The 111,781-nt window shown below is 34.2% G+C and overlaps 1 protein-coding gene across 1 annotated transcript; it reads right to left on the reverse strand.

Annotated features, from left to right (window-relative positions):
- Nucleotides 1-12,206: 12,206 nt before the first annotated feature.
- On the reverse strand, nucleotides 12,207-92,989 carry svp (seven up). Its single transcript, XM_053755465.2, has 4 exons — nucleotides 92,638-92,989; nucleotides 78,639-78,788; nucleotides 60,731-61,276; nucleotides 12,207-15,066 (listed from the first exon to the last, which is right to left on the reverse strand). The coding sequence occupies exons 2-4, from the start codon at nucleotides 78,655-78,657 to the stop codon at nucleotides 14,792-14,794; spliced, it is 840 nt and encodes a 279-aa protein (XP_053611440.2). The 5' UTR covers nucleotides 78,658-78,788; nucleotides 92,638-92,989; the 3' UTR covers nucleotides 12,207-14,791.
- Nucleotides 92,990-111,781: the final 18,792 nt, after the last annotated feature.

The following is a 111,781-nucleotide window of genomic DNA, read 5'->3' on the forward strand; positions in this document are numbered from 1 at the left end:
AAGACACATTTGATATCTTACGTCATTCGAGCAGTGCTGCCAACATCACAAAGCCATTAGCAGCAAACGTCCTTTTTACCGACTTTTCACCGGCACGACATAACATAATTAATTTTTGACGATCCCGGTGACAGAGTGGCTTTTTTAAAAGCCAGAGTCAGGACACAGCTGGGCCTTTTGCTAATCTCTATACAGCACTTGTTAAATATTAACGCAGTCTAATTACACCCCCTTGCCTCCCCTCTAATGGCTTTTAAAACTGATTCCCGCCCCTGAAGGATGCGTATTTGATGACAACTCAACGTTTTGACTTTCCCGAGGGCGAGACAAATCTTTGCACTTTGATTTTGAAGTTTCCGCTATATCTCTTTCCATTGCAACTTATCTTAATATTCGTTCCATTTTAGTAGTAGTTGACGGTGTAATGTATAATGTACAATGCAATGTAGTGAGCTGAGATGGTAAGACGCAAAGACTAAAATGCATTAGGCATATGTGCTGCAATCAAGTTTGAAGTTTGGCACTTGGTGTTCGCTGTGAAACTAATTGACGTGCAGACCTTTTGAATATAAAAGCCTTTCTATTTCTTCGTATCTTCTGGATTTTCTTACTTTAGACTATGTGAAAGAAGTCTGCTCTTGATGCTGGTGAATATGCGTAGTAATTTTATGTATTTCAAATAAAATATTGTTTATATTCAGGAATCCAGGCAATAAATATGACGATAAAAACAATGATGATAACCTATTTTAATACTATATACAAATATTTATTCATATTTCTAGTTTTAGACTATTAACTTCTAAGCATTATCGTATCTCAAGCTTTGGTATTGGATTCATTTTCTAACGCCGAAGATGGATAGAATGAGAAGATATAAAATATTTATCAAACAAATAAATAAACATAACGCAATAAATCACAAGCAAAACGTCCATTAAAATAAAATTAATTTTCAAAGATTCAAAACGGACCTAAATCTTGCCGAAAATCCAAGGACAATGCGCAAAATGTCAGAATTACCGTTGAAATTAATGATTGTGTGTTTGTTCATCTGGTCATCGCAAACAGGTCAGAAACTAATGGTTGGTGACAATTATTCTAGACGATTAGACGTATCATTAGCGTGTTTGTTTCCTTACCGTTTGGGCACAAAATACCCTCGGTCGCTTCGCACGGTTAACATTCATCGCTGCACAAAAGTTTTTTTTTTTCAAATTGGATATTTGCTTTCTCGGATGATTTTGATCTTTAGGTCTGTATGGAGGGGTTAAATGATAGTCTTTGTATGGGTAATGGTGTCTGTTAGAATGAAATTAATGATGTTTACGGCAAGACAAGACATTGGTGTAAAAGTATTTCGTATTAAAGGGAATTTATAAACAACTTATATTTAAGCTTAGATTTTGTATGTAATTTGCCCCATACTTTTTATATACCATATTACATACCGTAAGTAAATAAAATAAATCAGAAAAATATGATTGTACGTACGAACTTTGAAACAAAATCCCACGTTATTAGCGAAAACGTAAGGATTTTAACGATTCTCACATCTAGGAGTTCGGAGAATTTATGGCTATATAATATCTATCTAATATTGTAAACACGCTTTCATGGCAAACTACATTTGGTTTGCATGTAACTAAAGACCCAAAGTTCAAACATACCTAGGCTCCTTTTAAAAAAAAAAAAGTAAACCTCTCTAATACTTTAATGAGGGTACGACTTTGTATGAAAAACATGTCTATTCTACTTTCGCAGGCAAATTAATGCGGACGTAGTCGCGGATAAAATCTAGCTATCATTGAGCAAGTTGATTTGTTAGACAAATTAATAAAAACCCCGATTTTCAATATTCATTTCGCAACTTTCGAACGGCTGAACCGATTTTTATGAAACATGGCTCGGAACACTCGGCATAAAATTATCTATGACACAAAAAAAAAACTAAACGAATATCGGTTCATCCGTCTGTCCGTGGCATCGTAGCTACGATGCCACGGAAAGATACACAGACAGACGCGTTAAACTTATAACACCCCTCTTTTTGCGTCGGGGGTACAAAAGATTTTTGCGATGAAATAAAAAATTGATCGAATAAAAAAAAATGGCAATCACAAAAAAAAATAACAATCGTTCACTTGTTTCACGCAAAAGCCACGACATCTGTCAAGTCGACGCGTCTTATCTTTAGGGGTGCGAAAAATATAAAAACCTTGGGGTACACACCCCAGCGACCGTCACAGGAGTCAAATGTATTTATGACTATGTAAATTTAGGTAATTTCGGCTTCCGGAATTTTCCTAAAGGTGATTGGGAAACAGATGTTTGATCTTGATTTGTTTCTTTACTGTGGACCTGGATTTCTGGTTTGGTTGTGTTAATAAATATAGCAATTTCGGAGTCAAGGTGTTGTATGAAGCGAGATTGAATGTGTGACTAGAATAAGGAATTTCTTTAGTCTTATGTAGTACTAGCTGGGCCCCGGAGCTTCGCTCTCGTGGGAATTTCGGGATAAAAAGTACTATATGTGTTATTCCAGGTTATATTTTACACGTGTACTTCATTTGGTAACAATAGGTTAAGCAGATTTTGCGTGAAAGACTAACAAACATAGACACATACATTCTCACAAACTTTTATAATATTAGCAGGATAACACTGAAATATACTTAGTTATATTATTTATACATAACTAGCTGTTGACGGCGGCTCCGACCGCGGCGACAGGTTTGGCTTACGAAAAATAAAAAATATTTTTTTTTACCATTTGTGTTTTATCCAGCGACTATCAACATTTCTTCCCTAAAATACCACGATCCATCCCGAGGGAATATGACGTGGACATAAATATTAGGAGATAAGTGGATGACGTCACAGTCCACAAAAACTGCGGATAAGTTCGGACAAGGGACGTTTGTTTTTTCACATCTTCGCCGATCTGACGATGGGCGGCGCACACGAGACTACCATCTTCAAGTCGATCTAAAAGAATTTCTTAAACAAAATTCTCTATTTAAAAGAATTTCTTTTAAAAGAATTTCTTAATCAAAATTATCAATCGATTTTTATGAGAGACTAGCTTTTTACCCGCGGTTTCGCCCGCGTAAATTTTTCCGGGATAAAAGGTACCCTATGTTCTTCTCCATACTTCAAACTACATGTATGCAAAATTTCAAGAAGATTGGTTGAGTAGATAGAGCGTGAAGAGATAACAAACAAACTTACTTTTCGTATTTATAATTTTGATATATATTTTTTTCTGTTTTCAACTTTTATTTGTATTGCTACAGACATTTGACAAAACAAATGCGAAAGAAATAAAAATATCAATATTACTAAATAAACGACTACATATATTTGAAACAACGGTATATACTAAAATAATAAAAGTATTTGCAACATAAAGTACTATAAAGAAAGAAAGAAAGAAAACATTTATTTGCCAAAAACATGAGTACAAATAGACAAATTGATGTCAAAATGAATTAAACCTACATGTTTTACCGAATATAGGTATGCAAATATAAATAAATAAAGAGGAGCATGCTATCCACTACAAATAACAAAACAAGTTAAAATTAAACTAAATAATAAATAGGTACTTAATTAATTTAAATAAAAAAAATATACTAACACGCGGTCGTCGCGCGGTAAAGTTTCCAGAAGGCTGGCGACATTTCCTCTAATATTGATAATATCAATTAGAATGTGTTATCAAGGATGATATACCTATGTGCCAATGATCTGATTACTAAGGAAAAAAGTAGGAAAGCGAACTCTTGTCTCCAAAGCTTTACCGATGATGAGAAGAGAGAAATGATTTCATGTCTCCAGTAACGACAAATGTGTACCAGGTAGGCGTCAAAACACGGCCTGCCTGCCAGAGATTTAGATGAATATTCAAACATCGAAGGTATTTTTTGTGGACTTTAACTTTACTTCTTTGTACACTCACACTCTTTCACACTTTAGTGCATGATATTAAGTAGGTATATTTAAACTTTAAATTATAATATTTGGTAATAATTCTATCTACTGATGTTAAGATCTCAACTCAGATATTGTTAAACAAGAGCGGAGCCTCCTGGCACAGGCATCTTTGATAGCTTAAAATGAGACTCCAACATACAATTATAAGATCATTGCCGTAAAAGTAAATAAAGATTTTTTTTTTGAGCTTTGAGACGTCGCAGCCAGTAATGTGAAGAAGCCAGTAAGTAATGTAAAGATTATTCTTTTTCTCTCTTATCTGAGTGGGAACTCGTTTGACAGAGTGATATGAGAATATCTTTATACAAGAAGTTAAATTTTTAGGAGCTCATTGCCAAATAAAAAATTCATTGTTATTTTGGGGATCATTTCTAAAATGTTTAAAATCAAATCGTTTATTCAGAAATTAGGTTTTCACAGGCACTTTTTGTTCATATTCCAAATTAAATAATATTTATCAAAGCTACAAACTACCATCATTTCGGAATGACGTAAGATGACGTTTAAGATGTCCCTCGATTGTTTAAGCTAAGAATTTATCCCGAGATATCGTCCCGTGTGTAGCATTCTTCAATTTCATTAAGGTAGGTGTCCCCTGAAACAAAGGGAGGGTGCCATTCTATAAATTGCGGAAGATAGTGCCCTTTTTATACCGCACTTCGCTACCAATATCAGTCACTTAAGATAAACTTAATAGCTGTTAGTGATATTGTTTTAGATAAATATATTGCTATTCGTAGTGGGTCTACCATGACAGTACACGGTACTCGTGAGGAGAGCCGCTCCAGGCAAGTCCCACTCGCACACCTAGAAAGATCTAAGGGCATTAATCCGCTGGCCGTGCAACTTTTTTTTTCCAAAATAATTTGACTAATTTTATTTTTTACTGTTGCAATTAAAATGGTCCAAAAGGAGAAATCGCCAAATGCTATAATTTTGATAAAAATCGTTCCAATAAATACTTTATTTGTGCTGGCAGTGTTAAGGGGTTTAGCTTCTATGTGAATACAGAATATAAGATTTTGAGTTGGTTAATACATAATTATACAAATATCCTCCATGTTTGTGATTCTTCAAGGTATTCATTATACAAATGCAATGAATCCAGCGATGAAGTATAAACATAAAATACACATGGGTTCTTTTCATAATAAGTATCTTATAGGATACTGTCACGTAGATAGCAATCTGTGTGATATGTTCCTATTGTTAGGCGGAACAATCTCGATTAAATTTTGGCAATCGAGTTACGCACTGCACTAGTGGAGACAGCGCGCGACGTGTCCCATCCCTATAATTTTTTGCAGTGTGACGTTTGTGTCTCGCGGTTACTGCCCGGGGTTTAAAAGTGTATTAGAATTTTGATTTAGAATAAATGTCTTCAGATTAAGTATATTCCCATTGTTTTAATATTCTTATCACTATATATATATTTACATTAATTTATTATTATTTATTTAGGTATCTTACATGTTACTCCAATGTCGCGTATCGGTAACACCATGGGAATAGCGATCAACACTATGTCATCAATATAATAGTAACAATCGTTTAGTTTACTTCCCGGTATGCTCAGGCGCACGTCAGTGCATCCTTTAACGTCTGTCACTACACAATCAGGGGACTAAGTCTGCTGTGTCATTGGAGGGAAAACTTTACAATCCTCTTCAAATAAAAGTTGCGAAACTATCACATATGCTCTGTGTGATAGTTTTTTTTTGTCTAGACGCCATCATCATCAATTAAATTAAGAACTTTGTTCTTGTCGGCGGAGCCTGCCTTCTCTATTATTTCATCTAGGAATGCTTTCCTTCTTCCTTTCGTTACTTACTAAAATTTTATTTATAGAAATTATGTATTTGCTTTAAGTGACATATAATTAACTAGTCATGACCACAATATGCCTTCGAAAAACATTTAAAGCGCGGGGTTTGTGTGTTTATCATTCCACAAAACGAGTGCGAAACTCAGCAATCTGTATTTCCTCTCCTACTCTCTCTTGTGAGCGTTATCACGGTTTCTTCATAGATATCTCATAGATCGACAGAATTTTCTTCTACACTTCGCATGGTCTTCGGCATCTTTAAATATTAGCTTAGCAATTTCTTTACAAGGGCTATAGAAAGGATACTAGGAACAGAAACATAAATTTATATTTAAAAAATGGTAAGCCCTTCTGGCATAATAGGGACCAACACTGTTTGAATGAGTTTCTTTCGGCATTTCTTCTCAGCAGTGGTCGTTCCGAAATGCTAGTAGTTTGTAGCTTTGGTAAACATCGTAAACTTTTTCACAAACGTGAAAAAGTGCCTGTGAAGGCCTAATTTCTGAATAAATGATTTGATTTTGATTTTTGATTTTGAAACGCGGCAGTTGTGTACAATACTTAGTGCCCAGAGCGACGCAAGCGCATCCTTTACTGTCACTGCACTATCTATTTGAAGACACAAAGCCTTCGTTTGGGATACAGTGTGTTGGCTAGTTAGCCTATTTTAGACTGAAATATTCTAAGGGACGAGTACATTGCGTGCTAATATTTAGGATAACGTCTTTTGTAAAATCTTCGTATCACACGAAGGTATATGGAGATGGCCAGAAAAGTAATGGAAACAACTTGTGATATTCTTTCTTTTCATTAGATATAAATCCAAAAACCAGTATTTTTAACTATGTATTTAGGTTTACTACGATACTAGCATTTATTTTGATATTAAGTAGTCTACTTGAGGTTAGTTTGGGCATGGGTTAATGAATGTATCTATGACAAGATTTGTGGAATAATAATTACTCCAAATACAAGTAAAGCTTCCTGAGCATCTGAGTTACACATTCTTGGTCACCCATCCCGCAAACGACAAAACATTGCAAAAAATGCTTAACCGCCGCAGGCGGAGCATGTGAACCACTGCGTCACCGAGGTCCTCATCCACATTCATGGCTATTAACAAGTAATGTATGGACTCCAATGTGGTCGGCTCGACTGCGCGAGTCGAGGCTGTGACGTGTGACTGTCAATCACAATCAGAGTCGACCACCCGCGCGATTAGGAACGGCTTGAGGATAGTGGAAGACGTGGAGGCGACTATTCCAATTTGAAAGACTTATCTGCGCCCCTGAGAGCTGCTGAGGTGAAATAATAGGAGTAAAACGTACGTTGTAGTTACTGTATTTTCTGACTCTACGAGTGAGTTTTTTTTTTCTTTTTAGTTTTAATGTTTTTTTCGTTCAGTAGATTTTGCATGAAAAAGTAACAAGAAACTCTGAACATAGACAATCACTGTGTAATTATGCTTACAAACTGTTGTAATATTAAATGGACAACACTAGGCTTGCATCGCAGGTCTAAGGGGCACGAACACAGAAACAGACCATTATCATAAATGAAATTGGAAATAAAGATATACAATAATTTCATGATGCAAATGCATAAGACAAATTTTGTAATTTTTTTAAAAGAATAAACACTCTACGGATGCCGCTGTTCGATAGCAACAATCATCTAGGTGTACAAGCACAGCACCGTTTGCCAGATATCTGTCTGTCTGTCCGTCTTATCGTCCATCTCCACACATACCGCGAGAGAAAAGATGTTTTTGAAATTTCCTTATTGATATAAATGATGTTATTAGATTGATTATGTTTTCTAAACATCAGATAAGAAGCGTCAATTGAGTCGATCAATTTTACGACGTGGTGTTTTTTTATAATGCTTTCTTAATGTGAATGTGGGAAAATAGTGATCGTGTGTTTGGACTAAACTGGAACAAAATGCCTTCTTAGTTAGGACGTCGTTTTGTTCCCGCTTCAGAAAACTCCGCTCAATATTCTTCCGTACGTGTACGATGTCGGCTAAGTACTAAGAAATCTTGATTTAAGAGAGGAAATAATACCGTTCCTAAAGAGGGTAGACGTAAAATAGGCATCTAATAAGCTTATAACGAAATCGGAGTATTCCTCACAACAAATCAGAAGATCTGTGAAGATTAAGTACATGGTTGCTGTACTACACATTAAAAACGCACAAAACAAACGTGTTTCATAAAGTACGTGCTAAAAATTTATCAACATATTCATTTGCTTCAAAATGATTCATCTTTAAGCTCTTAGTGCAACTCCAATACACCTCGTTAAGGCTTGTATACGCCACGACATTTACCTACCTTACCTTATTTACCGTCAGGGGCGTCAAACTGTAGGCACGAATCAATCGAGCTACGATCCGCGAGTTTGCGCGCCGTGACCCGGAGGTCGGGGGTCGTGACCTGTGACCTCATTGGGCGACCTCTGCCCCGCCCACCGCCTGAAACTGAAAGGGATGGCTCATTAAGAAAGAGAGGTTATGTGATCTAGTTTCAGGTTCTTTTTAGTTAACATTGTAGTATTCTTCTATCCGAGCAAATAATTAAATGACATCAACCTCTATGCTCAAAAGCTGATAAAGTTTAGTAGGAACAATGTTAGTTGGTAGTTGTTACTATATATCTTATCATATACTATCTTACTACCAAATCGCCCCGGCTTCGCACGAAGTCTATAAATATTAGGGAACAAAATGTCTAAATAACAGTGAATACTGCATAAAATCTGTGGTTTAAAAGAAGAAAGCTTAGGAACAGACAGACGTGGAGGGTAACATTTTTTATACTATGTAGTGATTTCTCATATCTGAGATTCGTGGCCAAAAGTGGAATATAGCAAATGGAATGACGTCCTGGGTTATATTAATGGAGTGTCGCCATTGCCTTCTCAATTTCACACACATGCTGATAAACCATGAACTCGAGTGCAGGTATCTCCTCGATATTTTTCTTCACGGGATGTAAATAGTACTTATATGAATCAAAGTATAAAAACACGTGTGGCACGAGTAGGATTCGTATCTGAGACTTTGGTTCACATGCAGGCGTTTAAACTACTAGACCACCACATGATAAATTAATACTTTCAAACGGTGGGTACTTACTGATGTTCCAATGCCTAACATTTGTAGAATCGCGACTTTTTGTCGATTGATGTCAAAAAATGACTTCAACCTAAGTCTACTGTAGACTTCCAAAGTGTAGGTGAAGATTCGGCGCGCGGCGCACTGGACTCCACTCCAATCTTTTATATTTTACATGATTATCCTAAGGTAGCCTTAAAAGTATCTAGTGGATAAATTATATATTCTGAAATCAAAAGGTCTTAAGTTGGAATCCTATTCGCGCTACAAAAACGTTAAAGTTCATCTAGCAAAACCGTTCGAATCTCTTTCATGTGAGTGTTTTCCCTTTTTCTTCCTCAACCATTGAGTGTCGGAGCCCAGGATCCGCTTTCCTACTTTTTCGTCTTAACTTCGCACCATTTCTAGTTGTCAGACCATTGGCAGATTGGCACCTATATCATCCTTGACGACATAAAATTTAACGTTCGAATATTGTCATTTAAATCGGAGACAAAACAAATTCGTTACATAATAAATCAGTGCGTTGGTTGATATAATTGTCTGTGGTCGGGACACAATGGGAGCGCCGAGCGTGACCGGCGGTTGGCGACTCCTGACCTGTGACATGCGCTGATTGCACCTGCCTAATATTTGATTTTGGTAATTGATTGATAAATATCATTTTGACAAATTATACAAGCCTTTTCACAATATCAACAGTACATATTTTTGTATATCGCAGCCTGCTTGTAAATTAGTCGCTACATATCAACAAGGCGACAAGGCGTTACAGCCTGACGTTAACCTTCTCTAGGAATGCTGTTGTTTTTTTCTAGTTTTCATGAACATGTAGTCCTATTTTAGGGCGGAGAACACACAAGAAAAACAAGCCCAAAAGTTAAGAAGTCAAATAAATTTTCCAAAATTAGATTAGAGTCAAGCAGGTAATAATCAATACTTTTATTATTGATAAGCCTTCAAGAAAATAGCATCGCTTTTTCAAAAAGTAAGCAACACATCGGTGACCCGTGTCGAGTTGCTGGAGTCCATGGGTGTTTGCTCACCATTAGGCAACCCCTATACGAGCGCTCGTTTGCCCAATATGCTATAATGAAAATTATACCTACAGCTACAAAACCATAGATATAAGAACATCAATGTATTGTTCTTATATCTCTGTACAAAACGATAAATTTCATAGATTCGCTCAGCCATTTTATACACTTGTCTGACTTTATGAATTTTTATAAATAAACCCGACAAATGACAGACTGGAGAGAAAAACTATCTGGACTATCGACTAGGGCCAGGGTGCTGGACGAGACACGGACCAAGTGTATAAATGTTCACTCGTTGTGTAGTGGACTGTACTGGTATAGGTCACTGGTTCATATCCGGCTCAAAGGACCAATGTACAAATGTTGGCTCGTTGTGCAATGGACTGTGAGTGCTTTTTTGAAGCTGGTTAAATAAATACATAATTTAGTTGCAGGAGCACATTTATTCGCACGAAAGACAGTGATTGAAGAGTGACATTTTTTAAATGTTAGCGTTAGTGTTGCTATATGCAAAAATCTATAATTTAGTGTTGGGATTTCCAACACCAAGACGAACGACGACTGAGATACTACAAAAATACAGCATTGCCTTTCATTTCGAGTGACGCCCCTTCAATTGACAAATTAATGACCAAATCTAAGGGTTGGTCACGCACGACGTCACAGCTCAGTGATTGACGTGTGACGGTGACGTGAATCAGCGGAACTACATTCCGATGGTGGCAACCCTACCAGGTGGGTGACTTCCGTGGACAGGTGGTAGTGATTTTTGATAGTTTTTTTAATATTGTTTTTTTTTAATAAATAAAAAATAATGTTTCGTTTAAAAGTTTATTTTATTTTTTTAAATTTGGTATCTCCTTCTATATATATATTTATATTAACCGTGCCCCAGGGCTTCGCTCCCATGGGAATTTCGGGATAAAAAGTATCCAGGTTATAATCTACCCGTGTTTCAAATTTCATAAAAATCGGTCCAGTAGATTTTGCGTGAAAGAGTAACATACATCCTCGCAAACTTTCGCATTTATAATAATTTATAGGATTTTTTATGATAGTTTAATGTCAATTAATTACAATTGCAGTGCGGTAAGTATCTTGTCTCTGAGCGGCTTGGTACACTAAATTGAATCACTTTGCGGCCTATATTCAGTGATGTAAAGGACTGTGTGTAAAATATGGCTATTTAAATACTAGCCAAATTGTCAAAGCATGTTTGCATGATGAAAGAAGCATGTATTCTATTAAGAAATGTCAAAATTTTTAACTCTCGGCTATATAAATAAATTGGTACCTGAGTGAAAAATTTGAGCTCTTTTTTCATAAACTTCCTTTTTATTATTAAATTCAGAGTCCGTTTTACTAGTATTTCGTCACTTTACAAGATCTATAGCATCCGATATATTATATATCAGAATTTTATAAGTAAAATTGTATTAAATTATATATAATTTAATACAATTTTACTTATAAAATTATATTTAGGTATATATACCTAAAGGTATATGCAAAAAATGACATCAGATAAAAACCTATAAAACTACTACAACAATTAACTAAATCGTGGGATACCACAACTCGGAAGTGCACAGGTGTAGCCCACACGCGATCCGTGATTTGTCCACGCGTGGGAATCCACTAACTTGTTCCCAATTAGCGTGGGGTGTCCGTGTCGCACCTGATTGGTGCGCGTGACGTGGCGGACTAATTAGGAAAGGATTTTTAGGGATCCCCTTTGCTTGTACCCTAGCGATAGTTTTTATTAGCGCTATTTTCAACCGACTTCCAATAAAGGTGGTTATTGTTCGAGTGTATATTATTTTTGATAAAAATGTAGGTCACAAAGAAAGCTTAAATCAGGTATGTAGTGTCTGACTTTATATTGTGAGTTGGCCTAAGCTTTAAAAGGTTTACTTAAATTGTTGAAATTATAAATCAAAATTTGTTTTTTTCTCGATTGCAGCATAGATTAAGGGTCAGTTTTAAATGTTTACTTACATTGCAAGTAATCTTCTAAAAGGATTGTGTACTTAAAAAACAAAGTGATCCTATAAGTGTTCCGTTTTTTCTTTTTGTGGTACGGAACCCTAATAAATTCAAAGAACCCAAAGAGTTTTGACAGACTGATCTCAATTTAAACTTATGTAGTGAAAATTCTTATTATCGTATTCATGACTAATATTGTTTTTAGTAGGACTTATATAGAAAGTTAAAAAAAAAAACAAAGGTTTCAAAATCCATAGAGACATCTTTTATTCCTCAAATTACGCTTGTCAAACACTGTCTCGTACACACAGACCGTATATTACAACCTTTGTACAATTATTGCGAATAAATACATTGCTTCTCATAAAAAGTCATACAATTCGGCAGGAAATGTACACATTCCGAACAAAAATCATCATACTTACAAATATTTGTAATCAAATGTGTTTAATTTAAAGACATTTTCACTGTTTTACATTCTTCAGACTAAATAATAACAAGACAAAATTACAATTATGTTTACCTACATTTTTAAAGAAAAATAAAATAATATTTAAATAAATTGTTTTCTCACTACATTGTTTCTTTATTGTTATGTTAAACATATATTTAAAATCTGGCAGTTTAACTCTAAATTAAGAATGCTTTTTGAAAATTCTTGGAAAATTTGCGTAAGTTTTTTCTTTAGAACCAGAATAAGTTTAAACTAATAGTGTTAATGAATAGTGTAAACGTCAAAATATGAAGTTTAGACATAAAATTTCTACAGTCTCTTCACATAAGATATTATAATTTAAGAAATATTTTCAGAAATTACGTTGAATAATTCGTTTTACAACAAAAAATAATAAATTTTATATACCTATAGTTAAGTAATATTTATGTAAAGAAGTTTTTGGTTTCAGAATTCAAATACATAATTCCATTGACAAAAAAGAAGTATATTATAAAAAAAAATATTCAAAAGCACCAAGTAAAAAATATTGCAATATAAATAAAAGTGGAAATTTCAAATATATATTATACTAATGTACGTAGTAATAATTATTGACATATTGAGATTCTCTCGATGTGTCTCTCTCTCTCTCGATTCGAGCGTAGCCAACATTGCCCCTTCGGCCAGGGCCAGGCGGGGCACGTCCAAACATTTTTGTTCCCTACGTAATTGAGATTATATAGATAATTTATTTAAATGCCTTCATAAAGGAATTGTACCTATACTCCGAAAAATAAGTAGTGTAGAGCACCAGTATATAGAAAAGATTTACAATTTTAATAATCCATTTCGGTATTAATTAAACACTTAATTACATTTGCATAAAATGATAGAAATCCCCTTTTTATTGAAATGCACGTGTTAGGTACAGTCGACGACATAATTAGGTTTCCAGGTCACACAACTATGTTACAGTATTGTACATAAATTCATGTCAAAAATGCATAATTACACAGACAAATGTAAATCGTCGCCGGCTACAACCAAGATAACACCATCGTACGTGAAAATGACAAAAAATTGTGCTTACTACTTTTGATAGCTTGATACCTTTTGGCAGAGTCTGACGCAAAATGAGCAATTCGCAAAATGTACACTTATCAAAAATTTATGAAGTGCACATTTGCGAAGTGATAATTTTACGTCAGGCAATTTTGTCAGAACTCTGACGCAAAAAAGAACATATTTTTAAGCAATTTAAACTTGCTTGAAAATTTTTTATTTTTTTTTGTTTTTGGCGAGCCGCACTCAATCTATCATTTGTCTGTGCATACGTAATTATAATCTATACACAACTACACACGAAGATTGCACGGATGAAGTATAAATTTATTGCGTGTATGACAATCCATGATTGTTCTAGAATTATTTTACAATAATAAATAAAACTGACGGCTTTACAGTTTGTGAAAATGGGTATATTATCCCGAGGGGAGGTCAAATGTTCTAATTTGTTATGATCTGATTTTGTTTTCAGATTTTCCACTGGTATAACTATTTTAGACTACGCGTTCTGTCTCTGTATAAATAATGGCCTCTCTATGAGCTATCAGGGTCGTTTTGTGGTACATTGACTCTCGTTCAGTACGATATTATACTCTTTGACACCAACTTCATACATAGATCATAAAGTTCACTTTCATTTCAGAATCTTTCTCTAACTAAAAACATCGTAGAAAACAGCTTTATCTCTTACCTTCTAACTATACATTTACAATAATAAAAACATTTTATTTACAACGTTAAATATTAAATCTATCCTACATTTTTACAGAGGAACAAAGAAAGTTGAACTAATAACACTACTGACCTAAAGATGCGTATGCGCTCAATTTTTTCCCGATTGATTACCACAAATCCGCCGCAAACTTAAATAATATTTGGGAATTTAAGAGAATAAACTGGGAAAATGTTGAGCGCAAACCCGTCCCTGCTACTGACCCAACTAAGCCTAATTTACTTCATCTCAGGCATGGAGCACTCCTGTCTGATGTTCAGCAGATTGTCGATCATCATCGAACCCTTTTGAGCATTTTTCTGCGTTTCGTTCGACGTTGTGGTCGCAACTTCGAAACTCTCATCATTTTTCGGGGCGTAGAACGCGGAGATTGGATCAAAATTGGTGCTCGGATCAGGCCTGTCCTCTCGGCTTGTTCGCGACCCGAAATATTCTTCTGCTGGTGTTTCGCTTTCGTGGAATTCGCTGGAGGACGTAACAGCGTCCTCCGGGGCTTCTCGCTGGTACCTCTGGAAGTCGAAGCGCTGAGGCAGGTACGGCGGGAAACCGTAGGGCGTGGATCATGCCGCCGCCAACTGCCGCCACATTGTGTGTCACATGGTCGCCATGTACGGCCAAGAGAACGAGCTACCTGACAGCAACATGTCCCGTATCAAGGTCTCAATTGGAGTCTTCCCCACTAATCTCACAAAGAACAGTTGCTCGATGACTTGGGAGCTGACGGTGCGGAGGGAAGGAAGCCGTAGGAGAAGTTTCCCGAAGCGGGTGGGCTGATTTGGGTATTGACTCCTGCAGTATTCTTCTAACGCACACTGGGACTTCTCTTGGAGACTCTCTATATGCGGCACGTCTGATAGGCCGCACGCATCTGAGAACCAGAAAGAGACATTGGTTAAAAATTTACTCATTTGACTAACCATAAAAACATTCTATTCCTGGTTGCATTTGGGTTGTGAAGCCGCGAAACCCGGGGTCAGTGTAAGAAATCGTCCGAAGAAAGGATCCGGCCGATATCTACTCTTCTTGGGAATTCTATTGCTGCCTGTCAGCTGATTAAGCTATGCATTTTGAGAGTTGTTAATCGTTTCGTACGACGTTCATGGGAGAATATGGAGTGGTCCAATTCTAGGGCGGAACCACACGTGTGAGAATACACAAACTGCAATTCGTTATTAGCCCATTCAAAAAAAGTATTATTGTGTGAATCCGAATACAGATTCTCAAATCAAAATAAAATTGATCGTATCGTAGATTTTACCGCCAAAACAATTCGACCCTTCGCCGAATGTAAATCTATATTATTTTCCTAATGTCTGAGGAAACTGCGGCGGTTAAGATGATGATGACATAAAATAAGTTAAATGTAACAGAAAAATATATTTTGCTACATTAAATTCTTGCTTTGTTTACCTTCGAATAAGCAAGATTCAAGAACAATAAAGTTCTTTTTTTTTTCTTATATTTATATATACATAATCGTTATATTTATATAAAGTAAAAAACATTAACGCTATTTCTCAATTACTTGTATATTATATATTTAATGTTTAATAATTAGTGTTGCATAAAATGTATGCACGTAACTACATACATACATTTCGTTACTTGTAATTTGTTTTATTAGATTCGTACAGGATATCATAAATTGTACAAAGACAATTTAAAAAAAATAATAAATCAAACTGACAGTATCTATTATATTAACACTAGTACTAGTGTTATTATAATATAATTGTTAAAATATGTAGGAAATGCAACAACCGCTAATCTGTATTTATTCCGATCTGCAGGCAAAGACGAAAAAAGTAATCCTTTCCGGCATTGCAACTGGCAACCCCGAAATAAAAACGAATAAAGATAATAACCCGTGAGCGCAGGCCGTCTTAATGCGATTACCCAGCCCTCGGTACATTTGGTCGATATTGTGGCAACATTAATTTTTTTTTATTGTTCCCGAAATGACGCGGGAATATCGCGGAAAACAAAGCGGTCATAATGATATTGTGCAGATGGAAGTCTGCGAATTTTCTCGGCGACATGTTATTAGAGTTTTATTTATCAATGATGATATTATCCTCACAGATAATGTTCTGACAACTAGGGATGCCGACAGACGAAGTGGAGACAAAAAGTAGGAAAGCGGACCCTGGACTCCGACGCTCAACGGCTGAGGAAGTACCAGGAAAACGCTCAGATGAGAGAGAGCCTGATAATAACAATTGTAATAAGGTCAAAACCCGTTCTGTAGACTGGAAATTTTAGCGATTTAATTATTATATCATTTTGAATGTTATAATTGTGAAAGTTTGTAATAATGCCTGGATTTTGTTAAACATATAGAATTAGGTATATCTGGAACAATTTATTAGTCAGTCATTACAATAAAACAGTAGATATGTTAAATGAATCCAAAACTGTAGTTATTTCGATTAATGTCAACGTAGCGTTAATTGTACATCACAACCGACCCCTAAATTAAAACGTTTTATACCTATAATTAACAATTTGAGACATTTAATTAAACCATATAGTACTTTAAGGGGAACTGAATATGTCACGAACATGTCAGTGATAATTATGAATATGCTTGAATTAAAAAGAATTATTGGATCAAAGAAAGATTTACAGAAAGCTTTAAGTAGTTCCGGTGTGGTTTGACGATTTTTTTTAATTATTGAGAAATAAAAAAAAATATATCGAGCAACTTTAATGAAATAAATTTAATAACTGAAATATTTAATTTACTCTTAATAGTCAAAAACTAAAAATAATTCCAAAACAACAATAAACAAATATTGAAGTGAAGTCTTACATAAGTTTGTAATGATCCTTTACGAATACAAGTAGACATCACAGAACATTGCAGCTGACAAGCCGACAGTTCAGTTGTAATTAAAAATTAACCCACTTGCCCGCAAGTGAATATTAATTGAGGTCTCGAGCAGTCGGTGAAACTTGTGGCTAACCAAGGTTTTTTGAAGCTCTACAAATAAAATTGTGAAGCCGTTGTGACTTTACACATAGTTTTATGCATACTTTTGAAGATAATTTGAAAACATATTTCACTTTTCTCTGCCCACGGCAAAATCTGACCATTCTTTAAAAACTTGGAACTCATTTAATCAAAAACACTTTTCAGTAAAGTTGGCGTGTTGGTATTGGTTCGAGCAAAAATAAAGAGGTAAAAATAAATTCCGAAAAAAGGATAAATTTAAAAAATCTTAAGGGTTCGTAACAGTATGGGCGTATGTGTCTTGTATAGTAGCATATTTTCGTATCGCGTCGCATCGCAAACTTTACATCAATAAGGACACGGAGTAAGGAATGAAGAGATTAGATCTATGGATTATTATAATGCTTGTATCATATCATAGATCATATCATAGATCATATCATAGATCATATAATAGATCATATCATAGATCTAATTCAAATGTAAAGTAACCTAAATTTCCATTCATGAAAAGTCGCTATCAATCGTAATTGTCTGAGAGGTGACGCAACGTCAATTGTAGGCACTTGTACTAATTGCCACAGCTGCTGTAACTGTAACAATTGATACGTCGTACGCAGTTTGAGGCGTCTTGGATTTTTGGGAGGTTAGGTCATCTGTGTCAACGTCATTAGAAGCAGTTAAAATCATAATTGCATAAGAATTGAGGCCTGCACTAACGTTTACAGATGTTCAACTTGTTTTGATGATGGTAATGGTTGTAGTTCGACTTGTCTAGTTGTAATTTTACAGATTAGTTTAGTGAAAATAATAATAAATAACACAGTATACCTACGTAATCAAGGATAGCTCCAATTCCAAGACTGCTAATGAATATATAGCGATTGATGTTGAAACTCTCTCCCTTTCTCATCTGAACGTTTGAATGCATTCTTAGCTGTGAATAAGCGATGCCCGGATCTGCTTGAAATTACATTTTGAAAAAGCCTCTGATTTCTGGTCCCATAGTCCCAAAAGTTCAAATATTTTTTTCTTGATCAATCTTTTGTTAAACAGTGAACTTTATTTGTTGTTGTAGTTTGAACTGTTTGATTAAACAATTACAAAGCCACGCTACTAAAACTCCATCAACACCAGACGCCAAGACAATAATGTTACGAATCTGAGTCCCGACCCCAAATCTTAACCCTGCTAAATCGAAAGGCACCATCGACAGACCAAAGATCAGCCAAAGCAGCCCAATACCAATTAACTCGCCAACAGTACATTGTAACAATGTAATATAGATTAATTGAAATGACCTCCGGGACAAACGTGTACATTGCAGTCATTCGACGGCCCTTAAGCTTCTAATGTGGTCGTTAAGACCCCGTGTTGGAAAAATTGTGTTAATCAACTATGGGTCTTGCTTGACACTGACGGGTTTAAATTTATCTATGGCTATTTGATGTTTAGTTAATGAAACAGATAAATGTTTATACGTTTGTATTATTAATTCGGTCAACATATGATCACGATTAATGAGCACGGTATCAAGACCTGCCAATTTGTTAGCAGGATCCTCCATGTTAGAATAACATGAAACGATGGATTCAGGTCTTGGGAGAAGTACTCGCTGCGTTGAACCGATTGGATAAAAGTCTTGACAATCCTATCTCTTAATTAAAATGTTTGCTAAGCATCTGCTCGAGACAAATGCATAGCTACAGTCTACGACTGCTCTGCCAAAAGAATACGAAAAGTAATATAGTCTCAATCATCTAGACAACACAGTACATAGGAGATTAATATTATACACAATAATATAACAATAGATAAATATATCAGATCTCTGTCAACAGATCTGACCTGTGACATCAATTCCTGGCCAGACAACGCACGGTCGCGGCGCCAGCTTCAACTCTAGTTAATGTGAGCGATTGATTGTATTCATTGTCCAATCCTTGCTGGCACTAAATGTAGTTAGGTACTAAACAACCGACAACGATCTTATTTCAGGGTGTAGACGACGAAAAAGTATGAAGTCGGAACCTGAGAGAGAATTTGTAGATGCAAGATAAAACTAATTTAGGTACATATTGTGAACATTTTTTTTTGTGAAGAATTATAACAATTCAATAAAAACCGTTCGCGGTACCACCATAGCACGGATGGGTTTTATATCTACAAATGTTGGGTTTTCGTCAGACTTTGGAAAAATCCTGGATTTTTTTATTATTACACCATCTTTTGATATATATTTTTATCAACAATGTACTCTTCAAAATTGTTCAACAACATAGAATATCCAATTTGCTAAAAGACCAATAGTCGCATAGTTCACAATTGTCGAAATGTCAAGGATTCTCTTATAATTAACAAATTTCTTGACATGTTTTAGTGTTGTCACAGATTATATAATACTTCCCATAATGTCGTTAATTTCCCAGAGGTCATCAACCTCAATAGATATACTCGTAATTGTTTGTTATAGCTTATCATTAATTCCCCCATCAGATTTCAGTGAGCACGACGAATTCCATCGCGCTCCATTAAAGAATCGAGAAAGGGTGCGATGAATCGAGTCTACTCGATTGACTCGATTGCCCGCATTCACTCATATTCGTGTATTCTTCGTGAAAATATAATAATTGTTGATCATTAAATGTATGCGGGTGTTTATTGACGTTTTTTAAATCAAGGGTTTGAATTGCTGTTAACAATTTTTATCTACTGTACTGATTTATATTTAACTAGCGACTCGGCTCGACCGATTTCATAGGCTGTTTTATATATCTACCTTTACCTATCTACCTACATTTTACCTTGGGTAATGAGTTATGTCATGATCAATGAAAACTTGAGCAAAATCCTTTGCATGGTTTAAAAGAAGCTTAGAAACAGACAGACGCGGCGTTCGAGTTTCTCCTACTAAATAGGTATGTTGTGATTTTAAGTTTTATTTCAAGAATTTTTTACAATTATATTAAAATGTATTGTCGTGTTTAAATATTAATTTGTAGTATTATTCTAAGAATGGATCTTCATTCGGACTCAAGACTTTTTTACGGAATGCAATTTTTGAATCTTTTATACTTTACGTCATAACGTAGGTGTCCAGGTGTTTACACTGCGCGGGATGATCCTCTAACAATGAAGAAAGCGGCTTTACATGAATAGACATAATGCCTCTTTATGTCCCGAATCTCGTTATAACTGACGCGCACACGAGGGCCTTCCATATTCGAAATTGTATCGATTGAATTGCGTTTTGTTTATTGTTTAAAATTATTGATTATAATTTTAGTCGTCACAAAAATTGTTTACAACTATGTTTTTATATCTATGGGGTACCTACGTAAATATACTTATTATGTTTAAATATTTTTAAAATTTATCGAAATGTCAAAACATTTAGATTTAGTTTAAAAAATTCAGTATGATATTATTAGCATGATTTAGAGTAACTAATAGCTAGCTAATGTAACTCGTTTCTATCCCAAATTTCTATATGAGCAGTCTAGACTTACATGTATAAAAGCAGTAGGATCTTAGCACCCAAAGCGCCACCTATATGGAAATGGAAACCTTATCACAATTTACGATACGGTATTGAAAACATTTCCGATTCAAACTCCGACAATGGCGACAACCGTAAAATAATCTTGGGAGGAGATCCGGAATAGCGAAACAAATTTAGAGACGACAATAGGTGTTTATCCCCAGATCCCAATCTCGGTATAACACCCTCCTTATCTAATCTGAGATGTTTATTTGCGTACATAATGTACGCGTTTCGCAAGATGTCTTGAAAATGTATTAAAGCGTGGAAAAATAACCTCAACTGACACATGACATGTGTGATAACTTGATAAGAAATAGGAGAAATTTTAGTTATTGGGAAAACAGGGTCAACAATGAAAGGTAAAAAAAACTAGTACTAAAAACCACATTAAGGCGCGAATGTCTGACATCTTCTATAGAAAACGTAAAAGCTTACAAATCACTGTAACAGTGATAAACTCTATACAAAACTAACAAAGAATCAATAGACACAAATTGGACGCCATAACACGTGTCCGATGAAAAAAAAAGAAACGGCCAGCATTTTCATCAAAAAAATATTTCACGAAATCGTATTTCCAACAGTTTAAAATCCGAATACTCCTATTCCGTCTGTAAAAGGTTCAGTGTCGTTCTATTTTTATAATGTCAGCTGGACGCGGATTTTTGAATCTAATGCTTCGAAATAGCATTAAATGGCGCGAACGGAAAAAATATGACGGCGCGTATTGTGTAACGAAATTTTTAAATAAACACCTTTTGAGTGGGCGGGCGCGCGAGTATTTGTAAATAGGTTTTGTTGTTGGCACAATGGTTTTTGTACTTTCATCGATGGGATCTGCCGGGCACGCTGCGTTTGTTGTCGCGTGCTTCGAAAAAAAGGGACATCTGATGTTCCAAGATTTACTTTCAAAACTAAGAAGTAGTAATAAAAATTATAAACTGATATCCAAGAAGCCATTATTGTTTAATTTATTACAAGAATAAAGTTACAGCCGTGAACGTGCATATGGCAATGCTAATTAAAAATTTGTAATAGTGATTCTTATAGGCTTTAAAACTAGGCTATAAAATAGACACCTTCGTGTATGAATGCAGTTCTAATTTCAAGTGTGCGAATTAAAAATAAATTCGAATATCGAATAGGCGCGAAACGTGAAACCTAAGGGCCCGTGTACACGGTCGCACGCAGCTATCGCGACATCGCATGATATAAACAACGCCACGGGTGGCGCTACCGCCGCAGACCTCTACTTTACGACACAACAAAAATTCCTGTTCGCTACCGCAGTGGCTACAATTAAACCTGGTTAGATGCTGCTACTTGACGATAGTGATCTTAGATTTTATTTGCTTGTTAGATTTTATCTTTATTCATCGCAGTTATATCCGAAAAAGATTTTACATTCACTAAATGAGCCATTTAATTATTTTTCAAGTAATTTTGAGACACCTATCCCGTAATTATGACTCATGTATTTTTGTACTGTTGTATTTGTTGTTGCTATTTGACTTCAATACGTATACTCTTTTTATTACACCATATAAAATTAATATTGTTGATTCTAAATTACGAACTTTCAATAAACCCAAATCTATTAACGACAAATCAACAAAATATGAAAAATAATAGAAAACCAGTCTCGATCCAAAGCTAAGAATGCTGTCAATGAAAATATTCTACAAAAAAACAACTTTTGAAACTCCTCAACTATGTTGATACACAATTCAGTCGTGAACATAATGCGATACGTTTCTAGAAATAAAATCGCTTTTGCAGTCTCGAAATGGTTTAGACAGGTCACAATCACATCGGAACTTGAGTCAAGTATCCATTGCAAGCTGAATACAGAGCAGAACAATAGTGAAGTTTACAACTGGGTCATAGTGTCACGACACACAACGAGATGTCGAGTGTCAGTGTCACTGATAGTGGACATGGACAAGTGCGGAGTTCAGCTACGTATAATACCGATGAACCTACGCATAACTAGACGACATAATAATACCTTCGTACTAGTATTGTAAGAAGCTCCTCGTAATTTTTTGTCTATTTACACCCGATTAAAAGCAAAATTAGATAGATTTTTGATTTCACTGTAATAAATTACAATAATCAATCAACATTAAAATAATTGTAATAATACGAATAACGCTTTTATGCTAACAATTACAAATAGTACTACAACAAGTAAAAAAAAAGAGACGACTTTCATACAGATAATAATTTTATGATTATATTTAGTTTTAACCAGCTGTTGCGTCTGTAATGTAGATTTTGTCACTCTCGAACTCTCATACTATCTCCTCACAAAAAACCACATCAACTCAATGCCCCGTGTTTTATCGTGGACATACAAACTTTTGCATATTATATGTACGATTTTCAACAGACAAAGAAGACCTGGAATCTAGATGGAGGGCTGTCTGTAGTCTCGTATCTCACTGGTATTTGGAATGCGGTCATCAGTCGTCTGTGTATGTCTTTATTTTGCTTGTCAATTAGACTGTGGAGTCATTGAGTTTATTAATTACGAGGAGTCCCGTGGTCCTCTAAGATTTTCATATACAGCTACAATTCTAATATTATAAAAACAGAAGTTAGAATTTCTATTAAGTACTAGTATGAATAAAATAAGTATTATTGTAAAATCCCCGTGGGTATCTACCATATTCGCAGACGACTTACGATCGAGTTGTGTTTCAAAGTTCGTGCGCCCGCACCGCGTACCGTACCATCTCTGTGATAACCGTAATGACGTCGTAAAGTTGCCTGGGATCGCTAGAGAGAGATAGAAAGAGCAGAGATATGCAAGCGGGAACGCGGAAGAATTAGCTGAACTAACGACGAAGTAAATCACCTGTTAGGCTGCATCCTAACCTCTTTAGAGTGCTGAGATTAAATTTAAAGTTGGTTTAAATCATGTTATTGTATGGGAACCTAGCGAGGGATCTCTGGAAACGATTTATGCGATATTCTACAATGTTTATGTTATGCCATTCATTAAATATAGTGTTAGTATTTTGGTTAAAACAATCTCTTAAAACAATTTGTATACACTCATGGTTTAGAAAGTTTTGAAAAATAAATTGAAATAAATTCGAGAAGACAGAAAATACTGCTTATAAAAGTGCTATAACACACTTAATTACGACTTTAATAATGTTAATTAATCGAGCAGTTCGTTCAACTCGCTGTCAAGTAGCGTCCGAAGCGCGTATTTTAAAAACACATCAGTTAATTATTCCCCCTACCCATCTGCGCTTGTTTCATTTGAATAACAAAGACCTGACCGCGGATGCGGCGGAAAAACGGAGGATTGACACCGAACTGGGGTTCTGATACGATGAATGGAGACGCGTTTCAGATCAGCTGATTGTGTGTGTAGGTAATCGCTGAGTTAAGGTATGTTTTGAAGCGTATCATACTATCAATATACATGTTGAAGTAATCGAGGATTAAGCATTAGCTCTGATACGATGTAAGGAATAGTTTTCTGATAGCGTATAAGGCTGAAAAAATATGGTACGTTTGGAAAATTTGCCGTTGAATTGTCAAACTTTTATTTTAAATTATAATCTATATTTTGTAAGATTTTGTATAATTTATAACAGATGTATCGGTTGAAGTTGAAGTTTAGAAATGTCACTTGCAATGTTTCCGTCTATTGCTATGCATGAGAAATCTTAAAAGTAAGTAGTATAGCTATGTAAAATCAAAATAAGGAACTGCAAGATATTCTCCATTCGCGTCACGCCTTCATCTCCCTACTCCCACATGCCGCAAGCATATTTTTGATGAATGAACATATCAAACCTCAAAACATTGACTGACGGCGTATACAGACGACCACACGTCACACCAAATTTAAAAAATATTACATCTTATACTACGATACAATTTTATATTTTCGTTATCGAAAGTATAAACTTTATTGATAAACTGGTTCCCCATTTGTTTAGTAAAAATTTTAGATATTACTATTATTACTTTATAGTCAAGTTATAGGATTACATAAGGTATTGTTTTATTTTGCATTAAAGTTAAAATCAAATTAGAATAAATTTATAATTAAACAAAACTTAATCAAAAATCCCACTCGAATAGTGTTATAGTTACCAAGTTCTACGTTAGTTTTCATGTAATCTAAAACCCAACAAAAAAAATCAAAATTTTCGCATTTATATCCTAAGATGGCATGATTTACTGTCCGTGCGAAGTTCTAAAGCGTAGTACACAAAGACCGATCTTTGCACTTTGACATTTCCCGGTTTAATCACGTACTAGAGGGCGCTAGTGGCGTTCGACCAAGATCAGCGCGCTCTTGACACCCCTGATGCTACTCGACGGAGCCACTTCTAGGGGCATTGAGTGCCCAATACAATGCGGTGTCTACCTCGTGCTTTTTGATGGTTATCGCCCGGTCAATAGGTTGGAGTGCCAATTTAGTAAGTTCAACTTTTAATGTTTTTGCTGGAAACAAGCTTAAGGCTTGTCAGTTACGTCAATGTTTCTATATAGGTGTGTAAGTTTAGAATATTTTGTAAAGTTCAACATAAATAAATCATACGTGAAATTTATGAAAAATTAATAAAAAATATCCATAATCCCGTAGTATTTTCGCCTTTTGAAATATTTAGTTTTATCACTATTATTGTCGTACCTAAAGTTACTAGTTTTTAAAACTGTTTTGTAATATTATACATGGACGACGCGTATAGAATGTAGAGTCAGCGCCAATTTAGAGAGAAAACATAAAACATTTCGTCCGAGTGTACACAAAATGGGAGGACGGCTGCTGTCCAAGTTGGAAACTAATGTCAGGCTCAGGGGTGTCAACTGACAGCAAAAAGTACAAAACAGATTTTAGTTTTACTGCATTTTTAATCCGGGAAATATTATATATCGTATCCTAGTCTTGCAAATCGAATAAAATTATGTTTCCACTCATTTCTCTACTAAAAATGTTTTAAAGTGAAAGTCTACGAAAATTTTTTTATTGTATAATATTACTTCCTTTGATCAACGTTCTTAACCATATTTCATAACCATCTAAGAAAAAAGATCTTTAGATTATATAAATTAATTTATATTGTATTTTCAATAGATCATGGACTAATAATTAAGTCTAGGAATTCGAAAGGTCTGAACCAGAACGGCAGTTTTATAGAACCAGTTGTTAATATCAGGTAGCTATAAATAATGTTTAATTATCAAATTTACTATGTAATAAAACAATCAACGTATTATTATTATTTTATAATTAATAGCGAAGCTAGGCGAAAAACCAATAAAAGCACTAAGTTAACATTCAAGTGGTTATATCGTTTTTTGGTAATGATAGTCACATTTCAGACTGCGAAAGCTTCATTTTAAAAGTACATTATCATAAGAAGTAGTTGCCAATTAGCCAATATCTATCTTATTGTACACAATACTATGCTCCTTATTTAATTGTTAATTAATGTTTAAAATATACAACAAAATATAAACAAAATGAATATTAATTTTCACACAAAGAAAATCAACGTCAATGTCTCATGTCCCGCCAAAATGGCACGAAATGAAAAACGTCAAAAAGGGCCAACCCTATTCGATGACGGGGTGAATAAAGCGAGTCTATGTCGACGAATGGAGTGAAAAAATCCCAGTTCAAAGAGCGAATGGTGTGTGGCAAAAAGTCGAGGTATTGTCGCATGTGATACGTGTGGACTTGTCTATGGTTACTTTTTACTATTGTCTGTACCTGGCCTATGTTTGACGCAATGTTCGGTCTGTCATTGTTTATGGTTTAAAGTTAGAACTGGCTGTTTGTATACTAATTTGAAATAGTCTACATTTTCCATATGTAGGCTATAAAGAGAAATAGTAAATTTTTAAAATGTTCTTGAATAAATTTAATAAACGTTTATTTAGTGTGTAGTTTGTTATAGGGGTGATGTGATTTCAGGGTAAGATTAAGGGATTAGTCAACCAGACCAGATTCTATAGGTAATATTACTAGCTATTTAATAGGTAATACTTTAACATTATTTTCCGCTTGTAAAATGATATATAACACTGATAAAATCGATATACCTTACAGATAGAACGAGGGAATATAACAAAGCGTGCGGACCAGAGGGATTGAATCCCGTGTCCTTTGTGTGACGCGTGTCGAAACATGACACCGTTGCACTGTACCCTCATTATGTCCCGCTTAATTATTTAATAAAGTACTTCATTTTTTGAGGACCATATTTTTATTTGTAGTCTTAGTTATATGGTGACCCAAATTACAGTATAATATGTGTAATAAATAAATGTAGTTTTTCTTGTTCTATTTAAATATTCGAAAAGATGTTTTTTTTTCTATTTCCTTTGATTGTAATTATTTTCTGAAACATTAACTATAAAAATATAAAAGAAGAAGTTAGTAATTTAGCAATTTTTTAAAATAAGTGTCAAAACTAATCCAATCTAATATTACAAATGCGAAAGTATGTATGTTTATTACCTCTTCACGCTCTATCTACTCAAGGAACCCTCTTGAAAATTTGCATCATGTAGTTTGAAGTATGTAGAAGGACATAGGGACCTTTCATCCCGGAAAATTAACGCAGGCGAAGTCGTGGGCAGAAGCTAGTTATTATATAAAATCTACACTCTCATTCTTCATACTTACAAAAATTTCCATTCGTAATAAAGTATCTAAGTTCCAACGACGTTTCATCCAATTTTGTCGCTAACACTGTATCACAAATTTGGCGCGAAAAAAAAGAAAATGGCGGTGCGCCCTCTCCAGGCGTCAGCAAGTCAGCAGTTTCGAAATAAGCTTAAACGTTGGAAACCCAATTTAATGGCTCGATTAGCACGCTTTTTCCGATCGCATGATGTGATTGATTTTATGCTGCATTTTTTTATATTTTCAACGGTGTGCAATGTTTGTTACTGGCTGTTATAAAAAAAAGCCTGATAGGAATATTGATAGATTGAGAAAATCTTCTCTACTCTGTTTTTTTTAAAATAAAAAAGGCAAACTTTATGTGTCTAAGAAAGTAATGTTTTTTAATTCATGTTTTAAAATAACTTTCTATAACTAATATGATTTTTTAATATAACTGGTACAATTTTCCGTTTCAATTACTTAGCTCAAATTATAGTATAGGTTAAGGATCTCTAAATTGTATTTATTAACACCATATTGTACCCTATTTAATGCAAATTAAGAATTATCCTATTTTATTAAAAAAAAAGTTTTTTTTTACTAAATATTATCTGTCTCAATGAATTAGATAATCCATAAAATGTTTCGAGAAGTGGCCACATTCATAATCAGTGACTGCGCTGCGCTGACGTAGACAGGGGTGTCGATCCGCGGCGTGTTGCCCAAGTGACGTGTGCAGATACGATTATCCGCGCCCTGAGGGATCACACGAGATGCTAACAGAGATTATGACATGAGGATATCGGTGTAAAAATACGTGCTATTGTTTGAAACAGATTATAGACAATTGTAAAATTATTCACATATTTTCACCGAAAGATGGTTTTTATACGATTTCTTTAGAAACCTATTGTTTTGCTATAGATTTTTTTTATTTATATAGAAATATATTTAGAAACAATTTCAAATTTTATATGTGCAAGTTTGTTGGTATATTTTATAATAATACTCAAAGGGAGATGCTTGTCGTGAAATGAACGAATGAATGAATATGTGATCCGCACTCAAGTCAAGGACTAGTAATTGTAACTTTGGAAAATGAAAACTGTAGATAATCATCATTGTTTACAATTTAGTTCTAAGCTATGAAAACACAAAAAAAAAGTTTATATCTCGAGACACACCTCCACTTTTTAATCCCTCACACACCCTCAACAAATCAGAGGGTTGTCAAACCAAAAGTCGCATGTTAAGGGATTGCAACACAAGGGTGGCCGGAAATGGCAACGGTCCAACCTAAATGGACCGTTTAAAAAAACAAAAACTTCATAGCTGATTTTATTAAGGGCGAGTTAGACAAGTCAACTTTGACGTTGATTTTATTAACCTGAGACAGAGCGTAGTGAAAAGAAAATGTAGGAAAATGAATTCTGGGCCACGCCGCTCTATGACTGAGAAGAAAGTGAAATGTAAAGTAAAAGAGAGAAGTTGAAAAGGGACAGAAATAGGACTCTTGAAAAAGGCCGCGTTCGGCCGGACTGTAGATTCGAGGGAGGCACCCATGCAGTTTAGGGTTACCGCATACTCGCCCCAGTAGTAACTGCACACTCGTTTGCGGCTTCGTGGTGTTGAATGTAAGTCTATTTAGTACTAAACAAGTACTAAACCTAATAAATGGATGTCTGTTTACATGGTGATGTTGTTGTGCCGATTTGTTTTTTATTTTTTAGGGAGGCATGAGTTGCATAAATACTTATATCAAGTATTGCTGTAGGTTTCAAATACATATTTAGCATACAAACTTTTTGGTTGGAGGTTGTCGCTTTATTTATTAAAAAATAGAATAAAATAGTATTTGCTGAACTGCCAAAGAGGCATATTCGTGAAGCGACATCAATCCTGAAAAATCATATTTTCATAAAGTTCAAATAAACGTACGGTAAGCTCACGCATAATGAATCGAAAGCTCATTAAAAAGTTTCGTTTAATTTCGTCGTGATTCCGGTGTCGGGTCATTCTCTTTTAATTGACGCTCAGTGCGGAATTAACCAAATGAGGGCGCGACACACAGTTTTCTACAGGTTTTGTGCACCATCGATACAGTTGGCAACAAAAATCTTTGGAGAAAATTTATATATTCGTCGAAAAGACGTCTTATGGACGGGTTCTATGAGTCATTAACAACATTTAAGAATATACAGTATTTCTTTAATTACTATGTATGTAAAAAAATAAATAAATGAACTCATACAAATGGTAGTTATTTTTTCTAAATAGTTTTAAATTCTTTTAATCTTGCGTTTTATAATTATTTCGTTCGCAAATTTGCAACTTTGTCGATAAAACTGCAAACCTCATAGGAGCAAACACATTGTATTTTTTTATGTAAGTCTGTACTTTTAACTAACAAAATATTTACTTAATTATAATTTAGCATAAGTTTCATTACCTAACTACTTATAACACGAGTATAAAAATCTTAATTATTTTACCAAATTTATTTTAAGACGTATGATAATTAAGTAATGTTTAGTAATTTCTTTGGATATCATTAGAAATTTCACTCATAAAGGAAGAAAACTAAAAATAAATATTGTTATTTTAAAAAGGCGTATAACCACGAAATTCGTGGTTGGTACAGTGCGCTGCAGTGAAAAGTTACTCTGCGTTCTTTAATAAAGAATACTTTTCAACTTTGGTTATTGTTATATGTAGGTGACTGTACAAACGTGAGCTCCGCTCCACGACACCCATTAGCCAGTGGGCGTAATTAAAAGAGTTACAATAAGATCGAATTAAAAACAATTAACCAACAGAATTGAACACAATAGTCTGTCGACTCTTGCGCACGATTGTATGCGTCGTGAGTGCTCTCTGTGCGCGATTGTACAGATTCTTGACTTGTCTGCTTGGATGTACTTTATTGATCCAGAAGCTAAATGTATTTTAATGAGTTCTCTGTTTCTTCTACAGCAATAGAATCTTGGAGTCCCGAGCCTGATTAAATCATGTTTGAGTTTGTGAAATATGAATGATTTTACAGTATAGAATAAAAAATATTAATTCATTTTAATGATACTCTCTGATCCAAAATTTCAATCATTATCACAAAATTATATAGCACTAAATATATATAATTATATTTGTAGAGGGGCGCGTGTAACATATAACCACAACAATGTAACCCGACACTGCGCAGGCGGTCGAAAAGACCTGCAAAAAATACTACTCTCCACTTGATTGTGGTGTTGAAAAAGTGCGATTATTTCCTGAGGGTATAATCCGAGAGAATTAACTTATGGATTCGGTAATTGGCGGCAGATGGCGCTGCCGGCGACGCTACTGTGCGCACGCGCAACGCTTGCGAAGATTTATCGATCGTTGTTATTTCATTTTTTCATTTTTTATTTACGAGGGTTTATTTAGAGTTGTTATTTGCGGCGTATTTTGAAGTTTATATTAATAATAGTATGCGAAATAGGATAAAAGTTACTCTGAACTAGGTAAAGCTTAATTTTCATTGTTATATGCATTAAACTAGTTTCCAAACGCCAATTTTGCCTTTTTTTTTTCTTTATTCTTGAAACTTGTCATTTACAAGTGACTTTTCAAGGTCATTAGTATCGTATTGAAAATTAAAAAATATTATAATGAAAATTAAATATGATTATCCGTTAATAGATGTCTTTGTGCCAATTCGGACGTGTTTTATCTCGAGAGATACATTTAGCTTTGGTTACGCAAAATTGGTTTATTCGTGCAAAAAGAAAACAAAAGAGGGTTAAATGTTTTGTTTTAAAAAAGGTATTCCATATTTAAAAATTGACAGACCGGTAATAAGCGGATCGTCCCATGATCCTTGCATATTCATGACGTCACGCTCGTTAGACCGCGGTCAGTGTTAACTAGCTGCACAGGGAGGGTTGGCAGGGATTCTGATTATTCTGATACATTATATAATTCTTCTTCTTCATCTACTCTTTGGAAGTCGGCGGACTTAGTTTCAAATAATTTTTTGACGTATATCATGTGTAGTCATTAGAAAGTTTATCATAAGTTGTAAATAGAATTTTGAATTTGAATGAATCGAATTCTAATCTATACAAAAGCAATGACTTCCTCGCTCAGCTGGGTATTGAACTACCAAGCAATAAATCATTCATTCATTCATTAAACTTCTATTTAATTTGTTTCTACAAATGACGAAATTCTATTTGTTGTTTGAAACTTCGCTCCGCACAGTACAGCTACAGTCGAGTCCGGACCTCACTTAACTGTCAATCTGACTGCTAAGCTGCCACTGAACAAAACTCACATATGGACAATATCAGGTATTGCAGTGCAAGGGAAACTAAGTTTGTGGTAAAGCATTAATCGTGAGCTCCAGACCGTGAGATAGGATTGATCTGAATGTGTGCTCGTTGTTAATGCATTAGAAAAGGACAGATAGCCGTACTGAAACAAAAAGCGCTCTGTGAAAATCGCAAAGTTTGCTTGCAAATTATTTTTATTTTGTTTATACTAAATTAAAAATTTAAGAAAACTCTCTCCGAAGTCGCTGGACACCATCTCATCGGATAGAAAAGAGCTGACGATTTCCAAACGTGTGAACGCACATTTTCCAAACATAGCTAAGAACACTCTCGACTAAATGCTCTATGAAATAAAAAACATTATCACAATGGGTCCAGCCGTATGGCTACGATGCCACGGACAGACATACAGATACCTTTAGCTACCGGCTTGTTGGATTTGAGTGAGAAGTGATATGTTGCTAGCATATTGCCTAAGAAAGAAATTTCCAGGTTATAGCACTATTCTTACATATTGACTTTTACAATCTGTGGAAAAGTAGCGGCTGGCATATTCTATGTTTTTTCTTCAGACTAGAAAGTTCAAAACTTTAAATTAATACCACCGTGATATATAAATCTACACATGCACTGAAATAATTGCGGTCCCTTGACAGTTGGGCAAACAGTTGCCCGCGGGGTCGCCCGTCTTTTTAACCGAGAGGGACCGCAAATTTCTATTTGCATATCTGCGCACTCATAAATCTCTGTTTCACTTATTAGCCCTTTTCGGTCGGAGGGACCATGCGACGCATTGGCAGGGTTAGTTTTGTTGGTTGTGAGAAATACTCAAATGTTTTGAATGAATTCTTTGATGATGATCCGTTGCGTAGTTGAAAAAAAGACATTGGAAATTGTGTTTACGGTTTTGTATCGGCTTTGTTTATGTAAGTTCGATTTTTTCCCAATTGACATAATTATATGTAAGTACCTACATAATTATTGAATAATATTTAATTTGTTAACAAAACTAAAATATGAAATTTATAAAAACTAAATTTAAAACTAGGTATACAGATAAAAAATGAGATACCGAGGAGGATGGCGGCATTGCCACGATGAAAGGCAATGGCAATGTTTTAGTGAGCATTACTTTCACTACAATTATTTCTACAAATTAGCATTTGTTAGTCTTCTATTTAACAGTAAATACTAACAACTTTGATATTAAGGAACGCTACACACATACCTGCCCCCCATCACATGTTTTTCAATTTCTTTATATAAATGCGAAAACTAAAATAAAAAGCCAAGTAATTAAAAAATGTGATGGTGGCGCTAGTGTACATCAAAGGGTGATATAAATGAAAGAAAAAATAAAGTTTAATACTTACATGCCAAGCGTGTGCTCCTCAGGCCGCCGTTTTGCCGGGTTAGTGATGTGACATTCACAGCGGTGACTTAGTAATAGGGCAGTGTTACTTTGGGTGATACTCGGAAAAAAAAAGTGGTTAGTATAAGATCATAATGATATTATAGATTAGAGTGCAAATATCACACGCATATTTTTTTTCAAATATTGTTACTTACAATGAGAAAAATGGCTGTTCGACTGAGTAAAAAATTAAATATAATGAAGGTATTTCAATAATCAAACACGTTAATAAAATTTTTGCGTTTATTGATCAGTTTTATTAATTACAAGATTCCCAATTTTTCTCTCTCATTAAAGTATATAAGAAATGCTTTTGACTCCAAATTCCGTGACGTAACAATACATTACTGCCATACGAGCATGTCATATAAAAATTAATAGGGGATCTCAAATACAAACGCAAATAATAGATTGACATTAATTCATAAACAAATGTACCTGAGAATAAATCATAAACAAATGATAATATGTGGACCAAACACAAAGATTGAATATCATGTGTTGAAACTGACTCATTGTTAAATGCTAAATCGTTAAACGGCAAAAAAAATAAAATTTCAATACAGATTTGAATTATTTTTATGTGTGTGATTAATTTGCATTGTAAATGAAGAAACCCACCACCGAGAGTAACCACCACCAAAGAGCATGCATGGATTGAATCAAAAAAGATGCGGTTTTATGTAATATTATTATTTAGGTAATAATTATGTATTGCTGTCTCATCTTCCTCTGCGTGTTGACTCGTCCAATCAAATTAGATTATTCTCTGAACAAAATTAATCTGTGACGTTACATGACGTTCCATGTGACGTGTGTTACATGACGTTCCATGGGTACAGATATGTTATGGACGATTTTTGAGGTGTTTCTATTTTTGATTTGAATATTTTTTTGAGGAGCTGGTTACAGAATTACACGTAACTAAATCGATAAAATATTTAACCTTGGAGCGTCAAAATAATGATTATTATATTTTTTTCAGAATGAGAGCAATTATACTTTATATCTAGGTAGGTAATTAGAATTTATTATATTTGACGAAATAAAAAAAAGCATAATAAACTGAATCATGCAAAAATAAAAGCAATAAAAACAATAAACATTTTCCTAATATCTACTTGTGCAGTTAAACATAACTTTAACAAATAAAAAGAAAACTGATCTTTTCTCATGCAATTTTAATTCAATGGATTAAAGTTTATAATAACCGTAACCTTAATTCTACGACACTTTGTGACTTGCAAAAAATGCAACCTATTCTATTAGAATCTGGCTAGGTTAACAATAAATCGGCCAGAGCTTAGACAATAAATCGGCCAAAGATTTAGTAGCCTACAACGTTATCTGTTCTAGAGTTCAAGCAGCTACATTATTATCTAAGTAAACTTTAGTTATAAGGCTCCTACACACTGTTGTTTAGTTATAAGGCTCCTACACACTGTTGCCGAAATTAGACACCGTCGCGAATAAACATACATCGCTTAGATTGTATGAGAGCCTGGTCTAGCAAGGAAAATTATCAATGTGCGTCCATACCGCCAAAATTTGGCGAACTTACGATAATACTAATATTATCGTAAGTTCGCCAAATTTTGACGTACGTGACGGACAAATATGACGTAAAAAAGTGACTGTGAAGGCCTAATTTCTGAATAAATTATTTTGATAATGGCGGCTATACACTATAAAGCATGTATTGTACTGACATAAAAGAAGATAAGGCTCTACCTCCATCTAGAGTGGAACAGATAGCTAATCTAAGGGAGAGTTGCACCAGTCAAATTTGACGTTGACTTTGACTTGCGCGCCGCTGACGTTTAGACAAAATGGCGTACTCTCTGCGTTTTTCCGCGCAGGTTGACTGGTGCAACACGCTCTTAGCAAGTTATTTTTGGCGAAAATTTTCCGGTTTTCAAATCAACCGTGAAGTGTATGAAAAGCCGTGACTTGTGTCGTGACTACGAATTTTCGTGTCGTTGATACGAATTATTTGGTGAGATGCTAGATTTTAACCAAAAAAGCGTGTTAGATAGGTGTGATGAAATTTTGGCTTCTGTAATTAAATTTCTGAGAATCACACAAAGATGTGCGCAAATTAATTTAGTTGGTTTTAACATTAGTTCTCGGATCGGATTACGATGCTATTAGTTGTTCAATTGTTTTTATTATCTCCAGGACATCATTTATGTAAACATAGCCGAGCTTTTATGGTGAGACTCATGATATGACTCACTGAAGAAATTAAAAATAACTTTTATTATAATATCTATTTTAGAAGCATTTATTTATATAAGTATTTTCACCTGTCCCGGTGCTTGTCTGTAATCAAATTTTACAAGTTAAATTTCACCCACCAATTAACTTCTACTTATCCTACGTGTTGAAAATGGATACATCACTTCATTGTCCGTGACAATTAATTATTATTATAAGCTTACTTACGGATTTTTCACGTATAGAATGCAACAAGATCTCTGACCACAATAAAAGCTTGTGTCAAAAACGACATTTCTACAAAACAATTTGTTTCGCATATTTTTAGACGGAAATAATAACAACTTATACTTTAAATCTCATGATATCCCGATAAATTAATTAAACCCCGCTTGTAAAGCACGCTAGCTCGCCGCCCGGCGCCGCCCACACCGTGTTCAGAGATTTATCTGCAACCAGATCTCTTTCAAACCGTTACCATATATTGGGCCAACATTTATACGCTGTGCATTGCGTAGTTTTGTCTCGTGTCAATGCAAAGCTCCTATAAAAACTCAGCAATGTACTTTGATTGCGTGTTTGGCCAATGTGAAGATCGTGCGAACACTAGCAAGAAAATTGGTACTTTCAGATTCACTAATGCTAAAACTTATGCGTTTCATTATTTGTTCTTTAAACTCATAAATGGTGCAGTAAATGTGATTGCAATGTATTTTTTAAACAACATGGGATAGTAATGAATATTTATCCCTCTAATAATTTTATCTAAGTCAAGTGTCAACATTTCACCGAATTTAGAGGCGCAAAACTATTACGCTATAATTAAATTTATTAATATATAAGAATAAATCACACAGATTGAGCTAGCCCCAAAGTAAGTTCGAGACTTGTGTTATGGGATACTAGGCTCAACGATACCATATTTTATAACAAATGCATATATAGATAAACATCCAAGACCCGGGCCAATAAGAAAAAGATCATTTTCCATCATGACCCGACCGGGGATCGAACCCGGGACCTCTCGGTTCATTGGCAAGGTCCTTACCACTGCGCCACCGAAGTCGTCAAATATATTACAATCGATGTATTGGTAATTTACTATGTGATTATTGTCTTTTGTGTGCTGTTCTATATCGGTATGTACGTACGTATGTACTTGATAAACAAAATTATTTAATAAGCATTAACTGTGTGTCTTGTTTCAATTGTTTAAAAATCCACTTTGTTAGTACGATTATTAGGAAGATCTAATTCAATCAGACGTTGACCGCAGAAAAACAATACGCTTTTTTATATCGAATTGTGCGCCCTGTTTTTTGTGAGTGATAAAATTTCTTAAGCAATTGATACCAGGCGTCCAGAGCATCAACGAAAGTGCACGGTCAAGTGGCTGAAAAACACCAACGTAACAAGACCTCCGCCTCCCTTAGTTTACAAGCAATTTCGAAGATACAAAGACGATGCTGGTATGCGGGCAGAGTTCAAGATTGATTGGACGTTCGATTTGTCGCCAAAGCGGGCTTTGCTGTTGATCCCAGTGGAAGTGAACTTTATTGCTATGAACTTAGGGGTTGGGTTGAGTGCGCGATGTGTTTGTAATGTAAGTATATCAATTTCAGCAATAGGTATGGCGACAAGACGGGGCGAACGTGACGCGAATGACTATTGGCGGACCTTTTTATTGTTATTGAGTGACCAGTCAGTCAGTGAACGGCATGGTCGACTTGAATCACATTGTGATAAGTTATCGTCGTTAATAATGGACTTTCAGGAATTAATGTTTCAATATAAATATCCTGTAACATTTGTTATTTTAAACCATTCAGTTATTTTGAAATAAAACTCTTTAAATTATGAATCAGTCAATCAATCAAGTCAATTTTATACTGGTTATTAGAAAATGATATATTTTTGATTTTCGAAACTACACACCGTGTCAAGAATAATCAGAGTCCTTCCTGTCTGGAACCCGACCAATGCTGCGCTATGCTATGCTAATCAATACTAAGTTATGACACTAAATAGGATTGAGTTTGTTCAAAATTACCAATATCTATTGGTTTAGGTCGCTCAGTACCTAGTCTGACCTTCAGGGGCTCACAATGAGATCAATATAGTGTGTGATTAGAAGAAAATTAGTCAGTAACATTTTTTTTCCATATGACACCCAAGAAAACAAAACAGATGAAAAAGAAAAAAATCAAAATTTAAAAGAAGAACATTAAAATTCAAAGTCACACTTACACAGATCATCAAAACTCAAATCCGCGAAATTAAATTAATTGAGCAATAAAAAATCTGTCTGTGAGGAAAAAAAGGGACAAAAAATAGGGTGGCACGCAACACTTCATTTCACGCATTTTATACGAAGAGGGCTTTCTGTGAGTTAAGACTCTAATAAATCTTTTGCCGGAAACATTTTTTTGTTCGTCGAAAATAGTTTCCTTGTTTTGGGGAAATAGTTTTATATTCTGTGGTCGAGGGGAGGAGGTTTTCACTTAGTTATTGATGTGTTTGAGATGCATTAAGGTTTCTTTTTATGATTGGTATAAAGGAATTTTTATTTGCGTTCAATACCGCCGAAGCCATTTGACAAATGTCGTGTATTTTTTTAAATATTTTTTTTTGCTCTAGCTTTTAATATATTTGTCAGATATTTTTTAAATGTATCTTCTTCAGTCTTTCTGTCATTGCTTATGTTTCTTCCTTAGCTGTTAACCGTCAGAGCCTAATGTATTATATCTATAATTGTATCTCGTCCAATTTATTTTACGATGGCATTTAAATTTAAATCCTAGGCGCCACCTTGTTTTGGGTTTTTCTAATCTTTTTTTTTATAAACCCACTAGAAACGGCAAGTAATTTAACAAAACTAGACGCCATATTATTATCACGCCCATAATGATCTGATTTATTTCAATAAATCGGTGATTTATTCCAATAATCGGTGAAATATTCAAAACAAATTGAATTCGAGATTTATTGTATTGTTTGTATTTTATATTATTATATGAAAATACAAGTTTATGATTTACAAAAATTATCTATAACATTTATTTAATTAATTATCGTATAATTTATTGCATGTTTGACAATTTTATTATTATGAATAATTGATATACTTATCTGTAAAATGTTTAATACTTATTCTATGAATCTGTGAAATGTTTATATATATATATATATATATAAATAATGAAAATTGCACATAAAATAGCCTATTTATCCCTTACCCGGGGCTAGGAGAGTCTTAAATCTCGCATTTAACATAAAGAATAAAGACAAATGGGACGCCTATAGCGGTGTTTCCTTATTCATTCGGGGGCCAAATATAAATCAGACATAGCCATGTCAGGGCCACTAGTCTTGTGTGGACTTGTTGTGGGCTAAACACTGTTTAGAATTTGGCGGGGATGTTTTTTGCCAGTATTCTGATTCGATTTTTATTTTATTTTAATATTTGAGTTATTAGTATTGTAGGCATCATCTGTGGTTTATATTTGAACAAAATACTGGCCGTTTAGTACAAATGAAGAAAAACTGTCATTAATGACGTGTATTAAAAGGTTGATGTGTACTTATGATTTAAATGTAAATATTTTATTTTTTAAAAAGTAATAAGTATTTGGGGATTCGGTAGTTCGGACTTACAAGCCGTAGATATTATTAAAAATATGTTTAATCAAATACAAGCTTCAAAGAATATACTTAAGGTATGTAAGTACCTATTTCAAATTTTAAGATCCACTTATTTTAATAGTTATTTTTAAATAACGTTAATTTGTTGCTAATTAGCACGTTGACAATAGTAAGACCACCCATACCATCAAATAAACATTATTAAACCAATTAAAATGCTAATATCAATATTATTTATCAACAAAAATCCGAATCCACAGCAATATTTATGGTATTGTTATACAGCGCATTATTTTACAGTGAACCATTAAAATTATGTTAAAATGAGACAGAAAGTCGTAAAATACAATATGTTGGTTTAACAAAAACAATAAAAAATTTAGAATTACACCAGTGATCGTGAAATTTGACCACATCGATACTTAATAGTTTTATGGAGCGTTTAAGGTGTAGTTAAAAATAAAGAAACTATTACCAAGAGCTTTTAATTTTAAAACTCTTGGCCCAGACGTGGGTCAATGTAATTTGGTCGCGTAATACTTTAAAACCCGCGTAAGGTGTTAAATTTTTTTACGACTACTTAATCTCAAATTTAATTTTAAATGAAAAATAACTTTATAATTGCGTGTGTTTATTGATTAATTTAAAGGAAATATTTTTTTTTTCTTTTCATTTAATGTCAACTCTACGGATATTGATACTTTTGCATGTAGTGTTTCTTAAATATAAAAATCGAATTCTTAAAAAACATTTTTTTTTATTAGGCCAAATATCTTTATTTAGTGTTTAAGTTTTTAATGTCATAATGCATAGTTACCAGCCCCCGAATTCTATTGTAATTCTGTGAATAACGTTGTGGGCTATATTATTAGTAACTCTTCTTGTTTAATTCTTATTTATCTCTATTATGTGTAATGTAGCTTTTTGTTATTCTAAAAAATATTTAAATAAATAAATTCATTTTCGACGATCTTTTTTGTTTTATTATTCGTTATTTCATCAGAAGATTCGAAATATGTTTTTATATACGAGTATCCTTGCAACGAAATAAATAAACACAATTTTTCCGTTCAGTGTGAAAACGCACTTAACTAAAAGCTTATTGTGTATGCACCCTTGCCACTTTTTACACTTAGCATTAAGGGGCTGTATTTTATTTTATACAAGTGTAAGTGTAATTTATATCTGGATAATATTCAAGAAATATACGACAGAACGTGGATATACTTGAATTTGGCGGACCCTGGGCTCCGACGCTTGTGTCGGGGAATGAAACTGGTGAAATTCTCAGACGACAGCTTTTTGTTGGTTGAAATTATTTTACTGTATATAAAAACAAGATCCAGCCCTAATTCAATATACTTTGATTCAAGAAAAAAATCTATGTATTTATAATATATATCTTATATAATATTAAATATAATATTAAATTATTGCCATAATATATATATTACGGCAATAATTTGTCATACTCATAATTTCTTACAATAATATCGATAGTTTTATTTCTTGAAATCCATAACTTTGAATTACGAAAATAAAGGATAATTTTATATGAAATATACATTACAACAACAAACTTTTTCGAGGATTCGCTCATTACTTACTATATTATTCTAAATGAACAACTTTTACTTTTGAGATAAAAAGTACAACATATACTTGCGTATATGTCATACTTTTCATAACATGATAACGAACCCAACATAACAAACATACAGATTTAGGACACACTATCACTTTTCTAGAATTTCTAATAACGAAACAGATTTCTCTATCTAAATTATCGTAGATTCACCTCCAACGGTAATGGTACGTGTCGGCGAGCCAGTAAAAGTGCTGCGCTATAGTTGGTATAATGTATACGCTAAAAACACTGTAAGAACGTTTAATTGACTTGTTGTGAAATGCGCTTGTGCCATCCCTAGAACGCGCGCGCCGAGGCACGAGCGGAGGCGATTTGTTTCTTCAAAATTCTCGGAAAATATTCACAAAAAATGTAATAATGGCTTTAGAGGGTATGCTTTAGAGGGTATTGAGAATCAATTTAATCCAGTTTAGTTCATAATCAACACCGAATTTGTCATTCACTTAATTGCGTATGACTTAATTATCTTTGGATTTCTTCATAAAATCAAGAAAAACAAATACAAGATTATTTTTTTATATTCAATAAACTGGGCCATATTTTATCTTGAGCGATAACTTTATAACTGAACTAGGCCAATTCTGTGCTCGCTTAGCGAATCGTTTGTGAAAAATTGACGATTGCTACAAAACTACCTAAATATTTAATTTACAATGTACATACCGCGAAATAATGACAAAAGATTTAACTGAATAATTCATTGGAATAAATTATGTTCAAAGTACAGTAATTCTGTGAAAGTTGTCACGAAGCGAAATGTATGTTGTTTCTTGTCTTGTCAACTGCGGCACACGCTAGCTCCCAGACGCAGAGCGCCTGCGCCGGCTAGCCGACACAAATTTATAGGTAAAAGTTCGCGACCGATCCAACCGGTTCGCGTTTGACGCCCAAAACAAATCCAGCCTTAACCACAACTAACACGGTCCTTATTCTAATATCATATCTCCAACCTTATCGGATACTTTCTTAATTGTACTCTTGCTCGTGGCGTGGGAATGTTGACCTTATTACGTGGCAGTAGGTTCCGTTTTAGATCGATCGGTTTTCTCGGCCTTGCCGCCGGTGGATCGCTCTCACCTTAGGTTCACGTGTGAATCTACATTAACCTGCTATGTTTAGATGCCGTGTCAGGTGCCTCGAGGTTTCCTAGTAGAGGACTTTTTAATTGGTCGCCTTAATAGATGTTACGATAGTGTTTTGGGCGTGCGGCATCTAATTCCTTTATATGAATTTATGATAGATGCTCATATTCGGTCACGCCTTTTTGTTTTTCGTTTCATCAATCAGTTAAATTGTTCAAACAATGTTTAAAATTGGTGCATTAAATTGATGTAAAGAGAATACAATGTGTTATTGATGAAATATATCAATATTGCATGAGTTATATTTTAAATAGATGAAGATAATTTTACTATTTTGACTATAACATGGTAAGTAGATTAGTTGAACATATAGGAAATTGGATTTGTAGTGAAACCGAAAAGTAATTGCCAGCAGAAGCTGTATATTATATTGGTAAAGGTATTGTATATTGTGCAGTAAAGTGTTAGGAAATTTATATTTTGAAAGGAATTAGTATTAACTAACATTTCTAGGATATTTTACGCGGTTTAAACAAAGGAAAAGGATGGGAAAAGGTATTTATTCCTTATAATTATTTCTACATAGGCGATGTAACCAAATACTGTAGTTTGAAGCCAATGTTTCTTCGTACTTGTCACGGGAATGCCTGGGAAGGCAGACGTTGATTTAATAGGAAACCTGTGTGAATGGATGCTCAGAGATATGCTCATTAGATCTATGCTATATTGGGTCTACACGACTTTTATCTAGATTTGATGCTACGTTCAGATATACTTGCAGCTAGTTAAAGCATGCCTAGAGAGATTTTGCATGAATTTGTAAAATTGTGTGACTACTTAAAATGGTTAAGTTATATTTGTTAAATTATGTGACTAACTTAAATTTGTCAATAAATTCCAGTTTGTGTTTTTAGTACGATGCAATTATTTGGAGAAAATAATGATTTTGTATATCCAGATATAGTTATATAGTTTTACACTTTTACAGAAATACTTGTTTCATATCAAACAGGAGCGCAGCATACTTTTACCAAAAGATATGACGTCAGTGAAATCACAAATAAACACATTTCCTTCCTAGATTTTTTTTACTGCGAACATTTGCATGTCGATTTAAACATCAATAGTTATTATATTGACTGCACAAAGAAATGAGTGACGTCACCTGCCTTGTAAAACAGGTATTACTTAATCGGCATGACTCGTCTAATTACGACTGCGTCGCCGGCGCGGGCGCAGCGTGCACAAGTTCCTGTGCGTGCGCACTCGTCTCTCGCACGATTTAACACCTGTCAACATTTCTCTGACAGACAGACGGGCGCGGCGTGGGGTGCTAGTGGGATAAGTTGCAAGCTCATTAGGTTGGTTGGTTTAAATCTTATAATCACCGTTTGTGTGTATTTGTGGTGGAATATATATAATAAATTTAAATAGCAGGGTAATTAATTCGCACACTATATACCTGAAAAAATATATATTTTCCTATTTTAAATGTCCCCTGACTATGTACACGCATTTTGTACATAGATATTCAGTTAAACGAATATTTGAAGAAAGAATACTCAGGAAAATTAACAATTAGTACCTTAGAATATTCTTATAGTTAGAAACTATGATGTAGTCAACTAAAGAAAGCGAGAAAAAAACAATAATATTCAATTTATTTACATTTTTGATGTTTGATTAATCATCCCAACCACAAATCGATTAAATATGACTTAGTAGTTCTAAAAATCGCTTCCGCTTGTAACTTGATACCCAAAAAAGTACCTAAAACGATAAAATAAAGCACTATGTAGTGATTGAGAGAAGATAACGTTATTTTTTTGAGTAATTAGTACCGGGTTATCAGAGATTCTGTTACAATACTAATGGTGCTTCAGCCGCTTTGTCAGTCAGTGCTCGGATCATTGTCGGGGTTATTTTATTAATTGGTACATATTGTGTTTATTGGTAATATTTGTTCTAATTACATTTAATAAACATTTTTCTGTTATACATTTTTACGAAGCTTCTGGCGGACCCATTTTAACACCACAACTTTTATTATGTAAAATAAGGTACAGTCAACATACATCAAGTTATCCTGCATGAACCTCTATGGCGCGGTAATAGCGGCGAGTTTGCAATTTTCGAGTTGCTTATACATATTTCTTTAATAAACAATTATTTATTTTGGACAGAATTTATAGTGAATGTTAGTAACAATTGACTTTTTATCACTGCCCAAAAAAATGTTGTTATTCTTCTTCGTGGTATATCTAACTATATATTTCTTATGGAATAAATAGAAAACGAGCGAGCAGTTCACTTGATGGTAAGTGACCACCGGTGCCCAAGAACAACTACAATACTAGGGTCATCGCAGGAGCGTTGTCGCCCCTTTAAGAAGTTTTACACTCGTTTTTTTAGTAGTTGTGTTTATTTTTAAATAATGTTGTTAAAATTTCAATGATACAGTCATACAAAAACAAGCATAGAGTTGGTACAACCGTATGGCACATACGTAACCCTCTTTTCGCGAGTTCAACTTGTACTTGACAGGTTTTTAATAATATTATTATTTAAAATAATAGACTTAGGTCACAAGATGGATACTACAACTTTTTAAAATTTTATTAATTACATTTCATAAAAAATAATCTGCATAAGTAGATTCTTCGTGGAGGCATAGCATGTTATATTACAAAATACTCCACAATATTTCCTAACACAATGACATATAGGTACAGGTTACCACAAAATATAGGTACCACAAAATTTATATTCCTGCCCCGATACCACTTCGTGCTAATCGAAATTCCTATTAATCGGCTATCTCGATTTAAATCGAGTAAATCGAAACAATGGGCCAGGATCGATACTCGTTCGTATCGTGCTCGTATCTCGGACAAACGAAGATGCTTTGTGTGTTTACGCTTGAGATTTATTGTGAAATATTGGACTTTATAAATGTGAAATGAGTTTTTTTTATTATTAAAAATACAGTAAGCATCATCATCCTTACATATTATAAAATAAAGTCCTTTGCCGCCTCTGTCTGTCAAACTGTTCGCGATAAATTCTTAAACTACTGCCCGGATTTTCATGCGGTTTTCACCTATGGATAGAGTGATTCCAGAGGATGGTTTAGGTGTATCATTTATTATGTTTTTACCTGAGCGAAGCCGGGACGGGCTGCTAGTCTAAAATAAATACTTATACAAAGTCTGTAAGTTTACACTATCACAATTTATGAATTAAGTTGTACCTATTAATTAATTATAAATTATATTGCATTTAATTAGTATAAATTGACAGTACTAATTCTAAATATCACAGAAGATATATATAAAAAAAACTTGTTTTGAAAAGAGTCATTGAGTTAACTTTTTAAAACATCACAGATCCAAATCTAAATATGTTTTTTTCTAATTGGCCTATAAATTGATTGGTTCCACACAATCGTAAATTTTAATTCGAAATGGAGACTTCTTATGCCGATTTGTCTTTACCGAGTATTCGTGACAAATGTATCGATAAGCAGTATCGATGCAAGGCGATAAACTACGATAGATCGATATCGACGGTCGGTAACGTACGGTCGTAGATTTGTGGGAGTTAAAACGAAATACAAATAAGGTTTATTTCAAAGGGAACCGAAATATAATGTTATTTATAATAAATATAGTTAATATTTTAATATTTTTAAGAGAATCTAGGTTTATAAAACTTTTGAGTTACTGAGGGACTGACTGACAGACAACGCACAGCCGAAACTACTGGGCGTAGAAAGCTGAAATTTGGTGTGTAGGTTCCCAGGACATTGTAGGGGAGCACTAAAAAGGGATTTCCTGAAATTCCCACGGGTAACGGACTTTTACTCACATACGAAGTTGTGGGCAAAATCTAGTATAATATAATGTATAACATAAATGTGTATCTATAATGAATTGGAATTAAATCTTTTATTAGATTCCTCATGGCAGAGGACGCGGTCATCACGTGGAATGAAACACAAACCAATACTCTCTTTGCCAATACTAAATAAGTACTTATTTAGTAAATAAGTACTTATTTAGTATAGAATACTATACATGAACTTAAAGTGAACCCTGGTCTCCGATGCTCAATGGCTACAGAAACAACCGGGAAAAAAATGTAAAGGGGACTATATAAAAACCTATTCAAAAAAAAATCACTTTCTTAATTTTTTAAATGTTTTAGGCCTAATTAGTACCAATGTAAGATTCAAAATGGTTGTCTCACGAAAAGAGGGGTGGAAAACTGGTTTCAGCTGATAAGCGGCTAATTTGAATAATGACTCGATATGGCGGTAAATCTTAGGAAAATTAATGTGTTCGTATGCAACGAATTTCGCGTAAACAATAAAGCTGTTAAGTTATATACCACATTGGTTAGGAAATTTAATTGAGTAAAATATATTTATAATGTCATTATACATGTTTTTTTTATAGGTTAATTAGGTAAACCGTGACCTTTGTTTTATTTTTTTAATATAACAGACTATAAAGACACTACTTGTACTTAATAATGATACAATTAAATGTTAATGTTTTTAAAAAAATATGAAGCAAAGCGGACATAAAATTTTTTCAGTTAGCTTTTTATAGAGGTCTGTGTAAATATCGATTCAGGATAGATTTACAGTTGCTAAAATACTGTCTTGTCCAGTTTGCCCAAAGAGAGTCGACGGCGGCAAACAGACGGCCGGTCGCAAAATCACAGCTAAGGGGTTGAGTTACACCATTCACTTTGACGTTGATTTTAACCTGCACGCTACCGACAAAATGTCCTAATTTGCGTTTTTCTGCGCATGTTAAAGTTAATGCCAAAGTTGAGTGACCACTTCAAAACGTTCAAAACGGTGGATTTATTTTAAAGGGACGACGGGCTTAATTGCTTAGCTTATTTCGATTTTGAAAACACAACCATAAAGTTCAGAAGTCGAGCTAAACACATGCAAACCCCCGATTATCTTGCAACTAATTCCATCTGAACGGGCATTAAAATTCATCTCGCCATCCTAAGACCAGAGATGTGCGATAACCATTAGGAGCCCTTAATTTGTTGCCAGCCCTCACCTATCCCTTCCGTATCCCTTACAGATCGTTATAGGGATTAGTGCAACTAGAAGCGACATTATGACTAAGTAATTGACCATAAAGTTTATCTTAAAAAATGTATAAGAATATTTTAATACGACAAGACATAAACATTAGTCGATGGATTTAAAAAATATGAAGTAAGATTTTCTTTTTAAATCCTTCGATCGACATTATTGCTAACTAATTGAGCATAAATATTTGTCGTAGTCGATGGATTTAAAAAATAAAAAGCACAGATTTTTTCAAATCCTTCGATTACTTGAAAAGAAGATGAAGCTTATTGTAGATGAGTAATTAATATCATACTGAAACTAAAGTGTGTGTAAGTATCACCATATTATCAAGACGACCAAGGGAAAATCCAACGTATTTCCTACTGGTTACAAGCAAATAAAGCTGTTAGTACCTATTTAGTTCGTTATACGTTTATAAGTATATTTTTGCTTGGAACAGTATAATTTAACATAAATAAAATTAACAGTAGCGTTCAATTGTTATTTTATACAGAGCATAAGGATAGAGTTGATTAGGACAAAAAGTAGGTACATAATAGACATTTCTTTTTATTCAACAGATTTTATTTATTTGTCAGAAAGGGTATAGCGTACCTACTCTTTCTGACAAACAATACATCCTTTCCAGAAATTGAAAAGACTATGACTGTTTTTGAGATATTAAATAAAAACATTTTTACAAATATTTCCAATTTAAAATTTTCGTTTCGGAATGACCACTGCTGTGATGAAATGCCGAAAGAAACACATATAAATATTGTTGTTATATTGTTGTGTGTTTGTAAACAATCATGCCAGGAGGGCCAACTAATCTTATTTTTAAGTATGAGGAAACATAATGAGAAATACTGGAAAAATCATCTAGTAGGTGAGTATCCTTGTCCCAGCATAATGTCCTTAAATCCCTATAGTTCGTGTATCAGATGCGATATTCTAATGTAACGCGCCCTTAGCGCAGAGATTGAATATCTCGTGTGATTTGTGCCTTTTCTTGTTCCTTGCAAGTTTGTGGGCCTCCTAATGGTCATTGTCGACTGATCACACGATCTGCTTTGAGCTCATTTCGCAACGAATATTTATATTAAATAATAATATTTATATTAAATAATAATATTTATATTAAATAATAATATTTATATTGAACGAATATTTATATTTCTATCTTAAAATAAATGTATCTTTATCTTCAGTTCCTGGTGCAATAGAAAAACACTTGAAATTAAAGAAAGTATTATAACTAATTCCCATTGAGAAATTCGAAAATTTAAGGTAAAAATAATGATATTTATTGTACAATGATTAACAAGACGAATTTTCTTACTGATGCAGATTCCACGCAAAAAATATTCCCTAAGTTTTATATATCCCTAGTTTTTATATATCTTTGATATATTTACTTGCTATTAGATATTTTCCAAAGCTCATCTACGAATACTATAACAACATTACACTTTAAAGTAATTTAGATCTCACTCGACAACAAGAACCCGGCAACTGCATTAAGAAACCGCTGACAAGCAACTCGACAATTATTCTAATCGTAACTGCCATTATAGTCTGAAAGGTGTGTTTAACCGTGGTTTAAACCTAATCAATTAGGGTCAAGCCTATCCGACCTATGCAAACAATAGTGCTGAGTCGACTGACAACAACTATTTTATGTTGACCCCAGTTTTAGAACAATAGCTATGTGGCCAGAGGTCTCAAATTAACCTCGGTAGTTGCAATCTATATTATATTATGACGGTAATAGAGGGGGTAATATGGGGTTGTTGGTTGTTTACGTGTTATCAGCGGAGTGCTCTGTCAATGTAAATGTTGAAATAAGCTGTTTTGTACCTCATTTTGTAGTGATGCTTAAATTTTAAACCGAACTAGAATTGCAGTATATTTTTTTTAGACATTGAGTATATTTTATTCTGTAAATTGCCATAGAAACATTGGATCTTCTATGAAAAATTATCCATATTGTTTTATTTTTCACTTTATTATAATCTCTTTAAGTCTAATAACAAACAATGCTGCACATTTGCAAATTTAAATCTTGCCAACTAAATGTTCTTTCACGATTTTGTCATGATTTCAAAAATGCTTACCTCCTTTACATTTACATATATGTTTACTTTTGACAACACATTACGAACCACACAAACTATCCCAACTTTACGCTATTGAACGAACTGTCCAACATATTCAAAGCTCAACTCTTATCTGCGAAGAAAACGTCCAATGAGAAAGAAAAGGCATGCAAACCCCTTATCGTTAAAGAAAATGTTTGTCTATAGTCTATTCTATTCTGCCTGAACGGCTTTGAATCCATGTTCACCACGGAATTTGAAATAAAATCGCAAATAGAAGTGTCTAAAACATTCGTGTTTAGTTATCGTTCAACAAGTCTAAAAATTCTTCTCTCGTTGATACTTGCTCGAATTAAAAATTACTTCGAATTTGATTTTTTATTTACGCATCAACCTTCCGAAATTCATTGCAAATTCGCGCTATTACCGCGTTAGAGCAGAGCTCTGTGCAGGGTAACTTGACATTAAATTGAGTTGAGAGAGATAATTTTTTAGTTTGCTATTTTTGTATTTACACACAGCATACAAACATCTATTGGGCTGACTAGATGGCAGCTTCTGATAAAGCAATGATTTATAGGGTAGCCTTTATAGGTTTTAGACATGCAAAGAAGAACATCAATGGCCACTTCTATTGCCTATTATTTCAAATTCTATGATGCCAACTAACTTGGGGCGATGGGGCTTCATTGTGGTGTTATCTCCCGAACTTTGGGAAGACAAAGGTACGAATAGTTGGTGACGCCTGTCCTGGCTTTCGACGAATCAAATAACTTGTAGGATCAAGGTTTTGTTCCGAGGGCCCTAAGTTTTCGTGTTTTCGGCGTTTTGCGAATTTTGAGTGGCAGGTGAGGGTAGAGAAAACAATTGGCAATCTATATGTGGATAGAGAATGCAGCAAAAATACAAAGATTTTAGTGTTACAAATGATGTGTTTCAATTAGAGTCATTAGTTTAGTAAATTAATAGCAATTTAAATGGATTGTGTTATAAAGTAATCTTAATATTCAGATGACAAAAGGCCGGATGAAAATATTAATAGCAAGCAAATCAATGAAAAAAAAAAAGTATTTTTGTAGCAATATATTTTTTTCACATTTAACCGTCTACCAAGAGAATTAGAAAGAGAATTAAAAAGATCTTATACCATGCTACTGCACTTCAATTTATAACCTCTAGAGATAACTTTGAGTTGCAATCGTAACACCTACTCAAATAAGCCGCACTAACCACGACACTCATAATGTAAAGAGACACGTAATTCAATTAGGGGTCACCCCGACCCCAAAGTGATTTGAACAAACATCGCCTAAAAAGTTATCCTGATACTGTATTTGCATAACTACAGCCGAAACGAAGAACGCGGCAACTGAAAACTTAATTCACAGTGATTAATTAATTAAGACTAATTCTCATTAAGGACATTCAAATTTAATTGGGCCCATTACGTTTCACATTAATTTTAATTTCCCATGTTCATGCTGATTATGAGATACGAGGCAGTTTCGGAATTATCATAATCGTTTTACATGATTAGACCACACATATGGTTACAAATTGTATTCAAATTTATATGTGAGATATACCTTTCTTACATTACAAAACATATACATTCCTCTGATAATTCTGATAACAAAATGACTGGGTGTAATATACAGTAGTAGTATTTACTTTGATCAAAACACCAAGAAATTATATTAATTGATATTTGAAGATAACCACTTAAAGTGATTAAAAAACCGAATATGCATTTGCTCAGCTTTCTGAATAAAGCGATAAAATAGGGTGAGGAGGGTTAAAGATTAGGAGGCGAGCGTCGATGCCGATAAACAACATCTGTGACCACGACCCGCTACCCATGGCACCGTGGCCATTGTCTCGGTCTAAACGACCCTTGACGATCGCTGTTTTTAGGTTTTCGTTTACGGGTTGACGCGCCAGACGCCCGATGTAACAGACAATAATGTATTCAGAATTCGTTTTTCTTTAATCGAAGTTAAATATATAATAAATTATTATTTTGTACATTTTTTCGTATTTTATTATAATATCATGAAGTTATTACTATGACAAATATATTACAGGGTAAATAAACTTTGCGCTAGTTTCAAAGTTATATTTGTTCATGTATATTTCATAAAAATATTTTATAACGATGGTTTTTGAAATTATAATTTAAAAAAACATTGTCACGAAATGATTTCAAAATAATTTCTCGTATTTCAGCTTATAAAATATACGAAATTCAATAAAAACTTATTTGTTGAGCACGAGTAATAAAATTATTTGGACAAAGAGCTCCTCCATCTTCGCACTCTTGTGAAAGTGTTATTATTAAATTGCATAAATAAATTATGCTGTAATGTTGCCGACCGGAAAACAATAGTCAATAAAATATTCAATATATTTTACTTTACGCTCATTGCACCACGTCAATTGGATATCAATTTATATAATACTTGTTATATTATAAAAACACACGAAACATCGCCGTCAGAATTATTGACTATAAAAAAATCTGAATAAAATGTATCACACATCCAAACAAAGTACAGTAGCAGATTGTTAAGTATACGAATTAAGTTCTAACTGTCACAGAAAACATGCAATGCAATCATAAATTATATGTATATGTCTGAAAATATGCAATATGCAATGCATGATTGAAATCGTTTTAACAAGTAAATAAATATCATCAAATCGTGTGTACTACTTAAAATATTTCGACAATACATAAAACCATGTGTCTATCTTGAAGGCGTGTATTGATTGTAAAGGTTTATTTAGCATGTATTAAAATCTCTTCTCATTTATCTTAGAGCAGAGGATACGGTAACGGTATATCACAGAAATTAACGGTTCCTTGCGATCGAAAGTGTACTGAGGCTAAGATTACTATCTTCTAATTAATATTGGTTTCACGATTTTGTAATAGCTCGAAATACATGAGTGTAGCGCTTTGTTTGTTACGGGCATCGCAATAAAAGGAAATTGGAGATGTTTATGAACGTTTAATGTCAGATTGTCTGTACATAAAAGCGTTAGTAAATACAGGTAATGGAGAAATTAATGACTTGAGTCGTAACTTTAATCAATTATTTATGGTAACCAAGTTTTGTCTCCTTTAAAAATGTCAAGGAAAATATTTGCGCAAGCTAACATTTAATAAAGACAAAACGCTACCTTATCAGTAAAATGGTTGTCAAAAATAAAGTACTAATAACACCCAACTACACCACAACTCTGTACAATACAATAAAAGAAATAGAACTTAGCAGTGAATGTAGTTACCGTTTGTTAGTCGTAAAGAAAAATTTAAATTATCTTAAGCGTCCGTGTCGTCCCTCCAGATAAGGACCAAAGCACGTGTTGTTGTAACCCTACCCTCGCTTTTCCCGTCACGATGTCATCAGATAAACAGACAAACGTACAAACCGCTAACCCCCGCACTTATCAACCTGATTAATATTTCCATTCATCAAGTAAGGGTTAATCTCACTGACCGGGAAATGACACTCTAACTTTTTTATTACCACGGATTAAAATAAAATATTTTGCATTTGTTAGTTGCGACCTTTTTCTTTCAAGTGATATTTTTGAACAAAAAATAAATTAGTTCGTTTCTTTTAGACGATAAGGTGCAATTTTCCATGCATTGTTTTTGAAAGAGGTATTAGATGATTCGATATTTGTTCATTTGACACGCGGCGCAGTGACGAGGGTACCGCCATTTCCAATCGGCGGAATTTCCATTTTCGCCATATTTGTTTCTTTTTTTATTATTAATATTATGCAACAAGACGATGTGACCTCAGGGTGATTCGGCACGCATCTGCGTTGCGTTTATTGCTATTTCGAGGTTGTCCCTTTTCGCATTGACTGTTAATTTTGTTTATTGTGATGTTTTGCGATTGTGTGGGCGTTTATTATGTTTATAAAAATCACGGCTGATGGCTTTTATCATTTTATTGTATTGTGAATATATTCGGACCAATCACACAGATTGAGCCAGCCCCAAAGTAAGTTCGAGACTTGTGTTATGGGATACTAACTCAACGATACTATATATTTTATAACAAATACATATATAGATAAACTTCCAAGACCCGGGCCAATCAGAAAAAGATCATTTTCCATTATGACCCGACCGGGGATCGAACCCGGGACCTCTCGATCCAGTGGCAAGAACTTTACCACTGCGCCACCGAGGTCGTCAAAAATGTGAATGTGTCTAACGGCTTGTAAAACATTAAGAAACGAGCATTGACTGCCACTTATAAATCGAGTACCACATGTCGAAATGTAATTTATTTAATTTGATTTGAAAAATGAAGAGATAAGCGTAAACACCAATAAATGTCGCTTATAAACTCATACTGGTATTAGAATCAACAACTTTTTCTCATTTCAAAAATATTTACTGTATTAAATAACTATAAATTTTATCATGTAAGCTGATCAAGGAAAAGTACTAAAATCTGTACTGTTCTAAAATATAATCTAGGAAGTTATTTCCAATAGCAAGAGCTCAGAGGAAGATAAAAAATAAAGATTAGTTTTATTTGCAAAAGTTTGTTTTAGGTTTTATTTTACTTCAAAGTCTGGGGCAATAGAAAAATTAGTAACAGTAAGAAGCTATCTTCATATAAGAACAACACTGACCGAGATCAGAACATAGGTCGGCTAGGTCACCCAGGTCAGCGCGCTTCCGTGTAATGCTAAGCAGTATCGTATTGTACAAAAACTATTATTCTAACTGTATTCCGTTCAGGGTTCACTTGAGATCATATTGCGTAAGTAATACAATAATTTTGAATTATTGCAATTTAGCAATCTATATTTATAATGTACTCGTAATAGTCTCATTTTCGTACAATCATACTTTCTAACATTTAAAATTTGAATATCAAAAATGTCATTTACGCAGTTGTTATTTAGGTATGTCAACGCCATTTTGATGTATTTTGAATATATACGAAAAAATACTGAATTATTTGATTTATGATCGAATTCCAACAGTCTACTGGATATTATAAACAAAAAAAATCATAATTCTTGAGAAGCAGTGTGTGTTCGACATTTCGATCAAAGCAAAATACAAAGTCATACATCCTCCATGTGTCTTGAGTTTTGACCACGAAACCATAAACATATTATTCGGCAAAATTACTAAAACGTATTACATTTCTGCTTGAGTAGGAGTATATTACACCAGAATCAGTTACAGCTCGGCGATGGACGAGAAAATTGTCGGTGAAATCGGTCGAATGTTTCCGTTAGCAAGAATTTGCAAGTAATCCTGCCACAATGAAGAGGTGATTGGGTCGGGCCGTGTGTATGAAATTTTAAGTGTATCATTTTCGGTCGGCTGGACAATGCCTCAAATTGAGCGTTGTAAACTTCGATTGAATTTGAATTTGATTTGTCACGTTGGTGTGTGGGTATTTCGACATCATCCGTTGATTTTTGTGTGAATTGTAAAATAAATTGCAACGAATTGAACAATAAATAAAATCTTATGAAAAGAGACTACCTACTTATGTACGCACAAAACCGTTTCAATCTGAATGCAAGTATTACGAATTCTTGATAAAGAAATAATTATTATTCTCGATTTATTTACTTATTTTTCCAAAAATAAAATATTTATTACAAAGAAATTTAAAAAGTATTAAAGAATTAAAGAAAACCGTAGGTAAACGAAAATATTGTTTAAAAAATACAATATATTGAATGCTGATGATGTAAAGCAAAGAGCAACAGGGCAACATGTGTAATGGTCAAAATGTACAAATATTTTAAGTAGATATTTATCTCTCTGTTTCATCTGAGCCTTCCCGTAATACGTCGTTTCTTCCTTAGCCGTAATACGTCGTAACACATGCTCCGATATTATTTTTACTCTTGTTTCTCTAACATTATCGGAGTATTGTTATGCTTCTTTTACATGGTTAAGCCCCGATGTTATGGCCAAGGATATATAAATTACTTATTCCCTCAAAATTAAGTTAGCACCTGTTTTTACAGTTTAACAAAAAGGTTTGAGCCATATCGGCTGCGGCACGCGGGATCTTCCCAACTTCTCTGAAATCGTGACCAGCCCGCGGCTGCTTCGTCACGATTCTGTCCCGTTACGTCACGCTGCTCACACTTATGGCAAATATCTGAGGAGAGAGGGAAATGGCTGGAGTTTGAAAACTTCGGCTTGGGTGTGTTCCCCAAGGCGCTGCTGGCTTAGCGCAAATGTAGTGGTTTAAAAACATTATATTTTTCAAATTATTAGAGCACATAAAACCGAATGAAAAAAATGAATTAAAACATGTAAAAGATTATAAGAGACTAACAAATATTTTTTTATTTATAGAAAAATTCTATAGCATTTAAGAAAAATGAAATTATATTCCGAATGATGAAAGAAAAACTGTTTATTTGGCAACGTTCATGTCGTAATTAAATATACATTAAATTTACACTGTTATGCACCAGAATGGCCTTTGCTCTGCATATGGTATGACCATGGTATGGGCCACGAGGCTGGTCTTCCGCGAATACGCTACGAAATGATGCTTGATAAAACATATTAATAACAATATTACTGATATACTTATAAAAAAATATATTCCCAACGATACCGGCCTAAACATTTATTACTCATTCATTTGCTAAATAAAATAATTCTTTGACACCTTATACCCCACTTTGTTTGCCCAACAGTGGCCCTAACGAGAGCGTATCTCCCTGGCTTTTTGCAAGAATCCGGATTGAAATATCGAAAGACAGACCTCAGAGTGGAGTCTCCAAAAGAGTATGATCATCATAGGTACTGTCTTTCGAAGTCAAAAGTATGTATTGTATGGATGAAATCTACAAAGAAAATAAAATAAAAATCATTTATTTCAGACTTTTGATATCTATACCTTGTTGAACATAACATTAAACTAATAACCATTTAAAATTTATCCCAGGAACGGATATCTATAATCCCTTTTAGCAAAAAAAATCATTAATCATTAAGCTTTTATTTAAATGGCTTTGTTATACATATCACAAACCGGTTTTTAACTAAATTTTAAAATAATAATAAAATCTAGAATCAGAAGTAAATTTAACTCATTTTTTTTTTCAAAATTGGAACTTTTGTTGTATGTTGCGGTGAAAAATTGACATTAGATTTTTTTAAAATGTGCTCAGGTATTGAACACCTACTGCCAAAGTTGATCTGTCACTGTCGTGGGTACAGTCGACGATAGAATATGCTTATATTATCGTATTGGCAAACAAGGATCCAGAACACAAAAAAAAGAACACAATGCAAGATCTGTGGGATCAAGCAAAGTTGAAAATCTATATCCTGTTGAAATAATTTGTGCGCAAGATAAATATATTGGACCAGATTTTTTAAGATAACTATTACAATTTATAAGTGATAAACTTAACACATTTTCGACAAGAAAATGTGCGAGAGAAAAAGGAAAAGGCTCCAAATTAATTTTCTCAAGACTCTTTTGCATACTTTATTGAATGATTATAGAATGGCGATGGGCACTGCCAATTAATCGTATATAATATATGCATGTCAATAAATAAATAAATAATAATAAATCTTTTTTTGACAAAATACATATAATTTCGAGACTTGTGTTATAATATATACCTATATTATATAATTCTATATTATGGATAATAATTACTATATTATAGTTTTAAAATGTAGTATCGTTAAGTTAATATTTCGTAATATTAACTTAACGATACTAGGTATATTTTGAAACTATAGCTATGTAAATACTTCATTATATACATCAATCGAAAATCCAAAACTCAGATAGATCTAAAAATATGATTTTCCATCATGACCCGACCGTAGATCGAACTCGGGACTTACACCATGATAAACTTTTAAATTACATCAAAGAAAGCATATTCCGTTGCAGACTGTACCGAGCACCGACCACACCGCACGCGTTAAATAATAGTTCCTATTTGGAAAGTGACTTTGTCACCGGTTTGTTATCGGTTTTATAAGAAACTACAAATATTAGAGTGTTAGACTAATGGGAGAACGGCAACGTGTGGAGTGAAAAATTACCGACATTGTTTGGAAATGTGCTGTATAATATATTGGTACTATTCATTTAAATAGTACCAATAGTAATTTTACTATTTCAATAAAACTTTTAGAAACATAAAAGTTTCAAGATTAAATTAATCTAACACCAACCAAGAAGACTAATGGGAAAAAAATCCGCGTTGCGTTTATCGGACTGTATAATTGGTCGTCATCGAGGCAGAAATAAATATATTCAAACAAACAGACAAACTATAATTATGAATGTGTGCCTAAGAGCTATAAAAATCATGATTTTTAGGGTACTTCGGAAGAAATCGAAAATGTGATAGAGAAACCAACTCTTAAGTGTGAAACACTTTAAGAAGTATTTTCTTCAAGTGTTTATCACATTTAGGTAAGATACAATATTAAAAAAGGATAAAAAAAAAACAAAATTTTTATGCCAAAGATTTACCTATTCTTATTAAATATATCTCACGAGTCTCATCTCATGAGTCTATATGTTTAAAGAATTTCTCAAAAGAATATAAACTAATAGGTAAATTATTTTATTCTAGCAACAGCGCCCTGAACACGTCGATAACAGCATTAGTGAATCAATCCCAACTAGCAAACTAAGTTCGACTACACAACGCCAGTTGTAGAGAAAGTTACCGCTGCGGATAAAACTACGTTTATTGCTTCTGCATATTCATCGTACTACCTCTGGGCGTTTTCACAGACCAGCGTAACTAAAACCCTTGGATATACGACATGGTACGTCAAGTTAAACTACCTATCCGCGCGCAGATAAAAACTCATGTTATATATATATGTATAGTAAGGATTTTCCAACATTCTGAGCAAGATTGGAAGGTACTGTAGAAGGATATTAGAATTGGGAAGGTACTGTAGAAGAAGCATCCATTGGGCGACGGGCGGTGGTGCCTCGTAACCCACAACCCTGCGTATAGTCACACAACGATTGTTAAAGAATTTGAATTTGCTTGATTAGAACCGAGACGTTTTTTAAAATGCAGGTTTAGTTCAACTATTTCCCATGTCAACATTTATTGGTAATGCAAACGGGACGCGACACGGCTCATCTTATGTTTGTCAGTCAGTTGACGTACTGGCAACTACTTCTACTTTTAAATTCTGCTTAGTGTCCTGTGTTATGATGGCCAGTATAAGTTTTTTTACAAGTTGCAAGTACCTTATGGCGTTCTATTTTTTTTCTACTTTTTTCAAATCTACATTCAATGAACATATAAGATTTGTACTATAGATTTGGAGGATGATTAGGTAAGCGTCCACTCCTCAAAGTATTTTTTTTATTTAGTTGAAAAATAAATTATAATGTATTGACTGATTTTAATTTGAAAAAGGAATACCTTTTTCATGATAGGTTCGACGGTATGACCTGACGATATAAGACTGAAATTAACTATAATCGACTTTTCCGATAGTAATTTATATTTTTGAAATATCAATTCTTATGAAAATTAAAAAGAAATTTTTAGCTGGCAAAAATATTTCTCATTCTCTTAATCATACGTGAAACAGCACAGAAGCATCACTATTTAAGTGATATTCAATCAATCTCACCAACAGATGGTCTATGGCCAGGCAAAAACACTCAAGTCCAGTTCATGCCTGGGCATAAAGGCATCTCCGGTCAAATCACATCTCGTCTCATAACTTTACGCATTGAACAGTTACAATGCGAGTACCTAGACGCTGTGAGACGACTACTTATACTAAAAACGAGGGACTCAGAAAAATAATATGTAGGTAGGTACTATGGTGCTCCGCTCTCACACGGTGACGTTCATTGAAAGTGAACTTTATAGCGTCAACTGTAGACGCATTTTACATTGACAATAAATTAGCGGACTGCTCGCTGTCAACACTCGTCTTGTCAATGAAAAGTATATCTACAGTGGACGCTATAAAGTTCATTTTCGCGGTTCGAGCGGTGCGCAATATGTTTGCTGGGACCTTAACCTAATTATAATTTCTTTCTTTAAAAATGTTTGAAAATGTATTATTACTTTTCCTCCAAGTCTCTAGTTATCTATGGCGCACAACAGTGTCTCAGTGTGAAAGTGTCCATACATCGCAAACCTGTAAGAGATGACAGTCTGACGTCACCAGCTAGATTATCTGTGACGGCTTTTATGTCAATGCTCTAGGTATACAAGGTAAGTACAATAATTGTTATTGGTGTGCTCACGATTTTACATATCGTGTATTATCATATGTTTCTTTATTGATTGGAAAAGTGTAAAATTCTATCCTATACGTACAATCGAACGAGTTATATTAGTATTATATTATATTTGTATTCGCGTATTCAAAAACGACTTTCAAAGACCTAGTTGAAATTTAAAATATATACGAGGGAAAAATAAAAATTTAGTCAAAATCAGGAAAAAATGTTTTTTTCCATATTGTGATTGAAATCTTGAAGAAAAATACCGCGCTGTCACCCAAGCACGAAAAATAATTATCAATAAAATAAAGTACCTATGTAGTTTAGTTTGTTGAGCCTTTTTAAACATAATAATAATTTAAAAAAATTAATCAAAAGTCGAAAATTTTTCAGCAGAAAATTTTATCGCATTTTTCTGCAATGATTTCCTCGTAAAAACCATTTTATTTTTAAGTTAATGTTGAGTGTGTGCGTTAATATATAGTTATGTGTGTGTAATTACTAGTAAAACGTGTAGTGAGTTCTTATAATCGTTCGAAATCATAATATTAATAAAACAAGTACATATTTTATCTATGACACCTTTTATAGACGTTTATACTCGTATAGGTACTATTACCTGAGCTTGGGAAAATGAAAGTTTATTGCTCTATCGAATATAAATACTATGATTCCAACGTAAGATACGATCAAGTGATATTGAAACTGTCCTCTGTCGCATTCTTAACAAGTACCTACTTCTAGTAACTGCAATTAACTTAAAACTGAAGGGAGATAAAATTTATAAATGAAAAAAAAAATCAAACAAAAGTGAATTTACGAATAAATTACGCGCGTGTATTAAATTAATAAATCTTAATAAATTAATTCACAATAAATAATAGATTAACGCGAATAAGTTAACCTCTAAATGTAAAAGGTAACTATTTACATTATCACATACGAATTTGAGGAAATAAGTCGCGACCTCCCCATTTGGTTCGACCTGCGAGGAGTGAGAGTCATTACCTCATTATAAACAGACTATCGATCTACAGAAATAAAGTCGTAAAAACGTAGTTTCTAAACACTTAGCAACAAATACGCCCGGCCAACTTGGGAAACTTCGTACGATTACCATCTTTAAGGCTGATAGTAAAACTACGAATAAATACGCGATAACCCAGAGATCACAAGACAGTGGATGCTTCCACCATCACCTTGAACCAGCCCCGAAAACCCCCACCCGGTGTCAAGTCCCGAGATCGTTCTTGTAAATTTTTGAACTCCCATCCCACGGTTTAAAAGGGGACGATGTGCTGGCTTCAGGCATTCGTGGGCTACTCGTATAGTTTGGTGGTAGTCGAGTAGGAGTTGAGAGGAAGCTGCCGTAAGACAGCGAGGAGTTGACACCAAGTGAGGCGTCCAGCGTTGAATAGTACCCTGAAGAACCCGCGGAGGGGGGCGGCGGCGCAGGCGGCTGCGGCACCCTTGACGCTTCAGCGTAAGCGTCCAAATGCGTCCTCACAAGAGTCACCAGCTCTGAGTAATTGGTGACGGAGCCGCTTGCGCCGGCGACCCTGTAAAGCAGTAACCGCGCCTCCCCAAAAAGACTATCCAAAATTTTACCTGTCGTGAAGAGGACGATGGCCTTCAGACAGGAATACTCCGCTGAGTCGACGTGGAGTGCTTTCAGCTTCTCCACTTGCTCTTGGAAGATCCTTATGTGGTCCATGAAAGCGACTACTCGGTCTGCTGCCATCGGTGAGGCGTGCAGACCCGCAGCCGCTAATAATGGAGCTACATGTAAGGGCATGGAACACTGGGACGCGTTTAGGACGAATAGTTCTGACCAGACGAGCCTTAATAGCGCCACTTGGTCGGTGACTTGGAGGTCAGGAAAAAAGGGGATATTTCTCGCCCATTCGACGGCGGAGAATAATAGTCTCGCAGCTAATTCGCAGATATTGTCTATGCCCATGACGTTGGTGGGTTGGACGCACTGGCCGTATCTCGAAGTGGGGTAGGGTTCTGCTCGGAGGAGCAGAGAGATATAGGAGGAGAGGTACGGGTGGCTGTTGAGGCCGGCTGCAGGGTCGCCATTGGTCAGGGCGAACTGCCCGGGCAGAGCGAGGCCCGCGGGCTGCGTCGGGGGCACGCGTCCTCTCTGGACAGCTGGAACAAATGGAAATATCATACCATCAATTTCGGACATAATCCATAGTGAATGTTAGTAACAATGTTCTTAAGACTATGTTAGTAAAATATTTAAATTAATCTGGGTCCAGTGTTTGAGTATGGGCCCGTCCACCCAGCCAGACAAACAACAAAGAGAAGGCTGCTGAATATAACATCGTTGGTAAAAAAAATAGGTTTTCTGATATACCATTCAATTTGCTGGCTTGCTCGTTTGCCGTATATGGCAGCAAGCGAGTAAACAAGTCACTTGTATGATCACCGCTGTCAAGAAACAACTGCAACACTCACTGGTGACATCACAGGTGAGAGAGAGAGAGTAGAATAAATCATAGCAATTATCTGTGATTTAATCTCAATAGTGTGTCCAAATAAAGCTTTCATTTTGATGCGTCTTCTTCTTATCGAGTGCGCTACCTCTAGTAATTTCGCGACTTTTACAACAAACCGCTATCTAGTGCAAATAGATTAAGAGACGTCTGAAGAACATTATGCCGGATCTGAATACATAGCGTTCTATTTGCGCCAAATAAAATCACTTATACATACAATTCAATATTCATGCATTCGCATCGGCTGGCATCTGTCCGAGTTGGGCGATAGTGTGTAGCCGGTAGCCGGCATTAAAATTTACGACAATTCGAACAGTAGCATGTATAAATCACGTACAAGTTCAAAGCAATCAACTAAACATAAACAGGAAAATTACAGCTAAAACCGAAGTCATATTTGCAAATGCCATAACTTTAAGTGTCCTTAGGTAAAGCTTCAGTAGCCGTTTAAGGTGCCGATCCATTGATACCACAAAAATACACAATATTTGAAATATTTTATGTATGCTATGTCTGGGAGTGAAAGACAAACTGAACACATTGTAAATAGTATGAAATCATGTTTTTGCATATAAATTGCCTTTTTTCTTTGTGCCAGCTGCTTCTCATCATCGCATAAAGCAGCTGGCTTATATAAAGAGACTTAACGCCACTACATGACCATTTGACCACCGCTGTGGTCAGTTTCGTGTGGCCATACAGTGGAAAATCTAATAAATTAATTCGCGAATTTTTCGCGAACCTGTACGGAACTGTAATCTTTACTAGCGGACAATAAAGGCGGGCAGAGTCGGTATATCGCAATTAGCATGTGAGCAACACTTCATTACTGTGTTATGGCGACCATAACTCGTTTATGGCCGCCCTAACAACAGCCAGACGGGTAATTAATAATAATGCTTCCTATTTCCAAGGCTGTTAAGAAATTTTGGATTACATTATGTACATTTATACATATAGTACATTATAAGACTACGAACACTTTGCATTTGCAGCTAGGAATTATGCGGCGTAAGAATGTTTATTGTGATTATGGTTAAACTTATAATTGTTTAGATAAGATAAACCTGCATAAACGTCATCAATACAAAAAAAAAGTTCGTGCTAAGTCCTGTCAATATATAATATACTAGCTGCGCCCCGGGGCTTCGCTCCCGTAAAAATTTCGCAATAACAAGCACCCCATGTGTTATTCCATGTTTTACTCTACCCGTGTACCAAATTTCATAACAATCGGCCCAGTAGATTTTGCGTAAAACAATAACAAACCTACATAGATACATCACATCCTCACAAACTTTCGCATGTATAATATTAGTAGGATTGGGTATAGTCATTTGCTTAGATAATTTAGGTTTAATTCCTTCAAATTCTCTTCTATATACATCCAAGTCTGTTTAGAACATTTTGTCGTATCAAACTATCGAAATAAAATATTGAGCACGCGCCTAAAAAAACTATTTTGAATATCACCGTAGATAAATAGTATAAATCTCATAAGTAAACAGATTCTGTATGATTGAATTGTTCGTTTCCGATCGACGATTTTCAACGGTCTATCGAGTTTTTGTGGTCCATTATCGATTTGAAAACGACGATGTTTTTTCGTCGTCGTCACGACTTGGCAGGTGGACGATGGACACCGGACGTGCAAAACAACAAAAGTTTCATTCATGAATCGAGATCTCGATTGAAGTTTAGTTATCGAAAAAAAAGTGGATGGCTAGTAGATTTCTTTTGTATCGAATCCGATCTTCCTTGTCCAACATTTGTCAATGATCGGCAGTAGGTCTAGTGCCAAATAAAAAAAATCTCAAACATTTTCGAAATAAGTTCAATTTAGTTTATTGTCATAGTAGTAATCTTCGTGACCGCTTTATCGCTAATTTTATACAGGTTTAATATTTACAATGTTTGTAATACTTATTATGAAGGCAATAACTTGAATTATTATATAAAGACAATAGAGTCCATTTAATAACAAGTACCCATAACTCTTAGATTTCTAAATGCCATAGTGTTTATACCAACCCAATTGGTTTCTAAACGAGGCGTCCCAATGGTCGTGACAGAACAAGTCATAGTTTCCGAAGCGTGACGAATGCACGTGGAAAATAGCCGGTCGCATCCAACCATAGACAACCAAAATGTCTAGCGCGCCGAGCATTCCGGCGCGCTATGTTTTTTGGCGGGAAGCTGCACGAATGCGCGCGCACGCGCTCCCCGCTGCTCTTTTATCGTTTTTTTTTATGAAGACCAAGAGATAAACCTGTAAACAGGTTGTACTTTTTGTCATTCTAAATGACATTTGTGGAATTTGCACGCTTTGTCACTGGCTGGTTTGAATGTAACATTTATTTCTGAAATTGTGTAGGTCTACTTACATGGAAATTTGGATAGAAAAACATAACGTTACTGGCCATTTTGATTTTATTTTAAATAAATAAAGGTCACAGTTTTAAAAAAATACGAACTTCTAACATCAATTTAAATTTCAACATAAAATTATGTTTTTTTTTTAATAAATGAGGTTTATTTATAAATTCCATAACATATGTGCGTGGATTTGTAAAGGAATGTACAAAATTTAGAAAATTGAGCATAATCTGCACATAATTGAAATATAGGCATCATTCGTTCGACATTTACAAATACCAACTCTCCAATCATCGAAATAATAGCCATGCGAGTGTGCGAGTTACATCAATTCAATTAAAGTGTTACATTACACGAAAATAGAGAATAATTCGGATGGAATTAGAGTAATTGTGTTCACGGCATGGTATTTGGGCCGATGGGTCTCCCACGCCGTCGACACCTTGCCTAATGGTCCGTCATTACGCTATCTCTCGATACATCGGTACATCACCTATCTCGATCATAATCGATGACCATAGACAAAGCGCAGCCGATTGTTTTGTGCGTTTAGCAACTAATTATGACTGGGATTTTCTGCTTGTCACTTACGAAGCGCCGTGTTAGAATTTAAATTTAAAGAACCTGTCAGGATTATTTGTAAGTTTTGTTTTGTATAAGTATCACATTGACACTAAAAATACGTTAAGAGCCAATTATTATTATTATTAATGATTGATGATAAATTCCTGGTTAAGGACGCCATCGCAAGCACCAAACGGGTGCTTCCTATTCTATATTTGACATGTTATAATATTTCAGATTTAATAATACAAAAAAAAATTGTGAAAAGTAATGGCAACCACGTTGAATTATTTACGGAAATAAGCAACAAAAATTGTTGGCAATTCCAATGAGAGAGAGAGAGAGAGAGAAAGAGAGAGAGAGAGAGAGAGATAGTTGGCTCATCAAATCGATTCTCAGCCATTGAGTGTTTATGAATAGGTATTAATGTAAATTAGTATTAATACGGGCTTCCCGACCATAATAGAACTAGATCCATTTAGGTTAATTTAAATTCCACAACGTCTCATTTTCATTTTTCTCGTATTAACAAATCTGCAAATATTTACAAGCAGGCCCGATATTAAATCATAAGTATATGACGCACCCGGCCCGAACAAGGTTGGGATTACATTTAAATATTCTTGTACTGGGTATATCGTTGTATATCTCTCATTTGAGCGTTTTCCCAGTTCTTCCTCAGCAGCTAGGCGGCGAAGCCTAGGGTCCATTGACGGTCAGAGTTCTTGCACGGGGCTGAAACCGTACAGATTGAATTTCGCCCGGACCACTGGGCGTATTCCCGGCAGAAATATTGTCTCATATTTAGCATGGTTTATTTGTTATATAGAATCCTACAAAGTAGTTACGAGTTATAAGTAAGTAACTTTTTAAAAAGCCTATTTTGTGTTCCACTATTAGGCAAGGGCCTTCCCTTTCAACTTCCTAAATTTCCAATCTATTCTACGGTTTATAATTTAATATTTTAAAACAAACTTTTTGAGAAATAATTTGTTTTTACATTTGTCTAATGAATCAGAAATATTTATAAGAATAAATAATTAAAAAAAATAATTCGGGCCAGAAAAATACGGGACAAGATATAAAATAAAGCTGTCTTCATGGCTCACAGGATTAAGTGAAATTAACCATGTTTTTATTATAAAATTTACAAATTATACATGTATTGGTATAACGGAGAACTTGTTGGTTTTGTCGGTGCATATTGTTGATTACTTATTACGGATTATTCTTACTGTACGTTCGAATTTATGGCCGGCGCACAATAGTAAGTAATATGTAATAAATTTGGATAAAGTACAAAAGTTAAAGTATTTGTAAACAAATGGGAAAGTTTAGGCGTAGATTTATTCAAGACATTTACATAAGTAATTCGTGCGTTCTTTCGAATTATCGGACGCGTTCCGTGTGAATAGCTTGTGGATAATATTTGTAGTGTTGAATTGTATTTTTAATTGGTATTCGATGCTAGTTTTATACCAAAAAGTAGGAAAGCGGACACTGGGCTCCGACGCTCTACTTCTGAGGAATACGCACAGAGGAGAGAAAGAGATAAAAAATATATTTTATTTCCACTATGTATTTCGAAAACGACTTTAATACAGATGCAACAACGCGTCTCCCTGTCATCTGAGCGTTTCTTCCTCAGCCGTTGACCGTTGGAGCCGGGTCCAGCATCACATCCTTATCCCTTACGGTGTAGACAGAGTCAAACACAAAGGGCACATCTGTATAGGTAAGTATGTAGGTCCAAATGCATACAAAATTTTATTATATGAAAAAATGACATTTTTTGTCATAAGGGTCCACCGAGAGGTCGTTTTAAGAGTAGACAGCCTTTAAGGTCTCAAATCAAAGTTAATGTTCATAGAATTACGTAACAATTGGGAAACAGCGCACGGATGCCCTATATACGTGGTTCTCGTGTTAAATTATTCTATAAACGATGACAATGTTTTTCTTCCCAACATCTTAGACCTTGGTACACTAAATTAGTACTTATTACTAATGTAATAAAGGCTCGGGTGGACGGATCGTCTAATTGTTTGTCTGTCCGGTCTTGACATAGATAACGCTATCTGAATAGTATAAGAGATCTGTCGATGCCGACTAATAAATATATAAGTCACGTAACGGTGTTTTTCCTTTATTTTTTGTTTAAATTTATACTTAAATAAAAAGGTTTAAAAACAAAATGTATAACAGTATTTAATTTATGCGTCAATCTAAAAGGTAGATACGTAATTTACATTACATGTCGTAGTGATGTTTTAGATTGTTGGAAACTGGAAGAATGTGGGAGAAAAGTCTTATTGTGTGGTCGTCGGAAAATACTAGCAGTTTATAGATTAGAGAATGTTATATAAAATTTGATGACAAAATATGCGTACGATGGGCTATTTTCAGAATAAACGACTTTAATAAAAAAAAAAACATCTCAAAATTGAGTCAATATTATAATTGTCTATGTTTTTTAAATGACAAATTTGAGAATTTATCATTTAAAAAACATGGGAATTTCAAAAACCTATGTCTGAGAATATCTATCTACCTCAGTAGATAGATATTCCCAGACAAAGGTTTTTGACATTCCCATTAAAATGGAGTTTTAAAATATGAACTACAAACTGGTTAAGGCTAGCAGCTAGTCTATTATCTATTTTAAACTGAAAGCAGATAGGAAACAGTTTCAAACTATTCATTATCATCATCACTGATTGTATTCAATTCGGTTAAAGGCATCTGACATAGCTTTTACGACTACCTACCGCCATCTAGTGACAGGTAGTCGCATGCAAATCCGTGAACTAAACTGTCCACCTATGCAAGGTTTCCTCACGATGTTTTCCTTGCACCGGACGTCTATGAAAACTACTATAAATGTGTCAGATTGGTACCTATACAAACTGTGGCACGAGTAGAATTCGAACCTAGGACCTTTCGATTACTGGAAGGTCTTCATCACTGGGCCACACCTTCAAACAATTGACATTTATATTATCAATTGAACTAATGAACTAATAACAAAATGGAAACATTTAATCTATATCACACATTGATAGCGACGTTAAATTATAATCAGAATCCTTGTTCTAGTATTTTGACATATCAAGAGTCATCAATAATAAAAGTTATTTGTCCATACTGTTATTAATATCGGTGATTATCGATGTTAATTACGACTTGGAAGGATATACTCGGGTTAACTGTTAGATTTCGGCCTTGTACTAATTCGTTGTGGTAAGCAGCGTGTGTTGGACAATTGTTTACTTGGCAGTTTTATGAAATACTATAGCTGTTTACCCGCGGCAGCGCCCGCGGGAATTTCCCACGGGCACAGTGATTTTTCCGGGATGAAAGGCACCCTGTGTCCCTCTCCATACTTCAAACTATATGTATGCGAAATTTCAAGAAGATTGATTGACTAGATAGAGCGTGAAGAGGTAACAAACTTACTTACGCATTTATAATATTAGTTGGGAAATAAATATTATAACCCGAATTAGTTTCATATAGGTACATAACAATTGCATAATCGATATTACGCCTCGAAATGTCACAGCACATTATAATCAGCGACCAATCATCAATGATTGCTGATATCATTTATAATGATATCAATTACAGCTTCCAGTGAATGGCAAATAGATTGATTGCAATTGGCATAATAGGACACTATTAATGACACTGTTATTAGGGATATATGAGACTATACAACAAACATAGCATTTTTCGAAGAACCATTTGCATAACCGCGGAATGCGTGAAGATTTTATAAGTCTTTGTAATAATTGTTTAGTGATAAACTTAGAGTATTATTATTTCATAAGACAGCTATGACATACATTCTTAGAAATATTAAAATGATTCAATCCCTTATTTTATTTATTTATTTTTTTAAGTCACACAGATTGAGCTAGCCCCAAAGTAAGTTCTACACTTGTGTTATGGGATACTAACTCAACGATACTATATTTTATAACATATACATATATAGATAAACATCCAAGACCCGGGCCAATCAGAAAAAGATCATTTCCCATCATGACCCGACCGGGGATCGAACCCGGGACCTCTCGGTTCAGAGGCAAGCACTTTACCACTGCGCTACCGAGGCCGTCAAAATCCCATCTTAATTATTCATAAAAAAGTTAAAACACACTAATATGTTTTGTCATTATCGCACTTCATAATGTTTGACATTGACAGAAAGAGATAAAACATATTTCGTTTTAAAGTGTATTTTATTCTTTTTATGAATAATAGGGGTTAGATTAGATTAGAGGTTGAATCACATTTGGAGTATATAACTTATAATAAAAAATAATAATAAATATATTAGGACAAATCACACAGATTGTGCTAGCCCCAAAGTAAGTTCGAGACTGTTATCAGATACTAACTCAACGATACTATATTTCATAACAAATACATATACAGACAAACATCCAAGACCCGGGCCAATCAGAAAAAGATAAGACCCGGGCCAATCCAAGAAAAAGATAATTTTCCATCATGACTCGACCGGGGATCGAACCCGGTGTACCTCTCGGATCAGAGGCAAGCATTTTACCACTATGCCACTGAGGTCGTCAGGTCGAGGTCGTTCTAAAACTATACCTACATTAGATACCAGTAGATAGATACTATATAGATCAAATAAAGGAAAGTGAGTGCAAAGGGGTTGAAGAGATGGATGGATTGACGTAAAGTGACAATGGAGTGAATCATTAGAATATTACGAGAAACAACAAAGGTCAACATATCTACATCAAACTGCAATGGATGTAAATTATTCCATCGCTAAAAATAAATATAACAACCATAATAATTATGAAGAATAAATAAAAAGGAAAAAGATCTCGTAGATAAACAATAAGTAAGAGTACCTACTTCTTCATCTTAATAATATGTTGACTGTTACTCCAACCGCAAATTACGTAGACCTCCTAAAGACTACTTGGGTACATCAAAACAAGAAACTTTTATTCTACGACCTTTCGTGATTCATCGTTTCTTTTTTCATATAAAAAAATCTAATTTACCATTATACACATCTTAACTTTATGTAATAGTCAAGCAACACGAGAGTAGCGTTATGTAGCGGAATCGAACAACAAAGTTAACGTTTTATAAAACGACATTAAAACTAAAAAAAGATTTTTTTTTGTATTTATTACGTTTAGACAAAAGTCGTAGAACAACAGATGTTAGTCTCTATGTACCTTATGCGCCTTTGGAAGGTTATGAGTTAGTTACCAGTAAATATTTGAATCATGTTGATTGAATCTCCATTTTGATTAGCGTAAAGTGACAATGGAGTGAATCATTAGAATATTACAAAGGTCAACGTATCTACATCAAACTGCAATGGTACCTATGAGTTATATCAAATATTAAACGAACGCTTTGACTTAATAGCTGGTATAAATCATCATATTTCACAAAGAAACATTGAAGATGTACCAGATTAAGATTTCACTGCTAATGACCAACAAAGTGATCCAACAAAACATAAATAACAACCTATAAATTGAACCATTAACGAAATATGCTAGAGTCCGGCATATTTGTTAGACTACAGTTCCATTATTATTATATTATACGTTTAACGCTACAAAGTATTATTAGGTTTCCGTTGATAATTAATTGGCGTAATAAAATAACGGCTGATTAATGGCATAATAGTGCATTGCATACATTAAAAAAAAATGTAATCGAATCAATGGGGTTTTTTTACATTTCGCTGTATATCTCAAAACTATTTTGAAAATACTCCTTTTAAGAACTATAATAATCGCAATAAAGTATAATTGGCCTGGAGTGTGATTTTGTGTAAATTACCATGACATTTGTAAAATACTCATATCCTTAAACTTGATCTAATTTTTTCTATGTAACTAACATTAAATCCAACAGCTGTACAGGACGATAACTCTGCACAACATTTATTTAGTCGCAGAGGGGAGTCTGTTACCATACCATAATGACAACAGTAATACTACTTAAGTCTAGGTATTGGTACAATATACCATTTAAAATAAAAGAGGTATATTTTCGCAGGCATATCCATAATTCAAAAAGCATTTAAAGCGCGTAGTGGACAATGGATCGGTGCCTTAGGAATAAGATACACGGGCGTATATATCACTGCTTAGTTTTAAATATGTACTACACACAACTTCATTTACCGTTCGCCTATTTATTTAAGTTAGATATCTTGTTGTGTCCAGATAATCTGTTATTTATAACAGCTATTTTTCAAACTCGGCTCAGCACGCGAGCGATGTCGCACGACACAAGTCAACAACGACAAATATCTTTTGTTACTAACGGTTTTGTTTTGATATCATTAGGAATTTGAAGTTTTACGACAGCGAGAAATAATGTCTCTAATAAACAGATTAGATACCTATTCATTTTTGGTCGTAGAAAGTGACTACAGACATTGACAGATGATGCTTTTGATTAGTAAAGTTATTGGCTTGATAAATCATGATCATTATTATCACATATGGAAATATAAAAAATAATCATTGAAAAAATGCAATGAAGAATACTTTTGAAAATCGATGCCGTCTTTTTTCTAAAAATAACCTTCAATAAAAAAAGACATACCTAGCAAAATTATAGTAACTTTAAAACGTACAAGTTTTAATACTACATTCATCTTAAAAAATTTAAAGACACTTTGAAATACATAGGTAAGTAAACAATACGCCCACCATGAAAGCTGCATATCTAAATAGACATTAAGCACTTAAACCGGACACGGAAGACATCAAAGTACCTGATAAAATAATTACTAATCATAAAGATAAAAATCCCGAAGAATATGTATAATAAAGTGATCTGAAGGCACGTGCCGAGAATAAAATGCATTCCGGCCTACATACCCATTAGGCAGCCTTGGGTTTTTATAATTATCAGCCTATTAACTACGCTGGAGATCTGTATCTCGATCGAATACGAATAAAAGAAGTCAGAATTGCTGTAAATGACATTAAATGTCAAATAGAAATTAAAGTAATGACAGTGAATGTTTATGGATTAATAATCAAAAAGTATAAGTGTCCAATTTCATAGCCGTGAGAAATGATTCGAAATATTTAAGTCCATATTCAAATGCATGCATGACGCGTGTGATTTCGATGAAAATCGTGCTGATGAAACAATATTGGGCGCAGACCATGCTGCAGGAGTCACTGACCACAATAATGTACGAGAAACGAAGGCTTGCGATAATCATAATACGCTTGCAGATATGTGATTAGCTGTGGGGTCACGAAACGGTCGGCGTTAGACAGAGATGCCTCATCTTTTCCTTCTCCGGTACACTATCGTACGTATAGACTATCTCTTTCGGACGAACGACCGCAGGGCGCCTAAACCGCTATACTAAACTGTGACCTCACGAAATTCTCCGTGCACGATACTGAGGATGATTCACGTGTAATGGACGTACAGACAGCCTGACATATAGATGCGGACACTAGATGAATTCCAAGTGATTTTTAAGATCCTATTTTATTCTAATCAGACTTCTGTTTTTCATCCAAAAATGATTTTAAAAAACAAGACTAACTTTATTAAACTTGTCAATGGAATTAGCATATGAAATTATTTACAACGTTAGAGTGGCAGATTTTTGCATTTCAACTTAATTTTATTAAATTAATCTAACACCTTATCGAGTCATCGCTAAATATTTTTGCGTAATTCCAAGCTGCCTATGTATTAGTGAGAATTCTGAATGTTGATCATTAAGCCGATGCTGTTAAAATTCAAAGTGAAACTATATTGGATATGGTAGATACATTATAGTGAGTACTAACGTACCTTCAGAGGGCACGACCAGAGAACTGGTTTGCTGGGACTACTAACGTAGTAACCAATATACATACAACCGTGCATTACTCGCCGTATCCGAGATTATACGCCGGGCGACTGTGAGAAAATTTCACCTGCCAGCATTACTATCATAAATAGTTTTAGTGCCAATCCAAGACTCGAAATAGAAATATCCAACGATGTAGAAACATATATATTGTATATTATGATAACTACTGAATAGTAAGGAGAAAATGATGATTGAATCTAGTAGCTTGTAGATATTATTAAAGTAACAGAATTTAATAGTATTAGTAACGATAATTATCAAGATATTAACTACATCGTATAATGATATGGCTACCAATGTATTTATCTCAATTAAGTAACAAACGAGAAGAGTGTGTAAATATAGCTCTTAAAAGTACATAACTTTAACACCTCTAAAAGTAATTAAGCTAGTGAAGTAAAATATGAAATTTAAAATAATTTAGTTAATTCCGCAATGATTATTATATGAAATCACGTATCTAAATGAAGCTTGGAAATCCATGGAGTGATATTTCATAATATACCATCACACGTCGTAAAGGAATTAGCATCAGAGTGTGAGCTTGCGAGGCGCGATCCGATAAATCAAGTCTATAGTTCGTTAGACGCTCGCCGGCTGCACAGCGGGGGCCCACCTTCGATTCCCGAGTCGGCAAGTGGAACCGCTATTGAGGTAACCCCCTGTAGGTGAATATTTTGACGTTCTATACAATGTCCCGTCGTATTTCTCTTGAAGAATTATTCCAAATCCACACTTGATCCTTTCAGAATGCAAGAAAATATTTCTTCGCATTAAGCGCCATATAAACGGAAATTAATTCAAATATTTGTAAATTGATCGCTATTAATAATTCATTTAATATTTCTATATTACAACCATAAATATAATATGCTAAATTAGTTTAGGAATCGGTTATAATTTTTGATACCTACTGCTTATATAACGATGAATCATTGAGCTTAAATAAAATATGCAAAAATTTTAATAAGACCAAAGAGGAGTCTTTTGTTGATGATATTAGAAATGAATCTATTGAAGACGTTCCAAATACCAACGCTAGAGTACGTAAGCAACAGGTTTTAGAGACAATTCAAAGAATTATGGATCTTAAAGCAGAGGTATTAGAGGAGATTCGTACTGATCCTGCAGTAATAGTTGGCGGTTATGGCGATTTCACATATTAGGTATCGAATGTTTTTTATCGAGTGGAAGATGAAGGTGTCCGTCAAAATTTAAAAAGTTAATTATGGAATACTTTTACCAGCGGTCGACTGCGGGTCCTGGCTGAATGGTGATACATCATCCCGGAGAGAGAATATAAATCACCAAGTGATTGATAGTAGTGTATATCTCACGCTCGTCCGCTAGCTCCTTTTTTAATCCGACACAAATGATTTTACACTTTGATTCCTTTTTGTGACGCCATTTCGCTTCGGAGTTTACGAGTCTCGAATTGGATTTTGTTCATCGACATTTCGTTAAAAAATGAAGACCTAGTTGTATTCTTAGTTTGTACTTTTTCATGTCGGAGAGCTATGGTGAAATAGATAAACAGGATTCAAACTTGTGAACATGTTCTTACACTTTTATACTATCTTTTATACTATATAGCTCTTATACTACTTATACAAGGAATAATAATGAATCAAGCCTGATTGTGGTTAAATTTAAATTACCGTTGTCTATTATTTAGACATTCCAAATTGATAGAACATAAAGAACTTCACGAAAGTGGCTTTCATCGCATGAAATTCGATACTATCCACCATTATTCAGTGTAAAGATAATGTTTATAGTGGAAACCTATCAAGTTTCTAACAACTATTGGGGCTGGCACATTCGAGCATTACCTGCTTGCACCCAGGACCTTTCCAAAGCGGATTATCTAACGTTCTATTACAATGGAGCCCCCAATTCACATGCAAATTTGACAAAACGTGCGGAAATATAATTAGCTTACGACGCCAAGGGACCAGTATCGGCAGGTCCTAGCACCTTGACCATGCAGAATCGAAACCGGTATTTGTTGTCTTCTATTTAATTAATGTTTTCGTCCAGGCCTCACCGATGTCCGGCAAGGGTCAGCCCGATAATATTAGGGGTTTTTCGCGTGGAGCCGTGGGAACGCGTCGGCACGCTCGGCCACGATTGTATCTTTATGTCAGTCGCGGCTAGTAAGACTCAGTTTTCCCAGAATGAGCACCATTAAACGCGGCCCTGGAGCGTCGTAAGAACATGTCACAGTTATTATGCTCACTAGAAACGATAATATCTTTCGGCTGTGACGCAGCAGTACGTAGCGCAGCCTCGGGTTATTCTCGTAGCTCTGAGGCAGATCGTTGACATGATTAAGCCATTAAATGAATCTTTAGAGGAAAACATCTAATGTCTTTTCATTCCTCAGTAAAAAGGTATCGTAAAATCGAAGAGCTCATCTGACCTTCTAGACTGACCATTTAAAAAAAAAACGTTACGTTTCTCACGGTAGTGGCGAATGTTTGGCAAACTGTACTGGTCTAATCCAAACAAACCTATGCTTACGGTCAGTTGGTCAACAATGACCACACCTGGTACTAGACGCAAATTGACACCCTCCTCGAAACGCGTCGCCGATCCTTTCGTCTTTTCCTTTGTCAGCCGAGGGCGTAGACGGGGCATTAACTTTTAAAAAATAATATGTGAAGCAAACATTGCCATAATTTGCAGCCCCTGGGAATGTCTCGGGAAGGATGATGCTTTTGACGTGTTCTGTGGGTAACACAATGAAATCGCATTGTGCATGGTTTACGCCGCACAAAACTTGCACAGATTTGCACAAGGATTATAGGTAAGACAGTTATTGACTGCGACAGTTTGAGGTAACGTTGGATTTTATGGAAGTAATAATAAAGTTTAACGATAATACTGAACCGACAAATGCGTTTATTAGCGTAATATACACGCTAAGGAATTTTTCGATTAATTTATTTTAATGTATGCAAAGCTGCAAAAAAAAATAGAAAATACATTTCTAGTAAGAACATATATGAATTGAAATATTACAATTATCGATAGGTAATCTTTCGTAAAAGAAAAATCAAAGCTGCCAGCTTCCCGCCAAATTTCATTAAAATTCACAGGGACCCCGAGGGGGAAATATCGGCAGCGATAGCAGAAATCTTTCTAAATGACCGGTACGGCACAAAAACTTATTAAGATACTCCAAACAATGACGCTTGTGATTGATGCGCCTAAACAAAAGATCTGGCCCCATTGTTCGCAAGTGACGGACAGACCCACGGCTTTTGTTTAGCTACACTTTTATGCACTTATTTAATAAACCGGTTGTACTAATGTAGTTAATTAATCAATCGGTATGTGTGTTTTATTTCATTTGATTTGCGCATACGATGTCTGGGAAATGTATAATGCAATTTAGTTTTAGCATTATTGCATTTTTTAATCTATTGTTCTGTTAAATATGAGTATCGAGATTCATTTATCATCAATTGACTAAAATAATGTCAAATTTGCTGCATTATATAAAAATAATAAAAGATTAAAACAAAATAGATGATACCTTGGTCAAAGCCACCGAGCATTACATGCAGTTCTCGGGTACACAAAAGCATATTGACCATAGTCCGAAATCATAATGATATCAGTAACAGATCGCTCCATATCACAATTAGAGGCATTCAGTGGTAGCTGACCCATCTCAATGGACCCTTTCAACCACTAAAACGTTTTAGAAACTACCAAGTCCACAAAACAATGTGATACGGAGAAAAAACACAACAAAAGAAGCGTCGACGCCTCTAATCTCACCAGATCTACAAGTTTGATATCTAAGACGATTATAAAGCGACAAAGAGGCACACTTACTTTTTTATTTTCTATTAACAGTTAGTCTCGAATAAAAAACTCGGATTCTGGAGCTTGCACCTTTCTTTTGTTTGTTGACAGCAAACAAATCGTTTGTTGGCCAAAATATGAGGGATGCAGGGTCGAGGAGACCTAATGGGGTGCTCAAGGGTTGAATTGAGAGCAGCGGGTTACTGTGTCCTTTCCGGTGTGTGCCCTTTGCATTATCTGGTCGGAAGCGCCGCTACGGACAATACTAATGATGCTATTGCAAAGGTGCGATGTGCGAAGCAAAAAGTTTGAGACAAAAATGATTGTGTAACTCCGGAACCGGTTTCGCTCGGAGCGATTAATTCGACAATGCGTACAATATATATGATATTTGTAAAATTTTAAACGATAAAACCAGTGTGTGGTGGGACTATAAAATTGTAACTTTGGAAAACTATTTTGAAGATGGCAGGCTTACAAAAAAAAAACAATAACAATAAACTTGTTCTTCTAATTTATGGCTGCGCTTTATTTTTGCATTATAAGAAATAAGAGTAAAACAAGGTATCAAGCTTTAAATTAGTGAGCCGCGATACAAAAAAGCGGACGGACAGGTGGACTGTGAGGTCGCATCGGTATAATCAGAGACCCCAGCGGGAGTTCCGCTGCGTTATGAACTCTTCAACCTCTGTGCCCTCATGTAAGTAAGCTTCCTTTACGACATGAGGAAATCACCTTGGTCGCGTGTTATCAACACATTTTACACCTGTTTTTGCATTTGTTACATTTTTTTCTGCATTTTGCTTAATACATTTATGTTGAACCCTGTGATACTAAAATTTAACTAGGTATTTTAAACTAAAATTATGTTATTTAAATTCATTGTTTTTAAAAACTTTATATTTGATTGTAAACATAAATTTTAAGACAGTTTTTATAGTTTATGTAACCAATTCTATAAGAAATAAAATCAACAGGGATTTTTGATGGGAGGCAGTAAATCACTGGCGGTGGTTATTCTAATGTCCCCGTAATGTGCGTCTCTAATAAATGTAGTCACAAACTTTATGTTTTCAATAGATTTTAAAGGCTCTAAACATTGTCGCGACATCATAAAGATGACAGCTATTCGAGGCTCATATGTTTTAAATAAGGCCTTAAATCGATCTTCCAAACAATATTTTTTACAACACACATTTTTGCTGTTTTGCACATTGTCACTGAAGACTTGGTCTAATACTTATCATTAGTATTTTCTACTTCAACTTGCTTTGCATTCTCGAGACAATCTCTCAAACAATTTATTTTAAAATTAAAGAAAAAATCTGTTAACTAATACCTTGCCTATATGGGTTAAGTACAAGATCCATATTCGAGGTCAAATAAAATTCTTAGCCATCAATATCATCAATCACCACGCTGTCTCTAAAACAATAACCGTCTATATTAATTCCACCATAATAATAAGCTATTACAGCTATAACTTTATATTAACTTTGATCGTCAACAGTTACTTAGACCAGTGCCCTTGGGCACTTGTCGGACTAATGACTTGGCAAGATTAATGGATCTACTAATTATACTTGTGACAATCAATGTATCTTTAAAGTAAGCTTTTTGTAATACACTTATTAATACTGGAGGATTTTTACGTCGACGATTATATGGTAGCAGGTCTTGCAAAACAATTGATATCATTACCATATTGTTTGACGCAAATCTATGATCAGGAACTCGTATATATCATAACACTATATTCTAAATGTTTTGTATACGTATCACGGATAGACAATTTTGGCTCTAGTTTCATCTGAGGTAGTATAGATACCTCATATATTGCAATTACCTATGTACAGACATAGACAGTTACCGTATTATTATTATGTAGAATGTAAATGTATTTTAAATGTCCTAAAGCATATACGGCAGCTACTCCTTTGTAATAAACTGCTACAAAACGTAATATTATCATAAGAACCTCTTTGGCGACACTTAAATTCCAAGAAGCAATTAAACTGGCAATAACGAAAGATTTCAAGCACGTTCGCTGAGTAATGTCTGAGGCTGTAATATTAAAACTTATATTACATAGTACTTACAGAGTAGCGTAAAGTACCGGCGAACAAAAAGAAAACTTTAATAACACGGTGTTCAAATGTCTCAATACAGGCATGATTGTTAGCGTTAATAATGTTTCCGTTAGTAAAACCAGGGATTGTTAGTAATTAACAAATGTTTAGAAAAATAGTTTTGGTGTTCCACAAGGAGGTTATTTTGGGCCAATTTAGTTTTTACGAATTTATTGATTAGTCCCAAAATATTTTGGTCAGTGATTTAACGTCACTCAACTCACCTTCTCGCCTCATGCCCATTTTGAGACATTTTCTTAGTCTGCAAAACTGGCACTGGTTTCTATGATGCTGGTCGATGGGGCAATTTCTGTTGCCCCGGCAAGAGTATGTCAGATTTCTTCTTACGGATCTCTTGAAAAATGATTTGCAACCTGCGGGAAAGATTTTGCTATTTAAATTTTTCAAACGTAAACAAATACAAATAAAAATAACACAGTCAACGATTATTAATAAATATTTCTTATAGAAAACGAATAGAGATGAGGACGTTAAAATTAAAGTGTAGTTTGCGAAAGATTTGGCAAAATAAAAAAAAGTGCTTCTTTTGTTTTTATTTCGATATCGAAATACTTTATGGCCAGTAGTAATCACTTGTTAGTTAAGCTTGCTAATACATTTAGAGCTATTACCATAATCCCATATATCAATGGCTACTCGATACCGATAATTTGATGATTCGTATGGAAGCGATGTATCGATGGAACAGTTAAAATACCATCTTAACGATCTAAAGACAGTTAAAACCACTATCATGAATATATTAAGCCAAACATTAAAAAAAAAAAAATTTGATTTAGATTCAACGGGTCCAGTTTTTTTAAAATCGCAACTCTTAGTGTATACACAATAAGGTTTAGTATTGCTTTGAAATTTAGTTTTGTGATTTTTTTAAACAAGAATATCAATCGAAAAATTGTCTGAAATCACCGAATCATCAAATGTCGTAATATTGTATTACTATTTCATGGCTCGAACCATTTCTATTCGAATATTTTTTTATGTATCTACTCATATGTTGAAACGAATGATCTGCAATGTATCTACTGTATTTTTGTAGTACTTGCTCGTATTAGTATAATAAATGTTAATCGATTTAAAACGGCGGCATGTAAAATGATAATATCTACACTTGCATGTTTGTCAGCTATTAAGTTTTCTTTTAAATAATATTTTGAATTTTTATGAATTATATCGTGTGGTTAACAAATTAGTTGGCGTGTCGTCTCTTTTAATTAGACATCAGTGTAATTCTGATTTATTCGATTCCTGCGATTATAATTTGAGTATATTTAATCGTGTATATTTAAGTTGGATTGGTTTACGATTTCTCGTAATGATACTCGATTTATAGTCGAAGCATGTCTGTGTTTAATACAATGTACTGGATGGGTTCGTACGAGTACATTAATTATATCTTTGAATAGTTTTGTTTGTATATTTGTTTAAGTGATATCGGAAATGTCAATCGTATGCGAAATATGATCAGCTTTTATATTTTACTCGTATTTAGTGCTAAAAAGATAAAATATGGACATAGTTTGTTTTAATGATCACACGCATAGTAATTTTTCTGTAGCTTAAATATTGTCAAATGGTTATTTATTTGACTGGGTAAAAACTTAAATGCCTAAAGAATTACTTATTAAAACGTGATCGTTAAATGTCACTTAATTCACCACTTTTATCAATTACACTATTTACTTTTTTGTTTCGATTGAATAATAATAGGAATGCTGTTTATATTTTGTGTTTTTGACTAGTTGAAAAATAGCCTTTTTTGATGTTCAAATAATTGTTTCTTGCGACCAAATCATATAATAAATAGACCAAATTGCTTTATCATCGCAAAATTCCGTAATACATAAAATAAAATGTATACGTTTTGCAATAACAAAAGCTTTCGCTAAAAGCCTATTTGTGTTTCGTTTCTACTTCTTGAGATCCGTTAGTTGAGCGCTCACGTATGAGATAACCGATAGCCGAGCGTACGTTCCGAAACGAGCAGATTTTACCAACATATTTCATAGAAAATCGAAAGCAGATACAATATTGTATATAATTTATATATAAAACATAAGGTAATGTTGTTTTAGGCTTCAATAAGAGTGGATAGTTTTTCTTGCTGTTTGTGTTCTTTCATAAATCTCAAGTTATGAGTGAACACAAACAGCAAACACATAGGTAGATGGCCCAACCAATAGCATATTTTAAATTAAATTAATATGAAAAATCTAAAAGAAATACATGCTGTAATCTCAATTTACGCTTTCAACGAAAACTGGTTTGAAATTGATGTTGCCACCATTTCAAATGTATTTTTTACAAGCACTATGTAAATATGCTTGCAAATTATGATTTGCTAGTAGGCTAATATTTATCCCTAATCTAAGCTTGTTACTACAGAACCCTTCATTCGCGGGTTAGACTCGCACTTGGCCACTTTTAAATTAAACTGACAATCCATTCCACTCCTAATGACTTGTGCAAAACAAATGATGAAGATTTTAGGAACAAACGAATATCTATTATTTAGTTAGAACTACTAGCGGCCTGACCCGGCTTCACTCGGAAAAAAACATAAGAATTTATACATGTAAACCTTCCCCAGGAATCACATGAATTGGTGAAAACCGCACAATAATCCGTCCGGTCGTTTTCGAGTTTATCGCCTTTATACAGACAGACGCGACAAAGTTCAATATTTCTATAATAATGTAAGGATATTATCAGCGTTCGCGTAACGCGGCGTTTTCACGCTCAGTGTGGACGCGGCATCCTAGAATCCCAATTACCGCTATCGTTGAGAACATCAAAAGTTGCAAATTGTGTGCGGATAGCGGGTTCGATGCCCGATTTGAGGAACAATAGTGTCGATAGTCTCTGGCTAATGAAGTGGGGACACTGATCACTTTCTCTTCTTCTCATACTTTGGCTTTTTCTCATAACAATCCTACTGATATTAAAAAATATTAATTGTAATTTTATTGCATTAATTATTTTAATGATGTATTTACCTATTTTTTATTTTTTAATACAATAAAGTAATTGACCGAGCGAATAGAGTTTATGTATGTTTTTAACGCGATAACTTTCGGACCGTTGATCTGATTTTGATGGAATTTAAAAGGTATGTAGGATCTGTCAATAGAATTTTTAGGTTCGTGGGACATTAACAAAGGTTAAGTAGTTTTTGAAATATTCACAATTTTGTAAAAACTCATCAAAATTTATTGTGTTCGCGAGGTCCAAGTTCGCGGCGAACAACTAGTTACCTACAAACAAATCATATTTTGATTGAAAAGTTTGACTGTGACTATATAGCTGACTGCACAATAGGAACCTCTTCAATAGAACATACAGAAAAAGAATATTACCTATTATTTCGTTCACGTCTTTCATCAAAAATAAAGTAGGTACCTAAGTAAGTAAGTACTTATTATTCACTATTGTTCAATAAATATACAAACCACATATTAAAATTCATTTTCGTACGAGCTATACCTACAGTAATAAGTAGTAAACGACGTATGTGTAAATTTCATTCCCTACCCGTAATTTATGCCTAATCACGACGACATGGCGCCATCTTGAAATGAAGACTAAGAACTGCGCCTGCGCACATCTGTCCTCAGTAAACATACTAAGCCAGGGTTCCTCAAAGTTTATTTTTCCCTCTTATTAGCCACATCCATAGCTGAATCGTACATAGTCATTACTTGGAATTAAACATAGCAACTTTATTGGCATTAGTTATTGTATGGGTTTGTTAATTTATTTATTCGCCATTGCATGAAATGGAGATTTAAAGAGCAGCGTTTCTTATTATTTTTTCTTATATTTTTCCTACTCCGAAAGCAAATGGTGGTCAATGAAAACTTCCATGAAACAGACTACAGTAGGTATAAAAACTCATCTGGCACTAATACAATATACTGGCATATTTAGAGACCACTGAATAGACACAGATATAGTAGTATTAAAATTTGCAAATGCAATGGAAATAGGTACATTCTATGGTGCGCGACCAAATTCAGTTTGAGAAGCACAGAGTTTTGTTTAAGCGAACAGACATTTAATTGGTCCATTCGGTCTCAAATTGAAGTAATTGTGATTCTTTGTATAATTAAAGCTTATTAGAGCTTGGTACTAACATTGTAGATTGGTTCGTTATTTAGACTGATAGATAATATGCAAAAGTTTTTATCCTATTATCCTGAATCTTGTTTCACGCAAAAATTACTGAATGGAATTTGTTGTGGTTCACATTTGTTAGCAGATAAGCTAATAGCCAATTAAAACGAGTATTTTTTAAGTTAAAGTTATATCAAATGTCTTTAGGCGACTTAGCAAAATCTGACACCAGAAAATCAACAAAACCAGCCACACATACAAAACAATGTAACAAAAATCTAATGTAATATCTATAGATTATGTATGTCGATGTGTGTATTAATGCATATCTCAGGAACAGGATCCGGACCATTACTCGATGGCCGAGGTCATTAAAGCGGGTAATTTTTCATTAAGGTCCTTGTTTTGTGCTGTTGTAATGAAATGATTAAGGGAACTTAGTTTTTGCTCTTATATATGTATGACCGGGATGCATTCGAACGATATTGTTCAGGACAAATGTTAAGTATAACTATATATAATGCCTAATGTCTATAATACTTGGGAATGCGATTGTTGTCTATTATTTGCAAAGACTGTGTCTCTAAGTTGCTTAGGATACTGAGTGGTCATTTCTAGGGCGGAACCACACGTCACAATCTCTTATCGTATCTTAACCACAGAGAGCATGGATCAAATGTGCGCGCTCTGTGATCTTAAACATTCATACTTCAATATCCATGCTAATATAATTGCATATTATAATGCGGTGATCATCTAGTGGTTAAGCTTGCCTGTGAATCGAGTACCCAGGTTCGAATCCTACTCGTTCCACTGAGAAGAACAGCCGAAAGAAACTCATTTGGTCCCTATCATGCCAGAAGGGCTTGACATTATTGTTTCTTACCTTTATACAGGGTTACTGGTATCTAACGCATAACCTTCCAAAGGCGCATGCGATGCATAGAGACTTTTTACTTTTAATATCTTTTGTTCTAGTAACCCTGTATATTAACACTATATAACATGATAAGAGTAAAAATAGTGCAAAAGCCTTTGGCAAACTGAAAAAAGGCGGCAACCTTTCGAGCTATAGGTGTTAATGATTTTTCAATGATTGATGTTCGTTGTTATAATGACTTAGTAATTGCTACACTTCTAATTTAATTTTAAATCTAATTCCAGTACTCCACCTTCGAATTATGAGTTAATTGATTATTTCGAGACCTACTCGCGTGTTGTTTCCGCCCTGGATTCACTCTACAGGATGACTTTTTATACATTGGCAATATTTTGTCTACATGCTCAGTCCATGATCTTGAATAACTTTTAGTATGGGAGTAATCGAAATCGCGAAAAAAAGATCGACTGTTGTCGAAAATGTATGGATCAGCTGATTTTTTTTTTGCGATTTCCAGGTTGCTTCCATAACGAAAAGTTGTTCAGTACCATCGACTGAGCTATGTAGATAAAATAATGATAATGTATAAGAAATCACATTGAATATATATCCTTCCGTGGCTTTGCACGCTGATTAGGCACTACGGTTTGCCACGATAGGTTAACGTCAGGCACATAGCTGGTCGTAAAGTCGCAGAGGATCCGGGATTCAGGACGTCATAGCCGAAAATAACACTGGGAATATCTACGCGGGGATTAGACAGATGATTTCAATATATGTATATTTTATGAAATATGTAATACAAAACATATTTTAACAGGTATATAAATGCATATTGCTTTGTGTGTGCACAGTCTTGAAAATCAAAAAGAATGTAGAAAAAAATAAACACATTGTTTGTTTTGCATCAACAAAGTAAACAGATGTACCAAAAGTGGAAAACGTCATATATTGTCACATTAAAAACAACAAAAAAAAAAACGTTTTGTACAAAGGTTAAGGGCGACCGAACACCGAGCATTAACATACAAATAGAAGGACATCCGTACGATTGACTTTATTTTGTCATTAATGAGATTGTTTGTTTAGTTTTTTTTCTTGCCTGACCTTATCCCTAAATAAGTTTAAGTTTTTTTTGCAGATAAATAAATAAATGTCTCTATTTTCCGGAAAAAATCTCTCTCGCTCATTTGAGTGCCTTCTCGTTGAGCGTCGGAGCCCAGGATCCACTTTCCTACTAGTTAGACCACTTTCTGATAAATTATCAAATTGCAATTTGATAGATAAAATAAACTGCTAGATAGGGACATCTGCTTGATATCATTAGCCAATTAGCCATATTTGACACGTGTAAACGCTTTTTAACGTTGTGGTGTTTACATAATATGTAAGTTATATTATAAGCTATCAGGGGTGAATTTCACGAGCGTTTCGAACCCCGCCGCGGGCTCTCATTAGTGTTTATTAAATTATACCATACGCAGTAATCAATTTAATTATCCTATTTTATAAATAAGTAAAGTACTGATACAATTTGACAACCTCGGTGGCGCAGTGGTAAAGTGCTTGCCTTTGAACCTGATTGGCCCGGGTCTTGGATGTTTATCTATATATGTATTTGTTATAAAATATGGTATCGTTGAGTTAGTATCCCATAACACAGGTCTCGAACTTACTTTGGGGCTAGCTCAATCTGTGTAATTTGTCCTAATATATTTATTATTATTATTAATGTTAATTTTATAAATGTTTAATTTTAATAAAATATTCTTTATTAAAAAAAAATGTCGGACACTAATGAAACGTCACACGCCGCGTTTAATCGCTTTTGAAATTCACCCTCAGATACTTTGTTAGCAAACGGAGAAACAAACCTTAAGTATTTAATTTCAAGATTTTAAATGACAAAGTTGCATATTATACAAGTATTTATAATTTTTTTACAATTCTTTTTTTTATGGTGAGAGTCATTTCTTGGTTTACGCTATTTCCACATTAATTCCATGTAATTTAATACTAATATCGCGATACAAGAGTTATTTACAGGCAAGTATTGACTGAAAGAACAAGTATGTTTAGTATTTAGTATCAATAAATATTAAATTATCCGCAATCGCATCATAGTACCTAATACCCAACGGAAAAGCAACAATATTTCAGTAATTTATTATCAATAAAACATTTTGACGTTAAGAAAACATTTTATAGTTGAAAAAAAGCGTAAATACACAATTTACGACGTGACAAACGCTAAGGTGTTAAATTTTCAAAACGGCTATAAACGTCAAACGCGCAAGTGTTTACCTTATTGAAGACTAGATGGCTCTTATTTAATTCACATAAATCTATACTAATATTAGAAATACGTAATTCTGTCTGTCTGTGCCGCTTTTACGGCTAAGCGCCGCCGAGCCGATTTTGATTTTTTTTTTTATATTTTTTTATTTATGTTACAATATTTTTATATGAAAAACAAAAGCACTACCAACAAAAACCTATATTAGGTTTTTACGTGGTAAGGCGAGTCACTACTCATTACAATTTTACACAGTTCATATATAGTTCTTAAGCATTAATTTTCTGAAGCGGTGGTGGTGTAATGATTAAGACGCCCGCCTGTGGTTCGAAAAGTCCCAGGTTCGAATCCTACTCGTGCCACACGAGTTTGTATACCAATTTGACTCATGTATAGTAGTTTTCATTGACCACCACTTGCTTCCGGTGAAGGAAAACATCGTGAGGAAACCTGCACACTGGTTGATTAACTTGTGTGTGAAATGGAGAAGGCAATGGCAAACCACTCCATTAATAATGCCAAGAAAGTTGTTGTGTGTGTTTCATTCCACGTAATAACCACGACCCTCAGCCATGAGGAATACGACTATGAAGAAGAAGCATTAATTTACATTTGGTACTGGTTTCTAAATTAATTATTTTCTCACAAATATTGTTAGAATTTATTTAGAAGATGACATTTGGTATGCATGTGGTTAAAAACCTCCGTACAAATATAGACCACTTTTTCTTCAAAAAATCAACCCCAAAATGACAACTTCATTGGCTAAAAATAATGGTCCTAGAAATCAACGTGGATGATGGTGTCAGAATTCTACGCTGACGAAGTCGCGAGTAGCTAAAAACATCTAGTAAATATATAAAGCGAGTCGGATTTTCATTAAAAACGCCGCTGTTCGAGAGATTTTTATTGACAGTTTTAATGTCAAGAGTGAAACCACACACAAGCCGAAGTTCGGATTCAATTTAAAAAATGGAATGACATAAAAATAAATAAGTTCGAAAAGACACTTATGTTTAGAGGCAATCGTAAAGATAGGGTTAACTGCGGCAGTATCACGGGACAAAACATACCATAAACTGACCGGTTATAGTGGTAGTGATGTACAGATATCGATTGTCGATATCGAGTCCGCGCTATCGCGTGCATTAAGGAGCCGATACCGTATGACAAACTTCATAATTTACATTAACGGAGATTTTTATTGCGAATTAATATCGGACATTATGATAATTCGGTGTCGTAAAAGTCGACAAGTATCTGCTAACTGGTTGTTGCTTTTCGTCAACATTCGTGTGTTTAATGGATGGTTTTTACACGAAATAAGGTTTGGCCGGTTGTATAACGTTCCTGAATATATATTGATAACTCATATTAATGATTTTCACTTTAAAATATACGTTAAGCTATTATCGCTACAATAAAAAGAAAATTTTTAATTTGGAAAATATTTTAGTTGGAACTTAATTTGAAGTATGATCTGCCAAAAATAACAATGCAGGTTCATTGTTTTATCGACATTTTTCTTAACATCACTAAACGCAGCTGTCAACTGCAATCACTATTGTCGAACGAACGCGAGCATTTAAGTCAAAAGGAGCGCTTCGTTGAAGAACTTTGTCGTTATAACGCTCATAAAAGTTTTTAGTACGATTCACCTTGGCGTAAAGTCCAGTTTTATTTAGACAAGGTTGTATTGCTATCGGCGGGAGGTCTCCGCGTTAATAAGGTGGTTTGTCGACATCAAAATAACACTTTATGGGCCCTGCACTAATCCTGTCGATAACTAGTGGAGGTGTTAAAGCATATGATAAAAATATAATTGGAATGCTAAATACAATTATAAAATGTGTGTACTTAAAATATCGTTAATAATAAAATATAATGAAATTAGGAATCGAAGTGTGGCTTAGCCACTACTAAGAATTTTCATGGTGTGTACTTACAGACACCATTACGAACCAAATAACGACTTCACCTTTATGGCGTGGTAATAGAAACTAGATTGCAATGCATTTCAGGGCATTTTATAGTCCGGAATGTCTACGTTTTACAACTTACACTTTAAGCGCGATTTTTGGATTAGATAAATAAATAATAAGTACGTCAAGAAGAATTACAAGTCTTAAATGTCACGAAAAATCTCTCTCCTATATGAGCGGTTTCTTCCTTAGCCATAGGGCTTTGGAGCCCAGGTTTTGCTGAATTTTAAAGATAATAACTGTGTCTCGCGTATTCTTCGTTAATTGGAGGAGGAATTTTGTAAAATAAGGTACTTATCAAAATTGTTTTAGGGTAAATCTCACATCAAATTTTGTCGAAATCAGTCCAACAATTTTCGCGAAAAGAGTAAAAAACATCCTAAAATTCTGACTGACGTACTGGTATATGCTTATCCTTACATATTATAAAACAAAGTCCTCTGCTGCATCTGTCTGTCTGTCTGTTCGCGATAAACTGAAAAATTACTTCGGATTTTACGGATTTTCATGCAGTTTTCGCCAATAGATAGTGTGGATCCTGATAAAGGTTTAGATGAATGATTCATTATGTATTTACCCGAGTGAAGCCGGGACGGGCTGCTAGTATTTTATAAAAATTAATGAAATAGAAAGAGATAGGTAAACATTAGTTTGTTATTACACTGGATATATTTTAAACCAAGCGACAGTGAGATTAAATTTTACGAATTACTAATGATCGGCAACAAAAAGGCATTCCTATACGTTTTCCGCATATAGTTATAGATAAAAAAAAACTTGCATTATACGTCTCGATTACTATTCGAGACAAAACATAATTAAACTGAAGGATTCTTATCAGTTATCGATTAGGGCGGAGACACATCGATTTCGATCATCACTATAATTAAATACCTATAATGTTTTTTTTTTGTTTCATGTAAGTAGGTGTTTTAAATTAATGCCCAATGGTCCCACAACTAGAGATGATGACGTCCGTGCAAAGTGGAGACAAAACAGTAGGAAACCGGACCTTAGGCTTCGACGCTCGACGGCTGAGGAAGTAACCAAGAAAACGCTCAGATGAGAGAGAGATATCTTTATATCTTAATCAAAACGCATACGCAATAGATAGATAACAAAAGATAAAATATTAAATCATAATTTGAATATTCAATCTGTTAACGTGGACTTTTGCAAACCATGGCTCATATCCGAAATGCCTCTTTCTGCACAATATACAGGATCTCAATGTGGCGATGTTTTTGTCATTATTATAATAATCCTAATAATGACAAGACGGTTGCTATCGGAACTATGTGATTTTGACTCTTATTCCGACGCACAAAGAAGAAAACATTGCTCCTTGAAATATAATATTTTTTAATTAAAAATACATTATGAATGAAATAAGTGCATTTATATACTTTAATATTCCTATGTGGAACACTGCACTTAGTGTGTTACAACCCTAAGACTTGTTTCTGAGATATGTGTATATCAAACTCACATTTAGGTCATAACCTTTTTGGCGCCAGAAATCTACCTAAATTGATAACAATATATGGAATAACTTGTCGGAATATCCTGATACGGATTTTTTATTTCATTCATAAATTGATTTTAGTTCTTTTTATTATTTGTTTTCGGTAATTTAATTAATAGGTATTTATTTGGTCTGGAATCAATTATAGATTGATAACAAATTATACTTGGTGACGATGTAAAAAGTATTATATATTTTTATTATATATGTATAGGTAAATAAAACTTTAAATGGGTTATGTCTGTACATAAGAATAATTATGGGGGTTCTTTATGGGACTAATAGATGCTATTTTTATATGTCTGTCTGTATGTTTGTTAGCGCATCACACGAAAACTTTCACAGTAATATAGCGATACGTTGCTCAAAACCCGGCATATAGACAATAATAAGTTATGAGTGGACGCATGAGATAAACGCGTGCGAGGCCGCGTGCTTAATCTAGTTTTACTATAATTGTATAGTCTGTCTATAAAGGGTATAGAACACTGACTTTTAATGAAAAATATATTTATAATGTCATAGATTGGTTGATAAAGACCCAGTGTTTCCAGCCCCCGCTTTTATTTATTTTTTTTACTGAATATACAGCATTTAGGTCATTTGTGAAAATTTGACGTAAGTATATTTTGTCACATTGTGACGAAATAGCACTTGGAATATTTTCCATTTTTAATATTAATAAAAAACGTTTGCTCTTCTAATTATATTAATTTGGACATGTGTATAGAAATTAGACTCAACATAATATGTACTGTTTCCTAATACTATTGTGGTGGTAATAAATAAATAATTTTAACTTTGACACTTAGCTAAAACAATGGTCCACGCATTTATGCAAGAGATTCATTCGTTTTGAAACGGCTCTTAAAATTCAATAGGTATACCTTTCGACACGTCTGCTTTGTACAGACAACGTCAAAATTTTAAGAATTTCACAATTATCCACTATGTACCGACGTTTATTTAAATATCTTAAATCATTGTAAAAAAAAAATAGGACAGGTAACATTTTATTTCTTACATAAGAAAATGGGTATAATCGAAAACCATGTTTACTTGCAAAATAAATAAGATTTTTGTATTAAACGGAATTTTAAAACATTTAATCTAACCTAGTCTTTTGTCTATTATCTATATGCAGAAAATGAGTTGAAAAAAATGCATGGATATAGTAAGTACTTCGTACAACGAGTACCTACTAATTCCATGAAAAAATGTGAAGATTAGGTCAGTAGCTCCATAAAAATATTGAAAGTACACAATACCTACCCCATGGGTTTCATTCTTTCATTCATGTCGTAAACATAGACAATAGATGGAGGTACAATGAGTCTTTATGCGCGTAATAAAAAACAATAAAATAAGATCTACAGAAAATGTTATTAACAAACTTTTATCAAATGGGAATATATTTTGTTGCATAAAATAAACGTTATTTTATTATCCATTTCTACAATTTTATTGATACTTTAAGTTATGTAAGGATATTATTTTAATATTTTTTTTCTCATTTCATCCTCTTTCTTGTTTCGCGTTTAAAAATAAATTTCTCGATTATTAAAAAAAAAAAAAAACACTTTCTCAATATCCATTCCATCAATGGTGGTTAGCCAAAATGGACAAAATTTGGAAAAAAAACTGAAGTATCACTTTTTACAAAATACACAAAACTGATTGAGTTACGACGTCAATATTTAAAAATATATAAATTGAAATCTGTTTATATTTACCACCGTTGTAAAAATAGAATACGGTGTTTTTTTTTTTTAATTCTTTAACCCAAAACTACGTCTGTCAGAGGTCAAGGCCTTTTGGGGTCTTGTCATGATGGTGCACCACTAGATCCATTATGTCATGAAACAGGTTAACTTAATCCGAGAAGTTATATTTAAACTGTTATTTTTCATTTCAATAACACCGAATGTGCACAAACATTAAGATTAAAACTAATAATTGATTTTATTAAAACAATTTTGCATCAAAAAAAAAAAGAAAGTTGTGACTGGACATTGTGTAATTTCGCCATAGAAAAATGTTGAGATTCGTCATTGCCATTTTTTTCGGTCAATATGAAATTGAATCAAATACAAAGTAGTTAAAAGAATCAGTTGGCATAAACAGTTAAATTATGTCATTATTCCCACTGCCTAATGAAGTTGGAAATCGTATGAAACTGTCACATTGTCGCAAATTGAGAGAATTAAAATAATTAGCGGGATGAAAGCGGCGGCGCAGTTTCCCAGAGTTTCATTCATCGCTATCTAGAGGCTATCTTTACGATAAAAATAATTATTTGGTGACATGAAACGTAATTACGAAGGCATGTCGTCGAACACACGGGTCTATGGTTGTTGTTGTTGTTAATAATTTATAAACTTCTAAATTAAATACATTATTTTAAAGTAAAGGTTTTTAAAAGTTTTAATTGTATTAATAATATCTTGAAAAAATAAAAACACACTTAATAATATATATATACTAACGGAAATTAGATAAATACAATATAAAAGTATTTCTAAAAATAAAGTCTTGATTTTTCATATACAGATGATAAATATTACCAAATGGCGGAAAAAAACATTAAGAAAAAAAGCCCATCATATATACACTTATACATTTAAGAATTACACTACCATAATAATATCGTTTGTATTTTCATGTACAATTATTATTTATTCTTATAAATTAATACATTTTGTACAAGAAAATATAGACGACAAATGATATCAATTAAACTTGACATTCCCGGAAAGAGCGCAGTGTCCAAATGTCATAAGTCAGAAAACGGTAATTTCTAACGCGGGATGATTTGCATAAAAGTGAGACCCCTTATCTTAACAACCAGGCTGTTTATGAAAACTTTGTCTTATTTCGTTCTGATTAGAACCGCAGTAAATTGAGATTTTTGAGGTTAGGGGGAGATTAATTGCTTTATTGTTTTTGTTGAGCTAATATTTCACCGGCTTGACAAGTTTATTATTTTGGATTGCTGTTTTATTAATTTTCATCTTGCTATTTCAAAATACTGTTATTTCTTTCATTTTTGAAAAAGTTTATTCACTTCAATTATTTTCCATATTTGTATTCAAGTAGATAATTGAATTTTATTTTTAATTCTTCTTCATGTAATAAGATGGTAACTTTGTAGTCTAATAAGAATCTGCAGTTAATATATTTATATTACCGCTAAAGTTTCTCTGCACTCTAAAAAGATAAACATCATTAGTAAGCATGTCCTAACTACGCTTCGTTTTTCCGTTCTGACACGCAAAAGTCTTTACGTCACATTTCCGTAACCTACTTCCTATTTCATCATAAACGACATCAAAATATTCCGCAAACGCAACACTTCAGCAATCGCAATATCACACAACACAAAAATAAACACATCACTTTCACCTACCCTCACAAGTGAACTGGCCATAGTGTTTCCCCGAGGACTTGTCTCCGCAGACCACACACTCCACATTCTGGCCTTTATCCGTCGCGGAGGACCCGCTTTGCGTCGACGCGGCCTGACTCGCGGGAGTCGACGGTAGGAGCTCGTCATCCCGCCAGCTACCGCGGAAGCCGAGTTCCAAAGGCGGGAGGTCAGGGCCTCTAGGAGGGCAAAGCCCTGGGCCTCCGACCCCGCCGTATACTAGCGCTCCGTGCGTGATGATGCCGGTTGCCGTCACAGGGCAAGAAACGCGCCGCGCGCTTGTGTGTCAAGGGTCGCGGTTCAGTCGCGACTGAGCCAGGTCGGGCCAGGGCGCGCCGCGCCGCCATTGGCCCGGTGGCCCGCAGGGGCAGGGAGCGAAGGCCCCGCCACCTCGACCGCGGCCCCCTCCCGCGGGGGAAAATCTTTCAGTGGCCAAGTACGGTTGGTAAGAAAATTCTGTTTGCTTTTCTAAGATTTGTTTAACTTAGCTGTTTCTTGGGCGTGTTATTGCGGATGACTGAGGTAGAGACAATTTCATCTTTGTTGTCATCATTCAGTTTCGATACTTACTGCAGATGATATATGGACTAGTGATTGTAATTTACAAATTATAAAGTACTTTAAATTGGTACCATGTTAAGATATATATATAATAGATAGATATATATATAAATATCGTATAATAGCTATATAGGTACAATAAATATCGCAAAAGAGAAAGCTTTATTGTTTATTGGTTGTCATTTTATACGAGTTTTATTTCCATTTATAGACATAATTGATGGATTTAATTAGAATTAAATGAAAAAAACTTATTTAAATTATCTTATAATGATAACGACAAAACACAAACACTTTGTAAACACGGAAGATTGTAAATTAAATAATTTTAATCATCTGTAAGTGTTTTAAAAGCATTGCAAATACTAGACTATGTATAAAAAAAATTAATAATTTCTCAAGACGTCGTCGCCTTGTCACGCCGACGCTACCTGAAAATCCTACTTTGTATCAACTTTCCCACTGCCTCCATATTTCTGCTCCGCTGATAGGCACTCTATATACTTAGCTATCTACGTCTCGGTGTAGTAAGTACATTTATTTGGAGCACTTACGGTATGAATATGAATAGACATGGATAAGGTATTCCACATGAATAAATTGACTTATTTCAGTTTTGTTGTCCATACCATTCTACTTTGAATTATTATAAATAAGGGAATGTTAAATCTCAATATAGATACGACAACATTTGTTACACAAAAATATAGCTATTTTGTTAAAAAACAATAGTAATAAACGTACGCCAATATGACTAAAATCGAATAACGGGAAATTCTAAATTCGAATGCAAATACAGAACGTATACGATTAGATCCAGATCGATCTAGATCGGTGGTAGGCGGCGCGCGCGCCGGGGCGTGGCTTTTGGTGGGGGGCTCCATCGCCGCATTTGTCAACGTGACGCGTTGCCAGCGTCACGCGTCATACGTTAGTTTTTACAATTCTGAATACATTTGGTATAACTAATTTGGAATATTCAATGTTAAATAGGAAATGAGGAATACTTCGCTGTATATAGGTATATTTAATTTGTTATGGAATTTATATAAATTATTATAACGTGAAGAAATAGCACCGTAATGAAATAACACTACTTAATTTTTTTATTGGTACAGAACTTATGATTCAACGCAACAAAACAAAAAAATGTATTCCTGATTTTATATAGAATATCATATCAAAAGTATCGATTCAAAAAGACATCGCCGTGTAGGTACTTACGTAATAACTAAGTTGATATTTGGTAAATAATATCATAGGTTATTGGGTCAACTAGCTGACTAGATAAACACTACATATTGCTATAATTCCTTTCTGTTTTTCCCGAAGGTTGTCTCTCTAGTGGAGATTTCTTTTAGCATAAAACCGACCTTTATTTTTCTAGTTCATTACTTTACGCACACAACAGAACAAAAACTAGGTACAAAGGACCCACTTATTTCAATTGTAACTTTCAATAGGTAAACATAAGACTTAATATTCTAATGTCCATTAAAATATCATGATTAAAGTCTTAAAAACAAATCAGAAAAATTTGACAGTCTCTTATTAGGATTTATGCTGCGATCCAATTGGGAGTAAGTGCCACAGTGTAAATTAAAACGAATGAGGAGTATCAATGTATGAATCAGCTCTCTTAAATTGATATAGTGGAGGCCAGCGGCGATATACATTCGACCTATAACGACCTCGGTGGTGCAGTGGTAAAGTTCTTGCCACTGAACCGAGAGGTCCCGGGTTCGAGCCCCGGTCGGGTCATGATGGAAAATGATCTTTTTCTGATTGGCCCGGGTCTTGAATGTTTACCTATATATGTATTTGTTGTAAAATATAGTGTCGTTGAGTTAGTATCCCATGACACAAGTCTCGAACTTACTTTGGGGCTAGCTCAATCTGTGTGATTTGTCCTAATATATTTATTTTATCTTATTTTAATTTGGTGGTAATGGTTAAGACGCCCGCCTGTGAACCGAAAGGTCCCAGATTCGAAGCCTACTCGTACCACATGAGTTTGTATACCAATCTGACTCATGTTATCACCTTGCTATATCTGTTTGGTCTCATACGGCTTTAATAAGTCTACCTTTTGTAACTTTTTTTGTAATTTTGTGCAATAAAGTTTTAAAAAATAGATTTTTTACGAAAATACAGATACAATGTGTGATACATTGTAAATTTATCCCTTACGGGGTAGACAAAAATAAAGAAGTTGTTGATAGAATTGAGTTCCTAATATAGGACATGTTACTAGCCCATAGCCTTTGAGATAAAAATGATTAGTTTTTATTGGACTTATTTGATTTTATTTAATGTATTTTGCATCCGCAAGAGGTAAAATGTATAAGGGACATATTATTTTGATGTAAACCTTTTGTAACTACATTTTATGCAAATAAATGAATTGACTGATTCATTAATTGATTGATTGATTTACTTTAACTCAGTAGAAGAAGCTGACATATTCTATCTCTTTCCTAAGCTCTTAGATCAGAAGAGAAAACATGTCGTGAAAATTAAAAAAAAAACACAGTATTCCTCTATATTTTTTATAACTTCAGATGAAACTATTGAAGTCGCTCGGTTTTGACAAGAAAATATTTTCTTTTCTAATGATGTAGAATTATAATAGATGTGATATAGACACGCAGAAAATAAATGTAACTTTGTCTATACTCGTTGTAATAAAGACCTAGTACACAGACAGTTGCCTTAAAAATATACATTTCCATCAAAATTTCTACGGACAAAGTTATATATTATTAATAAGGATAAAATACGGGCTGGGCGGGATTCGGGGCGGCGCGACCTTTGACCCGCCCTCGCATCCCCCGCACTTTCACCTCTAGGGGTGAGACGGGGGTAACTAGCCTTGCAACTGGCTATGTAGACGTTTCCTGAAGAATTCTAACTTAGACAATTGACTTAGTGAAGAATTTTGATGAAGTAACTAAAATTGTGTTTGGTATGTTTTAGAATTTAACGTTTGTTATTGTAATGTTTGATCACAAATTATTTTTTGTATCACAATTATTAAATCTACACGATATTTAATGATATTTTAGATAAAAGAAATAAAGAGTCGGAATCTCTATATTTCAAAAAGACGTGGGTATCCAAAAATGTAGATACGTTGGTGTCTCTACATTTCAGAGCACGCGCTTTGAAACATATGATAATTATTTCATTATTTTTGTTATATTTAAAGATATAACTGGCCATTTAATAAAATATATCTATTTCCAACAAAATGAAATAAGCATTCCAATTTCAAAAAGGGAACTGGAAATAGGCGGCGTTCTTTCATGATGTCACTAGCAAAAACGTTACCCTGAAATGGTCCAAAGACCTTATCTTAAACCTTAGATCGATCGCGACAACGGTGTCTGTGTGTCGAGCCCCCCTCCCCCACCCCTCACACCACCTACGGCCCAGACTGAGTAATTGGGTGCACCTACTCTCTGCTCTCGGGAACTTTTTTCTTTTCAGATAAATGGCCGCTTTTGATGAGCACTTTTTAATTTTTTTCCTTCCTCTGCGTTGCTATGTAGTGTTGTAATAAGTATTAAATGTGTCAAAGTTGAAAGTAATTCTTTTTAATTTTTCACGACATTTCTGAAGAAATCATTTTTTTCTACTTTCCTATTTAAGACTCCTTATAAATTGTAACTTCCTCTCTATTTTCTAAGCGTTTTATCTGGTTTCTTCATCAGTCATTCAGCGTTTGAGTCCAACATAAGTTTTCCTACTTCCCTCCGCACGATATTACCCTTAGTTTAAATCATTGATACGCAATCCTTTTTGACGACGTCAAGCCAGCAGTTTTTTGCTTGCCCCTTCTACCAGAACACACCGTGACCCAGCAATCCATAATATTTTCCACATCTATCTATAACAAACAGGTATTTACGAACATGAAACTATACGCTGATATATGTCACTCTCTGGACTCTTCAGAGACACCATTCACCATCTGAAAGAATGTATGTACTGTCCGCAAAGTTAGTACTTACTTAATATTGAATACATTTTTTGAAATTGGAATGCTTATTTCTTTTGACAGATTTTTTTGTTTTTTTGATTAATGGCCATTGAGTATAATGCTAATATAAATAATGACGAAAGTTTATTATGAGTACTGCGGGCAGAGATTACTGGTATTATCTATTTATTAATTTACATAAATACTAAATTAAGTGCATACTTGTATTTTACTAACAATCGACATATCTGAAATAAAAACATCTTTTTAAATTTCAATGCACTGGTACAGCATCTAAGGGCCTAACTATTCTCACACAACCATAGTTGATGTCATCAATTTCCTCAAATTATTTTAAAAGTTTAACACATTTTCTGCATTCTAAGAAAAAACTATTTAAAAAGTTCAATCAATAATGTATCGATCGACATCATTTTATAAAATAAATAAAAAAAATCTTCCAAATTATGTATACAACTCTGCTTATTATATTTTGTAAACTGTACACAACAAACATAATAAACATCCTAAAAACTTCAGTACCGAATAAATCAATCAATCTGCAATCAATGAGAGCATTAAAACCGCCGCTGTCAGTGCTAAATCACTCGTTTGACTTTTTGTCAGTCTGCTTGTCTGTACTCCTTTGTTTTCGAGTTCCAGCGCGTTAGGATAATTTAGGATCGTCTGAAAGTCTTATTAGCGCATTGGGAAGATGTCATTTCCGTTTTAGTATTCTTGCAGATAAATAACTTTACTAAATAGGCACTTTCTTTCTTATTAAATAGTATGTAAGTATTTCTTTCACTTACTATTTGTCAAATAAATATTCACCATTTTCTAAACAGAGACGTGAAAAAAATATTGAACGTGTTATTGCCAACACTGAAAAGTAAAGTACTAAAATGATCTAAAATAACTGTTACGATTGTCTGCCAACATTTAGTAGAAAAACTGGCATGGTCGCGATAGCTCAGTGGTTAAGGGCACTGTCCCGGTTAGACGGGGACGCGGGTTCAATTCCCGCTCGACTCCAGAATTTTTTCATCTCATTATTATTTTCAAAAATAAGTTAAAATGCATGTGAGACATGTATAACAAAGCCATTTAAATCTAGTAGCAAGTAGTTCACACTAATGAACTTAAACTGTTCACCAGTGTGCAGGTCTCCACACGATGTTTTCCTTCAGTTTACTTTGGGATGAGTTTACTAAACGGTTACTATTCGTCGGAGATTTACAGACTTAGAAGGAAAAACTAATTAACTAAATTAATGGAGGAAAATTGATAAAAGCTTATGATAAAATTAAGATACCACTTACAAAATTAGTTCAGTGCATGAGTTAATATAGACACACATACATTTATTTACCCATTTACATTACAGTGATAGGGACAGAGGCGGAGAGAGGTTATCATACTTTAGGTCACCTTTGATAATAATGTCATAACGTGGGTGAGCTATTAAACCTACGAATTTAAACTTTATTTCTTTGATAGAAGACTCAAAATGGTTTAGCGTTATATTGAGTTGGGGCGTTTTGTTATAATGTGTGCGTTTATGCTTTATCTCAATTACCTACTGGGTTTCAGATGTCCCAACTGTTGAAATGGTGAATATGAGGAAAACGTATCTCTGATAACTCTGGTTCTTCTTCTCTTCTTCATAGTCTTTATAGCATAGAATGAGAAGTTTTAAATGATCTCTCTTGGGCACACAGATATTTCTAATTAAAATTTAAAAAAGAAAAATTTTTTTTTTCAAATGTGAATGAGTGATTTTTGGGAAGATCCTTTAATGTTCGCTATACCTGACTTTTAAACTGACACTAAGTTTTTAGTTAAAAATTTGACACTTCATTGTGGCGATAGAAATAATTTGAATGGTGAATAATTCTGTACATAAATATCATTATGTTTGGCAGAAATTGCTTCAATTATAGGTCGTCAATAAAGGGTGTAAGTGACAATAAAAATATATATAAATTTACATCTACTATGTACCTTGTATCTATACGTATCACAATAGCTGCATACTTCTCGCAGCCTTTGAAGCGAGAATCGAATCAACTCAACATTCGATTTATCCTCGCATATGTTGCAGAGTGTCATCAAAACCCATAAAGGCACCGATACACGGAAAATCCTATGCAGAGGAAAGTATAATCCGGTTGTCAGAGGCGCACAACCGCTGGTCGTGGTTGGCTGATGCGATTTCATGGTCGGCCGCGCGCGTCGCCGCGTCCACGCCTAGCGAAAACTGAAAAATATTTATTTTTTTACCCCTGACCATTGTTGTAGCTTAGAAAAAAGGCATTGAAGTATATGCTGAAGTATATGTTGAAAAAGAAAAGGTCTTCCCACGAGAACTAACTAATATTACATATAAATGAGAAAGTAAGTTTGTTTGTTACCTCTTCACGCTTTATCTGCTCAACCAATCTTCTTGATATTTTGCATACATGTAGTTAGAAGTATGTAGAAAGACATGGCGACTTACTTTTCAACCTGGAAAAATAATTATTACTGTGGGAAATTCACGCGGGCGAAACCGCGGGCAAAACTTAGTTTTATTACAACAATCAGTATGATGATTTTATCATTTGTAGATCATAACATTATGGCAATTATTGAATATAATATCAAAAAGTTATGTTTACCCCATAGAATTGGCGGATTATTTTCTTTTTATAAATACATAACTAATACCAAATGCATAATGTTTTATTACCCCCAAACGATCAAAATTTTATCATTACACAAACACACCTTCAATATAAAATTAATAAACCCTTACAACTTTACAATCAGATGAACTTAATCCTGGTTTCATTACTTTAACAAAACCCTCACAACAATCGGTGTAATAAAACGAAGTTCACAGTAGCGGCGCCACCGTCGCTTTGTGCCGAGGCGACCAATTGTGCGGAACCCCTGGCTGAGCACTTAATTGACTACGGAGCCAGTGCTTTTTGGAAATACGCCCGCATTATCACGACAACTCCATTTAACACCACATCCATTGCCGCCAATATAGAAACTTTGAGAATCACATTGCAAACAAAAGCAGCTATTGATGGTGTTTAATACGAAATGACAAGAGTTGTAGTTAGGAAAGGCAAGCCGATGATATCGGATTAAAGTGCATTGGAAATCAGATTTGTTGGGAAGTGATGGGATTGCGTGGGAGCAGTTAATGCCACTTAATCTAAGCGATTAGACAGCGTTGTTCGGTGGTGCGCGCGGCTTGCGGCCCGTAGATTGGCAACCACTGATTTTGAATATCTTATTGAAGGGCGTTCGTTTGGAAGGCGAGTGAAAAGGCACGCTCCATTTTATTCGAGTGATATTAAATTATTCAGAAATATTTTTATTATAAACTGTACCTATATGTTACCTAATAGCTCGACGACGGTAGAGCCTACGTAAAGTATAATCAATTTATATTTTTTAAATGATGGATAAAATGGATTGAAATGATATTGCGATTGCAAGTGATAATCTCCGAATGTAAATAAAGAATAATAAATAAAATATAAATATATTAGGACAAATCACACAGATTGAGTTAGCCCCAAAGTAAGTTCGAGACTTGTGTTATGGGATACTAACTCAACGATACTATATTTTATAACAAATACATACAGTATATATAAACATCCAAGACCCGGGCCAATCAGAAAAAGATCATTTTCTATCATGACCCGACCGGGGATCGAACCCGGGACCTCTAGCTTTAGTGGCAAGAACTTTACCACTGCTCCACCGTGGTCGTCAATAAAATATATATAAATATTATACGTAAACCATAATTTGAAGCAGAATTATATCGTTGACTATGCTTCGAGTCATGAGGGTTGTGTGTCCGATTGTCCAAGTATTAATATTACAATATTGGGAACTGGAATAATCTGGATTACACCGGTCCAGGTCAGTGATTGCTCCGACAGATTTCCCGGGGGGAATACGGTTAATCACTGTATTCTCTGAATATATCTCAACATAGATATGTCGTGGCTATATAAAATGTATATACAGGATTTCTTTTTGATTACTGTGAACTTTTGTCTACATGATCTGTCAATAAGGTCCCAGTGATCGAAAAGCCATCTATACAGGATGTTTTTCAATATATATGTATATATGACTACTTGTTACTTGTCTATTTCTTTAATGTGAGCGTGTTAATATAAACTTTAAATTTTCGGCCGTAGACACTAAGTCAGACAAGACACTTTTTTTTAATTACAAAAATCACTGCTATTTTTTTTAACACATAAAAGCATGATACATCAACGTAATCCTTTTCTTTAATATTTTTTATTTTATTTTTAACCCTCATCCCGGCACGTGGTAGGGTAAAGTGTGCCATGGTTACACAGATTGCCCACGTTAACCCTTGAGATGCTGCCATTGTCACAAATGATGCGCTAAGTGTGCGGCGACTTATAAAAAAAGAGAAAAAAAACCACGGGGTGTTGTAATTAAATTAACGTCACCCTAAGGATTATGTAATTAAGTTTTATTTTCAAACTTTTTTAATGTGCTTAAAATAAGTAATGTTATAGATATATATTTTTTAATTTCAGCCCAATGGATACAGTGCAACATAGTCTCATACAGCTTTGCATCGGTTCCAATTAGTTATAATTAGGTATTTATATATTTAAACATAAATTTAAAATATCACTTTCTTTTGAAATATTTAGATCGACAACGTGTTTTAAGTAAGTTTGTATTTACGTTAGATTATTTGAATATTTTAACAGAATACCTACTAGCTATTGCGGCACGATTTTGTAGTGCTAGGTTTTTGTAGCCTACCTATATCCGACTTCCAGTATTGGTATGAATACTGGAAGTGTTATATAATCTGTGGTTTTGACAAAATGCGAATGTTATCAGCTGCTACAAAAACAAAATCCACAGAATCGTGAATTTAATTCATCTAGCACATCTCAAATCTAAATTCAAAAATTAAAATTCATAGCAACGCGTTGTTTTCAAAATCAAACCGGCCCTTGTTTGATAAAAAGTTGCGACAATAAAGCCAATCAGCCTACTTCCAACATCTTTAGAATGGTATTAATTTTCAATGAGATTATTTACAAAATTCTCCATCGCCCCGCACGTCTGCGAGGCTCGAGCTGTCAATATTGTCACAAAATATCAAGAAAAAAAGATTAAAAAACTTACGAGAAAAAAAACATGAATGTGGCCTAATTTTCGCTCTCAATACGCACTTTATGTGTAAGCATCGGGGCGTAATACAAATTAATTCACATGTCCGTAAACCATGTTTTGTATTAAAAAAAAAAACTAGCAAAGACCGTTAGCTTTTACGATGTTTTTTTTTCTTTTTATTTATGGTGTAAAAATTGGGTTACTTAACGGGAGCATATCGGAGCTATTGTGTGCAATCTTGAGGGACATTTTGGCGCATTTTTTGTTTACAATAGGGGTACTTTTTTAATTTTTAGACGAAGATGTTTTACAAAGACGATATGTAGGCACGAGTGTTTAAGTATGAAGTTATAAATAGATAGTCAGATAATCGAGAATTATTAATGATGAAGTCATACTCTAGAATACCATATTTTATCTGTTTACGAGTTATTATTTAGTATGGTTGTTATCGCAGTATTTATGTCTGATGTCGTTCTTGTATATCAGAGCTGTGTTTAAATGGTTTAATGCTACTGATATAACTGTTATAACGAAGACATTTCCATAGACTAGCGTTTTGAATGTGTCTCGAGTAATATAATACTTTACAAGCTCATATTCAAGTTGAGATCATGTTAAATCTTTGGCGAAAATCAACGCTCGCAAAATAATGTCAAATATTTGTTTTTCTTATTTCTAATAAAGGTGATGCTTATGTTTTGGAAGCTGTTTAATTACAAAATCTTGAGAACTCAACATAGTCTCCTTGCGTGTCCCGCGTAACCTAATTTACCAGTACGTGAAGATTGTCACGTCTTCAATCTACGGCCTCAATCACCTAAAAAACTGTGCTTGTGACAATATCGATACTACCTTTTGCTTGCAGATTCACACGCGTCAATTTCCTCTTCACCCCTTTCATATAATTATCCTGATCTTTAATTGATCTTTGATTTATCCGGAATTGACCTAGTAAAATGTTAATATATATAATGTTTTTTTAGTTTTTGGAATTTCTGTAATGCTACATCGGATAGTATATGTCAGAAATTACGGTTAAGTTTTACATAAGAATATAATCTAACAAATGACTTAAACACAACGGCCATGATAAATATAGTTTGAAGAAATAAAAACCTGTATAAATCAAGGGCTACGAGTCGTTACTCCAAGTACATAGATCAAAAACTGCCCAGACCACATAGAGCCCGCTCCTCATTCATTTCTTTGTCAACAACAAAACATAGACACGCTTTTTTCAAAACTAGTACCAACCGTTCCAAGGGACTGCGGGTCACAGGTCACCATCGTCTTTTTGGCCAAAGAAAAAGTCGTTACAACTAAAAAAATATTCATAAAAAAGGGGCCTCGACTAATATTGTGAATATTGATGAAGAAAGGAATCTGGTTTTTGAAATCACCTACTTCCAATCGGGTTGTGTGGTCCCACGTTCCCACGTGTTCCTTCTGGGAACTTGCCGCTAAAAACACGATTTGAATTTGTCAATGAAAATCTAAAAGATCTAAATTCAAGCAAATTTCGGCCTTAAAATATATCAATTACTTGGAAAACTTTGACAAAATTATTTCAATTAATTCAAGCTGAATGTATAGTTTTTAAATTTTTACTTTGTTCTACCAAAAACTAAGTAAACTATTGCGCATAAATAATAAATAATTTCATATGTTCAACGTATCAACCGATGTTTTTCATTAGTGTCATAAGTCATATTTACAAATGAATAAAAATACAAAGTCATTGATTATCTCCACTAACATCTGAAGCACCAATAAAAAGCAGCAGTTACACATAAAGATGTAAGGGTTACGATCTTTTCATCTCACAAAAGACACGTGATTTACAGAATCCTTGCGCACGATTGTACCCTTTAGCCCCGTAAAGGGATGAAAAGGGATTGTTGGAGATAAAGGAAAGGAGGTGGGTCTTATTGATCCCGGCACGCGTTTTCGGGTTAACATCTAGGGATGCTGCGCGTAAGCACGCGACAATCTAGTTTTCAGATAAATGAGGCCCCTACGACTTTTAACGGGTTAAAATGTGATTTTAAACAGGTTTTGGAATGCTGTACAGGTTTTTTTGAATATTTTTTTTATAGATTAAGTTAAACGGATGCAGCACGCGTCGATATTTCATTAATCATACTTTTATTATAATATTTTTATATATTAGAAACAGAAATAATTATGTATGAAGACTAACTGAATGTTAATACGTTGTGTGTGTGTGTGTGTGTGTGTGTGTGTGTAATGTGTCGAGATTGTTAATACGTTGTCTTAACCTTAAAAATGCATAATTGTGAAACTTAACTGTAAAATCCTACGATGTACCTACTACTTACATGGTGTCAAAATCTTTTTGTAACTTATCCATAACGCCCAAAATACAAAGCGACAGTTTCCCGTTCCAAGTAAACTTGCTGTCAATGAATTACAATTTCTTGAAGAATGCGCGTGTTGGTGTCTTAGCATTGCAACAGAACATACATGTATTGTGTGCAAATGATTTGACTACCTACATTAATTACTTACACAATCCAGTGTGGACTCCGTTTTACGCCGCTGTAAAATATTTCTGTTGTATTTGGTTAGTTAAATGTTACACAAAGTAGTATTTTGTTATTAGATGTTTTATTATTAATGTGAATGCGATTTACTACAAAAGCAAATATGAGGTCTAGGGTGTGTTATACGCAAACTAAAAAAACTCTAAAATTATTTTTTTATTGTTTTATTTTTTTTAAGCTCTAAAAAATGTAACTGCGGAATCGTTGGTGTTTCTTTTTTTTTTGTTTTTTTTTTGTTGTATTTTGTCATAGTTGTTATTAGTTTTTTTTTTTTCAAAATATCGATTATCTCCGATTGCAATTGACTAGTTGCCAACTATTATGACATTTTGTAGATGTTTCCCATTTCATAATAAATCCCTCCCGTGGTTCATTAGAAGTTGTCAGTGACGTTAATGGCTCACAGATTTTGGCAAGTGGTCACGTAGTCGTGTGGTGTCGATGGAGTGTTATGAATTTTATTTTTTATTTTTTTATTGAAAGACTTTGAAATTAATAAAAAATGTTGATATGATTTCTTACTTTCATACTTTTTGATGAATTTTGCTTTTTTTCAATTACTTAATCAACATCTACTGTCGCGAGTAAATCGCAATCGAATTAATACATTTTGAAAAGATTATGGAAACTGAATTAGTAGTCATTTTACTTAAGTTCCTAATAAGTTTCTTCCTCTTATTTCAAGAGATTTTAATCATAGACCTTATACCTTATTTTGGTGTTAATAAGTTATTTAAAAATAGAATAGGTAATCAAATAACTTGGATCGCATTTTTTTTCAATCACCTTAATTTATTATTTTTCGTGGTAAGAAATAGTTTATTTGTCAATCAAAACATACCTACGAAGAGATAAATTCAACTCAAAATATCAACGCAAAAACAAAAGTCAGGTCGATAATCTCCAAGCCGCAAAAAATTGCGAAACCGTTTCTCACTTATTGGAACCATAAAACTGGTTTTTGAAAAAAAAAAAGTGACAAAAAATGACATAAATTTGTCACGATTCCCCGCCTCGAGATGACAAAGTTTTTTGTTCCTGAAACTTGTGCATCAGTCGTTGATAATTCCGAGTCAGTAATTTGATTAGTTTATCTACTTCAAAAGCGAAACACTGAAGTAAGGGACCGAAGACAAATATATAAATATAATAAATATATTAGGACAAATCACACAGATTGAGCTAGCCCCAAAGTAAGTTCGAGACTAGTGTTATGGAATACGAACTCAACGATACTATATTTTATAACAAATACATACCTATAGATATAGACCCGGGCCAATTAGAAAAAGATCATTTTCCATCATGACACGACCCGACCGGGGATCGAATCCGGGACCTCTCGGTTCAGAGGCAAGCACTTTACCACTGCACCACCGAGGTCGTCATACAAACCTCAAACATCAGTTTAATACATGATACAGTTGGGCTAATTTACAAACTTAATTACATCTCTTATTATCATTAGATCTAATACTATCTACTTATATTATAATTGACAGACCTTCGATCTTTGTTCTAACCCTTTAGAAAAACGTACTTACATTTTTAAGTTGCCAGTGTAGGTACATTACTAGTCTCCCGGATAATTTCTTCATTAGGATAATTACATACTCCCACAACATATATAAAAATTTTCTTTTTTATTTATATACTGACAGACATTATCAGGGATTCTTGCAAAATTAATAAGATAAAGCAAAATTCTTGTTCACGTCTTAAGATGTACATTCTTGTGGGTTATCATTATTTTAATATGTATATTATTATTAAATTTGTAGCAAAAATAAAAGATTGTTATATATTATTATTATTATTTATTTTAAAATAAAAGATTGGAAGCATTGGAGATGTGGTGTTGGCGGAGATTAGCTGGAAAGAAAGAGTTAGCAACGAAGAGGTTCCTAACCGAATCGGGGGAAAAAGAAACATCTTGAAATCCTGAAACATATTGAAAATAGAAGAAAGAAAATGTCATGACACTTGATACGACACGATGCCTTCTTCAGAATTATTATAGAAGTAAAGGTGGAAGGAAAAAGGAAGACCAAGAGATAGTTACACCAAACAAATTAAAGAAAAAGTGGGTGACGTGTTGTATCAAAAAGTCAAGGAGTTGGCTTTGGAGAGAGAACAATGGAAAGTCTCCACCGACAACAGCTTCGCTCCTAAATTACATGATGATGAGCATTTTAATACAAACCATACAATTAATATATATTTTAAAAACTATTTTGATAATATATATTACTAGCGACCCGACTCAGCTTCGCTCGGGTAAGACCATAATAAACTATACACATAAATCTTCCTCAGGAATTTGTTGCGTAGTTTTAAAGATCTACGCATACATAGAGACAGACAGACAGCGGGAAGCACTCATTTTATACTATGTGAGTGATAATGGTTTACAAATATTATAATTATAGAGCTGTTAATATCAATCGGAAGTTGTAGGCTGCGTTTGTTTGTTAGTACGCTTAGCCAAAGGGGCGATTCATAGCAGTGTCATGTCTGAACAACAGATTAGTCCTGAACCATAGACCTCAGTAGATATTGATATAATTAATGCAGGCACTTCTATTGTATGCTATTAGATAAGTACTTGAGTAATTATGTATGGCGCTGTGTATGGAATGAGTATGGCGCTCATTTTAATGTTTCATTTCCAATTGATTCGAACAAGCTTTTACACGCTGCTTGGCATTATCTATCTCTCTCGTACTTATCTACGCATGTTCCAGTTGCATTCGGGGCTGTGACGCCGCAAAGGCCAGCGTAAGAAATAGTCTTGAAATATTGAAGATTCGACATTAGCTATATTTGTAAACTGTACAAAAATTATAAAGAGGAACGATTTGCGTTTTTGTTTGATAAAGTTTTGATACGGTACATTCGTTAGGAACATTTTTGTTCCTAACGAATGTACACAAAAACTCACAAATCTTTATTTTTCTTTAATTTCTCCGTCATCCTCGCGTGTTCCCAGTTATATTTAAGAGTTGTGAAGCCAGGGTTCGTATAAAAAATATATATCTTTAAGTGTGATTTGATTGAAGACTTGGCTATGATTTTACAACCGGCCGTCTGCACGTCAACCTTCTTTGAGAATGCTGTTGTTGTTTTTTATCTTTTAAGGTGTCCCTTAGTCGCCTCGTACGATATCAACGAGAGCATATGAACTGGTCTTATTTTAAGGGCAGAACTAGACGTCACAAAATGTATTTTATTTTATTACAAGCGAAGCGATCCATGCCGGCTTTGCTCGGGAAAAACATAATAAATTATACCCCTAAACTTTCCTCAGGAATCAATTTATCTATTGGTGAAAACCGCATGGAAATCCGTGCACAAATTTTTAAGGTTTTCGTGAACATAAGAGACAGACAGACAGATGCGGCAGAGTTTTATAATATTTAAGAACTTAGGAAATAAAGTAAATTAAAATTAAATATCCAAATAGTTTGCACCGTTAACTATATAGCAAGTAAAATATATGAAAGAGATTTTAAAAAAGCAATTGCTTCACATTTTGTTCGTTTTTCCATTAATTTTTATGAGTACGTATAGGTTTTAATAAAAATTCTAATCAGTTCCCAATCTCAAGGGTACGGAACCCCAACTAATCAAGGAGACATCATAACAGCCACGAAAACGTTTGAAAACAATATGACCATTGTACTGCCATACAAAAGCTGCATATCAATTACCTACCAAAATACCAAATTAATCATGCAGTTACTAAAGCATTTATCTATCGAATTTGAACGTTATAACGAAGTGTTAAGAGTCCGTAAGGTTGTGTAGCGTGGTAGATTGTTGTGGTGTTTAATGCATAACTTGGTGCAATATGGATACTTGAGCCAAATTAACTGTTAATCTGTGATCTGCTTTCATTGTGTCACATATATTTGTATGCAATACAACCCTAATATTAGGGTTGCCAAAATATTGCTATAAGTTGCCTTGGTGGTTTTCGCTTTTGCACGCTTTTATTTAGTTTGAAAAATAAAACACCTATTTCAGAAAAGCTGTAGCTTTGAATATGATAATCATCATCAACCTGGGGTGCCATCTTCGAATTGAAGTTTGGAGGTCAGCATACGGAAACCCTCGCGGCTTTGGGCCGCTATTTTCAGTTGGTTGTAGGTATCTAAGTCGTGTCCAATCCTTTTTGTCATCAAACCGCTTTCGTCGAGGGCGGCCAGGGGGTCTTTTGCCAGGGATTTTGCCTTCAAGAATCAGTCTTAGAAATTCAAACTGGAGTCCCCTTTGTATTTGGCCAAAGAAACCAACTTTCCTCCTCCGAATAGTGGTCAACATGATAATAGATTCTGAAATATTTAGTTAAGACGTTTCAACTGAAAAGTTAATTTGAAAATATACGGAGACGTATCTCATTAAAAAAACTCAAGTTTGGTACATATCTATTTTTGACTCAGTAATTATTACTCACTTGGAATTATTCAACTTTTTTTTTAATATCAGCAAAAAATATAGACAACCCTACCGTTTAGGGGAGTATCACCCGTCATTGTGGGTTATCTGTACATCTAGATTTTTGTGTGGTGTTTGATCAACCCCTATCGATTTCTACTAATGAGATGGCTCGTTTGATACCATAGAAAATCATAGAGTATATAACAATACGAATATAAGCGTATTGTGGTCACGTGTTTGCGGTATGATCTATGGTTAGGTATATTAATTATATTCATGTGATTATAATGCAAATATAGTTTCTGTGATTCCATAAGACGAAGTTTAACTCCTGGTACGCAAATGTTAGAACGTTTTTATTTCTATTTCTTCAGGTGAAAAAATATAGTGTACCTATGAACCTTTCAATGCTTTGAATTTAAATTCTACGTAAATATCCGGTATTGTGTCCGCGACTAATCCGAATTACTTCCGAAAACTTTTGGCACAACAATGAGACATGTCGTCCAGAAAACGGTATAATTCCAAAATAAATCCAAACGTCATGGGAACTGTCCTCAACTTCACGGTTTAACTAATAAGGGACGTCCAGAAATTGTCCAAAAATTCACAAAAGACAGTTCAATTCGCGCCGCGATAAATCGATACGAAAGTGACATATGTTTTGAATACCGAACGTCATATTTTTTTTGCTCTACTTTTTTTTAGCGGCAAAGATGTACCGTTTGAATGTCGAAGGGGGCCAAGGCAATTATTATTTTGTGCCAGTATCAAAGTTTGCGTCCGCAAGGAGTTTGGACAATGCATAGCCCCTGCACCTTGGTCGTGTGTCTTTATTATCTGCCGACTTGTTTTGCTTGCGAAATAGGTCGATGTTATCTTGAATATTTTTGGTCGAAATATGCGCACCCAGATGCTACTGTTAAGATAGCTAAATGGCTTTGATTTGAGAGGTATAAAAGTAAACTTCCTAGATATTTTGAACATAAAAAATTACAACTTTCAAATTACTTGCAAATAGGTATATTGAATGAAAGAAAAAAATATTTATCAAACGTTTTTAGCTTTAATTCTTTTTTTTTTTAATATTGAACCGTCTTAACTTTTTTGTCCTTATCTGAAAATGCCGGTCAAACAAAAATTTACCATATTCAGCTTAAGATTAAATATATATAAATTCTGAATATGAATATATTGTTTGGAATTCCATGATTCCCTTCTTTATGATTGCATACATACGTTACATACATGCGTTATTTGCATAACAAGCTAAATGTATATTTTATACATATATTATTATTATATATTTCAATCGAAAATATAATTTCAGTGGACTGGACAGCTGGTAATGTCTATCGAAGTCCACTATAAAAAATGTCCCAGTTCGTTGATTCTTGGGGCGTGAGACAGTTTTTTTTTTTCATAAAATAGAGCTTGTTAGCGGTCAGTATCTCAACAATGGTAGGCAAATTTGTATAACACTCGCAGTGAGTGGCTGAGAAAACATTCCTTTTTTGAATTTTTTCATGTTTTTAAAATATTACGTGTGCATGATTAAATTTATGGATGCAAAAAATTCCCCACTGATTTACATTTCATAAGATTCACAGATGTGATATTTTTTTTATTACAGAAGCTACACGAATATGCGTCTAGTTTTATATAATAACTAAAGATACGTTAGAAATGTTCTAGAATAATTGTATTTTATTACTAAGTACCCAGCAGTTAAAAGATAATATTATACGAGGTGTAAAGTGAGTTTTACGTGGCTTAATTGACCGAAATAATAAAAAAAACTTCAGCCAAATCTCGCTCTTTCAAAAATATTATTTCTTTCTGAAGTTTAGTGTAGTTCTTAATTACATTGTCTGTTGTTGTTGTCGTTAAATGATTTTTTCTGTTTTTTTTTCTATCTCTAAATATCCTGCTCCTCTAAACTCCCCAGTACCTCATAAGCCCAGAAGTTATGAATACTCCCTTTTATGTTACGAGGTATTTTAGTTCAAATATTTCGTCAATACGGTACCCCATCCATCAGAAGGGACGCTATTGACATAAAATTTACGAGATTAATATTTGCAATGGGAGGGTTGTATGTCCTCCTTGGAGATGTTGAGGAATGTTAAGAAAAACTGGGTAATTCTTGAAAAATAAAATAAAAATACCCTTAACTTTTTGATATTAAAGAACCTTTGTAGAAACCTTAGAATTTCATATTACAAAAAATTAATAGAACCTTTAGTTTTAGTTTTTCCAATATTTTTATTTTGTATAGTATAATACATATAAATTTAGGGTTATTTAGAAGTAGAAAAGAAAAAGTTGGAAATCGGGCCTTGGGCGCCGACGCTTTGCGGCATCGGAAGAAATCGGTAAAATGCACAGATGT

Source organism: Plodia interpunctella, chromosome 15 (genome assembly GCF_027563975.2).
Source record: "Plodia interpunctella isolate USDA-ARS_2022_Savannah chromosome 15, ilPloInte3.2, whole genome shotgun sequence".
Lineage (NCBI taxonomy): Eukaryota > Metazoa > Arthropoda > Insecta > Lepidoptera > Pyralidae > Plodia > Plodia interpunctella.

Coding starts and splice junctions, on each gene's coding strand:
- svp (XM_053755465.2), bottom strand. Junction 15,067..60,730: donor CATCGTCCTCTTCACGACAG/GTAAAATTTTGG, acceptor TCTGGTTCTCAG/ATGCGTGCGGCCTATCAGAC.